Source organism: Hesperophylax consimilis, chromosome 26 (genome assembly GCF_061612785.1).
Source record: "Hesperophylax consimilis isolate HC1 chromosome 26, BYU_Hcon_1.0, whole genome shotgun sequence".
In the NCBI taxonomy this organism is placed as follows: domain Eukaryota; kingdom Metazoa; phylum Arthropoda; class Insecta; order Trichoptera; family Limnephilidae; genus Hesperophylax; species Hesperophylax consimilis.
Genome location: NC_142861.1, coordinates 15130566 through 15238361, shown reverse-complemented (window position 1 = coordinate 15238361; position 107796 = coordinate 15130566). Strand labels below are relative to the sequence as shown.

Sequence of the window (107796 nt, the reverse complement as noted above, 5' to 3'; positions counted from 1 at the left end):
ATCCTAATAATAATCCAACCTAACCTATAATAATCCAACCTAACCTAACCTAACCTATATCCTAATATTAATCCTACCTAACCTATAATAATCCAACCTAACCTAACCTAACCTATATCCTAATAATAATCCTACCTAACCTATAATAACCTAACATAACCTATATCCTAATAATAATCCAACCTAACCTAACCTAACCTATATCCTAATAATAATCCTACCTAACCTATAATAACCTAACATAACCTATATCCTAATAATAATCCAACCTAACCTAACCTAACCTATATCCTAATAATAATCCAACCTAACCTAACCTAACCTATATCCTAATAATAATCCAACCTAACCTAACCTATATCCTAATAATAATCCAACCTAACCTATAATAATCGAACCTCACCTACAATAATCCAACCTAACCTAACCTAACCTATAATAATACAACCTAACCTATATCCTAATAATAATCCTACCTAACCTATAATAATCCAACCTTACCTAACCTAACGTATATCCTAATAATAATCGAACCTAACCTATAATAATCGAACCTAACCTACAATAATCCAACCTAACCTATAATCCAACCTAACCTAACCTAACCTATATCCTAATAATAATCCAACCTAACCTAACCTATATCCTAATAATAATCCAACCTAACCTATAATAATCGAACCTAACCTACAATAATCCAACCTAACCTAACCTAACCTATAATAATACAACCTAACCTATATCCTAATAATAATCCTACCTAACCTATAATAATCCAACCTTACCTAACCTAACGTATATCCTAATAATAATAGAACCTAACCTATAATAATCGAACCTAACCTACAATAATCCAACCTAACCTATAATAATCCAACCTAACCTAACCTATAATAATCCAACCTTACCTAACCTAACGTATATCCTAATAATAATCGAACCTAACCTATAATAATCGAACCTAACCTACAATAATCCAACCTAACCTATAATAATCCAACCTAACCTATAATAATCCAACCTAACCTAACCTAACCTATATCCTAATAATAATCCAACCTAACCTATAATAATCCAACCTAACCTAACCTAACCTATATCCTAATATTAATCCTACCTAACCTATAATAATCCAACCTAACCTAACCTAACCTATATCCTAATAATAATCCTACCTAACCTATAATAACCTAACATAACCTATATCCTAATAATAATCCAACCTAACCTAACCTAACCTATATCCTAATAATAATCCAACCTAACCTAACCTAACCTATATCCTAATAATAATCCAACCTAACCTATAATAATCGAACCTCACCTACAATAATCCAACCTAACCTAACCTAACCTATAATAGTACAACCTAACCTATATCCTAATAATAATCCTACCTAACCTATAATAATCCAACCTTACCTAACCTAACGTATATCCTAATAATAATCGAACCTAACCTATAATAATCGAACCTAACCTACAATAATCCAACTTAACCTATAATAATCCAACCTAACCTAACCTATATCCTAATAATAATCCAACCTAACCTATAATAATCGAACCTAACCTACAATAATCCAACCTAACCTAACCTAACCTATAATAATACAACCTAACCTATATCCTAATAATAATCCTACCTAACCTATAATAATCCAACCTTACCTAACCTAACGTATATCCTAATAATAATAGAACCTTACCTATAATAATCGAACCTAACCTACAATAATCCAACCTAACCTACAATAATCCAACCTAACCTATAATAATCCAACCTAACCTTACCTAACCTATATCCTAATAATAATCCAACCTAACCTAACCTAACCTATATCCTAATAATAATCCTACCTAACCTATAATAATCCAACCTAACCTAACATAACCTATATCCTAATAATAATCCAACCTAACCTATATCCTAATAATAATCCAACCTAACCTAACCTAACCTATATCCTAATAATAATCCAACCTAACCTATATCCTAATAATAATCCAACCTAACCTAACCTATATCCTAATAATAATCCAACCTAACCTATAATAATCGAACCTAACCTACAATAATCCAACCTAACCTAACCTAACCTATAATAATACAACCTAACCTATATCCTAATAATAATCCTACCTAACCTATAATAATCGAACCTAACCTATAATAATCGAACCTAACCTATAATAATCCAACCTAACCTATAATAACCTCACCTTTTTTAATTTTTCTATTTTATAAAACATACCTAAATATCTTTATTTTATTTTTCGAGTTTGGCTAAAATAGTACCTACCTAGTATTTGCACATGGTAAAAAATATAGCCACTCGTATCAGGAAAACAAACAAAAGAAAATTTTATCAACAGAAACCATTCAAGCTGTCATCCCATACAACGAAAGTGAATTTTCGATTTACGTAATTAAAAATTAAAATGCTAAAATTAAAAATATCCAAAATGCAGTCAGAATCCTTTTATAGTAATTAAGGTAACTCAGAAGGTTTTATTAAAAAACATTTCATATAATCCTTGTCCAGCGATTCCGAATAATTACCAAAATTAACAAACACTGTTCACAACACAGGCTGGGGTCGGCAAACGCGTTGCGTCGTACTACTACAAGAATCCCCCTCAAGCAGCACAAGGTGGTGTGAATCCGATCCTGTTTGTTGATGGTCGTAGGAGGGGTTGGTGCCGGTGCCGGTGCCGTTGCATCTGTCTTGGGTTCAAGGGTGAGGTACGCTGGTTTGAGGAGGTCAATGGTCACTGTGACTTCTCTTTCTTTTGCTAGGATTGTGTACGTCCTTCCATGTCAGCGGACGACTTGATGAGGGCCACTGTACGGTTGTTGTTATGGACTCACACGTAAAAAAGATAAATTACAAACACTGTTCACAACACAGGCTAGGTAACCATGGTGGGCACCTCGATCCCGAGAAAATCCATGGTAATCGGTAGTCCGTGCAGAGCCGAGGCGTAGGTATGGCAAGTCCGTGTAGCCGCGCAGTGGAAAAAACGCCAAGGCGCAACGAGGGGGAACCGGCCACAGCGGCCGGCCGCCGCAGTAGATAGCAAACAGTCGCAGTGCTCACAACTTGGTCACTATAGAACTGCTAATTGATGAATGGTTTGAGTTCCTCACCGCTGCCGTTTACACAATATAATTTATAAGGTGAAAAACGTTCCCGAACATTCTAGTTGCTATGGCTATTAACATTTCCAAACAAACATCTTAGCAACGGCCGCTATGGCCGGTTCCTCCGCCTTGCGCCTTGCCGTTTCTTCACTGCGCCGCTACACGGACCTATCATATCTTCGCCACGGCTCTGCGTGGACTACGGATTACCATGGACTCCTCGGCATCGAGGTGCCCACCACTGTTACCATGAAACATACTCGGCTGGTTGAGCAACGCGTTCGCCGCCCCCAGCCTGTGTTAGTGGACCCTCACGTAAAAAAATAAATAACAAACACTGTTCACAACACAGGCTGGGGGCGGCGAACGCGTTGCTCAACATGGTAATCCGTAGTCCGCGCAGAGCCGAGGCGTAGGTATGGTAGGTCCGTGTAGCGGAAAAACGGCAGGGCGCAACGCGGGGGAACCACAATGCTCACATGTTCACTGTACAACTCCTTATTGATGACTGGCATAAATATACCACTCTCTAGATCGATATCTTCGGGCTTTTTGTATACAACAGAATTATACAGTACTTAACCACAGATATACAAGCAGTACCTACCGTGCGGAAAAGAGCAGTAGACAAGATAGAAAAAACTCAAGGTCATCTAAAAGTAAGATGCAACCATAGACAATATAATTGCTCTCGGCCTACTCCATTCATTCACTAGCCCAAAAAAAATATTTTAAAAATAAAAATGTCCTTGAAGCAGAAAAATGTCGAAATGTTTTCCAAGGGCCTGACTAAGAAAATAAACTTTTACAGTGCATTTCCTTGAGATGAAACTTGTAAATCTGAGAAGAAGAAACCCAAAATGACAAGAAATTTGCAAAAACACTGAAGAAAATTTCCAAAACATGATTGTCCGACAGTATGACGAAGAATTCCGACATTTTTCAGCCTCATGAACTCATGGTTACATATGTTAAAAAATCTTTAATTTCACCAAAACAATAAGATAATACAGGATAACACTAATCAATAACATGAATAAGTTTATCGATATAATAAATAACATTTATACGTTGTGGAGGAAGACAAAATGTCAAGTATGAAGCATTGTTCAAAAAACCGAACGAATAACCTAAAACTGTTAATTCACTTTAAACTTGAACTTACGTAGGTAGGTTGAATATAATATGTTTGTAACTCGCTAACACTATACTGGCTTATATTGTATTTTTATCACGAACAACATTAACACGCAATATTTTCGACGGAAATGATAGTATTTCGGCAGAAAATGACAACCCGCGTGTATAAATAAACCACTGTCATTTTGTTTGAATGATTTGAAACTGTCAAAATTCCGTCATCTCTTTCTGTTACACGAGTCATTATGGTAGAGAGCGAGAGATCAAACCAATCCTTCTGTTCTCACCAATGAGATCTGAGCTTTTAGCCATATTATTCGTTTTCTATAAGAATTTTGAGGTGGGCGTGGCGGTTTCAAATGAGTTTCGAGGCCAAAGCTTAGTTAAATGCCCCTGATGACTGGCCTGAATTCCTTCCCGTTGTCGCTTATATAAGGCGAAGAACTAGTTGCTATGGTTATAAACATTTCCAAACAAACCCCTAGGCAACGGCCGCTATAAAAAATAATCGTTGAGTAGTTGTTAAAATAACCTGTTTTGGTGTTAAGAAGGTACCACTGTAAAAGCGGTGAACGCAACCGCAGAGGCACGTAAAACAATAGAGCTACGGCAGAGCGTCACTCGGTGCATAATACGACAGTTTAGACTACAAACTATTTAGGCATATTATTGTAGAGGCCGAATTTTAAACTCTGGGATTTGTTACGGTGTTTTAATGGCGAGGGCGACATTATACAATGGCTCACAAAAATTTAGCTTCTTTTTAAATTAAAGGAAATAACAGATGTGTCGTCGATCATCCCGATGTTTTTAGAGGGACCCGCCTTTGCTGTATACAACGTACTTAGTCCAGAAATCTAAAGAAACGGCGACGCAATAAAAAAAGAGCTTGTGTGTGCATTTGCGACGAATTCATTTCTGGCCTATGAAGAATTAGTGAGGCGCAGATGGCATGACGAACCGGTCGATGTATTCATGGCGGATCTGAGGAGGCTGGATAAGCTAGCAGGTGTTACGTCCGATGCTCTCCTGAAGAAGGCATTCATAATAGAACTGCCATCAATGGTATCACTCGAATTGCGCGCGCTGCCAAAAGTAGAGTCAGTGCATTTATCAACCATTGTGGACCGTGCTAGAGCTCTGATGGCAGAGCTCGTGGATCAGCCTGTCGTAGCGGTAGCTCAGGGTCGACGGATATTCGCTCCTTGTGAAGGAATAAATGTAAATGCAAGACGGCGTTGCCTCAAATGCGGTGGGCCATACATGCCGAAATAGCTTGTAGTCTAAACTGTTTTGTGCACAGTAACGCTCTTGTGTAACGTTCTACCGTAAATAACTTTTTTAGATTAAATAATAAAATTATTTTAGATTAACTTATCAAAAATACCTAATTACATTTCTTCTTTCACGTGTTTTTTTTGTTATTTTCATGCACCAAATAACAATCATTTGTCTACGACCTGAGCGCTGCAGCCCTGATGCATACCATGTCAAGGGCCTGTTCCTCTGGCCTTCTATCATCCTGTATATGTGGCCAGCCGCCCAGAACAAGACTTGTTTTTAAAATCAAAGATCCTGTGACTACGGAAAACCCTGTAAAAGGATCTACGGAAGTCCAACTGACTACTACATTAAGTGAAGATACACAATTGATAGAACTCAATGCAACAACAGAGAATGTGGCCACTCTTGCGTGAAGAGGTAAAAGAATGGAAAACAGAGAGCAGGCAGTAGACAGAGGAAGGCTTATAACACCAAAGAGACACTGGAAGAAAAGCTGGAGAGACTGGAGCCGTATATTGCGCTAGCTAATTTGAAGAACAGCAAAGTTGGACGAAAGGTATAATTCTTACATTCAACATACCACGTTTTTTGACGAAATTTTGTTCATGGTTTGCATTTGGTATATGGGTAATTTGCTTCAGTACTGCAATATCAAATAAGTTTTCTTTCTTCTGCCAACGTTTGGGACAGCGTGACAGCATTCATCGATTACACATTTGCCCTGATGATGGACACTGTGACGCTGTCCGTAACGTTGGCTAAGGAAGGAGGTAGAGGAACACGGCATTATTCCCGTAACAAATTTCGAAAATACTTTTAGCCGTGAAAATATCATAATCACATCCATGGATATATTTTTCCTCTTTTGTTAAAAGTCAAGTGTGCGAAATTTCATCAAGAAGTATCAAAATTCTGCTTTGATTTGAAATCTCATGAACACAGCTATAGGTTTAATCAAATTGTTAACATGGCGAACTGAGCCGAACTCGCATGTTTTGTGTGAATTCTGCGTAAGAGTCCCAACTGCTCCCCGCTGTCTGAATCCAATGAAGCTATAGCATCTCCAAGTGGGCTATGTTGTGAGGCTGGGGAAAGGTTGTGGAGGAAATGAAAATGTGTTAGAGTGTTAGAGGAAGGATTAGATATACAATTTCTGTTGTGTTTTTCTCAACTCCCATCGTTTGTATTTTTTCAGATTGCCGAGCGTTCCCCGCGCATCGCGTGTAAGTGTGACGGCGTGTCAGGGCTCGTGCAGCGTGCGCACGTGCGGTGCAGGGCACTACGGGGGCGCGGGGCCCTGTCGGCAGGCAGCCCAATACCTGGTCTTCGTGACACCCAGCCCGGACTACTGTAGGAGGGCCCCCGGCAATGGGAGTTTGGGCACCGCCGGAAGGTGAGGATTTTAATTACCCAACTAACTTGTTTTGGTAAATATCTAGATACCAGCCACACGGTTAATGGGAATATTTTATTATATGAAACACTTTGTATCAATTACATAACAACGAAAAACAACTACATATTTCATTAGGTTGATACATTAATCGGAAATGGAAAATAATTCTTTTTAATGGTTATTTCGCTCTATGGACTGAGTGCTGTAGAAATAAAATCCATGAGGCGTACATGTGTAAAACTATGAATGCTCGTGGAAATGATGGAGATTGCCAAAGAATAAAAGGCTGATGTAAGCGTAAAGAGTAAGATTATGATAGGGACGCTTAGATGGTTAGAATGGATATCCACACTTTTAGGGGAAAACTTTTTGGGGAAACTCAGTAAACGCCAAAGATGTTTTTATCATACAAAAGAGGTGCCTACGAAAAATTACAAACTCTGATCACCGGGATTCATGTAGACCAATTTTTAAAAATTAATCGTAATTTATTTTATTTACATTATATACAATTATAAGTCTTTATAAAATCTGCTTTTTTTTGGAACCTTCGTTTTGTGCTTTTTCATTTGTGGGACGTTATATTTTCCCTATGCAGCATCCAGCAGTAGTCGCCCATCATATTTGTATCCCATCGACCTTGATACCTTCTCTCCATTTCCTTGATATCTTGGTGAAACCTCTCACTTTGCTCTTCACTAACTGCACCAAGATTTTCCGGGAAGTAATCCAAATGGGAGTTCAAAAAATGGAGTTTTAAACTCATTGAGCATCCCAGATTTTTAAAATTGAACAACATATATTATTTTCTACGATATTTTCAAAGTCCGGGTCCTTCTGATTTCCTAGAAACTTCGTAACTACATCTTTAAAAGAATTCCATGCTGACCTCTCAACATCGTTCATCACATTTTCTAAGTTGTTATCTTTCATCAGCTTACGAATGTCAGGACCAACAAAAACTCCCTCCTTCAGTTCTGCTTCAGACAGACCAGGAAACTTGCTTGAAAGGTATTTAAATGTCTTGCCATCTTTTGGCAATGCCTTCACAAACTGCTTCATCATCCCAAGTTTGATATGGAGCGGTGGTAGAAGAACCTTTTTAGGATCAACCAAAGATTCAAAGTGCACGTTTTTCTCTCCGACCTTCAATGTTCTTTTCGGCCACACTTTTTGGTTCCAGTGTTTAGCTTTGGCACGACTATCCCATTCACAAAGAAAACATGGAAATTTTGTGTAACCACCTTGCTGTCCAAGTATCATAGAAATTACTTTAAGATCCCCACACACTGTCCACTCGAATTCCTTGTAATTTAATTTATCCAAGATCAATGCCAAGTTACCATAAGTTTCCTTCAAATGCACTGAGTGACCAACGGGTATTGATGCGTACCTATTCCCGTTGTGAAGTAAAACAGCTTTTATACTTTTTTTCGAGGAATCAATAAACAGTCTCCAATTTTCAGCTATATGTTAAACTTTGAACGTGGACATTAAACCATTAATATCGGAACAATAGACTAGCTCACCATCTTGAGAAAAATAAGGCTCAAAATGTTTTTCTTAAAACCAAGCAAAAGAAGTTCCAGGTGTCAATAAATTCTTCTCTTGCAGTCTGGATCCTAGTAATTCAGCAGAAATCTCGGATCAGGTCATTTAATTCAGCTTGAGAAAATTTTTGAGGTCCACTGGAGTCGCCTACTTCAAACTCGTCATTAGAACTTTCTTCTGATTCACTTTCTGATGATGGAAAATCGTCCAGGCTTTGGGGTGCTTCTGGTGTAGGAATGCCAGGTCCGTGAGGGACTGGGCGGAGTGCTGAATCCATGTTTGGGTAGCAAATTTGTTTTTTTTTATTATTTTTGGTACTATACCCTTGCACATTGCACGAACAAAAGTAGCAGTCATCGCTGTGGTTTCGAGGCTCTCTCCAAATCATGGGAACACCAAAACAAAAAGATTTAACTTTACCTTTTGACAACATTCTAAGTCCTTCAACACACCCTGAACAAACTCCATGCGGGGCCCAAAATTTTTCCTGGTCCCCTATCTTCACACCAAAATACGCAACATATATTTTTTTAATAAAATCATTAATATTTCTTTGTTGTTTTTTCACTACAAATTCACCACAAATATAGCAAAAACTCTCAGAAGAATTTACACAACCTCTTGAAGTCATTTTTGAAACGCACGTTACGAATGTTGGAACAGAAATAAATTAATGAAAGGGCATAGAAGGGAGTGGGTAGGTACCTTGGGAATTCCGGCATTCTCTCATAATACTTACTATGGAAAATCCCAATATATATAATTCAAAGCTGACTAATTTTATCGTCATGAGTTACTAAATGTTTTGTTTCAGTCTATAAAACTAAATATTATCTTATAATAAGTTTTAAATAATAAAAAATATATATTTCGGCAATAAACCCCGTTTTGCGCCTTAGGATAGGCAATCCCACAGTATTTTGCGTTTTGCGGAAAAACCTTACATAATGGAATTTTTTTGATAATTTTCCCGAATTCAGCAAACAAAAATACACGGGAATTACCTCTTATTTCAAAGAAAAAAAACGTTGCAGACCAGTGTTATTGTCTTATTTTTTATCTATAATATTTGGCTAATTTATATAGCGCCGTTTTCGTGAGATACAAACAATGATTACAGAATTTATTTGAATATCTAACTAGGGAGATTGAAATATTTCATAATATGATTATAATTATACTTAATTCATTGTTATGAAAATTTACTTAATAAGTAGGTACCTACCTATGTTTGTACTTAGATCAGATCAGTATTAGAATTGTGATTGTGAAATTACAGCCAGCTTCCACCATAATCCGCAAAATAAAAAAAATAAAAACGCTTATGCAAAGTAGCTGAGCCAGACATCATCAATACAAGAGTATCAAGAGCTACCAAGTTCAATTAAATTACATTCGACTACCACGTTCAATTAAATTACATTCGACTACCACGTTCAATTGAATTACATTCGATTACCACGTTAAATTAAATTACATTCGACTACCACGTTCAATTAAAATTTTCGAGAAATCATAAAATTGCACAAAATTTCAGTTGCCACAAGTTCAAAAACTACAAAAGGTACATGAAATTCAATGAGGTTAATTGCTGCAATTTTGAACACAAATATTAAGTCGGCTATAAATCTTCGATCTGAGAGTTTTAATAAATTGAATTTTTTCATTAGGTAATTATAGTTTATACTTTCAATGGGAATACCGAGTTAAAAGTTAATGTGTCTTAGGAATTTGTGTTGAATTTTTTCTATTAAATCTGAATGTATTTTATAATTGGGGGACCAGATCGAGGAGTTATATTCAATAAGAACAACACGTCAACTCACCAGAGATCAAATGAGAAAATAATTCACCGACTCCAGATATTTTCATATCAGAGGGTTCGGCTCGGTAGAACTTCTAACTGGGCCTATAAATCCTACTGATCCTTCAGTATAAATATTTAAAAATTCTTTCGTAATCCTGCATGTTTTTAAAATGACTGATTTTTGCATTTTTATATAAAAATTCTTTGACATATCTAATAAGCCTAAATTGAATGAGAGAGCTAGGTATAATGCCAGTAGCCGAAATAACAATGATTGTATGTTCAATAGACCATTTAGCAAATTTTACAGGAGACGTTATTTTTAGTTTTTACAGGCAAATTTTATAAACTTCTCGATATTGGTCATTTCATTTTATACATATGTGTAACAGGAAATGTTTAAAGATCATTTTTCGAAGATTGCAGCTATAATATGCCCATATTATGATTTTAAAGGTGGACGTTGAACATGGCTTGAAAATGATTATGTTGGATATTGAACATATTATGAGCTTAACCGGATAGCAGCCGAGTGGACAAATGTGTCGGATTCCCACCCAAGCGTCACGAATTTAAACCACTGCTCGCTAAGTACCCCATCATGCACAAGCAACATTTACCGTTTTCCTAAAAATCTGAAATATTTTTTTTAAGTTCTGTGACGTTCTTCATCTCCAAAGATGCCATATTTCCTATCGGGGCGTCCTGTGTGATGTTAGTGTTAAAAAAATAAAGTAAAAATCTGAGTTCGGCCCTGACCGGGATGAAGCGTTTTGTCTACGTATCTGGAACTTAGCTTGTCATATTTATTAAAAAAAACATATTTGTGGTTTTCGCGACTGTTATAAACCTCTTTTTTCCTATTTTTTACTGTCACTACTTCCCTCCCCCTAATAATTTTCTGTCAAGAATAGTATACATGCTTTTCATATGTAAGTACATCATCGCTTTACTCAATCACTGTCCAAGGCACTGTGTTACCAGCGTGGAAGATACTATCAGTATCGCCCTGGTGTAAGACCATTATTGACTTAAGGCGATGCACTACGTCGTGTAATATTTTAAATTGAGCCTCTATCAATAACAACCCTTACGTAGATGGCGATAAGGTTTAAATTTCTGCTTAACACCATCCGCCTGTTTTGATTTATGAAGCAAAAAAACATGGCCAAAAAGTGGCTTTTATTTTATTTTGTGGATGTTCAGGCATAAATATTTAATTTTTTTTCGATCATTTTATAGATAACTTAATTTGCCACATTATGCAATAAAATCTTAACCAAAAATGGGTTCGTAAGTAGGAGATTTTGAACTTTAAAGCAGTTTTCATATGCCTTATACATTATTTTTTTCTGGGCTTATAAAAAGACTTATCTAAAAAGTACTCGATTATTTCAAAGGCCAAGATGTATTCTACTCGCAGAATTTAATTAAAGCATCTGAAACATTTCTAGGCGACCAAATTTTCAAACCAAAAACACATGATTTTGCATTACTACGTATGGCATCGCCTTAAGCCATGTTTGGTTACCATACCTGAATAGTTAGCTACTTTCCCATCATCCTCTTCCTCATCTCCTTCCCATCCCCACTACCTTCAGCCTCCCAACATACGCCAATAATTGGGGATACCATTTTAACTCTTTTACGGTATTCACATAAAAAAGTTTGAAAATGACACCTTAAATCAAAACAAATCAGAGTTCATTGAACCGGAGTTACAGCAGACACACAACCGAATTTAATATTTTTGATGAACCATTTTTATTTTTACAATTTTCTCTTCAGAAGTCAAATAACAAATTGTAAACATGCTGTATGCAAACAATGCATCTGTATAAGTACTGTGACCGCATGAACGTTCACTGCAATACCTATCTATTCAGTGATATTACAAAACTTTTCATTCTGTTGATCAGTTAGTGGCTGACTTGACAAATGCGTAGGATTCTCATCCAGACGTCGTGAATTCACCTCGATCATTGCACAAACAACATCTTCCGCTTATAATTGTGGAGTTTTTGTTTTTATGTTGTCAGTTAATATTGTTATTTGCAATTATTAATCCTAAAAAAAAATCATTCTAAAATAATTCAACTTATTTTCAAACATTTCTGAAATTATACATCGAATTCTGTAATTGTTTTAATGAGCAAACACTGTAATCAGTATTCGTAATCATTCGGATAAAAATAAACCGTTTTGCCAATCAATACAGGCAACATTCTAGTATATTTAATTTAGTTGTTATTACGAGCGTGTACAAGTGTACTACCTAACCATCGAGCACACCTAAACGCACGTGCTTCACTTGAGCCGTTTTGGAATTGCATACGCAGTCACGTTGCAATCGTCGTGCTTTGGATGGTATTTCCGTTGTCTACCCTGAAATCAATTGTAAATTATAATATTTAGCTAACATATTAATTTTTGTAAGTAGTAAACATTAGACCACATGCTTGAATGAATGTTTTTAATTTTTTCATATTTAATAAATCAAAACAACAATTTCCTTTGAAATCATAAGATTTGTAAATAGGTTCTAATACCCACCTACTTATACCATAAACCTTGATTTTTATTTATTTATTTGTGGTATTGGTACATAGTTATCAGTGTCCTAATACAATCCTCGTACAGAAGTAATATTTTTTTAATGAACATTTTTAGAATAAGTCGTTCACATATTTTCGTAATTTATGTTTAAATTTGTTCATGTTTTTGTCTAATTTTATTTCTTCTGGTAATTCGCCAAATATGTTCATACATCAACGTGAGTACATCAACGACTTTTGACTATGGGTTAATAAATTAAATTTACATGACATTTAAAAAAAAATCAATAAAGGTGCACAAGTAAGCATATATGTTAAGGCGAAACATACTACGAAATAATGGAAAATCATGAGTCTTTGGTTTGAAAATATTATCGCTTAGAAATATTTTAGATTCTTCGAGTAAAACACATCTTGGCATTTGAAATAATCAGTCTTTTTTAAGCACATAAAAAATAATGGATAAGGCCTGTAAGCACTGCTTTTAAGTACAAAATCTCCTAAGTTCTTTAGAAAATTATTGTAAAACATATAGGTATTTGTGACTGAAATTCGCAAAATATGAACTAAACACACTTTTTGGCGTGCTTTTCTTGCATAATTCAAAATAGGCGGCTGGTGTTAAGCGGGAATTTAAACCTTATCGCCATAGACATAAGAAGTGTATTTGTTAGCTTCCCGAATCCAAATGTTACGGTAAAACGCAATACGGCTTACACGAACGTTAATTTACGCAAACTAAATTTGCTAAAAAACTGTATAATGAACAAATATGGATGGCTTGCATACACTTCAAATGATTGCGAATTTGGCACAACTGTTTGCGCATGCAAGTCGCTGTCGTACGGATGCCACACAGTATACATGTTTATGCCGAAAAAAATTGCACAAACTAATTACGCTTGCAAATCGCTGCATGTAGACAAATCTTTAAGGAATTATACAAATCGTCCAAAGAAATGTCACTTGATCTATTGTCCGAATTCTTTCTTCAATCTTTCTTCAGGCCAAAACTAACAAACAAATTGATGACAGATGAAATGCCAACGGATCAGTCAATAAAACAAACGCAATTCAGAATCCTTTAGGCTTTATACACATTACGCTATATTATGAGCGCATTAATCTGTGAGTGGCATATACGTATTATATGTTGGGATTACATACTACGCTTTAATCTTCCTTATGAGAGGGGGTCAGATCAATTGGGGAACTGCCGCGGAATACCATTTATTTGAATGTGATCTGTCACTTTGACAGACGACAGCCGCGTAATTGCGGCGCTCCGTAAATTGTTCTGACCACCTCTCCTGCCGTAGGAGAGGGGGTCGCATAATTTTCAAATATCGCCTGGGTAGCAGATCACAGCGCGTATCTTCGCAACGCTAACACTTATAACACATAATCTTTTTAGGTGCGACAGGTCTGTATGGGATTGTATGGCGAGCGATATGGAGTTATAAAACGCTTTGAACTTACAGCGTAATCTGTCACCCCTTTCAAGCCATATTTCGAATATTAAATAATTTTCTTAAGACCGCCTAATGCGGGTAGGTAACGGAATAATTTATGTAGATATTAAAATCGCATTGTGGCGGGAAGGGGAAATTGTCATGTAACTTTGTTCCGCAGCACCGAGCGGACGTTGGTTAAAGTTTCCCTAATATTGTTGTGTGCACAGTTAAAACATTTTCCTGCGTTTATTAAAAGTACCTACCGAAAAAATTATCATTTTTCCTTGCAACCTAATTAGTTTTCTCGTTGTGAAGGACTTTTATTGCGTGAAAACCTGGTGATATTTTAGCAAATAATTTTTAAAAAGTATGTATAAAATTTCGTATTTATTTTGTTTGTAGTGACTTTTCTTTTGATTGGTTTCGTTTATATTTTAGAATGCATGATTTTGAAGATAATTTTTTTTAATTAATTTCCGTATTATATTCGCAAATGCCATCTGTGGGACTATGCCATTTTCGATTTTGGGTAAAGGAGATTTTTTTTAGCGAAAACATAAAATCTAGGTAAATTTAAAACTTTTTGATTTGTAGTCACAATTCTCTAGTAACCTGCCCCCAGGAGTTTGACCTTGAACATTTCTTATGAACGATTCAAGCTTAGATATAATATTAACCAGATATCCTGTATCCGTTACATCTTTAATCTCTAAATAGTAAGTAGTTTGTGAGCTTAGTTCTTCTAAACTACGCAACAGATTTTGATACGGTTTTCACTTCAATTTAGAGAATTTCTCCCGAAAGGTTTATGTACAGGGTTTTCCAATAAGAGGTGTTATTTTGATATTCAATCGTAAAATATCAATGGTTTTGTTGCTTGTGTGGCACGTAGCGCCGTCTTGTTGAAAGTAAACGTTGTCCAGATCAATACCATCCAATTTCGGCCATAAAAAATCATTAATCATCTCTCGATAGCGCAACCCATTCACCGTAACTGTTGCTCCAGCCTCATTTTCGAAAAAGTAAGGTTCAATGAATCCGCCGGACCATAAACCGCACCAAACAGTCACACGTTGAGGATAGAGAGGCTTTTCAACAATAACTCTTGGATTATTATTTTTCGGAATAACTTATTGAGTAAAACCTCAAATTATAATATTTAAATACTGAAGACAATATTAGTGATTTTTTCAAACGAAAATCTGAAACAGAAAAATCAGAAAAGGAAACGGTCACATCTGGGACTCGAACCCAGGACCCTTGTCTTTCCGGGACAATGCTCTACCAACTGCGCTAATGGGACCCTATCCTCATCGGTCACTTTTAACTGTATCATACTTCGAATAAGAACTATCAACGTTGTCTTCATTTTTTCACCGCACATTTTTATTGGCAACTATCTTTATGTATGATCGCAAGATTCAACCCGAACTAAATGCAATCCTAGACAGCGTCTTATAGATAAACCTATCTTATTGTTTTTATTTTATTTTTAATGTGCGACATCTATTGACTTTTTCTCCAAGTCTAGAAAATGAATTATTATTTTTCGGAATAACTTATTGAGTAAAACCTCAAATTATAATATTTAAATACTGAAGACAATATTAGTGATTTTTTCAAACGAAAATCTGAAACAGAAAAATCAGAAAAGGAAACGGTCACATCTGGGACTCGAACCCAGGACCCTTGTCTTTCCGGGACAATGCTAGAGGTAGAGCATTGTCCCGGAAAGACAAGGGTCCTGGGTTCGAGTCCCAGATGTGACCGTTTCCTTTTCTGATTTTTCTGTTTCAGATTTTCGTTTGAAAAAATCACTAATATTGTCTTCAGTATTTAAATATTTTAATAACTCTTGGGTTTTCCGAGCCCCAGATGCGACAATTTTGCTTGTTGACGAAGCCACCGAGGTGGAAATGGGCCTCATCACTCAAAATGATTTGCATTTGATTCACTCAAATGAATTTTAATCATTTCAATGCGTTGTTGAAGCGTGTATTGTTCCATTTTTATTAATGGCGTAGTTTCTACTTGTCAAATGTCAAAAAATTACATCTTCAAAAGTAACATCTACCGAAATAGCGGGCTATTCAAAATAACACCTCTTATTGGAATACCCTGTATATACCTAATACATGCATATTAGATTTGTAGAAAGTAGAAAAAAGTCAATGTCTTGTAATAGAGGCGTAAAAAATATGTTTTTGTGCGCTTACATTGCTGGCTAAACCTTATGAGATGCATCAAAACAATGTACTACGGAATTGTATATATCTTAAAAAGATCTACTGAAAAATCCAGGATGGCAAATGTCTATCTCTTAAGGATAACCTCCAGCAACTAGTCTAGTCTCTAATAAAAACAATGAACCATGAAAACTTTTACAATTTCTTTAGCTAAGTGAGGAGGCCAGTCCCAATGGCGGATCCTTCACAGAACTTGGCGCCCCCGGTCATGGAGAAGCACACGGTGCACTGGTTCCGCAAGGGGCTGCGGTTGCACGACAACCCCTCGCTTCGTGAGGGGCTGCAGCAGGCCAGCACCTTCCGGTGTGTCTTCATCATTGACCCCTGGTTCGCCGGGGCATCTAATGTGGGCATCAATAAGTGGAGGTAGGTCAAAACAGATTGCTTCTTATTTGGTACATGTTTATCTCGGATTAAACAAAACTCCAGCTTCAACAAACACTTGAACTTTTAAGGCGATGCCATACTTAGTAATGCAAAAGCACGTGTTTTTGGTTTGAAAATTTGGTCGCCTAAATTATTAAAGCATCTAAAACATTTCTATGTTTCAGATGCTTTAATTAAATACTGCGAGTAGAATACATCTTGGCCTTTGAAATAATCGAGTATTTTTTAGATAAGTCTTTTTATAAGCCCAGAAAAAAATAGTGTAAAGGACTATGAAAACTGCTTTAAAGTTCAAAATCTCCTACTTACGAACCCATTTTCGGTTATGATTTTATTGTATAATGTGGAAAATTAAGTCATTTATAAAATGATCGAAAAAAAAAAATTATATATATATTTAACAAAATAAAATAAAAGGCACTTTTTGGCCATGTTTTTTTCTTGCATAAATCAAAACAGGCGGATTGTGTTAAGCGGGAATTTAAACCTTATCGCCATCTACGTAAGGGGTGTTATTGATAACGGCTCAATTTAAAATATTACACAACGTAGTGCATCGCCTTAAACTAAACTAACTGCATCGGCCGTGCAGGAGAATTTGTATGAAGCGCGATGTATACGCGTAACACGACGTAAAATGAGCCGCGCGAGATATGCTCAGTGTGTTTCCGCTTTAAGGCTGAGGATGGTATCACGCGTACCGTCGATCGACCGACGACGTTACACCGACGAGCTGGTCCGATGTTCATCGTACAAATCGCGTGACACGACAGATCTTAATTCATTCGCCTACATAATAACGCAGGCTACCGACATTCGCGTCGCAATATTCAAGCCTATTCATAATTTTAATGCGCAATGTTTACCTTATTAAATAATTAGATGCACAAACACGATAGATAATAGATATATTATAGTTGGGTAAGTTAGCTAAGAGCTTCACAGATGCACTCATAGAGGGCAGTACAAAGAGCTTGCTTGGAAGTCCGCAAGATGGCAGCTAGCAGCCAGTAGTCGCTAGGGCCAGTTAGGCTGCTTACAGACAAACATGGTGTTTGGAGATCTCATTTAGCCAGCTCCTAGTTAGGTCTACCATCGAAGTCACTCTTGCAATACGCGAAGTATTGAATAAATCCCTGATTTAATATAAAGAACTTATTCTCTAAATCTCCTTCTACGACGAGTTGTTTGTGGGAACACAACAATTATTATTGTTGTTTGACAGTATTTGACACATGACTTGAGATGACGAAATATATTTTGTATGTAATCTGCATAGTTTACATAGTTCAGCTACTTTATTCTGTACCATTTTCCCATCTCAGAAGGCTCCGAGAGGCGTAAGACGAATGGGCTAGAAAAGTGTGAACCAATATCATGCAATATATTTATATATATTTATTAGATACTAAAAAATATAATCATAGAATAACGAATCTTTGACTGGTCCAATTGGCGAGGTTTCCCGTTTCAGGACAATCAAATTGATAAGTTTAATTGTATTGTTTGTAATTTATATTTATAAAATAAAATAAATAAAAATGCATATGAAGTAGGTAATGTTACACAAATACATTACAATAAACTCATATCATTGGAGAAAATTTTTAATACGCCTTTAAAAAAACTAACCTTTGATTCAACTTAATGACAATAAACAACAACTTTTTGCGTTTAAAATAAGTTAAAGAAAATAGTACTATTTAATTTTTATTGAAAATATTGCACAAGAGTCCCAACTTTTCCCAACCGTCTGAATCCAGTGGGACTATTTTTTTTTATTGTTGATACATTATTTTACAATATTTCATATTTCAATTCAGTAATGTTGGCCTCACTGGGTTGTTTACCCGTGCTGAGGCCCCCATTTTATAATATAAGAATATATACATTTAAAAAAAAAAGAAAAACAACATTAAAATAAAGATAAATTTAAACTAAAAATTAAAATATAATTATCACACTAAAAGAAAAATATTAAAAGAGAATGTAAATCGGCATTTATAATGATATATGTGTTTGTGCGTGTTGCGTGTTTTATATATTTTTTTGTGTTGCGTGTATATGTTTTATTCTTTTATTGTATAGAATTTTGGTAATATTGTCTTTTTGTTCTTTAATCCATTTTTTTTATTTTGTGTTTGAACTTATTTTTATTTTCCTCAATTTTTGTTTCAAGTGGAAGACTGTTGAATGCTTTAATAGCGTGGTATTTATGATGTCTTTGTCCAAAGGTAGTGTTTACCGTCGGAGTTTTTATGTTTTCTTTGTACGCTTGTCTGACCGGTCTATTATCTATTATTGCATCCCCAATTGGGGTATGTTGTGAGGCTGAAGGAGGGGAAGGAAATGAGAAAGAGGCTGGTGGGGAAGTACCTGGTTATTCAGATCTGGTCATCAAACACCTCCAAAGTCATTTCAAGCAACGTTTTAATTCTGAATGGTGGTCTTACACCAGGGCGATACTGAGAGTATATTCCACTCTGAAACGTGTCGCAAGTATACTATATATTATTTTAAACGAATAAATTGTGAAATAACACAAATTTGGCATATAAAATTTACTTGCGCAAGCCGGGATTTAACCCGCGACCTTCGAATTGCTAATCGAAAGCCTTACCCTCGACCAAGAAAGCCTTCAAAACAGCCCCTGGTTGTGTGCTTCGTGTTTTCTTTTGTTAGGTTGACAGTGCCGGCAGTACCTACAAACAAACGCAAATTTCACATCGATGTTCTTCAAAAGTGATGCGTCAGTTAGCATATTTTTTCGTATATTAATATATTTACGAAATTAATATTAAATAGTACTATTTTCCATAATCGTAAATGCAAAAAGTTGAATAAAACGTTTTTTTAAATGCGTATTAGAAACGATAGTCGTAGGTAAATGTTTACCTTGATTTCATAAACTCTTAGATCAACAACATCATCAGCTGTAGGCAGACTAATCTAACCTAACCTAACCTAACCTAACCTAACCTAACCTAACTACTCGGGTGATTGTAGGTCAGTATACGCACGCTGGATACAGGCATGCTAGCACATCTCTAATTTCATGCGCGATGGAGGCTGAGATGGAGATCCCGTAACAAATAAAAAACGAACTGCAATTTTATTTTTGCAAAGCGGCGAACTTGCATACCACAAGCACTAGTCGCTGCGATAATGCGTAATTGGTCAGAGTCTTTCGTCGCTCCATTGCGCCATTATCATCGCGAAAACATCAAGATGCAAAAAAACAACAATATCGAACGCACGCGTTAACACTAGCAAAGCTCGATCAGACATGCTACGCGACCTCCAACACTCTCCGTCGAGATAAAAAAAACGAACATTTTTTATCAAAGGGTCCCCCGTTTGATTTTTTTTTTGGCACAATTTGTCGAAAATCAAAGGGTCCTTTGACAATCATAAACCCCTTTGATTTTGGCCAAAACAAACGGAGAAAATTACCGAAAATTTCCGAGGGTGAACACAATGAAACACTTAGTAAACATTAATACTTATTATTGCCATTGGTAAGCATAAAATCACTTTTTAAATTCAGTGCAACTGACATTTAAATTGAAGAAAACATATAATTCGCTTTTTAAGGTATTCACATCTAGTAGATTTCTTTCGTCAGTCCACACATTACTCATTACTCATTACACTAAAAACTCTTTCTACGAAGGCATTGGAAAACGCGGGAAAACTGCACACATATTGTACCCGCCAGAATCGCTCACGGCTTTTGCTGTATAAATTATCTCGTGAATGAGGTATATATGTCGCGTATTTTGTCCGGTTTTCCAAAATTTTCTAGATCGTTTCTAGCCGTTCAAAAACCCGTATTGTCCGGTCCAAAACCGGACATCTGGCAACCCTACTCACACCGCATGCTGTTGTCACACGAAAAATTAAACGTTGTTAGATCAAATGACATGCTAGATACTTATACATACAGGGTGTATCGGCACGTACCCGACAAACTTCAACCAGCTATTCCTTAGCACATTTGGAGTAAAAAATGTTATGGGCACTTTGCTGTCCGGCAACATTTTTTTTTAATAAAAAATTTTTCATTCATATTTTCACCACATGTCACCACTGTTTTATCCTTTGTCAAAGTTTGAAAACCCATCCGGCAATATTTTATTCGAGTTTCGTTGAATAATGTACGTAAGTACCTACATTGGCGCGCTTTTACAATCACAACGAAATGGTATGACACCATTCGTCTCATTTTTAACTATTTTTATTTAGTGTGTATGAAAGAGCAAAGATGCTTTTTGACACACTTGCTAATAACAGCTGTTGAACACGAGAAACAATGCCAATGACAGTGACGGAGTGTGGATTTTTTTAAATTTTTTTGTTTTTAATTGAAAAAAAATGTTACCGGACAGCAAAGTGCCCATAACATTTTTTAATCCAAATGTGCTAAGGAAAAGCTGGTTAAAGTTTGTCGGGTGCGTGCCGATACACCCTGTATAGAACACATGCCATTGGGACGCTGAAGACCGTTACTGGCATGCTTTTGAACGAGTTACTAGCGTGTGTATCTGCGGCTTTTTACCCTGAATTCCATAAGTCATACGTTCCGTATACCTTTATAAAACATGAATTTTACGTAAGTTGAATTTGCGTGGTAATTAAAAACCCCGAACGACATTCGTGGCGCTTCATTCGAATAGCTGAATAACCTCGAACGAGGTTAGAGACAGTCAACGAGTTAATATTTATTACAAGTCAAACAATGCCATTTTCGCATAGTTAGTTATATACCAAATATTGGAACTAAAATTTTGTGGTTAGATTTAATGTCTAATTTTCGTGATTTTCCTTTACGCGGGTACCTACCACGTAAAGGAAAACGAATTAACGTTTTACGTAACTGTTACATAGTCGCGTATTACATAACACTGGGTGTAACCGTAGTTAGAGATTATTTCTGGAAAATTTCGAAAGGTTCGGACCTTGGGGATTAATATTGAAACCGCCAAATTCAATAACATAGGTTGTAAATGTAAACCCAATTTTGTTTCTCCGTTACACAACAGCAACACGACAGAAATAGACTTCTGTTTTTGTGGGATACAATTAACGAATGTGGGTGAACCATTTCCCTTTTCAATAGAATCCGGTCGACATTTTCTTTCAGAAAAAATGTAACAATTTGAACATGTCAAATAAGACCGAAGTGATATCACACAACATTATTAAACTATATAATTTTATCTGTTTATTACCGGTGAGTGGTATATTTATGATTACCGGTTTGTAGTCGAGTGACTGCGTCAGGTCCTCACCCGAACGTCGTGTGCTTAATTCCTCTGCTAACAATCCCTACACATAAATAAACCACTCACTAGATCAATATCTTCGGACGTTTTGTATAAAACAAATTGTTCCCAAACAACCATAGATATGCCAATATATAGACAGTCAAATTCTCATTCGGAACCTACTTATTATAAATATACCAATGAAAAACTCTGAAAACTTATTCCATAGACTTTCAAAGTTTTTCTTTGGTGGATATAGTTAGGCAATCATACGACGTCACAATATTTCGGTTCCAATTTTCAATCGGATTTATACTCCCTGCCTACATCACTGCACACGCAAAATTTTCCGCTAATACTGATAGTAGGAGTTTTTATATTGTAAAGTTACTCGCAACGCGGGAATGTTTGTCTTTCTTTTAAAAAAAATCGGGTTGTCAGGTAGGTACCTACCTACTTTATTTTTATTATCTGGTAGTGAATGCCGGAGAATAGTATACAGGGTGTATCGGCAAGTACCCGACAAACTTTAACCAGCTATTCCTCAGCACATTTGGAGTAAAAATGTTATGGGCGCTTTGCTGTCCGGTAACATTTTTTTTCCATTAAAAACAAAAAATAATTAAAAAATCCACACTCCGTCACTGTCATTTGCATTGAATCTCGTGTTCAACAGCTGTTATTAGCAAGTGTGTCAAAAAGTGTCCTCGCTCTTTTGTACACACTAAATAATAATAGTTAAAAATGAGACGAATGGTGCCGTGCCATTTCGTTGTGATTGTAAAAGCGCGCCAACGTAGGTACGTACGTACATTATTCAATGAAACTCGAACAAAATATTGCCAGATGGGTTTTCAAACTTTGACAAAGGATAAAACATTGGTGACATGTGGTGAAAATATGAATAGTTTTATTACAAAAAAAATGTTACCGGACATCAAAGTGCCCATAACATTTTTTACTCCAAATGTGCTAATGAATAGCTGGTTAAAGTTTGTCGGGTACGTGCCGATACACCCTGTATATCTACTGTCAGTATCGCCCTGGTGAAAGATCAGCCGTGTTTAATGACCAGATTTGACTAGCTATGCACTTCCCAACTTTCTTCTAACCCACCTCCTTCCCCTCTATTTCCTTCAGCCTCACAACATACCCCAAATTGGAGGAACCACTGTCCCACTAACTCCGGGCAGTGGAGAGCAGTTGGGACTCTTGTGCGATGTTCACATCAAGAAGCGGAAAACATTTTGAATATTTTTTTATGAAAAGTATGAAAAAGAAGATTTTTTCAGTTTTCCATTCAAAAGATCATAAAAATACCAACTGTTCGTTCGGAATATAACGTATAAATTAACTTTTGACTGCTATTATCTAGGTAGGTATATTATCATATGCTTATTCCGTTACGCACATAGGAAACGAAATCTTATTTTCAAGATTACGAAAACTGAAATGAACGAATTAAAAAACATTTATGTAGGTACCTACCTACCTATTAATTTAATAAACGCCACCTCCCAATACAGTAAAGTACGCAATGTATAAAAAAAGCATAAGATTTAAATAATATAATTATGTATTATCCTAAAACCTCTAGAATTTTTTACATCAGGAATGGCATTTTTTATAATAACGGGTTTTCCAATAAGAGGTGTTATTTTGATATTCAATCGTAAAATATCAATGGTGTCGTTGCTTGTGTGGCACGTAGCGCCGTCTTGTTAAAAGTAAACGCTGTCGAAAAATTAAGGTCCATTGACTCCGCCGGACCATAAACCGCACCAAACAGTCAAACTTTGAAGATAGAGAGGCTTTTCAAATCATTAATCATCTCTCGATAGCGCAATCCATTCACCGTAACTGATGCTCCAGCCTCATTTCCGAAAAATTCAGGTCCATTGACTCCGCCGGACCATAAACCGCACCAAACAGTCAAACGTTGAAGATAGAGAGGCTTTTCAACAATAACTCTTGGGTTTTCCGAGCCCCAGATGCGACAATTTTGCTTGTTGACGAAGCCACCGAGGTGGAAATGGGCCTCATCACTCAAGATGATTTGCGTTTAATTCACTCAAGTGAATTTTAATAATTTCAATGCGTTGTTGAAGCGTGTATCGTTCCATTTTCATTAATGGCATACTTTCTACTTGTCAAATGTTAAAAAATGACAACTTCAAAAGTAACATCTACTGAAATAGCGGGCTATTCAAAATAACACCTCTTATTGGAAAACCCTGTATTAGCACTGGTACACGCAAAGGTCACGAGCCGCCACCATGTGTATGTTATGTTTATGTCATGGTTATGTTATTTTTATGTTGTGTTTATGTTATATTTATATTTCATTTATGTTACGTTATGTTTATGTTGAATAATCATCTGTATGTTTATATTCTGTCATTATCTGGTTATAAGAAAAAAATATAAATTACTTATGGCCAATGGGTGAAAGCCAAAATAGATAATATAAAAATGAATAATTATCTAGCATTTTTCGTAATTTTCCGTTAGAATATTAAAAAATAAATATGGTGTGTAATTTTCCAATGCACAAAGGAGTCATATCATTGGGAAGTTCAATTGGAAAATTTATTAGAATTTATTGGGACCCGTACTTACCACAATTTATTATTTAGAGTGAACGCACGATTATACGATCCTCGTGTATAGAGGATGGTTCATAGTTTGTACTAACCTTGCTCAAAGTTTTTTTATTTATTTTTGGCCGAAACCGAAGCCCGCCATCAACGACTATGAACGGATTTCTTTTGGAAATTGCTGACATTGGAAACCTCATCTCCCTATGATTTTACTAGCTAGTGTATTATATTTTATATGAATTTTTTGCCGAGTAACATATTTATTAACGAAATCATCAATACAATTTATTTATTCTTGAAGGTCAACTTCTTTTTGAGAGAATTTGTCTCTTCAGCTTCTCATCTTCTTATTGATACATAAACACGCCGGACACTTCTCTAAAAAAAACTTTTGTATCAGGTATAAGTTTTTGAAATGTTCCATATGCTGGTAATGTTTCGTTTAATGGTTTTGTTGGTTAGTTTTTTTGTAATACTTGCAAAGGATTACAACGCCCAAGTTTTATCGTGAAATCAAATGGAAAAAAAATACTTCGCAAGCTCCCTATGTTTTTAACTTAAGGCGATGCCATACGTAGTAATGCAAAATCATGTGTTTTTGGTTTGAAAATTTGGTCGCCTAGAAATGTTTCAGATGCTTTAATTAAATACTGCGAGTAGAATACATCTTGACCTTTGAAATAATCGAGTATCTTTTATATAATAGTATAGCGCCCTTCGTGGCAGCAGGACGCGTCCTAACGCTTCCTCCAACCGCTTTGTGTTTTTTTTAGTATTTTCCAGGGAAATGAGGCAACATCCCTTTGAAATTATTTTTAAAATCAATCAATCAACATTTGAACTTAAATAAAAATAAACTTAATAATTATTAGAACTTTATAATATGTGATTTGAGTGCAGTGTTTTAAAAGTGAATAAATAATCGGAAATTTGCTCAAAAATATTGGACATTCGAAACGAACGGCGATCGGTAAATGCACTCCAGATGTTTTCAACAAAATTCTCGGAAACTGGGCAAGCTTGGCCCTGCAAGTTTTTTTACTAAGCCCAGTATAATTTATTACCCAACCGCCGCCTTTTATTGCGGACAGAATGCACCACTTCAACAATTACCAGGAACAGGATTACATGGAGATAAATTATGGACTTGCCGAACGTCACAGCAGTGCTGCCAGGGTCTCTTATCTATGTGAGGTGTCAGCGCTTTATTAGCAGCAGACACATACCTGGACGCTGTTGTTGGACGCGGTGGACTCTCTTACTGCTGCAGCTGGTCCAGTTCCTTCACCACTTAGGATTCTCGCTGCAGAGCCTCCATCTTCTATCTTCGTAGAACGTCACAGCGGTGCTGCCAAGGTCTGGTATCTGTGAGAGGATAGTGTGTCAGCGCTTTATTAGCAGCAGACACATACCTGGACGGATGACGAACCTCGTGCTGGCACTGTTGGTGGACGCGGTGGTCTCTTTCGCTGCAGCAGCTGGCCCAGTTTCTTCACCACCTAGGATTCTTGCTGCAGAGTCTCCATCGTCTATCTTCGTGTCACCTGTTCCTATACTACATTTTACTTAACTTAACTTCACTCTATTTTTGTAATATTTATATTTTCTGTAATACCTGCATCAACTGTAAAGCGCCCCTGAGGTGATATCTCACAAAAGCGGCGCTATACAAATTATCCAATAATAAATAAATAAATAAGTCTTTTTATAAGCCCAGAAAAAAAATAATGTATAGGCCTATTTAAAGTTCAAAATCTCCTACTTACAAACCCATTTTCGGTTATGATTTTATTTTTTAATGTGGCAAATTAAGTTATTTATAAAATGATCGGAAAAAAATTAAATATTTATGCCTGAACATCCACAAAATACAATAAAGGGCACTTTTTGGCCATGTTTTTTTCTTGCATAAATCAAAACAGGCGGATGGTGTTAAGCGGGAATTTAAACCTTATCGCCATCTACGTAAGGGTTGTTATTGATAGCGGCTCAATTTAAAATATTACACGACGTAGTGCATCGCCTTAAAATTTGGACGTTATAACACGTGCACTGAGTAACCACCTCGTCCGGCCAATAGTGAGACGCAAAAGGACACTCACACACTTACACAAGAGTTTAAAGACAAGGACTCCATAAAAGTGTTAGTAAGGATCTTATTATCGTGCATTCACTCTACATGATATTGATAAAAGAGATGGTGCAAATAATATTGCTGTATTTTCCAAGAATGTGATCGACAAGTACTATTCTCTTTTTTTCCTACGCAATACTGTGACCGATAGAGGGGGGGGGGTTGAACCCCCTAAATCACCACTTTATATACGCCATTTTACTGTATACTATATATTATGACTGATATGACTTACTGTAGACTTTAGACCTAAGACCGAGAGATTCATGACTTGCAACTCACAACCGAGAATCTGGGGGTCCGAGATCGTTAATTTTATTAGCTGAAGTCTTTTAATCAATCGTTTAATGTTATCAGATTTCTCCTTCAATGCCTGGAAGACCTGGATCGCAGCTTGCGCTGGCTGAATTCGAGGCTGTTCGTTGTGCGCGGGCAGCCGGCCGACGCACTGCCCAAGCTGTTCCGCGAGTGGGGCACCACCAGTCTCACCTTTGAGGAGGACCCCGAGCCCTACGGTCGCGTGCGAGACCACAACATCATCGCCATGTGCAAGGAGATTGGCATACAGGTGGTCTCCAAAGTGTCGCACACGCTCTACAAGCTGGACAAGTAAGGCACAGATGTCATTGCTTCAATACTATAGTAGAACTCAACTATCTAATAGTAGATAGCATCGATAAAACCTTTTTCAATCGACCGTGCTAGATACCCAGGCATATTCAAGGCCGGCCCTAAGCCAAACGCTGCCTGGCGCCAGTAAAATTTTGGCGTCCCTTGTCAAAACTAGTAAGATGCCTAGGTAGGTGATTACTGTAATCAATAATATTCGGAAGATTTGTATTTTTGTGTAGCGCTGTTTATGTGAAAAATAATCTCAAGGGAGATGTTTTAGAACTGTAAGGTGTTAGGTTAGGTTAGGTTTAATAGCCTTGGCAATTCGGCGCCCGTAGGGGACTGCTCCAGCATAGAGCCAGCCCTGGGTATATTCTCCAAAGTGTAGCACACACTCTTCAAGCTGAACTAGTAATATACCTACCTGCCTTTCATTTTGCTTTTGATCGTGATCTTCTTTAGTTGTGGCGACCAATGTGTCCAAAGCATCTCAGAATATATTGACAGCTTGTTTTGAATGCATGTCTCTTCTAGACTAATTGATATTTTGGCTCACCTGATTGTCTCATAGAATCCAACTTTCTCGAGGGAGTCTATTATCGATTTTCTTTTGCTGATTAAGTTAGTGTTCATGTCAGTTACGTCTTGAGGTAAGAGTTAAGCTAGTATTTTATTGTAATTCCAGTATAATAGAGAAAAACGGCGGCCGCGCACCCCTCACGTACCACCAGTTCCAAACCGTGATCTCGGGCATGGAAGCCCCCTGCGCCGCTGAGGACTGCATCACGGTGCAGAATCTGGGACTCGCCATCACGCCAATACAGGAGGACCACGACGAGAAGTACGGAGTGCCCACGCTGGAAGAATTGGGTAAATTATATCTACTCTATTTGAAAGAATAGAAAATAATGTCCACAACACCATTTTCCAGGTCGCGATTTCAAGTGCGGAGCGAAAACAAACTATTAATATTCTACCTATAGTTCGACCAAGAACAAAATTACACGTGGAATGCTATGGCTTAAACGTACCTGAAAACTTTAGTTCAAGACACCACCACTTCAGTTCAAAACAACTGTTCAAGATACCACACGGCAGAACAGTTGTTCTTGCACATGGCAAGAGGAATGATGCTATTGAATTGAATTTTAGAAACAGTAGATATTTTTAATTAATCTTTAAATAAGCTTAAGGCGATGCCATACGTAGTAATGCAAAAACATGTGTTTTTGGTTTGAAAATTTGGTCGCCTAGAAATCTTTCAGATGTTTTAATTATATACTGCGAGTAGAATACATCTTGGCCTTTGAAATGATCGAGTATTTTTTAGATAAGTCTTTTTATAAGCCCAGAAAAAAATAATGTAAAGGCCTATGAAAACTGCTTTAAAGTTCAAAATCTCCTACTTACGAACCCATTTTCGGTTATGATTTTATTGTATAATGTGGAAAATTAGGTTATTTATAAAATTATCGAAAAAAAATTAAATATTCATGCCTGAACATCCACAAAATAAAATAAAAGGCACTTTTTGGCCACGTTTTTTTCTTGCCTAAATCAAAACATGCGGATGGTGTTAAGGGCCTTCCTTACTAGCGATCTCAATCGTTGTATGAAGAATCATGAATTGTCAGATTCAAACGACAATCTAAGTTATTAATCGTCAAAATATCGATAATGTAGCCACGCTAGGCTATCATAAATACATTTTTCTGTCGAGATATATGTTTTTACTAACAATTTATTTTCGTTAAATACTATATAATGAACATTGAAGAATTCTCCTACTCATTCGGCTCTATGAGGTGGCCGTGAATGCACGCTTTCTACGGTCCGTCGTGTCAATATTTTTTCAAAGTTCGAAATTCCGCGTAATTATTACACTTCCATGAGACGTTTCAACAATATTCCACTCTATGCGTTGCGCGTAGGGACTATAATAGTGTGTCGCCTTTTTTTATGTTTCATCTGTGCGTTTCCGTCGAAGCTGTGTAGTGTCAAATAGTATTATTAAGAATCAATTTATTGTTAACATTTTTTTGGGTTTCTAGGTAATAAACAATTTAATATTATTAAGAATTAATATATTGTTAACATTTTTTCGGGTTTCTAGGTAATAAACAATTTCATATTATTAAGAATTAATTTATTGTTAACTTTTTTTCGGGTTTCTAATAAATATAGTAATAAACAATTTGATGTTTTTAAAATATAAAAGTATATAAAATATTCCAGCACTTACAATAAAATAAAAGAAGCACATCGTATAAAAATGTTTCAGTCGAAAAGATCGAATGCCGAAATCACTTACTTCGAAATTATTGCAAAAAACTTAAATCACTGTTAGAAGTATCCCTTAGCATTGAGGAAGATTGTGTCAAGCCGTATTTTACGCCTGAGAACGGCTGTACTTTGTGCAATAACGTACCGGAAGACTTTGAATTAGGAAAAATAAAACAGTTTTATTTGGATATATTGAATGGTCCAAAACATGTATTTGGAGACCACTCACTATGCAAGGAACGGGCATACTTTTGCAAACGGGATACTGGCGACACTAATTACGTACCCAATATGACTTCGAGCTTGATAATGTCAAGAAACGCTTTTACAATTTTTGCATGCTACCCGAATTAATTGATCCTCGACACAATCGCTGCATGCCTATTAGAAATCCTGAGTATTTAGAAAAGTGCATAATAGCGAAAAGAAACAAAGTAAAATTGGTTTCAGCTAAAACCAAAACATGTAAAAAGGAATTGTTTCGAAGAAATCAATAACATTTTATTTCATTGAAGTGTCTTCAGAAGAAATTTCATTTATATTCCCAATGTATGTAGTCCACATTTTTAGAAATAGGGAAAAGGAAGGTTGGAAAGTTCCTGGCTATTCAGATCTAGTCACTAAACAACTAAAGAAACAAACTACCTTAAAAAATTGAAAATTAATAGTATTATTACTTCAATAGAAGAGAGTCCAAATATAATTACTAATCATATAAATTACTTCTTCAGTGACATTGGTCCAAGCTTCGCTAGTAATTTGTGCAGTGCTAATAAAACTATTGAGATGTGTCTGGTGAATGATTTTAAATCTGAACTTCACGTTACAGGGGACAATTTTTATTTTAAACCAACTAGCATTTCTGAAGTCACAAATGTGATAAATGATTTAAAAATGTCTTTCTCGTGCGGTATTGATTCTTTAAGTGTTATGGTGTATAAAATGCATGTATCCGAATTAGCTTGTCTCATATCTCACTTTGTAAATACAGGAGTTTTCCAATAAGAGGTGTAATTTTGATATTTAATTTGACCGGTCAGTGGTTGAGTGGGCATAGCGCTTGGGTCTCACCCGAGCGTCGCGTGTTCGATTCCTCGGCTGGCTAAGTCCTCCATCACAACACAAGCAACATTTTCGGCTTTCTGTGGTGGTAGTAGGAGATTTTCAAACATTGTTGGGTTATTCGTAACCCGGGAATGTTTGTCTTTCTTTAAAAAAAAAAAAAAAAAAAAAAAAATCGTAAAATATCAATGGTTTCGTTGCTTGTGTGGCACGTAGCGCCGTCTTGTTGAAAGTAAACGTTGTCCAGATTAATACCATCCGATTCCGGCCATAAAACATCATTAATTTTTTTTCAGTAGCGCAGTCCATTCACTGTTGTCCATTCTATTGCTCCAGCCTCATTTTCAAAAAAGTAAGGTCCAATGACTCCGCCGGACCATAAACCGCACCAAACAGTCACACGTTGAGTGTAAAGAGGCTTTTTAACAATAACTCTTGGGTTTTTAGAGCCTCAGATGCGACGATTTTGCGTGTTGACGAAGCCACCGAGGTGGAAATGGGCCTCATCACTCAAAATGATTTGCATTTGATTCACTCAAGTGAATTTTAATAAGTTCAATGCGTTGTTGAAGCGTGTATCGTTCCATTTTATCAATGGCGTTGTTTCTACTTGTCAAATGTCAAAAAATGACAGCTTCAAAAGTAACATCTACCGAAATAGCGGGCTATTCAAAATAACACCTCTTATTGGAAAACACTGTATTAGCTTCGAGAGTGGGATGTTCCCTTCTCATTGTAAGAAAGCTAAAGTAATTCCCCTTTTTAAATATGGAGATCGTCTAGATGTTAATAATTACAGACCTATATTCTTACTCCATACTCTTTCAAAAGTAATAGAGAGATTAGCTATGTCGAGATTGGTATCATTCTTAGAAACATATAATATACTCTCTAGCAATCAGTTTGGTTTCAGAGAGAATACAGGAACAAGTGATGTAGTGTTGAGGGTATTGTCCAAAGTCAAAGTCAAACATGAATACAATGTCCTGAAGGAGCTTGCAGAACTAGAAAGCATTACCATAGAAAAGTGTGGTCTTTTCATACATGAAGAGTATCCTAATGGGTGCGACACCAGATGGAATTTCTTCTGAATACACCATGATTGAAATTAAATGTCCTTTCGCAGCACGCAGCATGCTCATATAAGAAGCAGTAAAATCCAAAAAAATTATGTTAGCAAAAATGGAGAAATTCTGGTAAATACATCTCACGATTGGTTTTACCAGGTTCAGGGCCAATTACATGTAACAAAAAAAGCTATTTGTATGTTTGTTGTATGGACTGAACTCGGATAAAAATCGAAAAAATTTTACGGGATGACGAATTTCGGCAGACTAATATGGTTGAACAGCTGAATCGCTTTTACAATTTTTGCATGCTACCCGAATTAATTGATCCCTGACATAATCGCTGCATGCCTATTAGAAAACCCGAGTAATTCAAAGTGCATAATACCGAAAAGAAGTAAAGTAAAATTGGTTTCAGTTAAAACCAAAACATGTAAGAATTTTTAAGAAGATCAATAACATTTTCATTGAAGTGTCCTGAAAAGAAATTTCATTTATATTCCTTATGTATGTGGTCTACATTTTTAGAGATAGGGAAGATGGGGGGTTGGAAAGTTCCAGGCTATTCAGATCTAGTCACTAAACATATCTACGCCGTTCTCAAGCAACTTTCAATCCTGAATTATGGTCTCTCACCAGGGTGATACTGAACGTATCTTCCACTTTTGAACGAGGTACAGATTCATTATATGTAACTATATAAAATTTATTTTAATTCTGTAATATGACATACTTATATAAATTAAATTAAATTTGTTTTGTCCTCGCCGGCTTTTGAACCCGTGACCTCAAATTAAACTATACAATTTAGTATTAACAGTGCCCCGCCGCACTGGGAAACCAGGCTGGAACAAAGGGAAGCCTTTTGTAACTCTTTATAATTGTATTTATCAAAAAAAAAATCCAAATAAAAAGTTATATTAAATGTTGTTACTGAGAACCTCCTCCATGAATCAAGCTATTGTAATATTGCATTACATTCTAAAATATATTTTAACATAATTTTCATAATCACAATATCTTTAATTAATAATAATTTGTTTTGCTCTGTGCGTGTCTTGTATTGAATGGAACGCACCGGCCAGCTGCCAGGTGCAGCGAGTTAGATATTCGAATTCGCGCTAGAAACATTTAGTAGCGAGGGCCGTTAAGCGGGAATTTAAACCTTATCGCCATCTACGTAAGGGTTGTTATTGATAGCGGCTCAATTTAAAATATTACACGACTTAATGCATCGCCTTAAACATTTTTTGTATTTGTCTTCCCAAATGTTGATATTGTCAAAATGAAAAAGTTTTACCTTACAATAAAACTTATATTATGTACTTAGCTTTATTTAAAACCTATATAGTGAGATAAACATTACCATTTTGCAGCCAAATCGACGTTTCTTACCAAGTTCGTGTGTAATTCTTAGTTTAAATCTCCCGCCAATGTCACCTGCTAGTTCCTAATGCATCCTTCCGGCGGCGCCAGTAGTGGGGACGCCATCAATGATGCTATAATTTCATGTTTCATTAGATCTCATCAGGCAGCCCTTGCCTAGGTTTTAAATAAAGCTAAGTACATAATATAAGTTTTATTGTAAGGTAAAACTTTTTCATTATGTAGCATAGGCTTTATTTAAAACCTATAAAGTGAGATATTGTTTGTTATCGCCTGGTGACATTATGCTAATGTGAATCAAATATAATATTTAAATTTATTTGCTAAAAAGAAAATAGGGGCAAGATTTCCAGAAATCAGCTAACCAGTTACAGAGGTTGAAAAAGGTCAGCAACAGATGGGTCGGTGTTGACTCGGCCAGCCGATTCTGCAATTTCCCTTCTATAGAACCTGGCAAAGGTATTGGGACTTCTCCAGTTACCACGTGACAGTATATCGTCCAGCTTATAATTCTGCAGCCAGTTCAGAGATGCCACTGCTGAACGGATGCTGCCAGGTGGATCCTCTACACCAGCATCCCTGAGGACTGTCCTAATCCAACCTGCAATTACTGCCCTGGAAGCCGCTTTCACTGTCCCACAAGTTGTAATAAATAGGCTAGGTAGTATCGCCTGCGCTCTCCGTTCCTTTGACAGTTCTATGACCTTTTCCGTCCAATAGACAGGGTCTATGTTCCTAGACTCCGAGCGAGCCAGTCTCCACCCTGATTGTTGCCAGTCTGCCGAATCTGTCTTGCCACCAAACACTGGCCAAATGGAGATGCCTTCACTGTCCACTGACAATCTTTCAGCTGTGCAATGGAGCAATGTGAGATCGTGGACTCGGCGCCCTGATGCCAAAAGCAGGATGGTGGCTGCTCTCCTTGATGCTTCAAAGAGAGTAATATGTTGAGGCAAATTCTTCTCCAGCCATGATGATACAATCCTCGGGTCCCAAATGGGGGGTTTTGAAGGCCTTAATCTAGCTAAAGATATCCCTTTTAATATCTTCTTCACTATCGGATTGGAGCTCAGCTCTCTATTGTCTTCGGGAGAGCCTAAGGTACACACCACTGACTTGTGAACTAAAATGGTACTCAGCGATAGCTTTTCTCTGATGTGTAGATCGGCTAGGAACCTGGCTAAGTCTTCAGCTTTGGGACGCGTGGCATGGAGCTGATTCTCTGACGCCCAGCGCTGCCACCTCCGCCATGCCGGAGCATAAGTGCGAAGGGTGGAACTTCTCCACCCGGATCTAAGAAGTTCCTTCTGCTGACTTGACCATCTTGTTAGGTTTTTGTCCCACCCCCACAAAGCCAAATCTCCAGAGTGAAGGACTCTACTTGAGGAGGGGGGTTGTTGGTCCTGGTGTCTATCAGTGCTTCTCCTAGATTGTGAATCGTAAGAGGTGGACCCAAGGCCCGACACTTCAGATCCGCTCTCCAAAATGCCCTTTCCCAACGAGGAGCCACTACCAGGTATAATCCCCTTGCCCTGTTCAGGTGGCAAAGAACCCTCGGCATGAGGCACGGGGGAGGGAAGATCCAAGCCAGCTGATAGTCCCAGTCCCTGCTCCAAGCATTGTGGTAGTCTGCCTTGTCGTCCTGAAAATCAAGAGAAACATACCTTTGAACCACATGCGCTGTCCTAGAGCCAAATAGGTCTATCTCGGGTCGTCCCCATTTTCTGAATGCTACCTCTGTGAAAGAGGGTAGCAGGTGCCATTCGGGTACAGCACGATGACGAGATAGACAGTCCGCTACTTCATTGAAACGACCGGGTAAGTATTGTGCTGTCATGGAGACACAGTGTTTATCCAAAACATCTAGCACTAGTCGAGTACAGCTCAGGAGTTGAGTTGACCTGGTACCACCCTCCTTGCGGAGATAAGATACGACAGACCTGTTATCCGACTGGATCAGAAGACCCGAGCCAGATAGCTCAAGCGCGTGAGGAGACAAGGCAGCCAACACGGCGAGCATCTCCTTTACATTGGAGTGAAGATTCAGCTGGTCATCAGCCCACACACCGCTGAGAAGCTTTTCGTCCAGCTGGGCACCCCAACCCTGATCAGAGGCATCGGTTGTCAAGTAATGCTCAAACAGCGGCAGATGTATAGGTGACGTCAGGGTGAGCGATCGAACCCACCATCTCAATTCCCGAGCGGTAGCTGCCGGAATTGGTGATGACTCCCAAGGGTGGTAGTGTCTGAGTCCTAAGCACCCTTTCTGTATGTGCCGGCTGTTGAGCCTGCCTCTTGGAACTGCAAAACTAGCAAAGTTTAAAGAGCCCAAGAGGCTGCGCCCCTTATCTAGTGACCACCTACCCGTCTGAATAAAACCCTTTAACAAATAAGATAGGGCTGAAACCTTGTTCTGAGGGAGAGACTTTTCATTAGTTAGAGTATTCCAGCTGATGCCAAGAAATTGAACTTGTTGTGATGGTTCTAATATTGACTTATCAAATTGTATATGCCATCCCAAGCCTTGCAAAAACTCCACCATTTCAATAGACTGGTGTTTTAAAGTAGGCAGGCATTGGTTTACTAATAAAAAATCATCCAGATACACTAGAATTCTCATCCCTCTCTTCCGCAGTTCCTGCGCTACCCAGTTAGTGAAGGTTGCGAATGCCTTAGGTGCGGTGGCCAAGCCAAAGGGGAGGGATGTCATCTGCAAGAGTTCATTCCTATAGATAAGTCTAAGGAAACATCTATGCTGCTCACTCACAGGTACATGAAAGTAAGCATGTGTGAGGTCCACTTTAACCATCCAGTCATTCGGTTGTAGAAAAGTAGGAACTCGATAAACGTTTACCAGACGAAATTTACTGACAGTCAGAAAATTGTTTAAATACTTTAAGTTAAAGACCGGCCTCTTTGAGCCATCTGATTTGGGGACCAGAAACATGTTAGAAATAAATGAGGGAGTGGCAGGTGCCGACTCTAAAACCTTAAGGGCTTTGAGTTTTTCTATTTGTTCTGTCATTGCCACAGAAGTCTTAGTGGCGAAAGGGGAGTTAAATAAATCAATATTATTATTTAGTGGAGGTTTTGATGAAAATGGAATTCGGTAGCCATCTAACATCTTAAGGATGATAGTAGGGGCACCAAGGTTCCTCCACCTACCTGCGAATGAGCGCAACTGACCCCCTTGAAAAGAGGGCCCGCTGTTAAAACCTCTTACGGTCTGGCTTCCCTGCTCTTTCCTTGGGCCGGAACCTACCTCGGGGAGGGAAAGCTTTAGCGGCCCTACGGGCTGGTTCTGGACCTCGACTCTCAGGGTGCTCCCTTCTCGCGATGGTTCTCCCCTGCTGTACTCTAGGACGAAAGGGCTGCGAGTTCTGCACAGTCACAGGTTTAACGGGAGGAGCTTGTCGCGACGTGCTAGGCTGAGGAGCGAGGCACTTCTTCACTCCCCCCAACTTATCCAGCTGGGCCGACAGGAGGTTCGGGTCAAAGAGATATTCCGATGTGGGCGGAATCTTCCGTAAGGCATCTCGGACGTATCCGTCGCTGATGCCTCGCAATGCCCCCTCTCGTCGATACTCAATGTGGCTAGCCCGTTTTCCGCAGACCATCTGCATGATGTCTTTGGACACCTTCTGGGACTCAGACCCCGCCGCGAAGAGAGACTGCACCTTCTCGAAAAGAGTGGAAGTGCTCAGCTTCGTGCCCGGTTCCGCACTCCAGTTGACCAGCTCCTGCAAGGAGGCCTTCAGGAGATCAGCCTGCAGGGAAAGAGCATTGGTCAGGGAGCCGCAGAAGGAGTCCGTTGACGTACTGGCCGATTCCTCCTGACCTAGGCGCTTCAATTCAGGGTTTAATGCCAACATTGAGAAGAGAGGGGTTGCGGCATACGACTTCTGGATCTCGAGGTAGCGGACATTGTTCCAGTTGGCCGTCCCCAGATGCTGAAGGAGCTCCACTTTTCTCACCCTCCCTGGGTCGGCCGATGGTATCTTCGGCTGCTTTAGGTCAGTTGTCCACTCCCCGAGATCCAAGTCGCGAGACGGCTTATTCGGATGGATGAGTCCCATTCCCAAATCTCCTGCCAATTCCTCCCGAAGCGACGCAGGGGTGTCCAGGGAGATGCTGTCCTCGTCATCGTCATCGTCATCCAAGGCGCCACGGACGGGAGCCTCCGAACGCTTCTCTAGCAGCAGACGCAACATTTCCTGCATCTGGGACATCTGCTGTGTTAACAGGTCAATTCGAGGGTCGGCGGGAGCTAATTCGCAAACCCTCTGCCTCTTGGCCTTGTCTTCCGCGCAGACCCTTGAACGCTTGCCCCGCGTGTCCGTGTGGATCACCTTCATGACTTCCGCCCTCGAAAATTCGGCTTCCCCGCTCTTGGAACGTTCGGAATCCGACATAATCAAGAAAACACAAAGAAACCACAAAAAACACTAAACAAAAACACACGAAACTCTAATAAATCGCAATTTTACGGAGTTCGAACAGTCACACTGTTAATAACCTCGAAAAAAAATGTAAATTTTGCGCAAATACTGAAAAACAGGTTATTTTAAGGTATTTGATGTTTGTAAACAAACCAAACGTGTTTGACCTTCGCAAAATAAATGCTAATGAAACATGAAATTATAGCATCATTGATGGCGTCCCCACTACTGGCGCCGCCGGAAGGATGCATTAGGAACTAGCAGGTGACATTGGCGGGAGATTTAAACTAAGAATTACACACGAACTTGGTAAGAAACGTCGATTTGGCTGCAAAATGGTAATGTTTATCTCACTTTATAGGTTTTAAATAAAGCCTATGCTACATAATAAGACATCTTGATGAATAATCAACTAACTAACGTAACTGGATGAATAATCTGTCATACAGTAAAAAATAAAAATACCATTCCCTAGCGTCGTCATCCAGAGTGGGGCTCGGGGCAGGAGCTAACAACGAATTCTAGTTAACAACTAATAAATCACACCCTTTTTGCGCATGGCAAGAGACATGCATCTGCGTACCTTCTTTCCTTGCAGTCTACCTATAGGAGGACATGCCTATAGTTTGACGACGATTACATAACGATTCTTGAAATGTTGTCAGGTTTCGAGACCGACGGGCTGATCCCGCCCATGTGGGTGGGCGGGGAGAGCGAGGCACTGGCCCGCCTAGAGCGCCACCTCGAGCGCAAGGCCTGGGTGGCTTCTTTCGGCCGTCCAAAGATGACGCCACAGTCGCTGCTGGCGAGCCAGACGGGGCTTTCTCCATATCTGAGGTAAGTGATATCTGAGTGCTTAGAAGACTGCTTTTGACTCCAATCGGACATTAATAGAATTGTTGACTGGAGTAAACGGAATCGGATTGAATTCAATGTTTCATTCTTTCTTTCACAAGGGCACGTCATACTTGGTTTTACCGGTATACCATGAATGCCCGAAGTTTAAAACGTGTCTCCACTATGAAAGATCTTGACATCATGTTTGATAGTAGGCTGACATTTCATACTCATATCGAAATGGCGTGTAGTGCTTCACTGAAAATGCTGGGCTTCGTCCTATGCGCTGCGAGGAATTTTAGAGACACCCGGGTTCTCTAAGTACTATACATTGCGTTGGTTAGGAGTAGGCTTGAGAGTGGGTCGGTGGTTTGAAGCCCACATCAGGTGAAGTATTCCCTCATGTTGGAGAGAGTGCAGAAGAAATTTCTGAGATTCCTCTACCTGAGGGAGTATACCTACTGACTTTCTCTTGGGCATGCTCGGTATGAACCATCTACGGGTCAGAAGAGATGTGCATATTGTATCACACTTCTTCAAACTGATTTGTGGATGGTTTGAAAATCGGACTATCATGGAGAGTATTAGTTTCTATGTTCCTGATGGTTATCTCCGTCACCGACAGCAAAGACAGTTTTATCTCCCGGCCTGCAGGACTAACTTGCCTGCAGGTCATGCCGGTGGGGAGAGCAGTCTTGCTGTTGAACAGAATCAATTCGGATATCGACATATTTAGCATCGGTGAAGCTCCCTTTAAAAGGCAAGCTCTATTGATGCTGGTATAGTTGATACACCGCTTACTTATTATGTAATAACATGTTACAAATGTACTTAAAAACGAATTAAAATGTAATTTTGTAATTTTTTTAAAGGAAAAAACTAATTGAATTGAATTGAATTTGCTTATATGTATTCACCTTAAGTTTTTGAGCATTGCGGTCTTTATGATCTACCGTCCATGGATTCGCAGCGTTTCTTATCTGTGTCACAAGAATCCGTCTTGTTGGAAAAACACTATTTTCTTAGTCAAATTGGATATTTTCAGATGTATTTCGCGGCTCAAACTTTGCATAAATGTTTAATTTATTTCGTTACAGCTTTTATAATAATAAAATCAAATAAAAAACCAGCTGAACTGAGTATTCAGCAAAAGTATTCAGTCCCAACGAAAATAAATGTTTTAACAAGAAGAGAAATAAATCACAAATTTCTTGGTTTTCATGAACAATCCTTCGCGAGAGGGATAACACATTCAAATATGCATCTACAAAAACAGAAGAATGGTTTGAGACTTGACTAGATGTGTTATTTTTTACAGAAAACATGATAAACATCTTCTAATTGGACATATTCACCATTATCGTCATCATCCTTCTTACGTCCTACATCCCAGAAAGAGATTCAGCCTACTTCACAAATGATCTCAATGTGTTTGGATCCCTCGCCATCCCCTTCCAGTCTTAATGCCTTCCCATCTTGCTCCAATCCACCAGTCAGTCCACCTCTTCCTCGGTCTGCCTCCAGGGCGCTTCTACGCCCACTTTATCATGCTTTTCAGTGTCCTGTGATCTCTCAAATCTTCAGAAGTCTTTTCTCCACTATACCACCATCTTCATAGGGGTCAAGTCTGTCCACTGTAAAACCGGGGATGGTGTGAAGGATTCGGAGGACCACCTTCTCGTCCCATTGCTCACTGCTACCATGGGAATGTGTGTGAAATAGCCTTTTCTTCTAAGTTCTTCTCTATAAATGCTGTCTCTCTCCACTAGCATCAAGAAAAAGAACAAGCTGCCTTGGATGAGAACACGTCAACGTTTTGGTATGTACATATAAATTTATATTGTGCTGTGTAGGGACAGTCGGGGCTTTTAACTTTTTATTAGTAACTTCATTTTAAAAGAAGTAAAATCTTGACGTGACAATCGATAGAGGGACCCATCTGGTCCTTAAAATGGTTCTGGAAATGGTTGGTTGCCCTCGACAGTCCTGTCATCTAGTTTTCTTTCCACATGTTTAGCCCTTTGAAGTTTTTGGGACCTGAGAGTTCATGCGCATAATATGCTAGTTATTAAAAGCTCTTTGGTTATTACTAGGTTCGGCTGCCTCTCGACGCGCCTGTTCTATTACCAGCTGACGGAGCTATACCAGAAGATCAAACAGACGCGGCCCCCGCTGTCTCTGCACGGCCAGCTGCTATGGAGAGAGTTCTTCTACTGTGCTGCCACCAAGAACCCCAACTTCGACAAGATGGTTGGCAACCCTATATGTGTACAGATCCCCTGGGACAAGAACAGCGAGGCGCTCGCCAAGTGGGCTAATGTATGTGTCACATCTATTTAAATTTCTGATTGACTTGACTTTTCTAGCCAATATCCAAGTAGTTTTACAATAAGGGTCAGCGACTCATCGCTTTGATAAAATGAAATAAGTAGATATGCCTATAATATACTCCAGCAACTCATCGCTTTGATAAAATGAAATGAATACCTACGTCTATAATGTATTCCATCTATGTATTTGCCTTGATAGGTTCAATGTGTCAATTTTGCCAAAATTATCCTATTCCATGTCCTTCACAAAACTGCACGAATCCCAAAATCTGGACTTGGGTACTAACACAGCTCTTCGCTTTCAGAGATACTTTTTCCAATGCAAGGCTGAGGTATTGCAGAACAGTGCCGCCTCAACGGTCAATTTTCACTTCATGTCCTTTGAATCAGACACATTTTTGAAATTGATTACGTTATCATGTTGTGTACAGGGTCAGACGGGCTATCCCTGGATAGATGCAATCATGATCCAGCTGCGAGAGGAGGGTTGGATACACCACCTGGCGCGCCACGCCGTGGCATGCTTCCTAACGCGCGGTGACCTCTGGCTTTCATGGGAGGAGGGCATGAAGGTAACTACCACACCTTTCATTACCTACCCACCGGTTCTAGGAACATTCACTGCGGCAAGTTCACCGAACACAATAGATAAAATATAAAATCTGAATGGTATTTTCAAACTAGCATTGCCCGGACGTTAAGCAGATTTTTTTCGAAATCAGATGTAGGCATTGACTGTCCTCTTGTTCTGAAGGTCAAGTGTGCAAATTGTCATCAATCTCGGAATAAAACTGTGGGTAGTATATGAAGTTGGTAAGGAGGTGGCTGAGAAGTTACTCAGGAAATTGACTAAGTATTTAATTCACTTGGTATTGAGGGCAACGGGCGGGCTGACGAACTAACAAGAAAAGGGGTGAAAGCACCACTTATAAGATCCGAGCCGGCCGTAGGAGTAGCAGCTTGCCACACAAAATTACATATTGATAGGTGGGTCAAATCCCAGCACCGCAAAGAATGGGAGAGGGCACCTGGAATGAGACAATCCAAAGTACTCATAAAAGGACCAGACCCTAGACGAACCAAGAAACTACTCGATATGGACAGAAACTCGCTGAGGGAACTGGTAGGACTACTAACGGGACACTGCCATCTCAGGAGACACATGCAGATGTTGGGAGTGGAAAACACCGATAGATGCAGGAAATGTAAAGAGGATGAAGAGACTCCAATTCACCTATGGTGCCAATGTCATGCCCTGATGGGAACTAGGCTCAGATACCTGGGGAGACATACAGTAGAACCAGAAGACATAGCCACATACCCAATGACAACCCTGGTGAACTTTATTAAAGGGACTGAAGTAAAATGTGAGATAGCACAATGGGCCTATGGCCTAAGTGCTCACGGGAACTACGTGTAAACCGTCTCCGCTTTATAAAAGAAAAAAATAATAATAATAATTCACTAATTTCACAATGATTAGTAATTGGAAGATCGATGATGAATATAATTGAGAATAAAAAGTCATCGAGTTTGTACTTGAAGTATTGCTTGAAAAGAAGAGTCACGCCGTACTGTCTATCTATGTAGGTCACGGTTGGCAGACCGCAGACGCAGCGTTTATATAGGCACTCCCACCATGCGTTATCTTTAGAGAACGTTCCCGAAAAGTTTCCAGGCTCTTGCTTTATCGCCGCACGTCCAAAAGATTCCAGTCTGCATAATTTGATAACATATCCTTTAGTAGTTGGTCGATGATTCACCGCACAGTGCAGGGTATACATAAAAATCAAAGCCAAGCTCCCCGCACAGACACCCTTCTTAATGTAAATAGATAGTAACACGTCGAGGGTTCGAGATAACTGGACCTATCTACAAAAACACAGTTTTGAGATAAACGCAAATAAAGATTAGAACGCACATATGCCCAACTGTATCTCTTAAACGGCTGTATGTACGAGATAGAGTTTTACGTCACTAATAAATATAATTATGGTATTACCGAAATTAAGCTTATCTCAAAACACCAGTTTTTATAGTTATGCCTCTCTAATCCTAAGCCCCTGCAGTTAATCTAACCTAACCTGATATTGTATATAACCTAACTGTTTTAACATTTATTTCCTTTTATTACTGGACCATTATTATTTTTACTCAATTATTTCAGTAAAAAACCTACAAATGTCAAATTATTTATCCCGGTTATTTATTATGTGCGGTGCACTTGCCGTGATGTATTTTCCAAACAATAAATTTACCCCACAATGAATTTTTCCTCATTTTTCCCTAAATGAATTTTTGGATTCCCCTACTCACCAAAACCACTTCCTGTCTCTGTTTAGAGGCGTTGAACCCTTTACCATAGCTGGTTGAATTATGTTGAGCTCTGCAGCTGCGTCAGCGATCTTGGAAACCTCCTCAACTTTGCTGACATTGAGGCGGCAGAGAGTTGGCTCTCAGCACATCTGGACAATTGCTTCTTAAATTCGCTGTAGTGTCATCAGATTATCGCTGCAGTAATTCACTGCTTGAAGGTGTAGTGAGCATAGTAACTTGATTCCACACGGATTCTAAAGAACAATGAATTTAATGCAGGTTTTTGAAGAGCTACTTCTGGATGCGGATTGGTCTGTGAATGCTGGAACCTGGATGTGGCTAAGCTGTTCCTCCTTCTTCCAGCAGTTTTTCCACTGCTACTGCCCGGTGCGCTTCGGACGGAAGGCTGATCCCAATGGCGACTATATCAGGTAACAATACTGAATTACCTAAACAATACGATTGCCATGGTCCCCTCGTTAGCCGAATATTATACTCCAGTGTGGGCTAAAACTGTACACACACCGAAGATCAACTTGAGTGTGACAAGCACGGTGAGTGGAACACTTCCCTCCACCCCACTACAATGGCGCCCTGTCCTCTCGAATATTGCATGGCCCACTGTAAGACGAGAGACGGTAACCCTCAGAGAATACAAAAAGGCCTTGAATAGTAACATCCCACTTCAAGATGACCTTGCAAACCACCTGGCCAGCCGCCTCAAATCCATGAGACCCTTTTGGACTGACGGCGAAACTCTGCTTCTATCACGACGCTCCCCTGAAGAGTCGTGCCGAACTCAGTTGCAGTCACTAAAACGCATCCAATGCAGTTACAACTGTGAATGTGTTATTCAAACAACAGATCACATTGTAGAAGAAAGATCCCCTATAGCACACCTGTGCAGAACCAAGTGATTCCTAATGCCGTTGATTGGCTGAATAATCTCAGAATCCCTCTTTGACCTTCACTAATTTTTCCCGACCAAACAAAGAGTATATTTGAATACTTCGTATTATTCATTAACCTGTTACCATTCCCTAGCTGATTTATGAATCACCTGAAGTTTTCCCTTGCTTTTCTATTTTTTCTCCAATTAGTGCTTAAGGCCAAAAATATTAAAGAAATGTAAGAAAGAAGAGGTCACGTCAAGGCCGACTAGAATACAGGTCTGGGCGCGTGACCGCCAAATTATAAAGTCAGTGTTGTTGCTAAGTAAACTTTGCATCATTTACAATAGTCTAATCACTTTTTTTTATTTAATATGCTTGTGGTAAAACAACATGCAAATCAGCAGTAAGAATGAGTATCAACAATTGCAACCTTTTGTCATTGCTCGATGGCACTGACTTGATCACATGACACTTCAAAATTCTTCACACGTCCGGGAATATATCTACTCTAGTCGACCCCATCAGAACGATTGGACCTTATTTGCTAGTCTAATATAATGAACGAATCTGTCTCTTCGCCAGACGCTATATCCCGGCTTTGAAGAACTTCCCAACGCGGTTTATCCACGCCCCGTGGCTGGCCCCAGTGGAGATCCAGCATGCGGCGCGCTGCACAATCGGCCAGGACTACCCGCTGCCCATGGTGGAGCATGCCTCCGCCTCCCGCTCCAACATACAGCGCATCAAGCAGGTCTACAACCAGCTGGCCAAGTTCAGGCCGCAAGGTAACCTAGCCTAACCTAACCAAACTGAACAATTATTAGTATGAAACTGCGTCATTGAGTTCCTAGCGGCGATTGGAGACGTCTTAAAGTATTCATTTCATATTTCGTCATCTCTCTTATTACCCACCCGCTTCCACTAGCCCTCGTTCCTTTAATTACAGATAAGTTGTAGTAGAATCATAGATAGGTAATAGAAACATGGGAGATAGGCCATGAACCATTATTAGTATGAAACAACGCTTAAGAGTGTTGCGACCATTGTTCACCGACACTACTGCAAATCTACTGGTCAATCGGCACGCTTACATCACAGCACAACATCCCAGGATGTGATTTGACCTCCTCCGCAAATGTTCTCCACCGGCAGCAGTCCTTTACCTATTTATCTCCAGTTCTCGGACCCTTCCACCCAGCTGCAATATTCTTCCAGTCAGTCCACCTCTTCCTCAATCTGCTCTGAATTGCTTTGATTGGGACACCCATTCGATAATGATTTTGGGTGTCCTGTCAATAGGAATGCTTTCCCCCTTTTCAGCAAATTTTAGTTGTCTCTAAAACGGCGCTAAACAAATCATCCAAATATAATTATCAAGCTCGATCAGATTTTTTAGTCGCCGGTTTTATTCTCTAGGGTCCATTTTTAAATGCCTTGTTTCTAACATATTAAGACAATATGCGAGCATTGAACTAACCAACTAACTAACCATCCCGCCGTTTCTCCGCAGGGGTAGGCAGAGAGGACAGACACACTTCTTGCCTCATTCACATTCATACATCGTCTCATACATACTCTTCTATTATTCTGACTCTTGACATGGCCCGATTCGAGTATCTGATTCACTTGATCGTGCCATGTCTTCCTCGGGCGTCCCCGACTTCTGCTACCATTCGCATTTGCATCATATATCCTCCTTACACTCCTATCTTCGCTCATTCGCTCTACATGCCAAACCATCCAATTGAGAAATTCGAATGCCCAAACCATCTAATTAAGAAATTCGAATAATTGGTATTTGTATTACAAAACTGTTGCTGTCACTATTGCCCCCTGAAAACGAAAGAGAACGAAAGGGACAACTAACTGCACCTCAGGTTGATTATACCTTAATAAAATCGTAAATAACGAGGTTTTGAATTTCCCTGTTTTCTCCTCCAAAACTGAACAGATTATTAAAATTTGTTTCACCAACTGTATTAGAAGAAAATATTCTATGTTGTTTCTACGTTTTGCTTTTTTTTAAAATACTTTTGTCAAATTTGTATACTGAACGTCTGTCGATGGCGTTCAAACTAGACAATTTTAAAGTGTCAGCTACACTACTCGCTTCGACGAAGTCCTCGACGAAGTTAGCCGAAGTTCGAAGTGCGTGCCCACACACTCGTGCAACTTCGCGAGTAACGCTTCGAGTCCTTTGACTCGGGCGCATTTACCGACAACAATCGGAAGTCGGGCGAAGCGAAGCGAAGTTGCCCGAAGCGAAGTGAAGTTCGTGCCCACACTATCGTATTCGGTCAACTTCGATCAACTTCGCGAGTAGTGTAGCTGGGCTTTAAGGATATTTGGAGGGTCCTATAAGAAGTAAGTTATAAAAAAAGGAAAACGTAGGGACATGCTAGTAGTTGATACATATCTATATTATACTAGTGCTAGTGGACCCCGCATTGCTTCGCTACTGCTAATGTCTTTCTCGGGCGTCTCCGACTTCTTTCACCATTCACTACTGTATACCACAATGTTACTGTTAAAAAACTACATTATACCGACTTTAATTCGACTCTGTATTTCATTCCAGTGCAGAGTTATTGCGTTAAGTATTCCTCGGATGTCCCCGACTTCTTCTCCCATTCAAACCACTCTCTAATCACTCAGCGAAATGGGTAGACTACATTTCGAGTTTTGCGGGCACAAACACACGCAGGCTGAATTTTTATATATTAAGATTAAAAAAAATATTTGCACTAGTGTCAAAATCTAGAAAGAGAAATAGGGGAATACGATTGTATGGATAAAACTATTAATAATTGTTCAAACTAATGATTTTATTATATTTTCAACAGCTCTCGAAGATGCTGTGAAAGGGGACAGTCTTTCTCGTAAGTTTCTATTTATTTTCTTACATTCAAAAATAAAACTAATCTTGATTGGATTAATTCATTTATAGTTTAGCAAAATCTTACCGTGTGATTTTTTTTCCAGAAATATTTACAATCAACAATGTGATTCGGCCAAACGTTGCTGTTTCATCTCCCAGCCCCAACTCCATCATACAAACTGTCAATCATTCCAATTACTTCTGCTCCACTCCTGAAAACAAGAAATCTAACCACATTTACAACACCCGTCACATTCAAAATGAAGATCCAGATAACTACAACAGCCATAGTAAGAAACCAGATGAAGATTATGAAAACTGCAATAAAGCTGTAACAGATCTGTTCACAGATAAACAACAACATACCAACATGGGTCCACAAAACAGAAACATGCCTTTCAAGAAGATTGTTGTATTAGAAGATAAATATAAATCCCTCAAACAAACAAACGCAGAAATGAGAACTGTCGGAAGCTACGAAAACGCAATCAATAACCGTTATGTGCAAATAAGTAAACAAACCAACACAGGAATAAACATTAACTATCAAAACGCTAACAGACATGCAGGATTTTACTTAGAAAACATCAACCCTGAAGAGAGATACAACAACATCATTGATCAAAATCAACAAACTTGCAACAGGGCAGATTCTAGTTTCGCGTACAATAAAAGCGATATGGAGATGTCTCAGCATTATACTGTCCCCACGTCGCATACTTTTAAACAACCCTCAAGCGATACAATGTACGACATGCGAAGAAAGTCATACTGCGTCACAAAGAGTCAAGACATCAATAAACTGAGCAACGAAGCCCAGAAAAATATATCAAATGAAGGCTACAATAACCAACAAAACTTCGATCAAAACGAAGAAGAAAATAACTTTAACAATACCCGAACCAATAAAATATCCAAGGGATTCCGCGTCAGAACTCAGACTATTTATATGAACCAGTCACAGAGTTACCAAGTCAAAGATAGATACGTTGGTAGTAATTTAAAGCAAGATTCTAACTTTGACAGGCAGATTCGTCAGCCAAATGTAAGTTCAATGCATCAGCAAAATAGCAGAAGTCAGGAAGATGTATCAAGTCGGCAAGAATATGGTTTGAATGAAGGACAATTGAAGTATCTTCAAAGGAAAGAACCCATGATGCAAGGCTGCAGTCGGCCTTCATCAGAATCAGAGTGAAAACATTGCCATTATTTGATGCAAGTAGTTTTAACATTACGAAAGCAATGGTTTTCTATGGATTTTGCGTGAGTTCTACGTTAGGAATTTAGGTAAGTACTTGTAATAGTATTGAAAGAAACTTTGAACAGTATAAGTGGGTGATAAAAAATAATATATATCCTAGAAACGTAGGTGTTATTTATATTGTAATTATTTGATTGACAATAATCATTAATCTATCTATATAAATAAAAATGTAAATGTTCGATTGTTCAAAATCAATCTCCAAAAGTTCTTCACCAATTGCTTTGAGATTTTGACACAATGTTGCATTTGCATAAGCGTGTGTTTGTATATATCTATACTATATAGATGTCACCTGTGACAGATAAAAACAGTTTTTTTTAAAAAAAAAACAGCACCATCTGTTGGACAAACATGTTTTTATGAAAAACAGTGCCATCTGTTGGACGTAAATGCAACACGCATTTTTGTTTCTCTATCTGCATAGACAGACAGAGCCAGAGCAACGCGTGGCGGGGTACTACAGCTAGTTATTTTATGAAATTCCATAACCCGGATAATAAATTCATTATTATAAATAAAAAAGTCAGACCATATATTATTTCGTAATATAGTAAAGATAAATCATTTAAAGAGATTCTCGCTTGTGTAGTTGTGTATCGTATCGTAGGATCACTGTGGGGTAAGAGGGGACTGCGGGTGGGTGTTCCAAACAATTTGGATCCAGTTTGAACCACTATCACAAATGTAGTATGTGTGCACAAATACATTCACGTGCTCACATTAAAATGATTTGACTGTACGTTTTTAATATCATAAACATGACACTATACAGGGTGTATCGGCACGTACCCGACAAACTTTAACCAGCCATTCCTTAGCATATTTGGAGTAAAAATCTTATGTGCACTTTGCTGTCCGGTAACGTTTTTTTTAATAAAAAATGTATCATTCATATTTTCACCACATGTCACCACTGTTTTATCCTTTGTCAAAGTTTGAAAACCCATCTGGCAAATATTTTATTCGAATTCCGTTGAATAATGCACGTGTGTACCTATATTGGCGCTCTTTTACAATCACAACGAAATGGCACGGCACCATTCGTCTCATTTTTAACTATTATTATTTAGTGTGTGCGAAAGAGCGAAGACGCTTTTCGACATACTTGCTTATAACAGCTGTTGAACACGAAAAGCAATGCCAATGACAGTGATGGAGTGTGGAAATTTTTAATTTTTTTGTTTTTAATTGAAAAAAAAAATGCTACCGGACAGCAAAGTGCCCATAATATTTTTTACTCCAAATGTGCTAAGGAATAGCTGGTTAAAGTTTGTCGGGTTAGTGCCGATACACCCTGTATAATCATGAGTTTACAGTACCTTTTGCATTAATTTTTAAGACAAGTTTTTTGAAAACGCACCAAGAAAATGTATAAATAATTTATCATATTTGTAATAAGCATTTACTTTGTGGCTCGTCATAATTTACAATAAAAGATATCAATTTGTTTTAGACCGTTTTAATTTTAATTGCACTCTACCAGTTTCGGAAGCATCCTTCCTTCGTCAGGAGAATATTATAACTAACCTATGATACAAAATATTGACAGATATACACAAAAAATATAATTTAGGTGTTTGAGTGGGAGGTTAACAAAGGGGTACGGATAATTGCGGGAATTCCGGCAATAACAGAGCGGTTTACTGGAAATATATCTAGAATGGGACTAAACAATAAATTAATTTGGTTATTCAATATTGAATAGTTGTAATACATTGAATTATTTAATTTTTAATTATATTATTTTTAAAAACATCTACAGTCTGACAAACAAATGTATAAGGAGGGTGCCGCAATCTTTTGAATTCTTTACATGACAACACCGAGATGAGTCGAGAAGCAAAAAAGGTTTATCAAAAAAGCAAATCAAAGAAAAAAATCAAAACGAAAATTGCATATTTATTGCATTATCTATCTATATAAAAAAAGTAACTGTTTGTTTGTTTAAAATCTTAAATCTCCAAAAGTTTTCACCAATTGCTTTGAAATGTTGACACAACGTTGCATTTGAACATGCGTGTGTTTTTAACCTTCCCGGGAGTATGGACGCTAATGGACAACGGTACACACTTTGAAATGTTGACACAACGTTGCATTTGAACATGCGTGTGTTTTTAACCTTCCCGGGAGTATGGACGCTAATGGACGACGGTACACACTTTGAAATGTTGACACAACGTTGCATTTGAACATGCGTGTGTTTTTAACCTTCCCGGGAGTATGGACGCTAATGGACTACGGTACACACTTTGAAATGTTGACACAACGTTGCATTTGAACATGCGTGTGTTTTTAACCTTCCCGGGAGTATGGACGCTAATGGACGACGGTACACACTTTGAAATGTTGACACAACGTTGCATTTGAACATGCGTGTGTTTTTAACCTTCCCGGGAGTATGGACGCTAATGGACGACGGTACACACTTTGAAATGTTGACACAAGGTTGCATTTGAACATGCGTGTGTGTTTTTAACCTTCCCGGGAGTATGGACGCTAATGGACGACGGTACACACTTTGAAATGTTGACACAACGTTGCATTTGAACATGCGTGTGTGTTTTTAACCTTTCCGGGAGTATGGACGCTAATGGACGACGGTACACACTTTCGCCAAAGGAGTATAGAAGGCTATGGACGACAGGGGTTGCATTTTCATATTCGATGCATATTCTGTAAATACGCATCGTATTGCTATCTATGGGCATATTACTGTTACTTTATACCAATTTTAAAAATTTTACATCATTATCGACAGAGATATTGGCTGTTATTTATTTTGCATACTATCATAAAATTTAATCAAAAAATATATTTTTTTATTTTTGTAAAAAAAACTCACTCCCCAGAGCACGGCCAGCATTACATAACTTACTCCCTGTTTCTATGTCACATTCTAAGGTTTTAATTTTAATAACGAGTAACTTGATACTTTTCAGCATTTTATAATATGTAGTATGATAATGATAATGTGTATGTATATTATATCATAGAAGTCGTTTATATCGAAACAAGTATTTATTAGATATTATATTATTTGGAGAGGATTAAATAAGTCTTCATACGATAACAATTTGATTTATTCAACGATGTACATAATTTTTAACAAAATAATGGCTTAAAACAATAACATTTAATTATTTAAGTTGAACAAACAGTATTGACAGTGGATACCACGAAATCAAAGTAAGTACATTTTTCATAAAATAAATTTTATTGTTCGAGAGAGACGAAAATGCGGTAACTCGTTTACATTTACGTTTCAGATTTTAATTTACCTTTTAGTCCTTTTGGGAGAGAGGTTATATCCCAGCCTGACACGGTCTCATAAAAGTGATGGTATCTCATTTTGTACTATGGTGAGAAATACGTTTTGAACAGTGCTAAACAGAGAAAACACCACGTTTTCAGTTGGCATTAAAAAATTTACCAAAAAATTTGAAATAATTTTATGAAACAATATTTAGCGTTGGAAAAATATTTGTCTTTTATATGAAAAAGGGGAAGTGACAATAACTTTTTCAATACCTTTGTCTTTTAAATACGTTTTTTAGTTTTGTGTAAGGTAATAATTTTAGTTTACACAAAAAAAATTTTGTGCATTCAAAATTTAGTATTTTTAATTGCAAATGTGGATTTATAGTATTGAAATTTGAAACATTCTTACCTGTTTTCAGGCACAGTATTTTATTTTAAAATATGTTAAAAAAAACCGCATATTTATCTGGAATCAAATTTAATGCGAAAATATTTTCCGCTGAATCTGAATGAAGATAAGAACATTGCAAAATGTCAGAGGCTTAATATCTATTTTAGAAAGGTTTACCACTTTTTATCTCTCTACTAAATAAATCACAATAATTTGTCGGAGACCGACTTTTTAAGACACTTTTTCTTTTATGTGAATAACTGTTAATAACCAACTGTTCGAAGCCAGTGGGACTATTGCATCTCCAATTGAGGTATGTTTTGACGCTAAACGGGGTGGGAAAGAGAAGGAGATGTTCCCAAACACGGCTAAAGCCATTTCAAGCAACTTTAGATTTTGAATGGTGTTCTTTCACCGGCACGATACCGAGTACCTACCACCCTGTTACGGAACATTCCACAAATATTTATTTATATTTATATTTCTATTACAAATAAAATATCACATATTAACACTTTAGGCTAATTTGTTTGCTTTTGGGAACCACTCACATGGTCTCGTAGAAATCGTTGTATCTCCCTTACTCTCATGGAGAGAAATATGATCCAAACGGTGTTAGAAAGAGAACCACCACGCTTTATATTCAAATCTAGAAGTTTACTAAAGAAAAAAATTTATGTGAATTTTTATGAAACCAAAGGTTTCGAACTCAATTTGAAAAAAAATGACGAAACTTTGAATTTTTTATTAATTATTTTTATATGAAATGACAAAAAATTGGGGTGATAATAACGAACGCTTGTGATACATTTGTCCAATAAAGGTGTGCATTTTCATAAATTTTTTCGTTATCAGTAATTTTAGTAAAAAAAACATAAGTTGAGCCGTTTTTTTATTTGTTTTTGTTTTCAAAATTTTAATACATCAAAAAATATATTTCTATTTATAAATAGCGAACCCCGCACTGCTTCGCTACTGCTAATGTCTTTCTCGGGCGTCTCCGACTTCTTTCACCATCCATTACTGTATACCGCAATGTTACTGTTAAAAAACTACATTACATCGACTCATTATCTCATCCCGGTGCAGAGATATCGTGTTAAGTATTCCTCGGGCGTCCCCGACTTCTCCTACCATTCACACCACTCTCTAAACACTCCTGGCACTAATAAGAACAAACTTTGAAATTTTCAGCGATATCGGTCGAATGCTTTTCGAGTTTTGCTTTGCTCATTTGAATTTTATTGCAAAGTGGAAATACTACGACCCTCTGTCAAAATATGGCAATGGCCTGACGAGTTATTTAAATAATAATTTGTTCACATTGTTCGCTGCGATGGTCGTCAGTCATTTGAGACAGCCTAATAGGAAAAATCAAATTGTTGATTTTTGTACAAAGAGTGACTGACTGCTAATAAGATAAGTTTGTAGTTTTATTTATTTATTTAACGCCCAGAGGGCATGGTTGGTAGTATAATTTTAATTTGACAGATACTTTGAAACATAAAAAATAAGAATAAAATTACATTTGATAAAAGCTATGCAACAAGTCATACAAACAAAAGAAACAAAAACAGAAAATTACAGCTATTTGTAGGTTTACATGATGTGTTTAGGAGTATTGTTGAAATAAATGTTTTAAATGATCCACAAAACTTGCCAAGTTGGTATTGAATATGTCAACATCACCCAAGTAATGATTTCCCATGGTGTGAAGTCGTTGTATCGGAGAGTGGGCAATGTAGTTACACTTATGTGTGCTGCTGTAGAATATTGTATTTTGTCGTGTTGTTACTATGGGTCAACTTCGACAACAGTCGAATTTAGAGTTAAGTATTTTGAATAAGAACGTTAAATCGTTTATTTTACGTCTATCTTCTAATGTATGTATTTTTAGAGTATTTAATAAGAAATTGTATTTTAAGTTTTCGACAAGGATATTTAATTTAAAATTTATAAAACGTAGAAATTTTTTTTTGTATTCGCTCAATGCTGTTAATGTGAATTTTGTAGAGCACTTATGCGACTAATTTGCGACATTCGGATAAAATGCAGAAATGGGCAGTTCGTCTGACAGAATCCTTTATCTTAACAACGGATTGCAATCTTTGGAGCATAGACACGTCCGGTGGGGAACACTGTCCTTGTTCTACCGGTATTTCAATGGAAGAAACTCTAAGGAACGTCGATCCATTTAGCACCGGCGCAATCGGGAAAAACCCTCCCAACATTTATACACGGTTGACATCTACACAAGAACAGCCAGTTCTTGTTCTTGTATTCAACAGCTCGGCTGTGGAATAATTTACTGGCCTCTGCGGTTCCTCCTTACTTTTTTTTATAAATACCACACAAGAGTCCCAACTGCTGCTCCCAACCATCTGAAGCCGCTGAGACTAAGGCATCCCCAATTGGGGTATGTTGTGAGACTGAAGGTAGTGGGGACGGGAAGGAGACGGGAAAGAGGAAGGTGGGGAAGTACCTGGCTATTCAGATCTGGTCACCAAACACGGCTAAAGCCATTTTTCATCAATACTTAGGACGGGTTGTTTCGGAGAATTTGAACAATTCATCAAATTTCAACGTTCATTTTCGGGTTCTGTGAAAGTCCTATTCAAGTTCTGTTAATATATCATTATAGGCTAGTTCTTTGACAGAACTGAAATAAAAACAGAACTTGAAAAAATCTTTCACAGAACTTGAAAATGAACGTTAAAATTTGATAACAATTCTCCGAAACAACCCGTCCTTAATCATGGTCTTACACCAGGCTGATACTGGGAGTATATTCCACTCTGGTAAGTGCAGCAAATGGACCTTATATTATTTTTAATGATTTAATTGTTGAATAACACATATCAATCAAATAAAATTAACTTGCACACGCTAGGATTTGAACATGCAGCATTACCCCTCGACCATGGAGGCTTTCAACCTCCTACAACACGGATCACTTCAAGAGCCAGGTTCATTCCTTTTTTCCTCAACTCGACACAGCATCCCTTATAGATGCCATATACGCTGAGGGAAATTATTTCCCTGCGTGGAGTTAATGATAAAAGAAAAAAAAAACACATGTTTCTGCCATCATTAAGACTTGAATTTTTCAGCAAACAGATAAAACAGAACATGATAAAATAACAAGTTAGGTTAGGTTTGGAACCTAATTTTTCATTGTTTTTTTTAATGATATCAAGCTTTTCAATATCAAAAACACTTATCCCAGCACGTAGAACGTGAAATCGTTGGACGTATCGACCAGCCGCATGGCGCTGTTCTCCTCTAGAACGTAGCCCGCGGAGCACGAGGGGTAGGAGGGGTTGGGTTCCTCTGGCTGCAGGAGGAGCGGGAGGCCCCGGGAGCGCTGCGGCTCCGGAGGGGGCTGCAGGGGCACAGCCTCAAGAGGCTGGCAGAGCAGGATCTCCATACCTGGAATTGTATTAAAATCAGACTTCAGAATTGTATTACAATGAGTGCACTAAATTCGGTTAAAAACGTAGATAGTAGAAAACAAAGGGAGAAACACTAAAACATTTTGGCCATACACTGCGTCAAAAGTGCGGCGTGATGGGATAGATTGGATTGAAAGTGTTGCAAAAGAATAACTGGGTCTGGCCCATAGACAACTTATAGTTCTGTGAACAGTAATATAACTCCGATCGAAAATTGGAACCGTGAATATTGTTAGGTCATATTGTTGCCTAACTATATCCACCAATGAAAAACTCAAAGGAGTTTTTGATTGGTGTATAGTATTATAAGTAACATTTATAGTATAATAAGTAGGCTCCGAATGAGAATTGTACTGTATATATATTGGCATATCTATGGTTGTTTACGACCAATTTATTTCATACAAAAAGCCTGAAGATATCGACCTAGTGAGTGGTTTATTTATGCTCGCAACAGTCGCAATGCTCTTGCTCTCTGGCAGTATAAAAAGGTACTATCAAATATGGCTACCATCTCAACAGTATTGACGGGACACGGAACACACAAACAAATTTACAGTCAGACGAAATGCAAAGTGGTCGAGTAAAAACAGGACTTCCCTAAGATCAGTCAATAAACAGTTTAACGACTATCTTAAGATAATAGAAACAGATAATGGGAGATATGACGTGAAAGCATGCTGTCGCCGAGCTACCATCAAACTGAATGGACTATCGAAGCGGCGGAGCCAATGGAAGTTAAGCGTTTGGTGTATAGGTAGAAATTAAGGCGGAGCGAAGCTGTGCGTAGATGCAATTTGCAGTAGTATGAGAGAATGATGTTGGCAGCACTTTGTATGCGCAGTTTCATACTTTATAGTTTCAGACAGCATATGTGGATCTGAAAAATGACGCTGGATCCAAAATAAATTGGTTTACGAAAAAAAAATCCTCAACAACTCTACACAGGAGAGGAAGGCCTATGTCATCTCTGGGGATGCTGTGTGGGGGGTTTTTTTGAGGAGAGGAAGTCTTTGGGTCTTGAAGAGACCCATGTTGCAAGACGGAGGAAACACAGATACCGGCAAATCGTTCTTCAACCGAGCTGTAGAACTCTAGAACGAGTCGTAGAAGTATCCAAGACTTTTCAAAAAGAAAGTGCATTATCTCATAGCCAAAACAAGAACACAAAATCACGAGAAACATTGCTTTTTAGGCCTAGCGCGCACCACGATTGTATTTTTTGCGACACTATTTTAAAATCATGTTATAATAAATCGCAAAAACAATACTGCGCGCATCGCGATGAAAAATTGCGATGAATTGTTCATTCTCAACATGGATTTCGTACAAATTGCTTGTATTGTTTTGCTTCTTCGGAAGAGGAGGAATAAAAGAACACATAAATACTGGACTCATCCTTTTACAGCAGAAAGATATGTTAAAGGTTTCTTTTATCTGAAATACAATGATCTTCGACAATATCCAAAACAATTCTTTGGCTATTATAGAATGACGGTTCAGACATTTGACAAACTATTAAGAATTGTTGGACCTCAAATTGCATACAATAATACTAGATGGCGGAATGCAATCTCTGCTGAAGAAAGGTTGTCAGGTAGCGATTTTAAATCGCAGTGCGCGCGTGTCCATATAACTTCAAATGCTATAATTTTATTTTGCGACAATCGCGTCGCGCGCTGTCGCGGAAAAATGTGAAAAATCACAATTTTAAAATAGCAACTATTTATTTGTCGTATATGCGCCCACATACTTATTAACTCATACGTTGCATTTCTGCGACAAAATTATCGTGGTATAGAAAATCGTGGTGCGCGCAACGCCTTAGACATATTAGAATTTCGAATTTGTTTTCTTGAATGAATGATCTTGGAATGAAATAAACCCATTTGCCGACATCTGATCAAGCTGAAACTTGGACATATAGACTCGTGGTATTTGGCAGTTAATTCACATTATGACATTTATTTTTTTATTTATTATTGAATTTTTTTAATACATACGTGGATAGTTACATAAAATATTGAAAACTGTGTAAAAAATTTTGTAATAAATGTATGTATGTAATTAAAAAAAAATCCCACGAAGGCGAAGCCTGAGTGTGGGTATTATAAGTATTTTTTATCTTATTTTCATGGTTTAAGTGGAGATACAATATCAAATATAAATTTAAGTTATTTTAAAAGAGTTACTGTACACATGCAATACAAGAAACTAAAGCATGAAATATGTAAGAGTTTTTCTTTGTTAAGAGTTTTAAAATAACACAAAAAATAAGGTAAATACTAGTTTTTAAAGAAGACATCTTAAAAAGTGAATTAGCAGACAAAGCATTACAAACAATAAAATGGTTCCGTGATAACTCAACACAGTGACTATTCAACACACCTTTAAAAGGTGATATAAAGTCATTAAAAGCGATGAAAAAAAAAAATTTTTTAACCTAACCTAACCTTCTTAACCCAGTTAATAAAGTTTTTGTTTCCCCACTTTCCATGACTTTATATAACTTTTCAATTTGATGAATTATCATTCTGATGATTTATCCGGTCACCTACCAAACTAAAGGGGTTGATTTTTACCTTTTGTTGATCTACATAAAGAAAATTTGTCTCCCAGTAAGTTTGCATCAACAAAATAGCTAACTTTATCAAGATTATTTTTCATTTTTAACACATAATTGAAACGGTTGGAGATATTTTAGACAGGGGCTTTCGCGGACTTTATTATTGAAAATTTAATCGGCTATCTCTCTACTTAATTCTAAAATAAAGTCGCTATCCACGTCTGTCTGTTTGTGCGCTTAGTTCTTCTAAACTACTTAAATGGATTTTGATAGGGTTTACACTATCACTTAGAGAATTTCTTCCGGAAGGTTTATATATATACACGGTGTCCGGAAACTCGTAGTACAAGCGGGAAACTGGAGAATCTACACCACATGGGGAACCCAAAAAAACATAAAGTTTTTTGATTTGAGCATTTTCAAAAAAAAAAAAAAAAAAACCAAAAAAAAAACATTTTTCGGCTATTTTAGAGTTAAAGTTTTTTCTGGTGTTTAGGGTTGAATAACAGATGTTTTAACCCTGCAGAGCAGAAATATTTTATGATTACACCGGGTTAAATGAAGGGTGATTTCAAAATAATGCTTCAAATCCGAGTTTCTTCATTTGTTTTACTTTCAAATAGTTTTAATTAGTTGGGTACTTTGATCTTCAGTAATAATTTATAAGAATTTGATTAAAAAAAAAAAAAAAAAATCAACTTCAAACTCGATTTACTCGATAACGAAAGCTCAAATAAAAAAAAAATGTACTACAAAATCGACTCCAAATGTGATGTAGATTCACCAGTTTCCCGCTTGTACTACGAGTTGAGTAGTTTGTGACGTGTGAATATATTCAAGATCAGTGGCGGTTCTTCCCTTCGGTCAATTGGTGTTTGACCCCCCAAATTATAAGACAACAGTAATAATAAATTATGGGCATCAAAACAACTGGTCTTATTCTTAATTTATTTGAAATGTTCCGCGAAACAGCTGAGAGCGGCGGCGGCGAGTGATGAGCAGTGACATCTCGAAAATGGCTTTGCGTATGATGTTGGGTTCTTAAGTTTCAACTTCGGATCAAATTACATCATGCGATTTGGGGTTAACTTTGTGTCCTTTGTTATTTTGGAGTGGAGCGTGCTAGTATTTCAAAGCAAAAGAATTCGATGGGGAGTTGTGTTATGAAATTACTCATAGGTGAGCCACATTCATCTGACACACCAAATCTAGTATTATACATCGATGAGAACAAACAATAAAAAGTATGGTTTATTGTCTTATTTTTTGACAGTCAAATAAATGGATTCAAAATTCCGTGATGGAAATTGCGTTGCGAGCTCTACACAGAAGTTGAGTTAACTTGTAAATTACAGACAAATAAGCTCAGATTTATAGTTTTAGAGACTAGCTAATTACGACGTATACGGTCACACGCAGCGAGCCCATCCCGGAAACTTCGGGAATAAAGATAACTTTGAAAGACCGGCAAAATGAAGATAACAAGGGACTAAGATTACACACGTTAAAAGAAAGAGAAAGGGCTGACTAGATAGAAACTTAAAAAATTTTATCTGGACATTATAGTTACTCTGGCATCTAAGAAGTCTTCACCACCAACAAACATGTAAATCTCCGTGGACACTCAAGAAAAATTAAATCTTGGGAAACACTTCCTTGCAAATAGGGTAGTAGGTGGATGCATGAAACAAACTTCCACAACATGTCATCGATGCTACTAATGTAAATCAATTTAAAGCTCGATTGAATTCTTATTTGGAGAGAAGGATTAACTTCTTTTAAATGTAAAATAACTCAATTACTGTTAATATAATAATTCACTGACGGTGAGAGTACGTCAGCTTTCCCCCAGCTACTAGAATGGCTCTAACAAGGCGCGCGCTTAAATAAATGCCGCGCACCTGGTGACACCTCCTCCACCATCGGCCACAGTCCGGAATTCACCACCGTTTATCTCCACCACCCACGGTGTCGAGCATCTCACTAGAGAACCTGGAAGATGTGTAATCTCTACCACCAGCTGACCACAACATCACTGAGAACTAATCCACATCCCGAAGTGATGTGACCTAACTGACATGCATCCCTACGTGATGCGTACACCAATAATGAACCTAATAAAGACACAGTAAAACCTATATCAACATCTTTCACTGTCTCTACCTACCGTTGTAGACACAACGATTTGGTGTGGCCAAGGAGTGGGTGAGTACTACTGCACTGAGTGTGTGGCACGGTGCGCGGCATTTATATAAGCATGCGCCTTGTAGAGCCACTCCGACCATTTTAATAGCTGCGGGAAAGCCGGTACTCTCTCACCGTTAGTCCTGAAGTTTCCAGACCCGTATACTCCGTAAGTAGCGCGTCGCAACATATTACAGATGTTTTTTGATCTACGAATCATTTATCCACAGAAATCATGTACTTCAACCGGAAGCACAGAAAGAAAAAGGGTTATTGAACACTGTTACACCTTGTTACCAGTTAGGTACTCACAATTTTTCACTCTGGCAACGTGTTGCCAACATTAAAGAGGGTCATCATCATTAGGTGTTGGAAGCGGAACCTTGATAGAATGACTTCAGAGAGTAGAATATTGGATAGTAAAGCCTGCGAGGAGGTTTGCAGAGTATCGTAGACTCTAAGAAATTGAAATTATGTGAATCAATAATGTTTAATCACATTTTATCTGCATGGAAAGTAAAACATGTGTCAGATATGCAGGCATGATGGTTTCAGCAATTAAATTAATTCAAAATATCGTGGTTAAAACGGCAAAAGTGCACCTATTTTAGGTTGGTGTTGCACAAAAATTCAAATGTAACATTAAACATCTCCGTTAAAGGTCGATTTTATGACTATTTCAGCTTTCTATCAAATTGTGATCTGCTAACAAGCAGAACACTATAACAGTTGTGATTTTCTGCTGATTACAAGTTGTTCAAAAGCTGAAACCAATCTAGGATCGGCGTTAAATGGGGACCTTCGAATGTAAAAAAAAAAAAAAACAAAAAAATGGCGTTGGTTGACCATTTAATGACAATGTTACATTTGAATTTCTGTAAAACTACTGACCCAATTACAATAGGTATTTGACAAAAAATCCAATTGACGAGACTTCCAAGTAAATAATTTAATAAGTGAACTCACCGGCGTTAAATTCGTCAACCTTCGCAAGAGTTTCCATTTTTTCCTCTTCACACAGCAAAACCGGCATACTCGGCATCTGCAGGATTCCCCCGAAACTGTCCGAACCCTTCAACGGACTTACAAATATCTCACTAATTCCCTTATCGTCAGTCTTCAAACAGTTTCCAAGCCTTATAACCTTTTCGGGGCTTCGCTCGTTGCCACTCAAAAATGAAGCACCACAAAACAAGTTGGAGTCTTTTTTAAATTTGGAATCGGTTTTATTAAGGTTTGAATTTGAAATTTGTTCGCCAAATGTGATTTCGGGTAAGAACTCGGTATTTCTTTTTTTGCCACTCGGATTGAATAAGAGTAGGGATCCTATATTGAAGTTTTTCATCGGGGAGTTTTCTCTCGAGTCTAATTTGACAATTTCTCCACCTTTGCACAGTATTTCCGGTAATGCCAAAGCTTGGAATGAAATATGACCGATGTCCTCGTCGAAATGAGCGGTGAACGAAGAAAGATCTAACGAATCGTCTTTGGCACTCGCGATACTCAGACTCTTTTCGTTGTTTAAATATTCCCTGCTTTGGCAGTCGAAATCTAATTTGTCGTCGACCATTGTCGTGGCGAGCAAGCTGTCTTTTTTGGGACAATGCGTCGGCAATTTAATGTTGGCCGAGTCTTTGCCAGTTTTTCGGTTGAACTTCTTTTTCTTGGCATTTTGTAATTTGTTGGAGACGGTGTCACCAGCCGTTCGTTTCCTGACTTCTGTCTGCAGGCTGGTGATGAATTCCGTATTGTTCCACTCATGCTCGTACTCTGGATGTTGCAATTTTAAATGCCTGTAATTTAAAAAAAATTAGCTTTAGGGTTGCAATCAGACGTTATTTTCAATTCAATTGTGATGCAATTTTAACCGGAAATGCAATAGAATGAACATCACTTTCAAGACCTTAGTAACTAATGTTTTACTTCGTAAACCTATCCAATGGTAAGTATACCAACTACTTATTTACTTACCATTGATTCTCACACATTCTCGCCCATTCTCCTTTATACATATTTATTGCTAGACCAGATATGTGTGCCCTTCAATTAATCAATACCTGCGTATAGAATGCCTGTGCGCCACCACGGTCCCACAGTAGACGCACGTGTAGCACAGGGACTTCTCGTGCGTCAGCATATGTCGCTTGAGGCAGCTGTTGTCACTGAGGGAGAGGTTGCACACGGAGCAGGACAGCGACTTCTTCTCTGTGCTTTTCTTAACCGGGAGCGGTTTATTTGATTGAGATTCCTGCAACTAAAAATTACACATTACTATGGAATTCACAGAAACTCAAATGTAACATTGGTATCAAATGGCGAATCAGCACCGTTTTGTTTTTGACACTTTAAAGATCTCCATTAAACGCTGATTCCAGGTCCATTGCAGCTTTTCGACAAATTATGATAAGCAGAAAAGCACAACTGTCATGTTGTTATGCTCGTCAGCTGATCACAATTTGATAGAAAACTAGAATCAGCAATTAACAGGCACCTTTCAAATTTCTAAAAACACAAAATGGGGCAGTTTGGCCATTTCGATGACAATGTTACATTATTTGAATTTCTGTGAAACACCGCAACCTTAATCTTCATCACTAAGGTGGATATCCCAGGGTGGGATTTGGCTCATCCACAAAAGTTCTCCGCTGGCTGCGATCCCTCGCCATTCGCCACCAGTCCTCCATCCTCCCCCTATCAACCTCTTTCTCGGCCTGTCTCTGGGTTGTTTCCTACCCAGTTGGTTGAAATTTTTTTACACTTAGTATATTTAACAATATTTTATTGGCATTAATAATAATTATCGAACAGAAAGATGGGTTACAACAGAGCTGTAAGCCATTTGAAATTGATTTTTTTGGGAGACATACCGTCTACCATACAAAAAATGCAAAACAAAAGAGTTTTATGACATTTCTTTTTTAAACTTGGGTATACAGTAGAACAGTGTTCCGCAAAGCGTGTGCCGCGGCACACTTGTGTACCGTGGTCATCAGTTAGTGTGCCGCAGAAAAAAATCAAGGTATTGTGAAGATAATAAGAAAGCAAATGGGAGCAGATTAGAGATCATATCAGTCACTTCTGTTTCATACAGAAGTACAGTGGATTTCTCGCGGAAACATGCTATTTCGGATCAACGAGCTAAAAAATGAGTCCCAGACGTTTTTAGAGGCCCAGGGTTCAGATTTTGCTTCTGTGTTTAAAAAAGAAGAATGCTTAGTAAAACTTGCATATCTGGCGGACATATTCGCTCATTTAAATGAGCTCAGCAGAAAAATGCAAGGCAGGAATTCTTATATTTTAATGTCTTCGGACAAAATTGAAAGCTTTCGCGCTAAGTTGGTATTATGGATCAGCCACGCTGTCAATGGTAGTAATGAATTATTTCCAAATGTCATGGCTGCCGATTCAGAAAAAATGTGCAGGTTTTGATAGTGAAACAATTGGAGCTATTAACAGAAAAATGAACTGTTATTTATTATGACAGATGTCATCTTTTATACTGCTCCATTAAAAATAGTGAAATATTTGCTAAAAAACAGTTTTTTACGACATAAAACGCTATTAACAGTGACAGTGCAAAGCTGTAGTAAGCTGAAGAAAAGAGTGTGTACAAAATCCATGCAAGTGGCCTATTAAACGCTCTTACGATAATCAACCGAAAGTGTGTAAAAAAAAGTGAATTCGAACATACAAATTTGAAAATAAGTGCAGTTTTGTGCGGGCTATAACGGTGTTCTTTTATCCTCTCGGTATTCCATCGGAAAATATTACAAGTGCAATTTTTACAAGTGATATTCTAGCGAATAACAATAATATTGTTAAAACTGGGTAGTTTAAGTAGCTGCATGACGATTGGTTGAAAGTGAGCTCACTTTGTTTACCTTTTACCAGTGCTAGCCGATTTGCGGAAAACAGGCGTATCTCTGCCAATTCCCATTATACAAATAAAGTGCTAGTCCGATTGCAGACAAATAGGCGTTATCTATTCCAAAGGCGAAAAACACATATTAAAGTAATTTTAAATAAATTCTTAAAAATCCCAAGTGCTGACACTATTATTATAATAATTTATTATTTGACGGTATAACAACAGTGGAATTTGGACTAGAGGCGAACGCGTTAGCGCCGAGTTTCGAAGAACGACAGTTCGAACCCCATTAACTCCAAATAAATAATTACCGTTTTTGTTATATATATATTTTTTTTCCATAAATATTAATAAATATAAAAATAAATATACAAGTGAAAAAAAAAAACAGGACATAACAATAAATACAATACAAGTCTTAGTGACATGTAAACATTAAAATAAATTTTAAATGGCAGATCCCCCGTGTACCCCCCCAGGGGCTAAAGATCCTTTTAAAAAATCGGGAACCACGCCGAGGTCACCGATAATCCGGAGCAGTAGCAGTCCAGAACTAGTTAAGTCCCCAAGACAAACCCGAGCCGAAAGCAGAAAAGTTATGGATAAACGACAAAAGAAGGAAATTAAGACTAATAAACAAGCGTCAATCCCCACTAACACCAACTCTGCTCTTTCTACCACCACCGCAACAACATTCTCCTCTACTACAAGATCCTCACCAATAACACACGAGTCCAGTCCAGCGCTTCCATCTATCAACGAAGGCAAAATTCCTCCTCTCAAAACCAAACCGATTCTGACTTCTGTTGAAATCCCCCAATATACTTCTCTTCAGAAAATGAAACAGTCCGGGACAGCCATGAATATTGTTCAAATTGCCACTCTAGCACTGAAAGCAGCCGAGCCTCTAAAAAATAACATAACCAAAGAAGTCCGCGACACAATAATCTCATCTTTACTGGAGATAATTGAGAAAGGAGCCACACTGGGAAAACAACTTCATGCTCTGGAAGTCGAATTACTTGAAACCAAGGTGCAGAATGCAGAATGTCAACTGAAGATGGAAGAAAGACACTGTAGGGAAATGTCAGCTTTCTGCGCCAACGCTCAAAAAGAACCCGTACTCAGTTACGCCTCGGCAGTAGGGAATCGAGGAGATCGCACCAGACATGCCGTAATAGTGTCGTCATCAGACCAAGAAGCGACGTCAGAATCCATCACTTCAACAATAAAGGATATTATCAAGCCAGCCGACCTCAGAGTGGGTGTCAGTGGAATGTCAAAGGCCAAAAATAACAAGGTCATAATTACCTGCCCTAAAAAATCAGACGCACAGAAGATCCTTACAGCAATTCCAGGGCTGACCAATGGTAACTTGGTTGCTCATGAGGGCAAACGTCTTAGACCTAATGTTATCTTGAAGGGGATCGAAAAAGAAACACAAGATTCCGAAATATTAGACATGATCTTGCAACAAAATGATACTATCTACGAAGCCACTGGAAATGATAAGGAAGCTATTAAAATTCTAAGATTCACAAACAACAGGAAAAATGATAGGCTACGAAATGTTATTCTGATCGTCAAAAAAGAAGTACATTCAGCTATGTTAAAACAAGAAAGAATAAATATAGGTTTCCAGCGAGTCCGAGTCGAAGACAGCTGCCCAATCATGCAGTGCTATAAATGCATGGGATACGGTCACTCCGCCGCGAGATGTACTGAATCAAAAGATCGTTGTCTACACTGTGCTGGTGAACACAAATCATCTGACTGCACAAAAAAGGAACAAAAAGAAGAATTCCGTTGCTGGAACTGCTTTAAAATGGCCAAAGGCAAAATTGAGGCACCAAAACACAGATCAAACGATAGGGACTGCCCCTACCGTACCATAATGATGTCACGCACAATGGAGAGAGTTGACTATGGCTAACTCAACTGTAACTACAGCATCCGGGACCCAGGCCAGTATAAATGAATACAAATATGAGAAAATTGAAGACTATAAGCCAATAAAAAATAGCCTTCGAATAATGTATCTTAACGCGAGAAGTATCAGAAATAAAATTGACGAGATTGAAGAAACTTTAAAGAGCATCAAACCCACTGTACACGTACTTGCAATATCCGAAACCTGGTTGGAAGATGGTGAGGAGTGCTTCTTCAACATCGACGGCTACCAAAGTACATTTGCGTCTCGCACCAATGAAAGAGGAGGAGGGGTGATTCTCTACACACACCATTCACTAAATGCTACAACTATCGAAAAACATTGTGGTGAAAATTCTTTCTTAGGAATTAATATCCGTAATAGAAATTTTAAACCGTTAAATATTTATGTTATATACAGAAAACCTACCTCAAACATTAACGAATTCTTAATGTATCTTGAATCTATTTTAAATAACTGTAGAAATGATACCCTTATCTTTGGTGACTTCAACATTGACATTCTTCAAAAAAATAATACATCTCTTAAGTACATCAACACGCTAGACTCATACAACTGTTTCATATGTAACAAATCCTATCCTACACGAGTAACAGATACCTCTACTTCTCTAATAGACCATATCATCTCAAACAGACAAAATATTTCCTCAACTACTGCAAATATAGATGCCCACCTAAGTGATCAATACATTTTGATATTAGATTACCAAAACAGCTTGAAACATCACACTAATAATAGAATACATTCTTTTTCAAACAACTCCAAAACCGATAAAAACATGTTAAAAACATATTTAGAATCCCACAACTTTCCACACGAAACCACCAGTAATGCCAATGAAAACTATAATAATTTTAATGAATACATCAAAACAGCAATAAAATCATCCCAACATAAATCTGAGTTACGCATAGGAGACCAACGGAGGGGTAATACTCCATGGTTTGATGCAAAATTAAATGCACTTATCAAACAGCGCAACAATGCGTTTAAACTCTGGAAAAAAAATCAGCAAAGTGATATATTCACAGCACTGAGAAATAAAACAAGAAATCAAGTTACCAACTATAGAAGATATGCTAAAACCAAATACTACACGACTATATTTAAAGAAAACCTGCGTAATCCGCGACAGACATGGAAAATAATAAATGCAATTCTAACAAATAGCTCGACACCCCAGAAAGATGAAATTGAATGTCTTCTCATTAAGAATGAAGAAATAACATGCCCAACACAGATAGCTTCAACTTTTAACAACTTCTTTATATCAGTTGGGGAAAACTTAGCAGCCACAATTGCATCATATCCAGATGATTCTATCACTATAAACACGGATCAAAAAGCAATCCAGTCCTTATACATGGCCAAAACAAATAAAACAGAAGTTCTCAGTATCATCTCTCAACTAAAGTCTAATGCATCTCCAGGTTTAGATGGAATTACACCAGTGTACCTGAACTTTTGCAAAGATATATTAGCTGTCCACCTTGTTTTTCTTATAAATCAATCCCTGGATAGTGGAATCTTCCCAGATCAACTAAAGATAGCAAAAATAATTCCGATTTACAAAGATGATTGCAAAAAAAATCCTTCTAATTATCGTCCTATATCCATCCTCTCTGTTGTTTCTAAAGTTTTTGAAAAGGTTATTAAGCTTAGGCTCACTAAATATCTCTTATCAAACAATTTACTCGCATCCCAACAGTATGGATTCAGAAACCAATCTAACACAAAATGTGCTGCCTTCGATTTTGTATACGCCCTCCAAAAGCATATAGACCAGGGTAAGCATGCTGCAGGCTTATTTATAGATTTAAAAAAGGCATTCGATACGGTTGACCATGGGATACTACTAAAGAAGCTAGAACACCTAGGCATAGTAGGCACTCCCCTGAAGTTACTGTGTAGCTACCTCTCTAACCGACACTGTCAGACCTTTGTTGGAAAAGGGACAAGCAGCATGGGAACGATAAAATGTGGCGTGCCTCAGGGCTCCGTACTTGGACCATTACTATTTTTAATATACATAAATGATATTGCTAAATGGGGACTTAAGGGTACAATACAACTCTATGCAGATGACACAGTGATTCTTTATCACAATAATGATTTAAACGAACTTGAAAAGGAAATGGAAAGGGATATAGCTTGCCTGGCAAACTGGCTGCGATTAAACAAACTTAGCCTAAACATAAAAAAAACACATTACATACTGTTCGCAAATAAAAAAAATGTAAGTCTTAATATAAGTCTTGATAATAACCGCCTTGAAAGGGCTGATGTTACAAAATATCTTGGCCTTTTCATTGATTCACAACTCACATGGAATCACCAATTTAAACATGTTCTATCCAAAATTACTCCTATAACGGGTGTTTTATATAGACTTCGCGGGTTACTTCCTCCCTCTCTATTAAAATCGATTTACCATGCTATGATTCACTCACATCTAATATATCTCGCCGGAATCTGGGGATTTGCTACAAAAAAAATGATTTCAGAAGTCCAAGTCGTCCAAAATAGAGCCCTGCGAAATATTTTCAGTTTACCTTGGGACACACATGTCAAAGACATCTACAGAAACACCCAAATACTTCCTTTTAATACCATTCCCACTTTTGAAATAACGAAAACTATATTACAAGTAATTCAACACTCGGCACATTCCAACACTACACTCTATTACAATTGCGACGTACACCAACACAACACAAGAAATCACAACAAACTTCATATACCAAAAATCAAATCAACAAAATATGGACTAAGATCCCTAGAATACATAGCTCACACAAAATATAATCAACTACCCAACGAGATCAAATGTGCAAGTCAATGTAAAAAGACCCAAACTAACATGCTCAAACTTCAACTTATTAATGACTATCTGAAATAATAATGTTGTGTATGTCCCATTATATGTCCATTTAATACATACAACTATATGTTTCATGTAATGCGTATAATTCCCGCAATGAGTTTATTAACTCCTGGGAGTACAATGCTTTATATAATATACTATATTCTGTATTGTATACTTTTAATAAATAAAAAAAAAAAAAAAAAAAAAATTTCCTAAGTATGACCTACAACCTATGGACTGGGTACGAAATCCACTCTCGGATAATATTTCCCTTGGACACTTACCGATAAACGAGCAGGAAGAATTCATAGAGTTATAAACTGATCGGACATTAAAACTAAAATTTTCCAAAGCAGAGCTAACACATTTTTGGCTGTATATAAAAAATTAGTATCCACTGCTTTTAAAGCGTGCTGTTAAAAATATATTACCATTTGCCGCAACCTAATTATGTGAATTGGGATTTTCATCTCTCACTACTATTAAATCTAAAAAAAGAAAATGACTGAGGACGATCAATGAAGAGATGAGAGCAGCCTTATCAACGATTGCTCCAAATTTCAATCACCTGTGCTCAGTTAAACAGGCTCAATTTCTCACTAAACATCTTTCCATATTAGGTATATTGATTTTAGTAATAAATAAATATCAAATTAACATTGCTTTTTTCTTTGGTGTACCTCTAACATTTCTTGATTTGATAGGTGTACCTTGAACACAAAAAGTTTGCGGAACACTGCAGTAGAACCCCGTTAATTTGAACCCCGATAATTCGAAAAAACGCGTAATTCGAAATTTTTGAAAGGGCCGACAGCAGCGGTAATCGGCCGCGAAAATTCAATTTACACGGGAATAATTCATATTCGATTGGGACAGTGTCAGTATTTTGTGCACAATTTAAAGGATCCTTGCAGCTTGCGAGGCATCCATACGTTCGCACATTCATTAGTAGAACTTCCAAACTGGCGACGGACGGGCGCCGTATTCGCTCCGTGCCGTTTGACGTAAATTGAATAAAAATGGGATAAACAAAATAATTTTTTTTTTTAAAGAAAGACAAACATTCCCGGGTTACGAATAACCTGAAAATATCCTACTACCAGCACAGTAAGTGGAAAGTGTTGCTTGTATTGTGAGGAGGACTTAGCCAGCCGAGGAATTAAACACACTACGCCTGGGTGGGACCCAAACGTGATGTCAACTCTGCCACCGATCGGTTATTCTTAATATTTCATTCATTAGTATGTTACATAATTTTAATGCAATAAAACTTCCAGTAACAAACAAAAAATATTGGCAAAAGCTCTTAAAAGATTATCTCAGCAACTTTATTAACTAGTGACACAATCTTTCTTTGGAACTCTCTAATTTCTGTATATCTTTCTTAAGGCGATGCACTACGTTGTGTAATATTTTAAATTGAGCCGCTATCAATAACAACCCTTACGTAGATGGCGATAAGGTTTAAATTCCCGCTTAACACCATCCGCCTGCTTTGATTTATGCAAGAAAAAAACATGGCCAAAAAGTGCCTTTTATTTTATTTTGTGGATGTTCAGGCATAAATATTTAATTTTTTTTCGATCATTTTATAAATAACTTAATTTGCCACATTATACAATAAAATCATAACCGAAAATGGGTTCGTAAGTAGGAGATTTTGAACATTAAAGCAGTTTTCATGGGCCTTTACATTATTTTTTTCTGGACTTATAAAAAGACTAAAAAAACATCGATTATTTCAAAGGCCAAGATGTATTCTATTCGCAGTATTTAATTAAAGCATCTGAAACATTTCTAGGCGACCAAATTTTCAAACCAAAAACACATGATTTTGCATTACTACGTATGGCATCGCCTTAATGTATTAATGAAATATTTTTCAATCTAGTCTGTTTTAAAATATATGTATATTTTTCAAAGAATTACCTTTTAAATTCGTATGCTTATGAAAAAATAATATCCTTTTAATTTAATAATGTATTATTGTTAATATTTTGTAATGTTCAATTACATGAATAAATAAAAGTAATTTATGAAGACTTGTTTTTTATGTAAAAGCCCTAAGGGCATAAATAAAAAATAATATTGCAGTAAAAAATAACTAATTTTTTTTTTTATTTCCTTTCTTTCAGTTTTGTTTCGCGTTAAAATAAAAATAGGTCAACGTAAACATGATAGCTTAAGTATAGTCGACGTTCGCCACGCTTGGACGCTCCGATAATATTGGCGCACTCGCAAGTGTGTAGATGTTGACGTTACGTTATACTTGCCAAGCATTTGGACAAGCGACTCGTGACAAGCGTGCATTAAATGGGAGTTTTGCATTTAATTTTATTACTAGCCGATGTGTAAACGGCATTACTTGACTTTTCTCTACTTTCTATAAATATAATATCCATGTATTATATATATAAACCTTTCGGAAGAAATTCTCTAAAGGATAGTGAAAACCCTATCAAACTCCGTTGCATCGTTTACAAGAACTAAGTGCACAAACAGACCGACGCGGATAATGACTTCGTTTTAAACTATTTAGAGATAACAATGTATTATCACAATGTCGGAACAAGTGTTCCTAAATTTCATTATATATTATCAGGTAAATTAACACAAATTATATTATATTACTGCAAATTTATTAAAAGTTTATCAGGAAAGCTGCCTGTAATCCCGTTTTTAGTTCATTACAATCTGGGATGTTATGAGATGTTCCCGAAAGTCCCAGACTATTCCCGAACATTCCAGAATGTGCCGGGATGTTCTGGAATGCTCTTGAATACTCTCAAATGTTCTGGACTGTTCTAGAAATTTTTAGAGGGCGAAACTTCGAGCCCTTATATCTTCAAAAGCACGCCCTTCAGGTAAAAACGGGAACCTTCTTCATGGATGGGGACAGAGGGCTACCACACCATATAACTCCCTTGATCGTACCGGGACTTGTTTTACTCGGGAGTTTTAGCGGAACGCACATTTACACTTACTTTTATAATATTGATTTTTCAAAAAAGGCTACAATTCATTAGTGATTATTTTACCTTAGAATCGTCTTTTGTTTTAACTTCATTTGGAGCTATCGTTCCACTGTCAGGTACCACCCTAAAATGGGAAAAAACAACATTAGATAAATGTATTATATCATATTATACATGCTTCCTTTGTCCGGCACCATTTGAAATAAAGTTATTTCTACCAATAGCACTAATTTTGATTCGAAAAAGGAAAAGTATTTAGAATGATGTTTAAATGGATAAAAAAATACTGTACTGTATAATCTAAATAATTTGTTTGTACGACAGTCAGAATCAATGACGTTACAATATAGACGGGCCGTAGAAATCTCAAAGTGGCAAGCCAGTGGCAAAAGCAAGACAATTTTTAATTATTTTTTAAAGAAAGACAAACATTCCCGGGTTACGAATAACCTGACAATATTTGAAAATCTCCTACTACCACCACAGTAAGCTGAAAATGTTGCTTGAGTTGTGATGGAGGACTTAGCTAGCCGAGGAATTGAACACACTACGCCTGAGTGGGACCCAAACGCAATATCAACTCGGCCACCGACCGGTTAATTGTATTTGGATTTGGTAGTATTAGTACTTAATGTATTAGTACTTAGTAGTATTAGTACTTAGTAGTATTAGTACTTAGTATTAGTACTAAATGTATGTTAGTTGTAAGTTTCTACATATTGAATTCCGTAAGTCTAAACTTAAACTTTAGCGTGCACAGTTTACACCCGCGCTGTGCAAGCGGGTTCCCTACAGAGCATCGGACAATCCCAAATTTAAGTAAATATATGTCATTAAGACAGTAGTTATAACAGGCCTTAGATGTAAGTCACTAGTTTTAAATCAGTGGTTTTAGTATTTATTATTTAATAAATATATTTGTACAGCGCCCTTGAGATGTTTTTCATGAAAACAGCGCTATATAAATTAGCCATATACAGGGTGCGCCAGAGAAACTTACTTATTTGAAAGTTTAATAAAAACAAAAGCACTGTAGTTATTGTTGTAATTCTTTTTTTATTTGAAAATGCAATGTACCAAGTTTTTTTTCATACTGTCTTAAAAATTACATCTTTTAAATGGCGACCCTCATCGCGCATACACTGGTTAAGTCGTTTTTTGAAGTTCTCGTCCACTCTTCTCAGCATATCAATCGGAATATTGGCAATAGCATCGCGAATGTTGTTCTTCAGGTGATCTATGGTCCGTGGTCGATCGACATAAGCAAGGGATTTCAAATAACCCCATAAAAAAAAATCACATGGAGTCAAATCCGGAGAGCGCGCCGGCCATGGGAGATCGCCTCGGAGAGAGATGAGGCGGTTGGGGAAATGTTGTCGCAGCAAATTCATTGAGTTTCGTGCTGTGTGTGCTGTGGCTCCATCCTGCTGAAACCACACGTCCCTAACGTTCATTTCTTCGAGGCTTGGAATAAAAAATTCCTCGATCATGCTTCTGTAACGAGCTGCATTCGACCGTTACAAAAGAAGCTCTCGACGGCGAAGGCCCGCTGCTCTCTAGACCACAGCATAATGGCAACTGACGAGAATGGGAAACAAACTTGGGGACGTCCCCCTCCAGATGCGCCCCCTCCCGCCCCTCTACTTGCCCAACTCAACGGTCGGGATTTTTTTCAAATAAGTAAGTTTCTCTGGCGCACCCTGTATTATTATTAACTGGCAAACGTCTCACATAAGTTTATCTGCTATCTCTAAGTAAATTGCATTAAGAAGTGCCAAAATGCCCTCTTGTGTGATGAGAAAACGTTTTCATTACTCGGCCAACACTAGTAAAAGTCATACTGTGTCAAGTGCTCAGTAACACCCGTGATGTAGTATGTAGTATTCAACGCAAATACGAAAACTCTGCCGTTATCGTTTATTTCGTTCATACAAGCATATTCTTTGAATGGCTTTGTCATACATGAACAACGTTTGAATTAAAAATTTATTTGAAACATAAAGAGTGTTTCTTACTTGCCACATTTTATCTTGAGTTTGTGAGACAATAACGTGTCTAGATGTATTGTAACGTCATTGGTCAGAATGATTTATTACATATTCCGCATTTGCAGGGGCAAACAAAAAATTCATCTTAACAAACTTCCTGCGGGAAAGGTGGTTCTATCTTTTACTCCAATCCTACTTAAACGGCGGAAAAGACATTGCTGTCCGATAATTTTATACATATATTTTATATGTCGTATTTAATAATATGAACTAAGTCTTATGTCTTCCCCATGTCTTATGTGTAGAAGAATATTTTATTAGGAAACTATAATTAAACCGGTAGAACGTGTAATACATCCTTACAAAAAAAAATTAAAGTAATAAAATATGTAAATATTTTACAAATAAAACATCACTAAATAGCTCAACTCTGGCTTTAATTTCAGTTTATGGAGTCAGATTACAAAAGTAGGCTTTAATTTCGGACAATTATTTTATAATTGGGGTGTAGTGAGAACCTTGGAAAAAATTTCATTAAAATATATGAATTATTTTCAAAAATATAGCTGTTAAAAACAAAATCCATTTTCTCGATAGGAACGCTTGTTATTGTCCGCATGAAGTGCGTTAATATTTTGAAGCATAACTTTTGTTTTTTTTTCATAAAATAATTAAATCAGCGCCATCTATGAACGAGCAGTTAATGAATAATTTTAATTAATAGTAATGAGGAGCATCTGTTTCGGTTGCCGGAAAAGCAAAACCTTGGAGGACTTCATGAACTTCGACTCCAACGTGATGACGTCAGACTTGGTGGAAGTGGACGACATTGTGGACAGTCATGTAGCACCAGAAAACTCGTCCAGTGAAAAAGAGCCATCCGATGAAGAAGAGAATGTGATCCCAACAAAAGAAGAAGCGATGAAGTACATCGAGGGTCTTAAAACCTATTTTTCAAGCATTGGCGGTGTTCGAGAAGAAACTTTTAAATGTCTATACAGGATCGAAAAAGAATTAGAACAGAAAAAAAAATGCAACCAACTAATCTACGTGATTTTTTTAATAAAAAATAAAATTTAAAATGTGTTTTTCTTCAATACCCCCCATGATATACATGATTTTTTTTAAATAAAAAGTTCTTTTCTTCAGTATCCCTAATATATATACAATATACACAATTTTTGTAATAAAAAATAAAATTCAATACCCCCCATTTACATTTTCCCTCCGTTTAGGTTTTTTTTTTCAGTCCCTTAAAAAACGTAAAATAGGGGTTTTACTGTAATGTATTTTAATAGCGTTTAATAGAGACATATCCACTGCCAAGACCTAGACAAACCTCACCCCATGAACAAGTCACCAAATGTAGGGAACCACTCGGGGTGACATATGGTAGAGGTGTTGGTTATCCAATAAATGGTTCCCAGTATCTAAATCTTGTATCTACATTCCGTGCAGTTAAATATATCAGCCACCGACATACAACTCTATCTTGGCAAACACTTCTTACTTCACATTCATACATCCTAAACATACTCTTCTGATATTCTGACTCTCGACATGGCCCGAACGTATTTTATTCACTCGATCGTAACATCTCTTCCTCAGGCATCCCCCACTTCTTATACCATTCACATCCGCGTCATATATTCTCCTTACAATCCCTTCTTCATTCACGTACTCACATGCCCAAATCATCAAACCACATTTCTTAATCTTAAAACATCTCGTATTCTTTGCGAATCTCCACATTTTTAACACGGTCATACATGCATAGCCTCAGGTATCTCATTTCTACAGCATTCAGTCTTTCACCCCTCTTCTGCCAGTTCCATATCTCACTACGATACAACAGGATTGGTATCAGCACTCCATTGTAGACTGCTAGCTTCGTTACACACTGTTCTCTCTCTTTCGACTACATAAAATTAGTTAGGTTTAATTTTGATGAGCAATATAATTACTTGTGATCTGTCTCCGGTATTCGAGAGAGCTCGAGTGCTTTAGCTGCTTTTTTTTGTGCACAACAATGTGTTATCCAACTTTCCTTACGAGCAAATTCCTGAAATATAACGTCATTTAATAAGGGTCCAAAATTATTTGCACATTTATTAAAATAAATTAATTATTACAGAGTGGCAGTTACTTTCAAAACTGTCCTGTTAAAAGACCTCCATTCAGAATCAAAACATTGCTTGAAATAGCTTTAGCCGTGTTTGGAGAAACTTCACAACCTTTGTCTTCCCCATCTCTAGTTACTTTATCCTCACAAAACAACCCAATAAGAGGTATCACATTTAAAAAAAAAAAAAAGTGACAAATGAAAAATTTACAAAATTTATTTTAAAAATATTACTTACAGAATCGCAGTAATTACAAGAAAACTCTCCCGTGTGCTTACGGAGATGCCTGTATAGGTATGCCTGTGTCGTAAACTCTTTCTTGCATATTTCACACACAAACATGGCTGCCTTCGTTTGAACTTCAATCTCATCCAAAGCATTTATCTCAAACGAACTTCCGCTCGTAATCTGTCCGTTTAAATCTATCAGTCTCACAGTTTTATCGACGGAATTATCAACGATAACCATGTTATTTTGATCGGCAGAAATAACCTCACCAAACTCTGATATTTCCACATTTTCAACTGTCGATGCAAAATGGCCACCTTCAATATAATACAGATTCAACGGAGTGATTGTTCCTAAATTTTCTTCGTTTAAATTTTGAATATTTATCTGTTGTTCTGAATTATTTGCCACGGCATCGGCTAAGATTTTTAAATTGACATCATTTTCATTCGAAAAAGAATTCAGTTCCATAATCAAATTATTTGCATTTTGTCCGTCGTCTATGGCAACACCGCTCGGAATTTTTGTAAGATTCAAAATTTCTGTGTAATTGAATTTGGAACAATCCGTACTATTTTCCGTGTGCTTTGACGGCATTACGAGAGACGGGTCTACCAACTGTTCGCACATTTCTCTATTTTGGTAGTTTATGTGCATCAAGTTGGTAACCGTGTTTGGTTGGCTGATTTCAAATTGGCTCGAGGTGAGGCTGTCGAATTTTATGAAGGTTGAATTGGCGGAAAGTTTGTCTTGTTTAGAGCTTGGTGCATCCTTCCTTTTGTCTGAAAGAAAAAGAGAGATTTAACTTTCAATTTTTTACAAAATATTATTTATTTATTTAGTTACGACATGCATTTACATTGTTATAAGTAAGGATAAAAGTGAATAGTACATAACATAATAATAAGACATAACATAACAATGAAAAGTGTATAGTACATAACATAATAAAATTACATATTGATAGGTGGGTCAAATCCCAGCACTGCTAAGAATGGGAGAGGGCACCTGGAATGAGACAATCCAAAGTACTCATAAAAGGACCAGACCCTAGACGAACCAAGAAACTACTCGATATGGACAGAAACTCGCTGAGGGAACTGGTAGGACTACTAACGGGACACTGCCATCTCAGGAGACACATGCAGATATTGGGAGTGGAAAACACCGATAGATGCAGGAAATGTAAAGAGGATGAAGAGACTCCAATTCACCTATGGTGCCAATGTCCTGCCCTGGTGGGAACTAGGCTCAGATACCTGGGGAGACATACAGTAGAACCAGAAGACATAGCCACATACCCAATGACAACCCTGCTGAACTTTATTAAAGGGACTGGGTTGTTGTTAAAGGAATGAGGTAAAATGGGAGATAGCACAACGGACCTATGGCCTAAGTGCTCACGGGAACTACGTGTAAACTGCGCTTTTATAAAAAAGAAAGAAAAAAAAAAAAAAATAATAAACTGAGTATGAATGATATAAGCAGGTACAATACAAGTTATCATAGAGAGTTCTGTTCTACAAAGGAGTTTAATATTTGTATATAATAACGAGATTACAAAATCATTACTAAAGGTACTATGAAAGTAGTTACAGAGCAATTTGTAGTAACATTGTTCTATCCTACAGCCCCTACCTTAACCCATACAAGGCTGCCCAACCGGTACTTTTACAGTGTACAGACAGGGGCGAGGTGAGGTGTTACATAAAAAAAATATACAAAAGTTTTGAACAATGGTGATTTATAACTTCAACTTGAACACAGAATGCTACATGAAACTAACACAGCTTTGCTGAATTAACCTGAAAATTATATTTTCATAGTTTAATCCACGTTTTACGTAATCAAGAATATTTTATTTGCGAGGATTCGAGGAACTCTAAAATATAATTGATCAAATTACAGCAAATCAAATTAATTAGTAAATAAATTTGATTTGCCACCATTGAAAGTAATGCCAAAGTCAACATGCTACACATAAATAAACCACTCACAAGATCGATATCTTCGGGTTTTTTGTATGAAACCAATTGGACCTAAAAAACCATAGATATGCCAATATAAAGACAGTAAAATTCTCATTCGGAGCCTACTTATTAAACTATACACCAATAAAAAAAACTCTGAAAGTTTATTCCATAGACTTTCAGAGTTTTTCATTGGTGGATATAGTTTGGCAATCATATAACAATATTTCGGTTCCAATTTTCGATTGGAGTTATACCCCCCTGATGCTACACTAGCTCCCTCTAGTGGCCAGAGCTGTTGATATTACCACTATTTCACTGAAGTTGGATGTATTGTTAATATTACAGAGTATTTGTTTTGACTGAGCTTTTCAATATGTATTATGGTACCTTCATACCTACCTGAAGAAAGGTTGAAAAAAGAATAGTTGTCATCGAGAGTGATGTTTCTTTGGATAAGTTGGGTAGGTACATAATTCCGAATTTGAAATAAAAAATGGTTTATAATTAAATAGGTAGGTATTTAAGTACCTACTTACAAATCTCATGATTTCGTAGGAAATTTTGGTTTTAATTTATTATAGAAGAGAAAATGGTCGTCTGTTCACAGAATTACTATTTAGATTTGATTGAATACCTGGTTTCCTGTGTATCCGCCCCCTGTGCCCGGTGAGGTGACTCCGCAGATGCTTGGCGAATTCTGCTTGGGTTTCCTCCACATGAGAACACTGCTGACATTGCCACTCCTGCGGCTCTTTCCGGGGTGATACTGCATCAAACAACAAAAACACAAACATGAATTGATGTCTCATCCTAAATGAATTGATTTTTTTCTATGTTACTATCCCAGATATCATAATTGGGATTAAAGAACATTGCTTTTCAAAAGAAGAAATATTCCTTTTGAATGTTAATACACTAAAGGAGTTACTACATCTGTTCAATGACATTATAAAAATACATGACATGTTATATTCATACTAATCGAACGGTGACCGAATAACTAATCAAAATGACAATCCAACACACCTTTAAAAAGTGACTTTATATAACTTTTTAAATGTGTGTTGAATTATCATTGTGTTGAGTTATCATGGAACCAAAATTGGTGACTATGTTTAATAAGTGGCTGGGCTGACTAATGTTTTGGATTCCCACTAAGGCGTTGTGGATTTAATTTCTTTGCTAACCCTCCATCATTGCACAAGCAACATCTTCCGCTTATATGATGGTAGTGGGAGATTTTCAAATATGGGAAAGTTACTTTCTTGTAACGAAAAATTAATAATAAAAAAGATTTTTTTATTCTTGAATCTGAATCAATTAAGCTATTTTCTTTTGTACAGTCAGCTATTACTACTATTAAAATAGGTTTTTAGGGTTTAGTTTGGGTTATTTTAATAATTTGTGAGTATTTCCTAACCTTCAAACTTAACTTTGATTGAGAAAAAATAGAACTTTTGAATCTTTTACCATCTCCCACCACATAAATAGTAATTTCTTGTAGTAATTAAGTTCAAACCAAGTGCTGTTTATATTTTTTTGCAGCGGAATTCGACAAGAATTTAAGTAGGTACTTGTATGAAAATAGGTAAATATTGCAATTACTGTAACAACCATGTTGAACAATAATATTAATGATGAACTTTGATGTCTTCGTACGCGGCCCTGCTCTTGAAAAGTCTGTGCATCCCTGCTATATTGTATTCCCTTGGCAACCACTATCTCTGGATTCATTCAGCAAATGACGGAAACTGCTGAACCTACTCCCCGCAGTTCACACCTCTTTGTGCTCAAGTGGAACACGAATGTCTGAGATGTATGTATTACATAGCTAAGCCTCTAATAGTATCTATGTGTATATAGCACCCTTTTTGTGGAAAATCACTTCAAAGGGCGATCTAACAAACGGCATTTCTTATTATTTAGGCATATTCATCTTATGCTCTTAGCAATTTTTTAATGTAATTCCAACGACATTTGTAATTCCCTGTTAGCTAACAGTGAGGTTTACCCGACATTTATATGAGTGTGAAATGAAGATGAAATTACAATTCGATCTTAACGTCATAAGATATAAACTTTACGGAGAGCTAAATATAAAACAATGTACCTTGAATCAATCCCCTGAAGTTTTGGGAGCGATCTTTAATTGTCGCCATACTCATATTCCTATAAAATCAAACTATTTAATATACATGGAAACGGTGAAAAATATTCTAGTCTTGTTAAAAATGACCCGCCAAACGGAAACTTGGCTGTCAAAAATAAAACAAGTGTGAAGCTAGTAGAAGGCAGTGTTGCCAACGGATCTTGGCATAATGTCGCTGTTTTTCAAACATTAAGTAGCCTAATGTAGCCGAATTTCAGTTGCAGTAATTCTAATGAACTCGCATAAATTCTGCCCACATATTCCCCCCAAATATTCTAAGTGAGCTTGATTCCCCCTTTTATTATTCGAAATCCATGGGGGGGGGGGGTTGTTAGAGAATTTCTGTAAAACATAATTCCCAAAATTCTAAATGAGTGCTCCCCACAAAATATTAGAAATCCATGGGGGGAGGGGTTGTTACAGAACTTCGCTGAAAAAAATTCCGCACAGCCAAAAACTTCATATGTAATTCCCCACAGCAATTTTTCAAAATCTATGGGGGGGGTAGCTACGGAATTCCATTTCGAAAAATTCCTCACATTTTTCCAATGTCATAAATTGGTCATTTGGTGATTTGGCTGATTTAAATAACTTCTCTCTGAAGTAGCCTACTCGGCGACCAATCGCCTTTTAGATTTTTTCGTCACCGATTCTCGTTCTGAGTAGCCAAAATGGCGATAAATCGCCTTCGTTAGCAACACTGGTAGTAGGTTCAAGTTGATGGAAGCTGACTGGTGCTGCCAGAAAGTTGAAAATTATAAAAAGGTAGTTACCTACTAATGGTTGCAGAAAAATGCACCGTATTTTAATTTTTTTTTTTAGTTTTTATTATGATCTAGAGTTTTGCAAGAGTGGTTTATTTATGGTTTTGCACGTTAATATAGTAATATTAAACTACTTTTTATAACCATTTTAGGTAATTATTAGCTTGATGCTTATGGACGCTTTACAGTCAGAAATTAATGCAAAACTTTGCTATTTAATGGATAAAAATTAAATGAGGTTAATGAACACAAACTTGTCCTGGTGAGGTTAAAAATTCTGACGTAAAAAAGATGCAATGTAAACAAACGATAAACAATAAACAAAAAGATTGTTTCTTGAGACTAAAAAATATTGTAGTTTTAAATTATAGTAATGAATCGATTTAGTGAACGATATTGGAAAAAATTCGGTTTATGGGAGTCACTCGAATAACCGAAATTGAACTTGATTTAGACTAATTTAGGGCTGGGGAATCCGAATCTGTAAGAATTAGGTGGGGGTCGGCACTATTAACTGAGTTATAGGGTTTTGAAATTTCGTACGCGATACATAGGAACCATGTTTTATTTATCAATTATGACATAAGAAAATCAAATTAGTGACTATTTATTAGTCTCACATTTCAGAAGTGCCAACCAAAAAAAAGCCTACGCAAGACAGAAGTGAAACTTCTAGTATTCCTCTCTCTCTATTTTCATTTCATCAAAAATTAAATGAATTAATTAAATGAACTACAACTATAAATGTAAATGTAAACGCAACACAAAACGCGAACACAACTTATCACAGCGGGAGCACGCTGCTAACTGATTCACTGGCCGTGGTGGGCGTGGCCGCGCAAGTGCGCTACCGGCCGACCTGCTAAACCGAACTCGTATCTCGCTCGTAACTCAAAGCAAAACGTTCGTGAGCGGCTCCCCCACCTCAACAAGCGCATATGGTGAGAGAGGGACAGTGAACGGTGAGCGGTGGTGGGGGTACCCGCATTTTCGTGTCGATCCTGACTCGGTTTTACTCCGTCCCCGAAAATCCATTACGCGCCTAAAGAAGTTTCACTTCAAAAATAAAAAGTGTTGCCATATAATAATAATATCAATGCATGGAAAATTCAGAAAATTAAATATCATTTGCCAGATTTGTAGTTTATTATTTAAAATCTTGTAAATATTAAATTTATATATATATAACCTAACCTAACTGTGATTTTCTATAACAAAAAAATGACCCTTTAATAACGCCCACTCGCGTCCCCTTTAGAGTTATATCCCAGTTTTCAAGTAGTTTGTGGGCTACGCTAGGTTTGTATAGACTGGTTTGTGATTTGATTCTAATACCTTTTTTCCATGTTATTTCCTGTTACAAAAAATTGCCCCTTTAATAACGCCTGCTCGCGTCCCCTTTAGAGTTACATCCCAGTTTTCAAATAGTTTGTGAGTTACGCTAGGTTTGTATAGACTGGTTTGTGATTTAATTCTAATACCTTTTTTCCATGTTATTTCCTGTTACAAAAAATTGCCCCTTTAATAACGCCTGCTCGCGTCCCCTTTAGAGTTACATCCCAGTTTTCAAATAGTTTGTGGGCTACGCTAGGTTTGTATAGACTGGTTTGTGATTTAATTCTAATACCTTTTTCCCATGTTCTTCTGCCTACTCTAACCCAAACTAAAAACCTAACCTATTTTGTAAAAAAATATTATTATGACATGGCAACACTTTTTATTTTTTGGTTGGCACTTCTAAAATGTGAGACTAATAAATCGTCACTAATTTGATTTTCTTATGTCATAATTGATAAATAAACCATGGTTTCTATGTATCGCGTACGAAATTTCAAAACCCTATAACTCAGTTAATAGTGCCGACCCCCACCTAATTCTTACAGATTCGGATTCCCCAGCCCTAAATTAGTCTAAATCAAGTTCAATTTCGGTTATTCGAGTGACTCCCATAAACCGAATTTTACCCACGATATTTTCTGTAAATCCGTGTTTTGCCAATATGAACAGATAAAGCTTACACAACTAAAAAAAGAATCAAGACCCTTCTTTTCTTTAAAAAGTGGGTGTGTCAAGCCTACGCAAGACAGAAGTGAAACTTCTAGTATTCCTCTCTCTCTATTTTCATTTCATCATCTCTATTTTCTCTCTTAGGTTAGTTTGAAAATTAGAGGTTAAATAATTCAACGACGAAGCATGGATTTGATAGGATATTTCCTCTTGTGCCACTGATGTGTTCATCACCTCTATCTCGTCACTACTCATTTTTAACACTGAAATTCTGTACCAAACCGTATGAACCACAATCAATTACGTATTTCACTCGTATTACACTCACGACGCAGTATACTAACCAAGCAGCTGATGCTTGGCGTGGCGCAGTTCGCTGGTGTCTGAGAGAGAGGAAAGAAGAGAAGAGAGAGAACGTTCGTGAGCGGCTCCCCCACCTCAACAAGCGCATATGGTGAGAGAGGGACAGTGAACGGTGAGCGGTGGTGGGGGTACCCGCATTTTCGTGTCGATCCTGACTCGGTTTTACTCCGTCCCCGAAAATCCATTACGCGCCTAAAGAAGTTTCACTTCAAAAATATTTAAAATCGCATAAAAATATTGAGTTAGGGGGGGGGGGGGGGTGTAGAGAAGTTACAATTTGAGGTTTGTATTTTTTTATGAAAAAGCTGAAAAAAAAATCATTGAAATTTTTTTAGATCTTGACAACAGCACCACGCATCACCCATCGTGTCCAAAACTATCTTATGTTTTAAGCTGGAACATGGCTGGAACCAACCTAAGGTTGGGAGAACACAGAGACACGTGATTTTTATATATTAAGATTAGGTAAAATTACTATTACATTGAAACATATTGTTTTTATAAATGATTTAACATTATTTTTTTTTAATAAAACTATAAAAAAAAATTTCAGTGAAATAATTATGTAATCCGTTGATCCATGTAATAAATGATTTTTTCGTTGGTTTTACTTTATCCTATTATTATGTAGCACGAGAAAACTAAGGACGGGTTGTTTCACAGTATTTGAATAATTCATCAAATTTTGAAGTTGATTTTGAAGTTCTGTGACGGTTCTATTCAAGTTCTTTCATCATTTCAGTTTTTTGAAACAACTGGCCAATGATGATATAATAACAGAACTTGAATATAACCTTCTTAGAATTTGAAAATCAACTTTGAAATTTGATGAATTGTTCAAATTCTGCGAAACAACCCGTCCTTAATAAAGCTTAGCAATTCATTGCTCGTGCATGTTAACATCTTCATGTAACACATAACACATCAAGTAGTAGCTGACTTAACATTTGTACATAGAATTTTAAACAATAACATCAACTGTACCGAACTTCTATCTAATAATGAGATTTAAGTATATACTTTTAGTAGATAGCTATTTCGTTATAAAAACCTTCCTGATGTACGGAAGTGAGGCATGGAACTGGCAGAGAAAGGATGAAAGTAGACTGAATGCTGTTGAAATGAGATCCCTGAGGCGTATTTATGGTAAAAAAATCTATGATCGTGCGAGGAATGTGGAGATCCGCAAAGAGTGCAAGGCTGAAGCGTAATGTAATGAGTAAAATCAGAAAAGAGACGGTAAGATGGTTTGGGCATGTAGAGCGAATGAGCGAAGAAAGTAATGTAAGGAGAATATATGATGCAAATGTGAATGGTAGCAGAAGTCGGGGACGCCCGAGGAACACATGGCACGACCAAGTGAATCAGATACTTGAGTGTGGCCATGTCAAGAGTCAGAATAATAGAAGAGTATGTATGAGTACTAATGTGAATGAGGCAGGTGTGTGCCAAGACCGATTTGTTTGGCGGTCCGTCCACTCTGCTTACCCCTGCGGAGAAAAGGCGTGATAGTTATTTAGTTAGTTAAAAAATGCATTATTTTCCATTTCCGGAAACTATAATTGTCATCATTATCTAACTACTATGTATTGTTTTTTAAATGTGTAAAGTGTGTCCCTAAATTTACCAAAGATACAGGATGCTTTTTAACTCAGCATAAACAAAGCAGATTATTGATTACACATTTGAATGGATACATGTATAAAAAATGAAACAGAAGTGAAATATTAACAATACCTATATTTATGAATAAATAACTTTGTACATTAAACAATAAAACTAAAACGTAAATAAGTTGATGGCACTTATCCACTATTAAGAGAAGGAAGGGGTGAGGATGAGGATGAGGGAGGAGGAAGACTATTCAGCATGGCGTTCAAGTACTTTTCTTGTTCAGTAAAATCTTCGGTTTCTTTGACTATCACCAGTCTTCTGCTGTCATCATTTTCTAGGCCTAACTCAGCTTTTGTAAAAACCCACTCTCCATCCTTTTTCAATGCCCAGAAGAAGTAGGTACCGTTTTGTTTCGGTCCCTTGATGGGAATTTGAAATTTAGCATTGCGGCCATCACAAAAGTTTTTGTTGTAGTTTATTTTAAAAACCTTGTCTCTCATGGGTTCGCCCAATATTTCCTTTGCGCCTGGGTGAGTGCGTAGGTTTTTCAACGCCAATCGGTACATATCACTCTGATAAACTTGGTCCCTTAATTTATTTCTCATTGCCATACCAGTTATCACTAAACCAATGGCCCCAAATGACGCGATCTGGACTAATCTACCTGTGCTTATTCTGTGCATTTCGGATTTAATGAAAAAACCATCAGATTATTTAAATGTCAATCGGACTAGCGACACAAGCACATATTTTAGGGTTACGTCAACTGTCAAAACATGACATTTACTTTTTCTATGGATTACGAAACAATTTTGTAATTTCTAGTTAAGTACTGAACCATAGAAATTTGCTTAGCCATAAAATTTTTAAGAAATTATTTGACAGTTGCGGCTAACGTCAGCTCACTCTGTTCTTTTTAATTTGTCTTTGGTTTGCGCGGTATGTTCTTTTGCATTTTGTTTGTAAAATCTAAAAATATTAAAGTAATCTCAAGTCATCCATTAATAAAAGTTGCGAATTATTGTTTAAAATTAAACTGTGCATCTATATACATATTTCGTTCGATTAGTTGTAAATTTTAACATGTTTATCGGGTGTCAAAATATGTGCGTGTCTGAAGTTTGGTACACGTTTGTGATAATAACCTTTCTTAATTTCAGTCCGTGATTAAAAATGGGTCGCGTTATTCGTGCCCAGCGTAAAGGAGCGGGTTCCGTCTTCGTAGCCCACACCAAGAAAAGGAAGGGAGCACCCAAACTCCGTTCCCTCGACTTCTCCGAAAGACATGGATACATCAAGGGTGTCGTTAAGGTTAGTTTCCTGCGAGTTAATTGATTTGTGCGGTGTTCTCTGTATCTTATATTGTTTTCCAAATCCCCCATTCAAACTATGTCATCCCTTCCAAACTAAAAATAGTTGAAAATAAACTTGTGCAACTCGGTACATATATTTTTTTTACGTATATTGCACAATCTGTCAACATTCGTACATTGTAATAAATATCAGTTCGGTCCGATCACATTTCCCAACCTATAAGATATTTCATGATACATTCTTGAAGCATATTTTATAACCATTCAAAACATAACCTATAATCGGTTTCCTAACATTCTGTGGATGAAAGATTCAAGCTTTAGCGATTTAGAGCAATTATTATTTTTCCTTTTAACATATCAAATGTTAATTCAAAGTCTTAATGATTCAACACGCTAACTTTTGCATATTTGCTAAACGTTTTTCAATATTTCAAATTACTTGGAATTTAAGATATTTCCCCTCAGGTCACCAACACCTTTATCCTGATACACTCCTAGCATAATTTATCATAACATTTAGTTATTACGACTCGTGTCGTGATCCTACTCAAGTAACCATTTCCTTTCACAGGACTTGACTAACATTGTTTTCCACCCATCACGGCTTCACAGAATGTTAATTTGGCTTCCTCCACAACAAAAACAACTGTTGAATGTTCACTTCTTTTACTCGGCATTTTCACCCCTTTTTAGTTGTGGAAGCACTTGCTTCCAGCCAAAGACCACCCTTTACTTATTTCCAGATAGTTAAAGTTTGTCCCATTAACGTTATAATTTTTTACACATAATTTTTATTTTCATTTTACGGGATACGTTCCACAGAGTACCGTGTAAAAGATACAAAGCATAATTTATAGGAAATGGGAGAAAGGTTTTACAGTTAGTTAATCGCTCCAGGGTATCGATTCTCCAATCCAGGTCGCTCGCGATCGTCGTTGAAAAGACATACATTGGTCGAAGTTCTTATTCTTGAGTCTCGTCGAAGGTGTGAATATGCCAAACGTCAAAAGTCACTCCACTCGTTGTTCGAGTGGAATGACTTCGTCGATGCCTAGGATATCAAAAAATATATCACATCATTGTATAGTAGGAAAATTCTAGAATCCGTATAAATGGATATTACCAGTACGCTTTGTTGACCATATTAATATGTAAAAATTCTGCCTGCATATGTTTGTGCTTGCAAAACTCTAAAAGTTGTCGACCTATATTGCTGAAAATATCAAAGTTTGTTTTTATTAGTGTCAGGAGTGTTTAGAGAGTGGTTTGAAGAGTAGAAGAAGTCAGGTACGCCCGAAGAATACCGAGCTATATCTCTGCACCGGAGTGAGATATTGAGTCCAATTAAAATCAATGTAATGTAGTTTTTTTTAAAGCAGGGTACTCACCTAACCGTGTAACATGTAACGTATCTGATACTGTATCAAGTGAGTACGTAGGCGCGAACCTACTGCGAGCCGCTCGCGGGTGGAGCGCATTGTGCTCGCAGCGACCCGCCGACGGCGGTTTCACTGCGAGCACTAAAGGCAGATCCGGGAGCTCGTAGCTGGATACGCGGTTACCGTGGACGAGCCGTACCCACTTGCAAATTGATACAGTATCAGTTACGTTACATGCTACACTCTTGGTGAGTACCCTGCTTATCAGTAACATTGTGGTATACAGTAGTGAATGGTGAAAGAAATCGGAAACGCCCGAGAAGCAGTGGCGGCTCGTGGCTTTTGGGTTACTAAAGTGCTAATATTACAAAAAATGGCATTATTGATGTTGTTGTAGCTGAAAAAGATTTTTTATTATTTTTTTTTTAAATTGATTTTTTGTATGAAGATTTTCAGGAATTCCGTGCGGCGCACGGCTATACTGAAATTTCCTGAAAATCTTCGTACAAAAAATCGATTTTCGAAAAAAAAATAAAAATCGTTTTCAGCTATAAAAACTTCAGAAATGTCATTTTTATAAATATAAGCACTCTAGTACACCCAAAAGTCACGAGCCGCCACTGCCGAGAAGGACACTATCCGGATGGGGGACCAATCGCATCCATACAGTGCCTCCTGGCAGCGTCCTTGGCAGGCCCAGCCCCTTGGAGTTGTTTCTCCCAGCTTTATTTAGGTGGCCCTCTTCCCAGAATTGACTATATATTAATAAAATGATGTTTGTTTCAGGACATAATCCACGACCCCGGTAGGGGTGCCCCCCTGGCCGTGGTCCACTTCAGAGACCCCTACAAGTTCAAGGTGCGCAAGGAGCTGTTCATTGCCCCCGAGGGCATGTACACCGGACAGTTCCTCTACTGCGGAAAGAAGGCTACCCTCCAGATCGGTTAGTCCTTACCCTGTATAACGTTAACTAGCCTTGGCTCCATCCTTTCAACTTCCCCTTTGGCGTGCTCGGATTCTTTAAATTCATTCATGGATGGTTCGATAACTCGCCTATTTTAGAGAGCTTTCATTTTTATGTTCCTAATGGCCATCTCCAATCTATTTGTTTGGCATTAACAGCATACATTGTTTTGTCTCCCATCCTGAAGAACCAATTTGCCAATGATGATGCAAGCCAGTGGGAAATGAATTTGTTTTGGATATCAATATATTTTGCACTAGTGCTTTGGCACTCAAACACAAACTGCCCCTAAAATGATACTTTATTTGAATTTGAAAAATAGAAATATTTTATTTGAATTTGAAAAATGATGCTATAATGTAATTTTGAAATTATTGAAGAAGGAAAAACATTATTTGTTAATATTCTCTGTTTTTTCTTTGTATTATTTTTTTTTTTTTTAGTTCTTAACTTCGGGCTTATGATATCTTTGCACACTTGGTGATGCTTTATGAAAAGTTTTACATCTGGGCAAAAACTGTCTCTTGCAGCAGCCATTGCATGATTCCTCTGCTCCTTGCTTTTTCTGGGTTCTTAAGTCTGCTGTGGGACAGTGTTAAAAATGTGTGCATGATGGTTTGCAGGAAATGTGATGCCCGTGGGAACCATGCCCGAGGGAACTATTGTGTGCAACCTGGAGGAGAAGACCGGTGACAGGGGGCGGCTGGCACGCGCCTCTGGCAACTATGCCACAGTCATCGCCCACAACCCCGACACCAAGAAGACCCGCATCAAGCTGCCCTCCGGAGCCAAGAAGGTCATGCCCTCCAACAACAGGGCCATGGTCGGTGAGTACACAACCAACCAACCCTCACCATCCCGCCCCCAGTGGGGTAAATATACAGAAACACTGGACACATTTTATTTTAAAAACACTTGGTGTCAGTTAGATAACAATAAGAAACATAAAATTTCAGTAACCTGAAATGAAAAATAATTCATTTTATTAATTATTTCATTTCAAATATTAATAATTTGACATCTTGACATTGTTTTTTTCCACAAGGTTTTGGTTGGTATTTTATTTTTTACTAGCAGACGTGTACCCAGCGTTGCTGGGGGTTATCCTTAGGAGATAAGACATACGGAGGCGGATTTTTCTGTAGGCCTTTTTAAGATATACAATTCATTAGTACTTCATTTTGATGTATCTCAAAAGTGGTAGTGAAAACCTTTTCAAAATCTGTTGCCTAGTTTAGAAGAACTTAGCGCACATACGGACAGACGCGTATAGCGACTTTATTTTATACTATTTAGAGATTAAAGTCAAACTAAAAACCTGAATTAGGTTTACTTTAAATAAGAGTACAAAACCAACTTTTGAACTTTCACATCAATAACAATGACCGCCAAGTGGACAATGAATTTTAATTTTAAAGAAATAACTATATTAAGAATTTTACATTTCTGGTGACTGAAATAGTTATTTCTCACTGTTAACTAACTTGCACAAAGTATTTTTTAAATAAAATGTGCCTATTTACCGTGTATCTATATGTATATCGTCAGGTGAAAGACCAGCATTCAGAATCAAAACGTTGCTTGAAATGGCTTCAGCCGTATTTGGTGACATGGGTCTGAAAAGTCAGGTACTTCCTATCCTATCTCTTCCCTTCCTCACTATTGTCAGCCTCTCAACATACTCTCAATTGGGGATGCCGAATTCACCTTTGAATCATCATTCACTCATGAATTGCAGGCATAACCCTGTATTCTTCAATTCTAAATCCCTCCCATGTATGTAACTCATTGTTGAATATCCATACCAACATTGCCTATCTAAATGAAGTCATTTTTCGGTTATTATACTGTGTTGCACTACCCCTTTTAGCCAATGTTTCGGACAGATGAGACATGTACTCTGAAACGTTGACTAAATAAGCTGTGCACTACAGGCGTCATTCGGCCGAGGGGGGTCGGCCTTGGCTATATTCTATATCAGAACTATTGCCCGTCCAGTTTGTAATAGATGTAATGTTTGTGTTTCAGGCGTGGTGGCTGGAGGTGGTCGTGTGGACAAGCCTGTGCTGAAGGCAGGTCGTGCCTACCACAAGTACAAGGTGAAGAGGAACTGCTGGCCCAAGGTCAGAGGTGTCACCATGAACCCTGTGGAGCATCCCCACGGAGGTGGTAATCACCAGCACATCGGTAAGATTCAATTACTTTCCATCACTAATTCATTAGTGTCGCCAACACTGTTCACCCATACTATGCCGCGCCTTTTATGAGACGCCCCCGCAAGAGCAACCCCGTCTGTACAGCGTAAAGACAAGAACTATTTCAGGTAGGGGCTGTAGGAAAGAATTTATTAGTTCAGGTCTTGAAGGAGGGTAAACAGATACCTGAATGTGTTCCAGGTGCGAGCCGATTTTCCTAAAAATTAATTGAAGAAACAAACAGTTTATAATAAGATGATTTGTATAGTTTGTGAAAAATCACCTCAAGGGCGCGATACAAATATTAGACTAGACAAACTATCATAACAACTTATGGCGAATACTACAAAACTATATGTACAATGCGTTTGGCCAGTGAACGTGATGCTGCGTTAGAATGCATTTATATTCTGTACAGGCAGTTAATTTACAGGGCCATGCTCACCTGGATGTCATTTAAGATTAACACCGTTTGTTCTCATGAAGCCAACACCAACTGTGTACAGGTGTACCACTTGTAACCGTCGAGTTTCGTGTACGTGCACAAGGGATCAATGCTCCTTAAAGCTGGCTCTTGAAATACCCGTAGAACAGACTCAGCATGCCTACATTGCATCTGCGCATTCGAGATAGCAATCGGTCAGACAGACAGAATCAAGTAGGTTTACCAAGTATTTTGGGGCTCCAGCTCAGAGGTGGCTCCCAAATTCAATTGTTGGTTGTACTCGAGATTTGTACAGGATTCTCAGTTTCTTGGAAGCCAGATTTACTTCATTCATCGGCATTGCCGCTTTGATAGTGCTTCCAGTTTTGTCGTTCGGCAGTCTGCACTCTTCCATCCAAATTCTCCCTTTGTTTCTATTATCTTGTACTTGCAATGCAGTTTGACGAGAGCTTATTTATATTGTGATACTTTGATCTGTTCTGTAATTTTTCTCCTAGTGATTTTAAAATTTTGGACTGACCTCATTTAAGCCTTTCCAACATTCTATTTTATGACGAGTTGTATCTTAATGCTCTAAAATATTAATCATGTCCTTTTGATCATCAGGTAAGGCCTCCACCGTCAAGCGAGGAACATCCGCTGGTCGCAAGATCGGTCTCATCGCCGCCCGCAGGACCGGACGTATTCGCGGAGGAAAGGGAGACGCCGTCAAGGACGAATAGGCGCACTCCCCCCCCTCCGTACCCGCCTGCTGCCCCCACCGCTGCTCATGTACATCTATATATGTATTTACGTCTGTGTGGTGGAGACAGCGGATGGATATCTGCTGTTTATATAAGAAAAAATAAAAAAAAGGAAAAATACTATGTGTTTTATTTGTTATGCAGTTTTTTTTAATAATAAGTACACTCTTCTTTCCCTATTAAGAGGAAGCTACAAGCCAAAAATGTGTATATTCTTGGTTACCTTATATTGTAGTTAATAGGCATTAAAATCTCTTGACAAACATAGTCTAGAAACATTCGATTTCAAGCACAAAACTGGTTTTTATTTATTTTGTAAATAATTTTATTAAGCAAAAAATTTAATCAAGTGAAACTGTCACAGATAATCTTAGCTGTAATACTGTATTTTTTTTAAGTTGTTTCCTTTACGCGTTCATACATTTCAATTGAAAAAATGTTTTTTATTGAGTAATTTATTTTTTTAATTGTATTCTACTCAAGCGAAACGATAGGAAAACCTTCAATTTATCTAAAGCGTATTTTTGGTATTCATAATGTACACCAATTCGTTATAAAGATTAATCAAAATAGTGATTTAGCATTAAGCTTCGCCAATGCACATTGCTAGTAAGAGTGTCTGAATGCGTGTTCGGTTTTGATTGTTGAAAGCATTCCTGATGAGAAAATTTACCAAACTTTAACACAATTTCCTGATCCATTTTGGCAACATAAATTTCCAAACTTCACATAATATACAGAAGATATCGGTTTTTATAAAAATTTCGGGACCCATTTTCCGATATTCCAAATAGCCCAGAAGAATTTTTTTCAGAAAAATAAGTGTCTCGGGGTACCGACTGGACTGGAGAAGCAGATTTAGAGTCTGCTGCTATGCAACATGACGTCTCCGAATTTGCCTATCAACACCGAGGCACCCAATTCTGTTATTTTTGGTTTGTTTTTTATTGTATATTATTTTTTGTTTTTTTTTTTATATTGCTTCTAGCTCCTTAGAACAGACTCCATTAAAATACCTGTAGAACAGACTCAGCATGCCCACATTGCGTCTGTATTAGAGATGGTAATCAGTATGTTAACAATGGATTGTCAATCAGACGAATCATCCTCCTTTGCACAGAATCAAGTAGGTTTATTGAGTATTGTGGGCTCCAGTCCAGAGGTGGCTCCCAAATGCAATTGTTGGGCTTCCTTCAGATTTGTATAGGGTTGCTATTGAAGAATCTGCCAGCCCAGTTTCTTAGAAACCAGATTTAGTCAGCGCTTCTATAGGGCTCCGATACTTGAGCCAATCTGATATGGAGTCTGTTCCATGGCTGTTTATTTTTATGAATATGTTGTATAAAGTACATAATCTTATACGTAAAAGTATAACGCCTTTAACCACCCTCCCTTACCCCTCCCCCTATATGTTATCTGAAGCTCTGTCCTCATCATTGCTGCTTCTTCATTTGCGAGCCGAGCTACGAATTATGGGAAAGGAACTAAGCAATCCCTTGCGACATTTCGCGCTGTTTGCAGTTGCTTCGTTCCTTTCCCATAAGTCGTGGTTCAGCTCAACAGTTCGGCTCGCGTGTGTATACGCACATTATATAATTTATCTCTCTCTACGTTAATCTTACATTATATTTAATTTAAAGTAGGTTAGTTTTCAATAATGCTATCTTGAAGAAGGTTGAGTATAACCAAAACTAGTTGACACAACGTATTAATTTTAACAAAGTGGTTAAAAACAAAATAAATTTTCATTTAATGATAATGTCAAGTCACAAAGTGATTGCTTTCTTATAATTATATACCATTCTATATAATTCCTTTGGTAAATTTTAAAAAAACCTATTCACAATAATAAAAATGTATTCAAAAAAACAACATAAATTAAATTAAAATAATTTTGTGTCATTTATTAATTCTTTTCCAGTCTTCCTGGCGCGCCCTCTACTTCTATCTTCACATCCGCTTAAAAAATTTGTCAAAATGGTAACAACAGAATATTTGCAAAGCTAATCGATAGAATTATCATTGTTTTGTTGAAAATGTTTTCTTTGTAAATTTATTGAAATGTTTGCAAGTTTTAATGAGAAATATAGAACATTAAGTACTGTAATTGTTTACAAATTAAACATGAATACTTCTACTGATTAATGACTGAAGTAACGAATTATATCATTTTGCATTCAAATCATTTCAAAAGTTTGTCATACAAGATGGCTGCCAGGCAATTTCCCATAAACCTAAAAAACCCGGACGGAGCTATTCGACAACAATTTGAATCCGCGGAGTTAAAGGGAAGATGTATGAAAACTACCAAAAACGTACTTAATTTTTTTAATAACATAACCCATTCCTTGCCTCATCGAATACCCCCAAAAATCATAAGACGTTATAAATGCATTAACAACACAAACATAAAATAATAATAGTTCATTATGCACCACTTTGCATACAAATCAGTTCAAAAGTTAGTCATACAAGGGCTGCCAGGCAATTTTCCCTCACCCTAGATTAATTTGGCTTCAATGCCATTCATACAAAATCGCGCTAATGCTCTGTCCCTAGCTTTCTAGGCCCATACAATTTCCCCACGGGCTATGAGCTTTCCCGTTTAAAAATATTTTTATTGCTAGTTACGAATACACTCAGCAGCCTAAAGGTATAATACCGCCGATGCTCCGCTCGGTGTTCTAGTCGTGGGTGATTCATTTATGTCTCTCCCTTTTTCTCATAAATGGCGCATGCAACATAAAGAGAGAAACAGCAGAGCTCTCAGCGGCAAATCATACTTCAAATGATCAGGTTCGCCCAGGCTTGCCAACCTTCCAATAGATGTTACTGTTTTGACATACCAAATGTCAAAAAACTTCAACATTGAAACAAATCAAAGGATTAGTTAGTTTTTACAACATTTTGTGATTCAATGTTCACTACTTGCTTTTGTTATTCAGCTCCAATTAATTTGAATAAGCTATTTCATTACAAAGATACAAGGAATCTCAAGGAAAACATTATGAATGTTGTTTGTTACATTTTTCTATTGCTGCGACCGTGGTAGAGGTTTGTAAAAAATTTTTTTTCGTAGGAGGCAATTACTTCGTGGTTAGACATTGTATTATTTTTAATTAAATTAAACATTTTGTTTATCACGAGTTTTTATTACTTTTCACATCGACCGGTTTCGCTCAGATCAAGCTTCGTCAGGATATAAATAATAACTAAATACTAAGGACTGGGTGTTTTGCAGAATTTGAACAATTCATCAAATTTCAAAGTTAATTTTCAAGTTCTGTTATTATATCATTATTGGCCAGTTGTTTCACAAAACTGAAATGATGAAAGAACTTGAATAGAACCTTCACAGAACTTGAAAATCAACAATTTAACAGAGTACTAAATACTTTCTTTTTTTTTGTATTAGGCAATTCACCTTAGCGCTTATATATATAGATAGGAAGACAGAATATTACAATATTAATATTATAAAATAATATATACGAGACAGAGACCGAATATTTGAAAGAGAAGACCAATTGATAATTAAGTGGGAGGGAGAACACAATACATAGCAGTGATAATGAACCTATGGTATAATTTACATTATAATAAAAATTACAAGAATTATAATGATAATTAAAGATCTGAGAAAAGCAATTTAACATATCCATGGAGTGGAATGGATTGTAGAAAACAAATTAAATATAGGGCTATAGAGTGTGTTTTTTTATTATTAGATAGGTTTATTTGATTGTTTTGTAAGTAATCTGACATATTTGTATAAGACTTCCTAATTTCTAATGATTCTAAATTCTCTAATTTAATACCTATACCATTTTTATGTAAAAGACGTACCTGTTATTTTATTAAAACTTTGATCTGATGATATCAAATGATTGGCAAGTTCAGAAAAACCTTTACCATTTAAACATCGTAAGTGTTCTTTCACCCTGATGTTTACATTACATGCTGTTTTACCTATGTAGAAGGCAGATCAATCATTATAGCTGACTTTATAAATACCCGAGTGGCTTAATTTGTCTTTAGTATTGATCAAAAATTTACCGAGGTTATTGTTTGTGCAAAAATCCGGTTTAATAGCGGTCTAAAGGAAGGTTCCTAACACTTAGGTTGGAAAATTAATTTATAAATAAAATCCTACGCCAATGGTAATTTGGAGTATTGTTATTAATTGACAGAGTACTGTTATATAGGAATTTATTTGTGGAAATTTGTTTTTGTTTTTTATTAAGGATTTTATCAATTAAGTCCATGTCATAATCATTATTTGATGCTATTTGTTTTATTAGGGATAATTCATTTGTAAAATTAATGGTAAACAGTGATTGGTAAGTTGAGTGTATATGAGAGATTGGATGATTAGATGTATTGTGGATAGTTATGTCTGTGTAAGTCGGTTTACTGTATATATTGAATTTAATTCTATTATTCATCAAAAGAAGAGAATTTAAAAGCTGAAGGAAAGCATTTAATTGTCGATCGGTACTGACCTAATACAAAATATGTCATCTACATATCTCTTCCATATCAGTACGTTTTTTAGGAGAGGAGATTTACAAGAAAAAATTCAATCTTCTATATTACCATAAATATATCAGCGATCAAGGGGGAAGTTGGAGAACTCATCGGCAAACTGGTAGTCTGATTATAGATAACATTGTTAAATTAAAAATAATTTAAGTTTTAACAGGCATTAACCTTTTGAACGCGTTAATTTGCTCCGTTTTATCTATACCCGTACGCGGTACATATTTTCAAATACCTATGCACGCAATTAAATGTCAAATTATAGCATTCTGGCATGATTTATTGGACTATATAGACAGAATAGATTATTCTCCACAGTATGAAAACAAATCCTCGTGTGTCAACACTCTTAGATGTTTATAAAAACAAAAACATAAAATTTCATACAAAGACGTACCGTATCTTTTGAATGTGGTCCCGCCATTTACTCGGCGTGTGTGTACTTAGGTGATAGACACAAGTGGGACACCATGATCACTTATCATTTTTAGTTATGAAAAGTTGTGAATGACATACTAGTACTAACGCCATCCGTTGACAAAAATGTAAACTAAAGGACTAAAAGGCGCACTTGATTATTGATCTTTTTTTATGAATACAATTTTATTTTTGAGAAATTCTTGTAGATGTCAGCATCGTGATAGTTCTACGAATGTCCAAGTGAGCAAGAAATACATTTATGACGAAAGAGTGCTGGAATAACGGCCGTCAAAGTTTCCGTATCAACTGTTGATACAGCCTTGTGTGAGTATAGACTTTTTGCCGTAACAACAGTTGATACGGCCGCGTGCAAAGAGTTAAGTAATTTAGAATTATACAGTTAATTACTAAATAATTCTAAAACTCCTCTCCTAAAAAACATGCTGATATGTCTTCTAACAATTATTTGTTTTCCTCCATAAATGGCCATGTCGGTTGATGACACGCTCTTGAAGCCGAATTGGTTATCCAGGGTAAGTAGTTTGTCTTTCACTAGAGTGAATAACATTTTTCAAATAATGTTGAAATCATTGTCACTAAGGAAATCGGTCGGTAATTTCCTAATATCGATGCATCCAGTTGATTGGATTTCAGGATTGATATAATAACAGTTTGACTAATGTCCATCGGCATATGTGTGTGTCTTAGGAGGCTGGAGTATAGGGCGGCTGGAATAGTGTAGAGCTGATCTGCATACCTTATGTGCTCAATTCTAATCGCACCATTTCAGGAGTAACATTCATGACCAGGTCATCATTGGCCGCAGGTGGACATTTTATTACAGATGGTTTCATTGTACATATCTTCTCGATCCTCCCATAAAGAAAAGAAGTCTCTAAATTTCTTGGCTATATTTTCATCCCTCATAATGCTGTTCACGCATAGTGGAACTTTGCTCTTAAATTTCAGCACAGTTGACATTTTTGACAAAACATTCTTATTTCTTTGTTACGCATAGACATCTTCCTATGCTAACCATTCGTGCTTAGTTTGCAGAGTGTTGGCATTTTGGGAAAGCAATTATGAAGTATTTCTTACATTTTTTCTTTCATCTGCAATACGGTCTTCTGTAGGCTTTCCGGCTTGAACCCAGCAAAGGAATACATGCCTTGAATGATGATACAAAGTTGATAATTCCACCCAGAAACAATGTCATACTTTTTTTGGATTCTGTTGTGTTTGTACAAACAGGTCTCCAAATTGTCTTAGAAGGAGTTTAATAATAAAATGGTTCTTTTATATTAATCAGGGATTTATTAATACTCCACGTATTATAATGGTGACTCGATAGTCGACCTAACTAGAAGCTGGCTGATTGGAATCTGAAACAGTAGGTTTCTCTGAGAGCCTTCCCACTGGCCCTGGCGACTACTGGCCACTGGCTCCATCTTGCGGACTTCCACGCAAGCTCTATGCACTGCCATCTGTGCGTGCAACTATGAAGCTCTTACTTCCCAACAGATTCTTTATTTTGAAGTGCTTCTATAGCGGAGTTACTCATTATTTTAACAATAGTGCCGTAGAGAGAATCGAGTTCTATTTTGTGAGCCTGGTTATCACAGTTAAGTGTCTGACATTTTTTGGCATCTGGAGGTTTTTTTATTGACAATTATTTATTTGCCAGGGTGTTAGCCACCCATTTTACAAAATCTCTCGATTCTGTCTGTTGGATATAATGGGAATATGATCCAGATATGTTTGGATAGTTAGTGGGAGATGATCTGACCACGTCGCATTGAATGTGATGTTCACACTCCTCTCTGCACTATTCAGCTACATAATGCAGTGATCAAGTCATCTGGTGCTTCCGTGAGCATCACTTAAGTGAATGTATCAGAGCTTAAATGCACAATATCTGTGTAGGTATAGTTATTCTCCTTACACAATTATGCAAGTTCACGTCCAAAAAGAGACCTCGGATCTGTATTAAAATCTTCTATTATAATTCATTTGGAGCTGTTTTCTTCCTCAATAATGGTATTTAATTTTCCCAAACAGTCTGAGAATTCAGTTAGTTACATCTCAGTAACATCTGTTATCTAGAATGTAGTATTTGCTGCAACTTGTAAGTACGTAAACGCTGCCCGATACTATATCTATTTCACTATGCACACATATTTTTTGCAATGTCTCTCTTTGTCATACATGAACAACGTTTGAATTAAGAATTTACTGTAAACAAAGAGTGTTTGTTACTTGCCACATTTTGGGTTAATTTTGTGAGACAATGACGTGTCTATGTGTATTATAATGTCATTGCATAAAAAGCACTTATTATGCTTTATACATTTTTCTGTTGCCCTCTCTTATCGGAGATTGGCAACATTCACCCTGAAAGACGTAGCTGCACTCTGAAACAACTCTGTGGAACTGCACTTGGACAGCTTGGCAAACTAAAGAATAAATGTATGCTGTTATGCAACATATATTCTGGATTTGCCTCTCAACACCGAGGCACCCAATAATAATAATTTTATTTTTTACATTATTACTATTTTTTTTAATTTTAATATTATTGTTTTAAGCTGTCTCAATATGAGCATGAAATGTCAGCCTACTATCAAACATGATTTTCAAGATCCTTGATGGTCGAGACACATTTTAAAATCCGGGCGTCCATTGTATACTGGTAATACCAGGGAGTCATACCAGGTATTACAGCTGAATGACCTAGTGAATGACTAAATTAAACATTTAGAAAAATTAAACTCAATCCGATTCATTTTACGCCTCTCAACAATTCTATCAATAGAAGTCAAGAATTCTGTCAAGATGCCATGAAGTCTGGCATTTTCCACTTCTACTTTCTATAATTTGTCTGAATTAAATAATATTTTGAACGTAAATTAAAATTAAAATTACCAACAAAATTTTCAGGAACCTTGTGCTATGAATGCCGTTGAATACGAACCAGACAAAGAGGGTAACCCCATCATAGTGAAATCAACCGAGAGCGAACACCGCTCCTACGTCCGCTTCACCAATGTCAGCCGCCGCCCCGTGGACATCTGCTGGATCAACTACACCGGCAGACCCGAGAAATACAAACAGCTTCTCCCCACACAATTCCTCGATATCAACACTTTCACCAGCCATCCGTGGATCTTCAAAGACTCCATGACTCAAGAGAGGTTTGTGATTAATAATAATCCGGTGTTTCGTGGGCCGCCCGATACGCCGAGATCTACACATCCCACGGGTTTCCGTGCGACTCGAGGGTTCAACTACATCGTCAGGATGAATTGGAATATCACGGCGCCGTTGAGAGATCTCAAAACTAACGCCATGTTGGCGATTGTGGAACTAATCAGAGACGAGAGCCTCGTGAGGGATCTGGAGCTCCCTAGAACTCTAGAGCTAGAGCTGAGGCAGGCCATAGTTTGCCACAGAGTGCGGTGACGCTTAATGCTGGAACAAAGTGGAAGAGACACTGTCAGAAGTTCGCGATAATAATACTATAAGTTTGCCAATGTTTGTCGTCTAATGCTAAGAAATTTATATAAAATATAACCTTGTTCAGTAATATTAAGGTACGGCCGCTGCCGAATCCATCTTAACTTCTTTCTTTGATACATACCCACTTGCTCATGATCACTGCCATAATCTGGCTAGCGAACCAGACTCTTACATTGAGCAGAGGGTCTTAATCTTTTTATTTTGATCATAAGAAAAATTTGTAGAGCGAATCAATGAGAAAATTTTCCATTTTGCAGTGGTTTATGCGAATGAGTTCCGCATAAAAAAATACTAGAGCTAAGTTGGCAACACTGCACACAAAATTAAAAATGAATATTTATTTGAGGCGAAAATTATTTAACCCATTGGCCTCAAACGACGCCGTCCCGGCGGGTCTGGTGTCGTCGGCTGAAAAACGAAAAAGGGATACATTATTGACATCTGTGTTTAAAATTTTAAATGCCAATCGCTCTGTAGATAATTAAGCATTCATTTCGTAGTAATTGACAGGACTCCGTTGGTACAGTTTTTTCCTGATATTTACGATTGAAATTTTGTTATATTTCAGCGTCATTGAATTTTTTTTTAAATAGCGTGTGGTTCGGGAATTGACAAGCTTGTTCGTAAAATTCGTGGTGGGCGGCTAACATCAGCCCAAATTGAAATAAAATATATTATGGTCATAAGTATGATTAATGTAAAACTTTTCTTAATCCAATTATAAAAAAAAGAAAAAAAAAAAAGGTTTTTATAAAAAAAATATTTTTATATCCTCGTTTAATCATATTATTATTATTTTTTAAAAAACTGCATATATTTTTTGCATACCTTAATTCAATGAACGAGTAAATTTAAAAAAATTCTTTCGTTTGCATGTTTAGTTTAAAAGTTATGTAAGATTTAGTACACCACTGCAGATTTAAAACTTCTGTACAAAACAATTCGGAGGCCAATGGGTTAATGTGACACCAGGGACCCAATTTTCATTTCAGTAGACAACTGCTTGCATGCGATAATTATCTACGTTGTCTATGGTTTTTCTATCATCGAGTAATTATCTACTAATTTTCGATAGAAAGCGTATTTTGGAATTTCTAATAGATAATTATCTATTACAAAGCAGTAGATAATTGGACTATTGGTTTTAGTAGTAGTTCAACTGTCAAAAAGTGTTACTTGTACGGTTTGCGTGTGTCGTATTTTTGTTAATTATTATAAAAATGGTGAGTTTTGAAGATTTGACGCACATACAAGCGATCGAAGACATGGAACAGGCCGAATATTTAACTGAAAGGCCACCAAGAAATGATGCATTTAGTCTGAGTAATGAACTGTTCATAAAAAAATTTCCACTATCTAAACAATTGGTGCTCAAATTAATTGATCTATTGTCGCCTACTTCTTCAACGAACAACAAAGTGAATTGAAAATTGACAGTCGTAAACAGATTCAGATGTATATAGAAAAATGTATCAAATCATGAGTTAAATACACGGGTTACCATATAAAAAAAATAAAATTGGTACATTTTTATGTTGGTATTAATATCGGTTGTTTTACATTATCTACGACGGTCGAAAATACGCATTTATCGAAACAGTAGATAATTTATCGTGCGCGATCCTCGCATGCGAGCAATTGTCTACTGAAATGAAAATTGGGTCCCTGAACTTGTTGACTTTATTAGGTCTAATATTTGATATAACTACTCTCGTTTTCTCAGTTTTATATTGTTTGTCATCGAGAAACCGAGCTCACACAAGTATGAAGTTAAAAACTGTAACAACATTCAATAACAATGGTAACAAGTAAGTAAGTTGAAAATGATTTTAGATTGCCAATAATGACACTTCCATTTACTCCTTGCGAACCAAAGTGCTGCCATCTAGCCATCATTTGTACAACTCAATCACAATACTCATACTCTGTAAGATTTGAAAAATCCGCCATAAGTAGATGAACCAGCATTAAATTTGGGCTTTCGTCATTTGGCTGAGCACACGCAAGAAGCTTGCGGACCACCAGTGTTCCGGGGAGCACCGGTTAAGAACTACTGATCTACTATATATTATTTTAATTGAGTAAATTGTGAAATAACACTAATTAATCAAATAAAATTTACTTGCGTACGCCGGGATTTGAACCGGCGACCTCCAGCTTGCTAGTCGAGAGCCTTACCCCTCGACCTTGGAGGACGAATGAGATGTCATTATTAGTTAAATTGCAAGAGAACGTTTCTCAGCAAATTTATTTTAAACTGGACGTGCCAGTGGATACGTAGTGATAAAGAGTGAGAGGTTACAATGGAGTTATCGTCAGTATACCTTTAGTGATTATATGATGGTTACAAGTTACAAGGCCTCTTCACTGCTATAAAATATACTTAATTCGATATATACATGTTAATCGAAACATAATATAGACTGCTAACAATCTATGAATTGATTTTAATTATTAATGCACTAGCTTGTACCTCAGTCTGTCCAGATATAAAAACAATAGCGCGTGTTGCTTTTACGTCCAACAGATGGCAAGATGGCAGATTAAAAAAAAACAGCGTCATCTTCGGACGTATAAGCGACATGCGCTATTGTTTTTCTATCTGCACAGACAGACTGAGCCATAGTAACGCATGATGGGGTACAGGTAGGAAGTCATAAAATTCTATGGTTGTCATATTTATATCAATTTATATACTTGTAAAAAATGAGTGTCTGTTTTCTTACATTGACTATATTGTTCTATAAAAAAGCTTTGGCAGGGTCATTATTTTTGTTGCGCTTCTTGACAAGTTCCGTTTTGTTTCAGAGTTTATTTTAGTGTTTGAGACTGACTGAGATATAAATGCAAGTGCTTTGAAAAAATAAATGCAGTGATGAAAACAAAAAAATGGATGCTCGCCTTTGTTTTTTATTTCTGCGTTCATTCCAAATCTGTTAAGGCGATATTTCTGCAAAATATTACATATAAAGATTACAACATTAATTTTTTTTTGATTTTATTTTATAAATTTTAAAACATTACAATTTTTGTGATTTTCTCAACTACCATATGCTCATGCTCATGCTCATGCACGTATTAGATTTTAATGTAACATTTGTTTGAATTTTTAACTTTGTGTCCTTCAAAACAAATTAATAAAGATACATGATGTTCATGCTTTGTGATCAACCTTATCTTTGCAGCTGTCGTATATGTGATCCATCGGCGGGTATCTATCCTCATTGCAAATGCCGCATATATGATCCATCGGCGGGTATCTATCCTCATTGCAAATGTCACATATGTGATCCATCGGCGGGTATCTATCCTCATTGCAAATGTCGCATATGTGATCCATCGGCGGGTATCTATCCTCATTGCAAATGTCGCATATATGATCCATCGGCGGGTATCTATCCTCATTGCAAATGTCGCATATTTGATCCATCGGCGGGTATCTATCCTCATTGCAAATGTCGCATATATGATCCATCGGCGGTTATCTATCCTCATTGCAAATGTCGCATATGTGATCCATCGGCGGGTATCTATCCTCATTGCAAATGTCGCATATATGATCCATCGGCGGGTATCTATCCTCATTGCAAATGTCGCATATGTGATCCATCGGCGGGTATCTATCCTCATTGCAAATGTCGCATATATGATCCATCGGCGGGTATCTATCCTCATTGCAAATGTCGCATATGTGATCCATCGGCGGGTATCTATCCTCATTGCAAATGTCGCATATATGATCCATCGGCGGGTATCTATCCTCATTGCAAATGTCGCATATGTGATCCATCGGCGGGTATCTATCCTCATTGCAAATGTCGCATATATGATCCATCGGCGGGTATCTATCCTCATTGCAAATGTCGCATATGTGATCCATCGGCGGGTATCTATCCTCATTGCAAATGTCGCATATATGATCCATCGGCGGGTATCTATCCTCATTGCAAATGTCGCATATGTGATCCATCGGCGGGTATCTATCCTCATTGCAAATGTCGCATATGTGATCCATCGGCGGGTATCTATACTCATTGCAAATTTCACATATGTGATCCATCGGCGGGTATCTATCCTCATTGCAAATGTCGCATATATGATCCATCGGCGGGATCTATCCTCATTGCAAATGTCGCATATGTGATCCATCGGCGAGTATCTATACTCATTGCAAATTTCACATATGTGATCCATCGGCGAGTATCTATACTCATTGCAAATTTCACATATGTGATCCATCGGCGAGTATCTATACTCATTGCAAATTTCACATATGTGATCCATCGGCTAGTATCTATCCTCATTGCAAATGTCGCATATGTGATCCATCGGCGGGTATCTATCCTCATTGCAAATGTCGCATATGTGATCCATCGGCGGGTATCTATCCTCATTGCAAATGTCGCATATGTGATCCATCGGCGGGTATCTATCCTCATTGCAAATGTCGCATATGTGATCCATCGGCGAGTATCTATACTCATTGCAAATTTCACATATGTGATCCATCGGCGGGTATCTATCCTCATTGCAAATGTCGCATATATGATCCATCGGCGGGATCTATCCTCATTGCAAATGTCGCATATGTGATCCATCGGCGAGTATCTATACTCATTGCAAATTTCACATATGTGATCCATCGGCGAGTATCTATACTCATTGCAAATTTCACATATGTGATCCATCGGCGAGTATCTATACTCATTGCAAATTTCACATATGTGATCCATCGGCTAGTATCTATCCTCATTGCAAATGTCGCATATGTGATCCATCGGCGGGTATCTATCCTCATTGCAAATGTCGCATATGTGATCCATCGGCGGGTATCTATCCTCATTGCAAATGTCGCATATGTGATCCATCGGCGGGTATCTATCCTCATTGCAAATGTCGCATATGTGATCCATCGGCGGGTATCTATCCTCATTGCAAATGTCGCATATATGATCCATCGGCGGGTATCTATCCTCATTGCAAATGTCGCATATATGATCCATCGGCGGGTATCTATCCTCATTGCAAATGTCGCATATATGATCCATCGGCGGGTATCTATCCTCATTGCAAATGTCGCATATATGATCCATCGGCGGGATCTATCCTCATTGCAAATGTCGCATATGTGATCCATCGGCGAGTATCTATACTCATTGCAAATTTCACATATGTGATCCATCGGCGAGTATCTATACTCATTGCAAATTTCACATATGTGATCCATCGGCGAGTATCTATACTCATTGCAAATTTCACATATGTGATCCATCGGCTAGTATCTATCCTCATTGCAAATGTCGCATATGTGATCCATCGGCGGGTATCTATCCTCATTGCAAATGTCGCATATGTGATCCATCGGCGGGTATCTATCCTCATTGCAAATGTCGCATATGTGATCCATCGGCGGGTATCTATCCTCATTGCAAATGTCGCATATGTGATCCATCGGCGAGTATCTATACTCATTGCAAATTTCACATATGTGATCCATCGGCGGGTATCTATCCTCATTGCAAATGTCGCATATATGATCCATCGGCGGGATCTATCCTCATTGCAAATGTCGCATATGTGATCCATCGGCGAGTATCTATACTCATTGCAAATTTCACATATGTGATCCATCGGCGAGTATCTATACTCATTGCAAATTTCACATATGTGATCCATCGGCTAGTATCTATCCTCATTGCAAATGTCGCATATGTGATCCATCGGCGGGTATCTATATATCTATTTTGTAATAAAATCAGGGGTTTTTTCACCATCCTCTTGATAGCTTATCCATAGGATAACATATATTAAGAGGATACTTAAAAAAATTCATAACAAGCTCTTTGATAGATGGCACTAATTTCATTATTTTAAGAAAAACACTTTTTTGTTTTTACACCCGGACGTACTAAATATGAACAAATAGTTTTGTCTGTGTGAAAACTCAATTCTTTCAAGAAAGATATACAAATACAATATTGTTTTTGTATGCCTTTCTTGAAATAATTGAGTTTTTATACAGACAAAACTATTTGTTCATATTTATTTTATTTTTATTTTTATTTTTTTTAAAAAGAAAGACAAACATTCCCAGGTTACGAATAACCCAACAATGTTTGAAAATCTCCTACTACCACCACAGAAAGTCGAAAATGTTGCTTGTGTTGTGATGGAGGACTTAACCAGCCGAGGAATCGAACACGCGACGCTCGGGTGAGACCCAAGCGCTATGCCCACTCAACTACTGACCGGTCATATGCATACCTTTACTGTATGTACAGTGGCAAACAAATAATTCATTTTAATATTTTAGAGCATTTGTGTTAAAAAGTGTGTCTTTTCCAAAAATAATTAAATTAGAACCATCTTTGACCAAGCAGTTTGTTAGTAATTTGATGTTTACCCTTAATAAACAAATAAATACTCTCGATAGGTATAAAACTCGGCTAACTTATCGGATATAGCCGCTAGTCATAGGTTCGAGCACCGACTAATAAACTCGGACTTAATAGTTATAAAAATCGAAATTACATGTTATCCTGTGGATAAGCCAACAAGAGGATGCTGAAATACCCCCTCAACCTCTTAATTTTTAATAACAACTAGCAACATTATTGAATACATATTACCAATAGTGCTTTAAAATCCACATAACGTTCCACTTGGGGTTACCCAAGAGAAATAGAACTAATGTTACGGGGGGCTTAGTTTTGTAGTACCGGGTTCTGCCGGTAGAACCGAGTACAGCTACCTTTCCCCAGTCAGTATGCTAGGCACTGCGCTGGAGAAGTCGTCCTTTCGGGTGGTGTGAATTTTTTGGTGACGGTTGTTTTTTGTTTTTGCGAAGGCTGATTGGCACAGAAACTCTTGAAATGTTAAAAACGGCCTACAAGGATGATGATACGGGAAAAACTCAAATTTGAGAACCAATCATGTTTGTGGTTCTCAAATGAAGAACAATCTTTGAATGGATGACCTCTCTCACATCGCAAAACAAATCAGCATTGTCTTGTTTGATCTCACTTGACGAGCTTTTTTTGGAGCAAGTCGAATTTGGAGTCTTCAATTAGATTGATTGATTGAGTCTTCTCTTGGATTGTTGCATTGTTTCAGGTCTTCAACTAAAAAATTGACACCATCCGATAGGATGACTTCTCCAGCGCAGTGCTTGGTATACTGGCTGGGGAGAAGTGGTAGCTGTACACGTTTCTACCGGCAGAACC

At 37.3% G+C, this 107796-nt stretch overlaps 6 protein-coding genes across 6 annotated transcripts; 3 read left to right on the top strand and 3 right to left on the bottom strand.

The window, feature by feature from the left end:
* The first annotated feature begins 4865 nt into the window (after positions 1-4865).
* On the top strand, positions 4866-49748 carry LOC149411176 (cryptochrome-1-like). Its single transcript, XM_089647321.1, has 12 exons — positions 4866-6125; positions 6765-6962; positions 16729-16944; positions 27324-27575; positions 28264-28448; positions 38481-38652; positions 40746-40971; positions 41414-41554; positions 43578-43729; positions 44774-44976; positions 47035-47070; positions 47174-49748. The coding sequence occupies exons 3-12, from the start codon at positions 16751-16753 to the stop codon at positions 48262-48264; spliced, it is 2652 nt and encodes an 883-aa protein (XP_089503447.1). The 5' UTR covers positions 4866-6125; positions 6765-6962; positions 16729-16750; the 3' UTR covers positions 48265-49748.
* On the bottom strand, positions 33494-37788 carry LOC149411177 (uncharacterized). Its single transcript, XM_089647590.1, has 2 exons — positions 36639-37788; positions 33494-35018 (listed from the first exon to the last, which is right to left on the bottom strand). The coding sequence occupies exons 1-2, from the start codon at positions 37786-37788 to the stop codon at positions 33745-33747; spliced, it is 2424 nt and encodes an 807-aa protein (XP_089503716.1). The 3' UTR covers positions 33494-33744.
* Positions 49749-54736: 4988 nt separating the features above from the next.
* LOC149411175 (uncharacterized) lies at positions 54737-80408 on the bottom strand. The gene is made up of 8 exons (XM_089647650.1): positions 80270-80408; positions 78794-78925; positions 76196-76968; positions 75800-75897; positions 71911-71971; positions 62242-62438; positions 61151-61977; positions 54737-55411 (listed from the first exon to the last, which is right to left on the bottom strand). Exons 1-8 carry the CDS (start codon positions 80322-80324, stop codon positions 55200-55202), a joined length of 2355 nt encoding a protein of 784 aa, XP_089503776.1. The 5' UTR covers positions 80325-80408; the 3' UTR covers positions 54737-55199.
* A 4786-nt stretch (positions 80409-85194) lies between these two features.
* On the bottom strand, positions 85195-85817 carry LOC149411174 (cytochrome c oxidase assembly factor 1 homolog). Its single transcript, XM_089647315.1, has one exon. The coding sequence runs from the start codon at positions 85737-85739 to the stop codon at positions 85248-85250; it is 492 nt and encodes a 163-aa protein (XP_089503441.1). The 5' UTR covers positions 85740-85817; the 3' UTR covers positions 85195-85247.
* A 94-nt stretch (positions 85818-85911) lies between these two features.
* Positions 85912-92218, top strand: RpL8 (ribosomal protein L8). Its single transcript, XM_089647446.1, has 6 exons — positions 85912-85995; positions 86217-86367; positions 88538-88694; positions 89339-89542; positions 90744-90902; positions 91962-92218. The coding sequence occupies exons 2-6, from the start codon at positions 86230-86232 to the stop codon at positions 92075-92077; spliced, it is 774 nt and encodes a 257-aa protein (XP_089503572.1). The 5' UTR covers positions 85912-85995; positions 86217-86229; the 3' UTR covers positions 92078-92218.
* A 2733-nt stretch (positions 92219-94951) lies between these two features.
* On the top strand, positions 94952-103913 carry Vhl (von Hippel-Lindau protein). Its single transcript, XM_089647077.1, has 2 exons — positions 94952-95152; positions 99995-103913. The coding sequence occupies exon 2, from the start codon at positions 100007-100009 to the stop codon at positions 100514-100516; it is 510 nt and encodes a 169-aa protein (XP_089503203.1). The 5' UTR covers positions 94952-95152; positions 99995-100006; the 3' UTR covers positions 100517-103913.
* The last annotated feature ends 3883 nt before the right edge of the window (positions 103914-107796 follow it).

Bases quoted from the DNA above. Each gene is read 5' to 3' on its own strand.
- LOC149411175 (XM_089647650.1), bottom strand. From the start codon at position 80,324: ATGAGTATGGCGACAATTAAAGATCGCTCCCAAAACTTCAGGGGATTG. The intron at 62,439-71,910 runs GTAAAATAATCA...TGTAATTTTTAG, and splicing joins AAACAAAAGACGATTCTAAG to TTGCAGGAATCTCAATCAAA. The intron at 61,978-62,241 runs GTATTGATTAAT...TTTAAATTACAG, and splicing joins CACAGGCATTCTATACGCAG to GCATTTAAAATTGCAACATC.
- LOC149411174 (XM_089647315.1), bottom strand. From the start codon at position 85,739: ATGCACAGAATAAGCACAGGTAGATTAGTCCAGATCGCGTCATTTGGG.
- RpL8 (XM_089647446.1), top strand. From the start codon at position 86,230: ATGGGTCGCGTTATTCGTGCCCAGCGTAAAGGAGCGGGTTCCGTCTTC. The intron at 89,543-90,743 runs GTGAGTACACAA...TTTGTGTTTCAG, and splicing joins CAACAACAGGGCCATGGTCG to GCGTGGTGGCTGGAGGTGGT. The intron at 90,903-91,961 runs GTAAGATTCAAT...TTTGATCATCAG, and splicing joins TGGTAATCACCAGCACATCG to GTAAGGCCTCCACCGTCAAG.
- LOC149411176 (XM_089647321.1), top strand. From the start codon at position 16,751: ATGGCGGATCCTTCACAGAACTTGGCGCCCCCGGTCATGGAGAAGCAC. The intron at 27,576-28,263 runs GTAAGGCACAGA...TTGTAATTCCAG, and splicing joins ACGCTCTACAAGCTGGACAA to TATAATAGAGAAAAACGGCG. The intron at 40,972-41,413 runs GTATGTGTCACA...TGTTGTGTACAG, and splicing joins CGCTCGCCAAGTGGGCTAAT to GGTCAGACGGGCTATCCCTG.
- Vhl (XM_089647077.1), top strand. From the start codon at position 100,007: ATGAATGCCGTTGAATACGAACCAGACAAAGAGGGTAACCCCATCATA.
- LOC149411177 (XM_089647590.1), bottom strand. From the start codon at position 37,788: ATGTCGGATTCCGAACGTTCCAAGAGCGGGGAAGCCGAATTTTCGAGG. The intron at 35,019-36,638 runs GTAGGTTCCGGC...CTTGATTTTCAG, and splicing joins TAAAGCTTTCCCTCCCCGAG to GACGACAAGGCAGACTACCA.